Source organism: Carettochelys insculpta, chromosome 2, assembly GCF_033958435.1.
Source record: "Carettochelys insculpta isolate YL-2023 chromosome 2, ASM3395843v1, whole genome shotgun sequence".
Classification (NCBI taxonomy): domain Eukaryota; kingdom Metazoa; phylum Chordata; order Testudines; family Carettochelyidae; genus Carettochelys; species Carettochelys insculpta.
In genome coordinates this window covers 5023964-5160970 of record NC_134138.1, presented here as the reverse complement: position 1 = coordinate 5160970, position 137007 = coordinate 5023964, and the positions used below count along the sequence as shown (strand labels likewise).

The 137007-nt window shown below is 57.6% G+C and overlaps 3 protein-coding genes across 8 annotated transcripts; 2 read left to right on the top strand and 1 right to left on the bottom strand.

Moving 5' to 3' along the window:
• The first annotated feature begins 24593 nt into the window (after positions 1 to 24593).
• LOC142009048 (zinc transporter ZIP4-like) lies at positions 24594 to 71964 on the top strand. Of its 5 annotated transcripts, XR_012644313.1 has the most exons (6): positions 24594 to 25146; positions 29203 to 29487; positions 34267 to 34471; positions 35668 to 35909; positions 67949 to 68064; positions 70633 to 70742. XR_012644313.1 is itself a non-coding variant. In XM_074986488.1 (5 exons), exons 1-5 carry the CDS (start codon positions 24937 to 24939, stop codon positions 70795 to 70797), a joined length of 1107 nt encoding a protein of 368 aa, XP_074842589.1. In that variant the 5' UTR covers positions 24594 to 24936; the 3' UTR covers positions 70798 to 71964. The 5 variants fall into 5 exon arrangements, 4 of the variants coding, with proteins under 4 accessions (XP_074842589.1, XP_074842591.1, XP_074842592.1 ...); XM_074986488.1 differs by lacking the exon at positions 67949 to 68064 and having other exon boundaries at positions 70633 to 71964; XM_074986490.1 differs by lacking the exons at positions 67949 to 68064; positions 70633 to 70742 and adding an exon at positions 40050 to 40161.
• Positions 71965 to 89544: 17580 nt separating this feature from the next.
• Positions 89545 to 93243, top strand: LOC142008386 (vacuolar protein sorting-associated protein 28 homolog). 2 transcript variants are annotated; one of them, XM_074985569.1, is made up of 3 exons: positions 89545 to 90561; positions 91413 to 91504; positions 91910 to 93243. In XM_074985569.1, exons 1-3 carry the CDS (start codon positions 90523 to 90525, stop codon positions 92025 to 92027), a joined length of 249 nt encoding a protein of 82 aa, XP_074841670.1. In that variant the 5' UTR covers positions 89545 to 90522; the 3' UTR covers positions 92028 to 93243. The 2 variants fall into 2 exon arrangements, with proteins under 2 accessions (XP_074841670.1, XP_074841669.1); XM_074985568.1 differs by lacking the exon at positions 89545 to 90561 and having other exon boundaries at positions 90896 to 91504.
• On the bottom strand, positions 93241 to 104494 carry LOC142008385 (tonsoku-like protein). Its single transcript, XM_074985567.1, has 23 exons — positions 104383 to 104494; positions 103677 to 103806; positions 103268 to 103439; positions 102972 to 103094; positions 102264 to 102401; positions 101862 to 102014; positions 101441 to 101566; positions 100494 to 100692; positions 100273 to 100337; positions 100009 to 100098; positions 99604 to 99676; positions 99306 to 99469; positions 99073 to 99196; positions 98246 to 98988; positions 98071 to 98165; positions 97639 to 97795; positions 97306 to 97384; positions 96406 to 96707; positions 95783 to 95954; positions 95096 to 95268; positions 94837 to 94910; positions 94086 to 94219; positions 93241 to 93705 (listed from the first exon to the last, which is right to left on the bottom strand). The coding sequence occupies exons 1-23, from the start codon at positions 104477 to 104479 to the stop codon at positions 93512 to 93514; spliced, it is 3777 nt and encodes a 1258-aa protein (XP_074841668.1). The 5' UTR covers positions 104480 to 104494; the 3' UTR covers positions 93241 to 93511.
• Positions 104495 to 137007: the final 32513 nt, after the last annotated feature.

Sequence of the window (137007 nt, the reverse complement as noted above, 5' to 3'; positions counted from 1 at the left end):
ACTTCCAGACGTTGGCAGCCAAGTGCCTGATTAGGCTCAAGTGGGACCTTTCTTAGAAGCAGCTGGTGTTTGCCACTGGCCCAGAAAGGCTCCCACCAACCATCCCATGCTTGGAAAGCAAATCCCTGCAAGGGAAAGGACTAGAGTGTGTTGGCAGGTGAAATAGGACGGGGTTTCTGGGCACAGCAAGAGAACGCAATCCAGGGAAACTTTGCTCAAAATCCAGGCTGCTTACAGCCTCAGGCTGCGATTTCCTTCTCACTAAGGCAAATCCAACCAGCCACCACAGCACCTCTGCCACCCCACTGGCCAGCCAGAGCCACATCAGCAAACCCCCAGACTTCCCAGCTGCTCTACCAGCCCAGACCAACAACCCCCAAATTAAGGTGAGAGGCTCTTAAGCCTATTTCACCAAACTCCACACAGATTGTTTCAGGTCCCAAAGGGCCCAGCCCCAGCCCCTGGTCAATATATACTTGGGTTTTACCCAACACAACACGCTCAGCAATTCTTTAGATCCAATATCTAAAGATTTATTAACAAAAAAGAAAGAACAGGGTTAGAGAGAAGAATTGTTAAAGCAAAACTTTACATGCTTCAGTCATAACTTCCGACGCAGCCAGCGATGTTATTTGCTGATTCTTGAAAGTCTCTGAAAGTTCATTTCATGTTACATAGATGCAGTCATTGGAGCATCGTAGGTCCGGCCCGCTGGAGTCCACATGCTGGACCATGGCCCCTTGGAGACCACAAGACAAAAGATCCAATATGGACACTGCTAAATCCACCTCATCCTGCTGAGGGATGGGCCCCCAGTCCAGACAGGCTTAACTCATGAAGACTGAGGAACCAAGAAAGTCCCTGCCAGGGCCCATCTCACAGCTTTTCATACGCGGAGGGACAATTCTATTCTGCTCCATGGGCCTTGGCCCACCACCTGAGCCGGTGGGTCACTGTGCCGAGTTCCCATTCGTTGCAGGCCCAGCAGGAAACCCACCGTCACAAAGTGAGCGTTGGCCATCTGGGCCTCTGCTCAGTCTATTCTCCTGGCTGGGGTGGAGCCCCACCTCCCTCTGTGAACCTCAGCACTGAAGCATTTCTCACACAGCTGCAGAGCTAAACGTCTATAACTCTGCCTACGTCCATGCTACAGACACACAAGTAGCACATATAGCTTCAGGGCATCAGCAGCTTTCATTCGACACCTCACATACCCCCTCCCCGCCCGAGGAACAACATTTGGGGCCAATAGCCACCCTGGGAATTCAAATAGCTTCCAGACCCCACACAAAAGTTCAGCCAGATGACAGCATGGCCTATCTCTAACCCTCTGGTTCTCCGCCTAGCGCCGTGGGGCGGCCATCCACGTCACTGCAGCATGCAGGGCAGCAAACAGGATCAGGGCACCAGGGCTGTATGGTAGCCAACTGACAGTACTGCAGGTGGCCCAGACAGAGACACACGCCTCAAGGAGCGCGCTGGGGAGTGGGGCAAACTGGCGAGAAGGAGATCCCGGCCTGGGGCTGTGAGGGGCCTGCACTTTAAGCAAAGGTGCCCTGGAGTGATTTCTCCAGCCGTGCCCAGAACCTCCCGGCCGTTATGCCACTAGCGGTGGCTCTGGGTCACTCCTGCAGGGACTCGGTGGGCTGTCGGGCTAGCACGGTTCGGGCTTGGTGGCCGAGCTGGAGTTCAGGAGTGACGCAATGGGCCCTTGGGGTGAAAAGTCGTGGGCTGGGGGAGTAACGTAGCGGGGCCCTGAGGCACGGTGGGGGTATTTCACGGGCTCCGCGACAGGCGTGCGCATTCCATGTTCCAGCCAGTGTGTATCATGGACCTTGCAGGGCCTGGCCTGTTGCAGCTGTCCACTTGGAGCATTAGCCCTGTTGTCCACTTGCAGCACTAGCACTGTAGGTCAGGCTGGAGCTGCGGCTGTGGTTAGCTCCATGTTCATAGCCGGATCTCAGTTTGACTCCCACATGCCCCAGTCTCAGGGCTTTGCTGCCCCTGCTGGGCTAAGCCCAGCCAGGTGATTTGTGGGGGCCATGTTCTGAGATCGCTGTCCTGGGTAAGAAATTGGCCAAAATTCCCTGGAAACCAGAGGTGCTCACTCCAGAGCCTGCAGCCCTGGTCTGGAGTAACCAGGGGGGAATTCCAGCCTGCCCCGTAGTGCCTATCCAGGCAGTGCCGATGAGGCCCCACGTAACTGTACCCTCCTGGCTACTGGAGGCTGGGGTGGACGCCCTGCTGCAGAGGCTCATTCCGTCTGGACCATCTCCCAGTTCCACCGTGAGCAGACCCCATCCCCTCTCCTTTCCCAGTCTCTGTGTAGCCGAGTCCTGCTTCTTCTGAGTCTGGGTGCCTGAGATCAGCTCGGAGGGCAGGGCAGGGCAGGGCAGGGCAGCCACCTCCAGTGCCACGCTGGAAGAGCAGCGAGTGCACCAGACCAAGAGTCAGCTCCCAGCCAGGTTTATGAGCCTCCTTTCGGTCCCAAGGGAGAGTGCAGATGTCAGCTCGTTTCCTAACAGCGGCTGATGACAGTGGGCAAAGGGCAGCCAGGCAGGTGGCACCGGCAGGGCGAGCTGGGCAGGCAGAGAACCTTGTGTTTGGAGGAGGCTGTGGGCTCCCGTTGCTCTTAGTAGTAGCGGGGGGAGCACGGGGGGGGCACACTCCAGGCCCCGGGTCTTGGGTCGGTTTTTGGGGAGCAGGTAACCCCGACCTGCCATGGAGCCCAGGGCTCCCACAGGCTGTCCCGCTGCTTGGGGCCGCCTTGCAGAGCAGGAGGAAGGATCTCATTTCCCGGGGAGGCAGCGCCGGGGCAGAGCATGCCCAGGACTCCCTCGGGGGATGTACATCTCCCGCCCCGGCGACGCACACGGGCCAATCTGCGGTGAGCTGTCAGCCAGCCCAGCCAGGCAGGCACCTTGTGCCGCTGCAGGTGACGGGCCCATCTCCTGTGCACAGGTGCGGAATGAGCAGGGGCAGTATTACCAGCGCTGCCTCTGGCAGCCCAGATGCCAGGGTGATGGGCCCCTCCCAGCATGGCTGGCCCTGTCAGGCAGTATGGCGCTTAGCCCCATCCCCCCGACACAGTCCTTTCGCCCCCCCAGGTGAAGAGAGGAAGTGTGCGTGGCCAGGTCAGGCATCTCTGGCTGGACGTGAGAGAGCGGCTGGGCTGAGCGGGAGCTGGGATGCAGGAAGTGTCCTGAAGGTGCGCTGGTGTCGCGTCCCAGCCCCAGCCCCAGGGCAGGAGGATGCACTGCAGAGCAGCCTGGGAGCACGAGCCGCTGCCAGCGGGGTTTGGTTCTGGCTCTGCCTCCTGTCGGCAGGGGTGGGTGGCCATAGGGGAGGGCAGCCCAAAGAGAGGCAGCCAGCACCGGGTTCTGCCCGAGGGGCTGGGGGCAGGAGCCTGAGGTGCAAACTGTGCAAAGCTCCGTCACTGACATGCAGATGGGAATCGCTGCAATCAACAGTCGGGAGGGAGGCAGGAGTCCCAGGAGTGAGGGGGCTGGGGTGCAGCCTGTGCAGTGCAGGATTACACTGCCGGCGCCGTGCACTGCCCTGGGCCGGGCTTTGCGCTGGCTCAGCCATGCAGAATAGTAGGCAAGGCGACCAGCGGTGCCTGGGGCAGAGGGGCTGGCAGCAGTCACCTGTCTGGCCTGGCCCCTCCGGCTCAGGTGGGCCCGTGTGTGCCCAGCCCCTCCAGTGCCATGACCCAAGGCTGTGCGCAGGCTCGTGGGCCTATCAAAGACTGAGCGAGTCCAGCCCTTGGCTCTCACATGGGCTGGGGCAGTGTCTTGTTCTCAGTAGTGCTGGGGGTTATCTCTTGAGGGGGCCTAGTAACTCTTAGCTGGAGGGTTAATAGGTGGCCTTGTCCAGGGCAGAGAACAGGCCTCCTCTGGCTTTGCCTTCCCCCCAGGACTGCAGAGCTGTCCACGGGTCGCTTCCCTTGGAACGCACATCAACTCCTTGGGCTCAACGATCTGTTCCACCGGGTCGTTAGCCACGGGCCCGGCTACGCTTCAGGCACTGCGTCCGCACAGATGTGGCTGCTCTGTGCAAACAGGGAGACGGTCTCCCGCCAGCGTAGTTAATCCGCTTCCCAGAGAGGTGCTCACTGTGTCAGAGGGAGGGGTTCATCTGCCTGCACGGGGGTGAAGGTTGTAGCTGTGTCACTCCAGAGCAAGCAAACGGGAGCAGACTCAACCCGGGACTCTCCGAGCACCTTGCCCAGACCTGAAGACAAGCTCCAGGTGGCTCGAAAGTGCCTCCCTCTCACCAAGGGACCTTGGTCCCCAGCGGGGACTTGCCTGGCTGTTTGGGGACACTCAGCCTCCCGAGTTAGACCCTGAGCGTGTGGACGAGGCCTACCAGCCAGGCAGCCGTGCTCCCCAGGAGCCCTGTGTCCAGCTGGGGCAGATCTCAGGGGCTGCAGAGGAAGCTGGGAGAAGCCAGCCAAACTCCCTTGTTGTCACAGCAGGTGCCTGGCTGGAGCCCTGGACCGGGAACACCAGGACTCGTGAGCCAGCTGCAAATGTTATACGCAGGGAAGGTGATGCAGGCAGGCCAGTGTTCCCCAGGACCTAGGGAGGATGTACCTGACATAGGGGAGTCACAGATTCACAGCCGGAAGACACCCCTACGGCCACCCTGCCTGCACTGACCTCTCCACCAGGCTGTCATTGCACTAGACATTGGTATGACAGGTTCCCCCAGGATACCACTGAGCCCCTGACCTACCAGCCAGGGCTCCCTCAACACAGTCCTGCTGCAACCAGACACCAGCCTATCAAGGCTTCTCATGGAGGTGGAGGACGCACCTACCACGTTATTTACAGACTTCTGTGATAAGGGCTGCACAGGAAGGCTGCAGCTGAGGCGTTGCCCAGCGTCCCAAGAGCACACCTCCCTCTGGTGCGTAAGCCCACATTATACCCACCCTATGCGGCTCGGGGAACGGCCCAACAGAAGCCCACAGAATCATGGCAGTGAAAGGGACCTCGAGAGAGTATGAGAGGTCAACAAGTCCAGTCCTCTGCATTTATGACTCTCCCAGGCCAGGGTTTGTCTGCCCTGAAAAACCTCCAGTGGTGGAGATTCCACAGCCTCCCCAGGCAATTAATTCTAGTGTTTGATGATGTGTATGACAGGTTCCCCCAAGGATACCACTGAGGGTTGGGAGGTTTTTCCTCAGGTCCAGCCTACACCTCCCTTGCTGCAGTTTAAGCCTATTGCCTCTTGTTCTATCCTCAGAGGTAAAGGAGAATAACGTATCTCCTGGTAACAACCTTTCAGGTACTTGAAAGTTCCAATTGTCCCCCCCCTGCCCAAATCTTCTCTTTTCTAACTTAAACAACCCCAGTTCTTTCAATCGTCCCTCACAGGCCATGTTCTCTTGCACTTTCTCCATTTGCCTTGCTCTTCTCTGGACCTTCTCCAATGTGTCCACATCTTCCCTGAAATGTGAGGCTCAGAACTGGAAACAATAGTCCAGCTGAGACCTAAGCTTCACAGAGTAGAGCAGAAGAATGACTTCTCGGATCTTGCGTGCTCCAATGAACGCACCCCAGAATGACGTGCCAGGGTTTTCTTATCACACTGTTGACTTATAGTCAGCTTGTGGCCCACTCTGACTCCCAGATCCTTTCTGCCGTGCTCCTTCGTAGGCATCTCCCATTTTGTAAGCGTGAAACAAACTGTTACTCCCTAAGTGCAGTACTTTGCATTTGTCCTCATGGAATTTCATCCTATTTATCTCAGGTGCCTTTTTCCAGTTTTCCTCTCTCTGATTTGCTTTTCTGGATTATCTTTTTCTGATTTGTTCTCTTTGCCTGCTGTTTTTGGTTCTCTGTGTTTTAAATACTGAGTCCCTTCTGGCCTGGCTATGGTCTGAAAAAAGGGTTCTGCCATACAAAAACTCACCTAATAAACTATTTCAGTAGTCTTTAAAGCACGTGCCGCAAGCTTCGAAATTGCCACGCAAATGGCCGTTTTGAAGTTCACTAAGGAAGCGCGGAAATGCCTATTCAGCGCTTCATTAGCATGCGGGCGGCAGCGGCGCTTCGAAATTGACGCTCGTCGCCGCCGCACGGCGAGTCCAGACGGGACTCGTTTCAAAAGGACCCCGCCTACTTCCAAGTCCCCTTATTCCCATCAGCTCATAGGAATAAGGGGACTTGGAAGTAGGCGGGGTCCTTTCCAAACAAGCCCCATCTAGACTCGCCGCGCGGCGACAGCAGCAAGCGTGAATTTCAAAGCGCCGCTCCTACGCGCATACTAATGAAGCGCTGAATAGGCATTTCCGCGCTTCGTTAGTGAACTTCAAAACAGCCATTTGGAAGCTTGAGGCACGTACAGACGTAGCCCTTGGCCGCTTTTTGTTTTGATCTAGTTCGCTGTAACTCAGAGAAGCAGGACAATGGTATATTCCTGTTAACTGGAGTACACCATTGGCCTGCTGTTTTTGTGGGGAGGCAGCCTGGAGGCAGCTATCAATTCCTTAACACTCCAGGTCATGGCAACCAAAGATTCACACACTTTGAGGGTGTGTATCTCGGGGGTCTACCGTATGTGGCTTGGCAACAGACGTTTTAGCATATAGGCGTCTTCCTCAGCCTGGGACAGAGTTTGGGGCTTGACTTGTTGATATGTGTGTGTAAGGAATGTGCCAGCAGGAGCTCAGGACTGGGAAAGGCTTTAGGCCCTGTGTGTTTCAGATGTCATTTGCATGAAAATCTAAATAGATGCATATGTAATACCCTCTCAACAAAGTCTGATAGGAGCAGGTGAAGCTGTGAGGTTTCATCTCTTGTCATGAGCATGTTCTTGTAAAGTCACAAGTTATGCTATCACCCAAAACAAAAAGTAGTCAAGTAGCACTTTAAAAATCAGCAAAATACTTTATTAGGTGAGCTTTCGTGGGGCAGATGCCCTTCTTCATACCATATCACCCAGTCTAAAAAATGTGGGTTCTCACCCATGCTTGAAGTGTTTGTGCAATAGAGGGTAGTCACCGTGACTTGGGAAGGTATGGGTTGCACAGGGATTCTTTCATCAGGCAAGTTAAGGTTTTCCAAAATGCAAGTGTGTGGTGGGTGTGGTTGTTGGATTTTTTTTTTTGGAAAGTGGGTTGGGGGTGTTTTTGGGCTGTTGTTGGTGAAGGGTTGTGTGTTTGATGTAGTAAGCTTTCAGTAACTTTTTTTTTATGAAGAAGGGAAAAGATAGAACAAGCTTTTGGGTTTTTATTATGGGAGGAGTAGCTGAGTTAGGCTACATCTACACGTGAACGCTACATTTGAAACACGTCTTCTAGGGCTGGCAATGTCGGCGTTCAACATCGACGTTGCGCAGCACCACATGGAAATAGGTGCTGCAAGGGAAGGTCCATATGCCACAGTAGCACACATTGAAATAAGGGTGCCAGGAACAGCTATAGACAGGGTCACAGGGCGGACTCAACAGCAAGCCGCTCCCTTAAAGGGCCCCTCCCAGACACACTTACACTAAACAACACAAGATCCACAGAGCCGACAACTGGTTGCAGACCCTGTGCATGCAGCATGGATCCCCAGCTGCAGCAGCAGCAGCCAGAAGCCCTGGGCTAAGGGCTGCTGCACACGGTGACCATAGAGCCCCGCAGGGGCTGGAGAGAGAGCATCTCTCAACCCCTCAGCTGATGGCCGCCATGGCAGACCCCGCAATTTCGATGTTGCGGGATGCGCAACGACTACACGGTCCCTACTTCGACGTTGAACGTCGAAGTAGGGCGCTATTCCTATCCCCTCATGGGGTTAGCGGCTTCGACGTCTCGCCGCCTAACGTCGATGTTAACATCGAAATAGCGCCCAACATGTGTAGCCGTGACGGGCGCTATTTCGAAGTTAGTGGCGCTACTTCGAAGTAGCGTGCACGTGTAGACACGGCTTTAGTCTGGATCTGTAACAGCAAGGAAGGGTGCTGTGGCATCTTATAGACTAACAGAAAAGATTAAATTATGAGCTTTCTGTGCTTGAAACTTTTCTGTTAGTCTATAAGGTGCCACAGGACCCTTTGTTGCTGGTTTTTTCTTGTAAGCATGCAGTGGATTGTTGCCCTGGGGGTAAAATTAGCAATTTAAAAGGGGTGCTGTAGAAGGCATGGAATTTGTAGACAGGATTTTCAAACCCTGGAGTGTAGCTGTACTTTGGAATGGCTTTGCTAATAACTGACTGGAAGAATACTAATGAGGTGCTGAAATGAATATTCAGTGCCTCATTAGCATGCTGTTGGACAGGGCACTTTGTGGCTTGGTTCCATGGGGATCCTTTGTGAAAGGCCCTTGCAAACTGGAAAATCTCCTTATCAGTGGATAGGAACAAGGGGATTTTGAAGTGTGCAGGATCCTTTGGAAAAGGACCCCCATGTAGCCAACCCACACGCAAGCAAAATGGGGCACCTTTGAAATGCCGCGGGCGGCAGTATGCTAATGAGGTGTTGAATATTCATTTCAGCACCTCATTAGTATTCTTCGATTTGGCCATTAGCACGGCCATTTCGAAATTCTGGCCAAGTGCGGCCACAGCCCCCTAGTCTTCGAAAGCCCCTAAAACCAAATAGGAATAAGGGGCTTTGCGAAGGCCCCCATCTGCACTGCATAGGCAGCCTGCTGTGGCTGCCGTTATGCTAATTAGGTGCCTCATATTCATGGTAGTGCCTCATGAGCATGTTCTGACCTTGCTTATTACCATGCCCCTTTTGGAAAGAAGGGGCTAGCGTAGACGTAGCCTTTGTGAGACTCCTTCTTGGTAGGTGCTGTAGTTAGGCCCAAAGCTGAAACTGCTACGAGCTGAGCAGAAGAACTGGCGGCTCAAGCCATGGAGAGCTGGTTTTGCCTCCAGCCACAATACAGGGGACAAACGGCCAGTGGGGGGGCAAGCAGGACACTGGACCAATGAGAGGTTGTCTGGCCTTGCCTCAGGCTCAATGAGGGGTGCATCGGGGTGATGTGTCAGGACCTGCACAGACTGGACAGAGCTTAAGTGGGGCATTTGACGTGGGGCGCAGAGAAAGTTTGGGTGTGTGGATTGGATCCTTACAGTACTGGACTGGTGAGCCTGAGAGGCAAAGGACAGTGCTCAATCCATCTGAGCTGGGACAGTTACTTGAGGGTTGGTTATGAACTCTGGGTGTGGGATTTTCCCAAGCTATTGCCATGTGCTTTCTCTGCCTCTTTCATTAAAAGTTTCTTTTCTACACTCAGACTCTGTGCGTGCGAGTGGGGAAGCATCGCCTCTCCGAGGCGCCCGGGGGTGCACATTTCCCAGGCTACTGGGTGTGGGCTGGAGCCACTTCTGTGTGAGATGGGTGAAAAGGAGCCCCTAGATGTTGAACCCGGCCCTGCTTGCTGCCGACTCCTTCTGGCAGAAGAGTTACATGTGAACAAAGGACAGGAACGCTGCCTGTTGTGTCTGCCTGGCTGGCTGGGTTTGCTGGTCTAATGGGAACAGATAAGAGCAGTTACAGGGTTACGGGCCGTGGTACGGGCCATGGTGGGAGTGTAATACATGAGCATACTCTGGAAGGCTGCCTGGCTCCCTCTCTCAAACTGAAGTCAAGTTAGGCCCATTTAGGACGGGCAAGAGGGCTGCGGGGAGGGGCAGGGGCAGCAAAAGCAGCAGTAAAAGCTAAAGAAAATCCTGGCTGTGGCCAGAACGCACCCTCTCCCATGACCCCTCCCCCATGGGATACAAAGGAGGTGGGATGAAGCCTCCTGTCTCAGGACCCACCCAAGTGGAGGGTGACTATAAGGGATGTGGCTAAGGGCACACACTGCAGGTCTAGTGAGGCCTAATCAGAGGGAGTGTCAGGGCATGGGGCCAGTGCGGTGTTCTGCAGCGTCTGAGCTGGGAAGCGAGACAGCGTGAAAGCTCTGGGGTGTCAGGCTGGCAGAGGAACCCTGGGGAGCAGATTTGGCCGGGTTGCAGAGCTGGGGGTGCCCTTGCTTGGAACTAACTTGCTTCGGGCTTCTGATCTCCTGATTTCCACTTGTGTGACGAGAGCGGGGGGCGGGGTGAAGGAAAAGCCTTCTAACACTGCCTCGCTGGGAACCAGAGCCACCCCCCCACTTCCACCCCCACCAACCCCCCTCTACAGCCACTGGGCTCACACACCTCTAGCCTGGAGGCAGAGCTGGGCCCTGCCTGTTCACATTGTCCAAATGCCCACCAGCTAAACGGGGAGCCCAGGGGTTTTGCCCTTTGGATGAAGAATGCTTGAGAACAGGGGCAGCAGCTCAGGTTTGTGCAGCTTTTGCAAAGATCTTTGCAAAGCTGTCAGCAACCGGCTGGGGCAGCTGGTTTTCCGGCAAACAGCTCCGGAGCCGGGAGGAGGGGGACAGATCCCAGGCCAGGCTGTGCTACAGACGGGCACCTCTGTTTAAACAGTCTGCAGCAAGCTAGTTAACATTAGACCACCACCAGGTTTTAGAGTCACCGGCCATTGAGCTGAATGGAGCCACTCAACACCGTCATTTCTGACTCCCTGCTGGAAGGCTGCATCAGGCAGTGCTGCGTAGGGGCACGGCTGGGGGGTTTGCTGCTTCCCAGAACATCAGCACACCAAATGAAGCATTATTTGGACTCTGTGGGTGCTTGGGACACCCCCACCCCATTGGCCCACGTTGGGAAGGCATTTGGCATTGATGACGATTTGCGTACAGGCACAGCCATCTCCCTGGGGCCTGCAGGGGGGCTCCTTCGGAAATGTTTGGAGACTGGAGGGCAAAGCTGTGGCTGAGTCTAATTTTAGGGGGGTGCAAATGAGGGAAAATGGAATGGAGCATTCAGAGCTTGGCAGGGGTGTGTAGCTAAACTCTTCCCGCATGGTGCCCCTGATTCTTGGGGTACTGAGTGTGGACATACGGATTCCCTTCCCTCCGCCCCACAGTTGGCTTGGAATCAGTTACTGTGACAGCAGCTGCTGATCCCCGTAAACTCAGACCGGTGCTCTAGGGCACACTCTGAGCAGCAGGCTGGGCAGTAAAGCAGCCCACGCGTCACCTCCGGCTTATTCCCTGTTTATACTTGGGTGCTGTATTTGCCTTTTGCCTTCCTCTGGAATCTCTCCTGTCTTCCAGGACTTTTCAAAGGTGATGGCTAAAGGCTCAGATACCTCCTTGGGCAGCTCCTGGAGTACTCCAGGGTGCATTGCATCAGCCCCTGGTGCCTTGAAGTCAGCTAAGTTACCCTAACTCAGTCTTTTTCCATTAGGACTTCTGGACCGACCTCCTTCTCGCTGGCATTACAGAATCCCAGAATCCCAGGGCTGGAAGGGACCTCAGGAGGTCATCTAGTCCAGCCCCCTGCTTCAAGCAGGATCAACCCCCACTAAGTCATCCCAGCCAGGATGTTGTCCAGCTGGGACTTATAAACCTCAAGGGATGGAGAATCCACAACCTCTCTAGGCTACACATTCCAGTGCTTCACCACCCTCCCGGGGACGTAGTTTTTCCTAATACCCAACCTACACCTCCCCCTCTTCAACATCAGACCATTGCTCCTTGTTCTGCCATCTGACACCACAGAGAACAGTTTCTCACCCTCCTCTTTAGAGCTCCCCCTCAGGAAGTTGAAGGCTGCTATCAAACTGCCCGTCAGTCTTCTCTTCTGCAAACTAGACAAGCCCAAATCCCTCACCCTCTCCTCATACGTCATGTGCACCAACCCCCTAATCATTTTTGTTGCCCTCCGCTGATCCTGCTCCAGCACATCCACATCCTTTTTATACTGGGGGGCCCAAAACTGGACACAATGGCCGTGTCTACACTAGCCCCAAACTTCGAAAAGGCCATGCAAATGGCCCTTTTGAAGTTTACTAATGAAGCTCTGAAATGCATATTCAGCGCCTCATTAGCATGCGGGCGGCCTCGGCACTTGGAAGTTGACGCAGCCTGGGAAGAGGAGGGAAGGAAGGAAGGGGTAAGGCGATGCTGGGTGGATGGAAGGTGACCACGGAATGGGAGCGAGTGGAAGCAGCAGAGCCTGTAGCCATGACCAGATGAGTGAGGAGGGAGGCGCTCAGCGTGAGAGGCGACCAGACTCACATTCACAGCTGCGTTCGGGCTGGGGGGCTGGAAAACTCTGGGGCACAAGCAGAGGTGGGAGGGAACACCCAGAGCTTGCCCCGTGTTGGAATCACCAGCTGGAAAGCTGAGAGCAGGTTGCCGGGCCAGGAGGAGGGGACAGCGATGGAGGAGGGAAGTGGGGAGGGCAGGCCAGGGCTGGGGAGGTCATGCTCCGTTTGCCTCAGGACATAGAGCTCTGGGCAGGGGAGCAGGGCAGAGCCACTGCCCCGGGTGAAGCTAGCAAAAATCGGGTCCTGGTGACGGGTGCATGCAGGGACCTCTGGGAGAAAGGCGGCTGCCGAGCTGTGCTGGGGTCACCGGGGCCCATCCTGGGAGGTGCTGAGCTGGGTGGCTCGTTTGCTTGTTCCTCGCTGCTGGGACAGGGAACCCAGCCCTGGGATGGTTCAAGGTGAGGTGGGTAATTTACTGGCTCACTTGCCCTAGCACACACGGAGCCACCCCCTCTGTGCTGGCACTGGGCTGGAACCAGGCTGCTCTGAGCCGTGGTCCTCACGGTGGGATGGTGCAGCCCTGCCAGGCAGGGCCGTGGGTACAAAGCCCTCTCGCTGGGCAGGCCCGAGTTGCTCCCCGTGGCTGGCTGCTGCCCGCTTGCAAAGGCCTGGGCCAGGTCTCAGCTCACCCAGCCCCACTGCCATATGTGTCAGGGTTCGGGGGGCGGGCTAGAGTCAACTGGATAGCGGCGAGGAGGAGGGATGCAGGATGGGATTCCAGGGCAGCCGCAGCGCTGGGGGCAGGAGGGCGGGTGGCTCTTGGGCTGGGGGAGAGGAACCCAGGCTAGGCCATTGGTCACAACTGAGGAGGGACTGCAGAGCTGGGGATGGGGAGCCCATGGCTGGGCTAGCATGGGGGTGTGAGGCAGGACTGGGGGGCACTGGCAGAGCTGGGGGAGCCCAGGGATGGGCTGTGGGGGACTGGGGGGCACTGGCAGAGCTGGGGGAGCCCAGGGATGGGCTGTGGGGGACTGGGGGCACTGGCAGAGCTGGGGAGCCCAGGGATGGGCTGTGGGGGACTGGGGTCACTGGCAGAGCTGGGGGCAGAACTTGGGGTTGGGACTGAGGAGCATCTGCAGGGCAGTGTGAGCAGCCTGCACACCCTGGGCCTGTGCTACCCCCGACCCTGGCGCTGTGCCCAGCCAGCCACCGCCCATGGGGCTGAGCCATGTGACCGGAGCCGGGTGAGAATCCCGCTGCTCCTTTTCTGGCTGGGGCGCCGAGCGGGGGTGGTGCTGCTGGAGTACATCAGGCCCCAGCTCCCTCCAAGACTCCAGGCAGCAAGAGCTGAGCCAGGCCACGCCCTGCCACGGCCCTGCCAGCTCTACCAGCCTGGTGCCCAGTGGCCCCAGCCCAGGCAGGGAGGGACTACGCCCAGGGCCGGTCAGGTTCACAGGGTGTTCCCAGACTGGCTCCGCAGCATCTGCAGGGCGTGACCCAGCCGCGCCTGTGTGACCTGATGGGATTTTTGTATTGCCTTTGGAGGCATTTTCTGTGCCCAGTGTATCTGCTGGCACCAAATACCATGCTGGGGCCGTGTGAGGTGCCTAACGAACACTCGTGATGCCCCGAATCTCGTTGTGCTGCTTATACGCCTGCACCGTGTGTGCAGGTAAAGTTGCAGATTTTAGCTCTAGTAGTATTCAGAGCCGAAGGCACACCATAGGCACACCATAGGCACACCATAGGCGGTGTGATGGCCCCCAGGCAGGGAACACGACGGAGGCAAAGGACAATACGCATCTAAGAACTCGCGATTGTCTCCTGGGATTCAGCCCGTGGCAGTCTGCTGCAGTGGCTCACCTGAGGCAGGTGACTTGTGACCCTCCAGGGCCTGGTGGGACAGAAAAAGGGCTTTGGCCCTGGACATGAGAGAGAGAACCTTGGTGTGGGCTTAGCTGGGTCCATCTGAGACGGGATCTTGCTTCTTTGTTCTGTCTCCAAAGGTCCTGGCCCCATGTGGACCCCAGCGAGGTGGATCTACAATTCTCCAGTAACTAAAACTGTTACTCGAAGTATCGGAGGGGTAGCCATGTTTGTCTGGATCTGTAACAGCAACGAAGGGGCCTGTGGCACCTTATAGACTAAGTCTGTTCTCACGAAAGCTCATGCTCAAAACTTTTCTGTTAGTCTATAAGGTGCCACAGGACCCTATGTTACTTGAAACAACTTCCAAGAATCAGCAAATAACATCGCTGGCCTGCGTCAGGCATTATGACTGATGCATGTAAAATGTTGCTTTAACAATTCTTCTCTCTAACCCTGCTCTTTCCTTTGTATTAATAAATCTTTAGATATTTAGCTCTAAAGAATTGTTAAGTGTGTTATTTTGAGTAAGACCCAAGTACACATTGACCCGGGTCAGGGGCTGGGCCCTCTGCGGCCCAAAAATCTGTATGGAGTTGCTGAAAGAGGTTTAAGAAGCTCTCCCCTGAATTTGGGGGTTGTTGGTCTGGGCTGGTAGAGCAGCTGGGAAGTCTGTGGGTTTGCTGGTTGGCGTCTGGCTGGGCAGTGGGGCTGTGGTGGCTGGTTGGATTTGCCTTAGTGAGAAGGGAACCCCAGCCTGGGGCTGTAAGTGGCCCAGATTTTAATCAAAGTTACCCTGATTGATTTCTCTGGTTGTGCCCAGAAACCCCGTCCTAGCACAGCCTGTGGCTCTGGGGAAGCTCCACTCTGGGAAAGTGGCACAGGGGCTGTGTCATGCGCATGGGAGGGGAGAAAGGCTGTGCAGCCCCCACCTTCCACTGCAGCTCAGCAGAACTACGCAGGACTGGATGGACCTGTCCTTGGGTTGCGGAAAGCCAGAGCCTGCCGGGGGCAGGGCTGAGGCTGTCGGGAGGCTGATCCCTGTGCTCTGCCTGCCCCAGGTCTCAGGGTGGACACACCCTGTCATGGCCAAGCTCCATTTCAGGCCATTCCTTGCTGCACCCTCCCATTGTCAGGATGCAGGCGGGGCGGGGGGGTCTGTATCGGAGTCCCTGGGCCCCTTCTAGGTCAGATCCCAGCGCACACCAGGGCCGTCTCCTGATGTGGTGGGGGGGGGCACAGCCCGAAGGAGCCCTGAGCACAGCTGAGCGGTGATTCCTGCCTGCAGAGCGGGCAGACAGTTGTGCGGTGACTGCGGGACCTGAGCCTGAGCCCACACCAGGTCTCAGCGCTGTGCCCTCCAGCCACACTCCCCCCAAGGCCGGCTGGTGCTGCCCAGCTGAAATGCAGCTGGCTCTGGGGCGAAGGGCAGGCGCAGAGCAGATGAACTGAGGAACACTGGCAAATCCAGGCAAAGCGCCGTGGGACGCAAGAGACGGGTTCTAAGTGACTCAGCCCCTGCACGCTGCGGGGAGCCCCCAAGGGGCTGGTTCTCCCCAGCGTGATGCTCAGGTTTCCGTGCTCCCCTCTGGCGGAGGCTGGGTGGGGGTTAAATGCAGCCTGGACTCCGGGACTGGATCCCTGCCCGGTTCTGGGGACACAGGGTGGCTCACTCCGAGCAAACCCTCCCGGGGGCGGGTGGGGTGCCGTGCCCGACTGCCTGGCTCTGGGGCTGGGGTTGCATGGTGTGTCGAAGCTGGGTCGGTAATGCCCCATGGGGGAGAGCCCATCCACCCACCATCCTGCCCTCACGGGGCCCTCCTGCAGGGCCACCCTGGCACGACAGCGAAGGTAGATTAGCTGTCCCCTGTGGCACTTGTGGGCCTGCTCCTTGCTGGACTAGGCCCTGCACAGACAGACCACAACCCAACCCCTGCCTCCGGAGCTCCTGTGTGACGACAGGGGAGACCGCCAAGGCGCCCGCCCGCGGGCGGCAGCTCGCAGCCTGGCTGGCAGGCAGCTGAGCACACCCGCGGCTCATTTTGCCCAGACCCGCTGGCACAGCCGAACTGACGATGTCCAAGCAGCACAGAGCGCGAGAGGCCATTTCCTGAGCCCTCCTCCCTGCTCAGCTGCTTGGGGGTCTGCGCCTGCCCCGAGGTGGAGAGGAATCCACAGCAGCTGCTATCCTGCCAGGGGCTCAGAGAGCGGCAGGAGTCCCCCTGCCCAGGGGCCAAGCTGGCCTGCAGGAGGCTCTCGCCATGGAGCTGCCCTGTAGTGCCACCAGGCCAGCCTAGGGGAGAGTCAGAGAGCTGCAGGGCCTCTGGAGCAGCCCTGACGAGGAGAGAGCATAGAATCCTAGAGTCCCAGCGCTGGCAGGACCTCAGGAGGTCGTCAAGTCCAGCCCCCTGCCTAAAGCAGAACCAACCCCCACTAAATCATCCCAGCCAGGGCTTGGTCAAGCCAGGACTTAACAACCTCCAGGGATGGAGAATCCACCACCTCTCTAGGCAACACAGTCCAGCGCTGCACCAGCCGCCTGGGGAAGTAGTTTTTCCTAATATCCAACCTACACCTCCCGCTCTGTTACTTCAGACCATCGCTCCTTGTTCTGCCACCTGACACCACTGAGAACAGCCTCTCCCCATCCTCTCTAGAGCTCCCCTTCAGGAAGCTGAAGGCTGTTATTAAATCCCCCCTCAGCCTGCCAGATCCCTCAGCCAGATGGGTACCAGTGGGCCTGGCCCAGGGACTGTCCTGTGCAGGCAGCTGACACTCAGGGCTGGGACACTGGACCAGTGTCTCACCAGGGTGTTGTGAGCAACTCAGCCGAAGTGTAAATCCCATGTACAACGGCAGCCCCCTGGAGCCAGGGGGTGCGGCAGCCCAACGCTCCCCTAGGTCCTGTGCCTCTGCCTGCTGGCGTTTCTTGGCCCCCGTTGGATGGGGGAAAGGGGCCTGCAGGACACAGCTCTCTGCTCTGGTGGGGCTGCCAGACCGGTCGTTGCCAAAGGCCATCAGGCTCATGCCTTGGCGAAGGGGGACAGGAAGGCGGAGGGAGAGGGGGAGATTCGGGTGTGGGGGGTTCCATGTTTCGGCTGCAGTCCCAGGCCGGGAAGAGGGGTAGCTCAGCCACAGAGTGAAACTTCCCCTGGCGCTGGGGCCAGACCTGTTGCCCAACAGCTCTTTGGCGGCTCTGGGTGGACCTCCCCAGGTGGGTCCCGGCAGGTTGTTCCCAGAGCCGCAGGTGAGTTAAGCTGAGCAGAGGGTCGTGCATGAGCTGCTCCTGCCTGATTTCCACCGCAGGCCCCTGAATACCAGCGCCACCGACACCCCTTCCCTGGGTACAACACGGCTTCTGGGGTTCGCTCTGAGCATCAGACACAAGGAACTGCCCAGGCCCTGAGCCTGAGGTCCCTACGGCTGCAGGTTCCCAGCACGCAGCCGGTCGGATCCGGCCTTGGCTTTGCCCCAGGCTCAGCCAGCCCCGGGGCTTGCTGGAGCGAGGCTGGGCTGCCCCCGGCCCCCGCGACAGGCCCTCTGTGACCGAGAGGCGCAAACTCTCTCAGCTCAGTTGCCACGTCCCGGAGGGCCTGGCTCTGGGTGGTTCCATCGGTGCCCAGCTGTGGGCTCCAGGCTCGCCCTGGCTGCCTGCACTGAGCGTGTCTTGCCCTGTCCGATCACTGGTCCTCTCGGGCGGTCACCAGGTGTGACCTGGCTCCCCTAGCGACTCCTCCAGGCCCCTCTGTGGTGTGGCTCTGGCCGGTTCCTTGTGGCAGTGTTTCTCTGCAGGGCTGATGGGGCTGTGGCTGACCTGCCCTACCCCAGGCTGGCCATCTCCTCTCAGCGTGGCTCCCTCCCAGCTGCAGCCGGTCTCCCAGCGCTGGTAACAGGCAGGCCCTTCGTACAGCGGTCACCAGACAGCCCCCTTGGGGCTCCTTGGCCCCTCCAGCCCAGAGCCAGACCCAGGGCGGTTTGGTCAGTGAGGCCGTTCTGAGGAGCACATTGCACCATGCCTGCCAGCCTGGCCTGGCACATGCCAGGGGGCGAGTGGAGTGTTGCCGGCCGGGACGGGCCCCCCCATTCCCAGAAGTACCAGTCCCTCCAGTACGCAGCAATAGCCGCCCCCATGAGAGGCTTGGGTGTCTCGGCAGCAGTCCCAGGCTGGGAAGAGGGACAGCTCAGCCGCAGGGGGTGAAACCCTCCCCTGGCACGGGGAGTTGCCCAACAGGACGTCAGCGGCCCTGGGTGGATCTCCGGGTCTGGCCCTGACGCCCCAGTGAGGGGCTGTCGGCTCCCTGGGGCCTGAGTCGGGAGAAACAGCCTGGTGGAAGGGCCTGTCCGGCGCTCTCCTGCCTGGGCCTACTCCCCCTTGCTGGGCAGATGGAGCCGTGGGCAGATGCCCTTTCCTCTGAATTCCTACCAGGCACACGGCTCCGTTGCTGGCAGGCTGCTGTATTGGCAAGGGGCCGCCAGTCACCGACTGCAGCCAGCAGGGCCTGGCCCGCCCACCGCTGGCCCAGCTTGCAGTGCCCTCGCCGCCCGGTAATCCGTCCATGCCCAGCGTTCCCCGGGGCTGAGGAGCAGTTCATGCAGCTGGTGGCTATCCCATCCCCTGCTGGTGGCACGCTGAGCAGCCATGCTGGGTGTCAGGCCTGGGCCAGGCCTGGGGCTGGTGCACCCTGCACCCCTCCCTTGCAATCAACGTGGGGCCAGCAGCTGCCTGGCCCCAAAACTGGTTCACATCCTGTCCCACTTGGAGACCTCGTCAGCTCCTCCCGGTCTTGGGTCTGAGCTTCTGGCCCCCCACCAGGGCTGCCCTGGCTCCGCAGCCTCGGCCGTCACTTCGCTCCTGGGACGGAGACAGTGCAGCATGTGGGGGATTGTCCCAGGTAACCCCAGCAATGTCTGATCTCGGCCTGGTAGTGCGGGAGACGCCTCGGTGTGCGCTGCAGCCTCCTTGGCGCACAAAGGGGTCCGTGCGCGGCGGACTCTCCTGCCAGCAGTGCTGGGAGCTGGTCCACGTAAAGGGCAGCTTAAGCAACGCTCGAAACTTCTCATGAGGAAGTGGTTGTCTGCAGGAGGCGCACGACGCGGGTTTGACGTGGAACCCCCCCGTCTCCGGCCCAGCAGCACGGAAACCTCGGCTCCTTGCTGAGAAATTAATCATCGTTTGCACCGAGCCGGCTCTGCGCCACCGTCCAGAGCACGTCCCTGGAAAGCCACCGCACCGGTGACTGGCGCCTTGGAGGCAGGGAAGTTGTGAGCGTCGGGGCGGGACAGGACGTCGCAGAGATGTCTCTGGATGGGGCCGCCAGGCAGAAGTGCTGGCCCTGAGTGCGCGTGTGCGCGTGTGCGGGGGGCTGCGGCACCCCCGGCCGTGAAGGAGTTTCCGTTATGTCCGGCATGGCACAGGTGAAGACCCAGCCCAGCTGTCCCTTGCGGAGGCAGAGGGGTGCCACGGGGTACTCCCACCCCCTGAGAGAGTGTCGCGCTCGCTCACCTCTGAATTCCACTGCCAAGCGCGGTGGCTTGTTTTGGGAGCCCCGGTTCCTACCCTGGTGGGGCTCAGCTGGCACAAGCGACTGGCTGCTCCTGCGGCCGACCTGCAGCCTGTCCTTTCCGTGCTGGGTACTCGGAGTGGCAGGGGTTCTCCGGGACGGGCTAGCTGTTATCCTGCCTTGTGAGCAGCCGATGGCCCCCGCTCCTGCACCGGGGGTGGGCAGAACATGAGAACGGCCAGGCTGGGTGTGATGGGGTTCAGGGGTCCCCCTGCACTGCACCCCGTCCGCTGGCAGGAGAGACTCTCACTCAGCAGGTACAACAGCAGGTTTATTAGGCAACAGATGTCCAGTTTCTCACAGAAGCAACAGCATAGCCGCCAGAGACAGTCCTTCCAACCTGTCCTGGGGGAAGACCCCGAGGGGTGTCCCTCTGGGGTGTAGCTTTCCCCCCTCCTCAGCTGGCTGCCTTCCAGCTCTCCCTTTTCCTCGCCTCTAACTGCCGCCCCCGATTCAAAACCCCAGCTCAGCTCCTCCCTGCTCTTTGTTCAGGCAGAGGTGTTATCTGCCAGTTGTAGCCCCAGGGTCATCCTTAGCCACTGGGAGCTGCTGCTTGCCTCGGACATCCAGCCTGACTCACCCATGCACCCCCCCCACTCCATCACACTGGGTCAGTGCCCTGGCTTCTGATGACAGCCGGCGCCGGGGACCCAGAGGGAAAGAACAGAGCAGGCGATCTTCAGGTGGTCATTGCTACGACGCGCTTGGCCTTGTCACATCCGCAGCAGCGCGCCTGTCTCTGGCTGCCTGGCTCTTGCTGGCATCTGCTTCCCGTCCCTCTGTCCCGAGCAACATCTGTCACAGAATCACAGAATCACAGGGCGGGAAGGGACCTCAGGAGGTCATCTAGTCCAGCCCCCTGCTTCAAGCAGGATCAACCCCAACTGTCATCCCAGCCCGGACCTTGTCAAGCCGGACTTAAAAATCTCGAGGGATGGAGAATCCACCACCTCTCCAGGCAACACATTCCAGTGCTTCACCACCCGCCTGGGGAAGTAGTTTTTCCTAATATCCAACCTACACCTCCCCCTCTTCAGCTTCAGACCATCGCTCCTTGTTCTTCTGTCTGACACCACTGAGAACAGCTTCTCACCCTCCTCTTTAGAGCTCCCCTTCAGGAAGTTGAAGGCTGCTATTAAATCACCCCTCAGCCTTCTCTTCTGTAAACTAAACAAGCCCAAATCCCTCAGCCTCTCCTCACAGGTCTTGTGCTCCAGCCCCTCAATCATTTTTGTTGCCCTTCGCTGAACCTGCTCCAGCAAATCCACATCCTTTTTATACGGGGGGGCCCAAAACTGGACACAATATTCCAGATGTGGCCTCACCAGTGCCGAATAAAGAGGAATAACTACTTCTCTAGATCTGCGCGAAATGCTCCTCCTAATGCACCCTACTATGCCGTTAGCCTTCTTGGCTACAAGGGCCCACTGTTTACTCATATCCAGCCTTTCATCCACCATAACCCCTGGGTCCCTTTCCATCGTACCGCTGCTGAGACAGTCGGTCCCCAGCCTGTAACAATGGTTGGGATTCTTCCACCCCAGGTGCAGGACTCTGCACTTTTCCTTGTTGAACTGCATCAGATTTCTTTTGGCCCAGTCCTCCAATTTATCCAGGTCGCCTCACACAGGTCACCTCACGTTCCGTCTGGACCAAGCTTCTGGTCTTGTCCCTGAGCCCGTCTGGTGGTTTTCAGCCCTGGCCTTGTTCGGGGTCCATATCGTTTCTTCCTCCTACGGGCTGGTGAGTTGTGATGCTGACCGACCAGGTGCCAGCTCCTGCCCGAATGGCCATGTCTGCAGGGAACACAGACAAGCGCCTGGCCTCGCTACGTACGAGCACCGTTAGATCTGTAGCAGGCTTCTAAGGGCGTGGGTCATATTCAGACTTTGCTGGATCCGCCAGCGTGAATCTCACCTCTAACTTCTGAGCCCCGTCGCGCGAGGGACTTGTTGAGCGATTCCAGGGTAAGCTTCTCCCCTGCGGGGAAGGTTCGCTGGCAGCAGCCAGCCAGTTGGGGAAATAAAGAGGACAAAGGAGGGTTGCTTTCCCTTCCCTTGTGCTGTTACTCGATTGTGATACGTTTTCACAGATGGTTGTTGCAGCCGCTCTCCTATGTTTGTAACAAATCATGTACAAGCGGGGCCCAGGCAGACGTCCATTGCAAGCTTCTGGTTGGCTGGTTCTGGTTGTACTTTGGGGGGGGTGTTGCATTTTTGTAGTCGATGCTACTCACATGAGCCAGGTGTCAATACAGCCATCAGGCCCTGGAGGAACACCCACTGAGCAGTCAGCCAGCATGTGCGGAAAGGCCGGTCAGGCTGACTGGCCCAGCAAGCACTAGTCAATGGACAACGAAACACAGGAGACACCGACGGCACCAAATGGACTTTCCTGCATAGAACAGGGTCCAGACACAGTCCACTCCAGACTCCGACGTGGGACTGGCTGTTCCACAGAGGGAGCAAGGGGAGCCCCGCCACACGGCCGAGGAGAAACAGAGGGGCCTGGGAACCCTTCCATTTGGTCTCCAGTCCTGCACTGCCCCTTTGCTGTCGAGATTTTTGCTATGGACGGGAGCGCTGAGCAAAGGACGGATGCCCATCCCGGCTGCGGGGCTGTTCCAGAGACTTGATTTAAGACAGCAGCTTATTCCGTCTCTGCTGCAGGCCTGCCCTGAGAACTGTGCTAACGGTGTGTGTGTGTATTTGAGCCTTTCAACGATTTTCTTTCTTCCTTCACATGTCAGATTCTGAGGGATGGGCGACTCATTTGTGTATCTCTTGTTCCCAGCTGCTTAGCCTTGGAAATAACCTGCTGTTTCCCTTCCGTCGCCAGGGAAGCTTTCGATGGTTTGTGGGAGGATGGGCCGCACGCTTGGCTTTGCTGTGAGCTCTGGGGGCAGGTGACCTGGGGTCACTGGCCCTTTGGGGCTGGGGGGTGACCTGGCCATTGCTGTGAGCCTGGGCGTAAGGGCCCAGCTAGCGCGCAGGCAGGCTCCCTGGCGGGTGGGACGAGGGAGCACCCCGGGGCCTGGCCTGGACTCCCTGGTCCGGCTGCTGTAGGGCCTGAGGAGCTCAGACCGGGTAACCAGCTGGTGCAACCTAAGTGCAGAGCTTGCAGCCAGCATGGGGCTGGGGCCGGGTCCCCACACGCTGCCCCAGGGCTGGCGCTCCCGCTCTGGACTCACAGCCATTGTGGGGCTGTTTGCCTGGTGGTCCCTTACCCGCATGCTTGCAGTGCTGCAGTCCTGACCCTGCACCTCGACCAGCTCCACGGCGTGTATGGTGGTGTGTGCGTGCGTGTGCGGTGGCAAGTGTGAACGGGAGTGTGTGCACGTGTAAGGATGCAGTGTGCAGTGTGTATGGGCACAGTGTGGGGTGTGTGCTTTTGCACAGCATGGGGCGTGCAGCACGTGTGTGTGTGTGTGTGTCTGTGTGTGTGTGTGTGTGCACAGAGCAGGGTGTGCAGCGTGTACAGTGTGTGTGCTGTGTGTGTGCATGCACAGTACAGGCTGCGCAGTGTGCAGTGTGCGCGCGCAGCGTGCAGTGTGTGTGCACGCACAGTACAGGGTGTGCAGTGCACGCGCGCAGTGTGCAGTGTGTGTATGCAGTGTGTGTGCACGCACAGTACAGGGTGCGCGGTGTGCAGTGCGCGCGCGCAGTGTGCAGTGCGTGCGCACGCACAGTACAGGGTGCGCGGTGTGCAGTGCGCGCGCGCAGTGTGCAGTGCGCGTGCACACACAGTACAGGGTGCGCGGTGTGCAGCGTGCGCGCGCAGTGTGCAGTGTGTGTGCACGCACAGTACAGGGTGCACGGTGTGCAGCGTGCGCGCGCAGCGTGCAGTGTGTGTGCACGCACAGTATAGGGTGTGCAGTGCGCGCGCGCAGTGTGCAGTGTGTGTGCACACACAGTATAGGGTGTGCAGTGTGCGCGCGCAGCGTGCAGTGTGTGTGCACACACAGTGTGCAGCGTGCTTGCCGTCCCCCCAGGCACACTGGAGCTGGCCGTGCAGGTTCCTTTGCGGGTTCGCTCCCGGCAGTCGTGTCATCCTGCCCTGCTGGGCTGTGAGCAACTCGTGCCCCTCTCCCCAGCTGAGCCTGCCCAGGGGTCCTGGGAACCTTGCTGTGGGCATGGGGGTTGTATTGTCCCTTGCCACCGGCCTGGCTCAGCAGCCTCAGCCTGCGACGCGCTGCGGGCCAAGCAGCGTCCCGGTGCTGTCGCCCTGCCCTCTTGTGCCAGGCCGCTGTAGCGCCCTGGGCCGTCGTGCAGCGGCCCTCCCAGCGCTGTGGCGGGGCGAGGCCTGGCGTCTTCAGCCATCCCGCTGCATCAGCTGCCGGGGCTGGAATGTGGCCGCCTGCTTTGCTGAGTTCCACGCCTGAGGCTGTCCCGCCTACCAGGGCTTCCAGCCCTTCTCCAGAGGCTTCGCTGCGCACCCCACAGCCAGACCGGTGGCTAACGTGTGACCATCTTCCGGCAGCGCCGGGGACTGGGCTGTCAGCTGCCAAGAGAGGCCGGGGCAGCTCGTGTGCGTGGGGCTGTAAGACGGGGTATTCCGCTTGCCCAGGGTGCCCAGGTTCCGGGTGCTGGGACCCTCCGGCCAGGGCAGCTCTGCCTCTCTCTCCAGTCCCACGGACGGCTCACTGATGTTTCACTGTCCTGCAGGGCCTGGAACGCCTCCTTCCACCGCCTCCAGCGCTGGGCCACACATGCCTGCCAGAGCCCTGGCCCCCGGGCTGGCTGCTGCCCCGCAGAGCTCGCGCAGAGCAGCTGAGTGCGGCCGACGCTGAGCAAGTGGGACGTGGTTAAACCTGAAGCCGCGATCTGTGCCTGCGGCTGCTCCCAGCCCCACTGCCCTGGTCCCCTGACATCCCCTCAACAAGAGCCCCCTCCACCCCCCGGGGAGCAGGGGCCCTCCAGGGATACATGGGGAACCTTCCAGCCCCATCCTAGAATGAACGTGCCTCTCCCCTCACCGGGGAGAGTACAGGATCTGCCAGGGGGCCTGGTGGTTAGAGCAAGGGGAGCTGGGAGCCGGCACTCCCGGGGGAGCCGACGCCGCTGGGTGCTGAGCTGCCCGGGCTCTAGCGCTGGGCCGGGCACCGTGTTGGGCAAGAGCCTGGAAGCAGGCCCTGCCCGCTCATTTCCTCCTGGCGGGGGCCGCTCTGCTGACGGCGCTGGAGTGAAGGTGTGCCTGCTCTTCCGGCAGAGCCGAGCCCTGCCACTCCCTGGAGGGACGGAGGGCTGGGCCGGGCAATTCGGAGCCACTATTGCAGGAGGAACTGCAGAGCTGGACGGCGTCTGTGGAGTGGTTAACCCGAGGCAGTCTCTCCCGGAGCCAGTCACAGGCAGCGGCAGCAGCGGTACCTGCGGGATCAGAGCCCCTGCTCCCCACAGCTCTGGCTCCCCGGCCCGGAGCTGCCGCGGCTCCCCAAAGCGACGTAGCCCTCGAGGACGTGGCCATGGCTCTCCTGCTGCCCCTGGTCCTGCTCTGCCTGGGGGCAGCTGCGCGCCCGGGACGAGGGGCGCCGGTGCCCAGCCTGGAGGAAGCGCTGCAGAGCATGTGGGCCCTGCTGGCGTCGGGCGAAGGCTCTCTGTCCCATGCCGCCCTCGACTCCCTCTTAAACACGGTGGCGGCCCGTGTGCAGTGCGCAGAAGTGCCGTGTGAAAAGGTAACGCTGCAGCCAGCCGCAGCCCGCTCCCCTCCTTCCTCCTGCTGCGGGTCGGGAGCAAAGAGGGGGTCAAACTCCAGCCTGATGGGAGGGGCCGCGGCAGCCGGAGTGCCAGGTTCCCAGCCCGGGCGTCCCGGCCAGCCTGCGTCACCGGCTTGATGGGGAGCTTGCCGGCCGGCCGCCCGGGGGGTGTGGGTGTGGGTGTGACTGTGGGGGCCAGGTGCAGTGGGGCGCTGTTAGGGAGGGGGCAGGCAGGGATGGCTCTGGCTGGAGAAGCATCTCCTGAAGGCTGGGGGGACTCCTGGCCTTGCTGGGTTCGCAGGACTGGCCCAGCAGGTTCCAGGCCTGACCGGCACCAAGGGAGCCTGGAGACGGCTCCTCCACTCTGCACACAGGGCTTCTCACCCTGACACAGAGCCCACCCCTCCGCCCCCTCTCCTGGCTGGTTCCTCCCTGGGCCAAGGCCACACAGGCCCCTGCCCCTTTCAGTGCCCCCCTGGTGTAGACAGGAGCCAGCTGTTCCTTCCCCTTAACAGAAGAACCGGCCCAGACTGGGGTGGGGGACCCGGGACCTGCACCGGGGCTGGGGCAAGCGCCCAGGGGCTGCTAGGGCAGAGCCAGCCCAAGCCCCTACGTCCATGGGATCCCCACGTCCTGGACTGCAGGTCCGGGCGCTGCTAGCCGGGCCGAGGCCTGACCCTGGAAAAGGCTGCTCAGGGAGCTTCAGTGGAGTCAAGACTCAGAAAGGCGAATTCGCCCTTCCCTGCAGCCAGAGCAAGCCTGGCAGGGCTGCGTCGCACGGGTGGCATGGCCAGCCATGGGCCGGGGGGGGGCTTTGTGCCACACAGTGTGGTGGTGGGGGGGTGCTTGTAACCTCCCCCAGGCGGACTCGAACCTCTGGAGCTTAGTGCAGGAGCCTTTACAGCAGCGTTCAGCAACCTGTTCAAGGCAGAGCATGGAAATGGGGGTCCGAGGGCCAGTGACCCTTTTTAAAGTCACTAACGCTCTTACTTAGCGCAGCTGGGTTAATAAATACATTCAGGTGCAGAGCTTACCGGTATTAGCTGGTCTTTCGGTGATCCACAGGTGGCCGGGCGTTGGGCAAGCTCCCGGCTGCATGGGGGAGGAGGGGAGGGGCTGAGGTCCCACCTTGCGTGCTGCTGAGTCGGCTTATGTGCCCCGAGTGGCATTTGCTGGCCCCTGCTCTACAAGTTGACCTAGAAGGCAGCTGGCTCTCAGCCGCAGAGGAGCTCAGTCTGTCACTGTAAGGGGTCTGGGTGCCCCTATGTGGGGCAGTGACCCACAGCCCGAGGTACACGCATGTGCTTTGTGCTCGCACGCACCCCCGGCATGCCCTTGCACGTGTGGGGGTGCGTGTGTGCAGCGTAGGGTGTGCAGTACGCGACGTGCCGAGTGTGCGTGTGCGTGGGTCTGCGGCATGGAGTGTGCAGGGTGTGCACGTCAGCACACAGCTTGCAGTGTCTTGTGCACGTGTGTGTGAGCAGTGCGGGGTGCGTGGAGTGCAGCGTGAACGCAAGGCAGAGTTTGGGGCATGCACACCAGTGTGGCTGTGCAGCACGCGGGGGAGCATGTGTGTGTGTGTGTGCAGAGCCAGGCGCTCAGTGCATACAGGCGCAGGGATGTGTGCGCAGTGCCAGGCGCGCAGTGCATATGGGTGCAGGGATGTGTGCGCAGTGCCAGGCACGCAGTGCATACAGGTGAAGGGATGTGTGCGCAGTGCCAGGCGTGCAGTGCATACGGGTGCAGGGAGGTGTGCGCAGTGCCAGGCACACAGTGTCAGGCACGCAGTGCATACGGGCACAGGGATGTGTGTGCAGTGCCAGGTGTGCAGTGCCAGGTACGCAGTGCATACAGGCGCAGGGATGCGTGCGCAGTGCCAGGCGCGCAGTGTATACGGGTGCAGGGATGTGTGCAGTGCCAGGCGTGCAGTGCGTACGGGCACAGGGAATTGTTTGCAGTGCCAGGCGCACACTGCATACGGGAGCAGGGATGTGTGCAGTGCAGCTCGGCACGTGCTGCGGCAAGGTGCCCCCGTGTCAGGCTGGGTCCCGCCTCTCCACCTCTGCCTGTGAGGGGCGAGTTGGTGGGTCCTTCCCCCCTGGCCAGGGTCAGGGCTTCAGCCTGGCCAGGGGAAGGGAGCCCAGCTCCTCTCCTGCCCAGCTGCTCCCTTCCCCCCACCCCCTGGCCTTTCAAACCGCCATCTCCTTATCTGTCTTGTCTCTTCTTATCTCACGCCCTCTGCCTCCCTCCCTCCTCCGCTTCCCCCCACCCCCGACTGGCAGGACTTCCAAGCCCGGCTGGTAGCCCAGCTGGCCCTGCTTTCCCCTGGCTGCTGAATCGGCGGTGTCCTGTCCTCCCCCAGCCCCAGCCCGGCTGTCTCCTGAGCTGCCCTCCTGCCCCTGGCCGGGCGGTACAGTGCAGGGGGCGGCTGCAGAGCGTGTGCACAGGGGCATGAGCAGGGTGAGGCGTGCACGGGGTAGCCTGCAAGGCCGACACCACTAACAAGCAGCCCTGGAGCGCCTTAAAGGCTAACAAACGGATTAAGTCACCAGAGCCGCTTCCTCCTGTGACTGGAGTTGTTTTGCAGGAGAGCTGGTACCCCCACGCAGCCGGGGAAGGCAGAAGGCTCCTGAATGCAGTAGTGGGACGGACCTTCCTCCCTGGCCCCGGGCACTGGAGCAGGCCTGGGTTGCATCAGATGGGCCAGGAGCTGCAGGCAGTGCTGGGCTCTGCAGCCGCTCCCAGGCTCCAGAGCAGGCCCAGAGATTCTGGCTGCAGGTGTCCCAGCCCAGCTGGCTCCAGCGGTGTTGCAAAAGCCGACCTGCCCAACGAGAACGGCTGAGAGCCTGGGGCTACTGCACTGTGCTAAAAGCAGCTGGAGCCTGGACTCTGAGCCCCTGCCCCGCCCTGGGGTTCAGAGCCTAGAGCCAGACAAGCTGGCGTGACGGCACCGCCGTCGATGAGGCTGTAGACTGGCTGCTGTGAGGGGGGGATTGCTTGTGACTCCCAGCGTGCAGGGAGCTGGCTGTTCCCGCTGCCCGGGGCAGAGCATTGCACCTGCCAGGCCCACGGCTGCCCTGCTCTGCCCTGCCTGGCTGGCTCACCACGTTTAGAGCTGCTGAAGGGCAGAAGGGTCACAGCTGGCTAGGACAGGGCTACCGCGGGGCCAGGCTAGCAGCAGCGTCCCCTCCTGACCCGGACACAGTTCGATCTGTGCTCGCATCACGGCCTTGGGGCGCCAGCGAAGGGCGTCTCACTGCCAAGACTCGGCGAGCGAGCCCAGACCCACGGCCGAGACCCTGGCGAGCAAGCCTAGTGTTACCCGCTGCCAACCAACTGGGGAAACCCAGGCACGCAGCAGCCAACGCGCCCGGCCCTCTGCGCAGTGCCACCCCCCAGCAAGCGGCTGTGCGCTCAGCTCAGCCGAGCATTCAGCCATGGGGCTGGGCGTTGGTGTCAGAGTCCGGCTGTGAGGCAGTCGGCCCCGCTGTCGGCGCCCAGGGCACAGCACCCCAGCAAGAGCTGCTGTCGTCTCCCGTGGAATGAGGACTTCCTTAGGCGAAGGGCCCCTGGGTCCTGCTTCCAGGCAGGGTCTAACCCTGGGACCCCAACCAACCTGCCCCTCTCCAGCTGAGAGATCGGGGGAGGGGCCTGGGATTGGCCCGGACCCCTCCCCAGCCCCGACTGCCGGCTGGAAGCAGCAGGGCTGAGGCTCACCCGGCTCACAGACTGTGTGTGCTAGGGACCCCAGCCCCAGGGCACCCGGGGCTGACGCTGGGGTGAAATAAATGCCCCTTCGCTGCCCGTGATGGCAACAGGCTCCCCACCCTGCAGATGCAGCTGGGTAGTTACCCCAGTGCCACCCCCCAGCGTGGCTGGGCCAAGCCCAGAGCCCAGGGCAGGAGCAGCAAGGCATGCTGGGCAGCCGGGGGTTGTCATTCATGGCAAGAGGCAGCTGCCGGTCTCAGTGTGGCGCGGGATGTGCTGGCTGGAGGCTGGTCCTGCCCGTGCCCAGCTCTGCCCCTCTCCCCGCAGTGTATCTTCATGCCAGACGTCTTCACGCTCGTGGGCAAGGCAGGCACTGGCGAGGCCAACCTCACGGCGGGGGAACTCCTGCCGCTCAGTGCCGGCCTGCTGCTCTACCTGACGGACCCCCCTGCCACCTGCACGGCCGTGAGGGGCGGCCAGTGGGCGGCCAAGGCTGGGGCCTTCCTCGCCAGCTTCTCCAGCGGGAATACCACCGCCGGGCTCTCTGCTGAGAAAGTGGCCGAGCTGCTGGGCAACCTGCGGGAGCATTACAGAGACGCGGACAGGCACCAGGTAAGAGAGAGAGAAAGAGAGAGAGAGAGAGAGAGAGAGAGAGAATGTGTGTGTGTGTGTGTGTGTGTGTGTGTGTCTGCCCCCTGCTCTGTGTGTGTGTGTGCGCGCGTGCGCCCCCTGCTGCGTGTGTGTGTGTGTGTGTGTGTGTGTGTGTGTCTGCGTCTGCTCCCTGCTGCGGGGTCCTGGCTGTGTTACTGCTGACCTCTGCTGCATGGAATGAGAAGTGACTCTTGTTGTCGTGCCTTCGGAGCTGAGCCAGGGTCCCTCACTGCCCATGGGCAGCAGACATCCAGCACTTTGCAGGTCAGCTGAGCAGTGGCACGGAAATTACACCCAGGGCCTAGGTATATTCCCAGTGTAACTTGTTTATTTACATGCATGCGCTGGGGTCTGCAAAAGAGGCGGCCACCCAGCATACAGGGTAATCCCCTTTTCCACGAATCCGCTCCTGGTTGACAGTGAGCTCGTCGGCCTCAAGAACTGACCCTGGCACAGAGCAAACGCCTGCAGTTCCCACAGCTCCCTCTCCTGAGGCCCCAAACAGCAACTCAGGGGGTTCTCCCAAGACTGAGCACTTGCTCACGCATGGCAAATCATCACACTGTACCTCACAGCGCCCCCCGGTGACGGCTGCCAGGTGTCATTATTATTTGTATTCAGCAGTGGTTACCCTGCCTTGTCTGTGCAATCGGGGCTTGTGGCTTACTGGCTCCATGCCTGCTCTTGAGGAGACATGTTGCATTTTCAATCTGGGCTTACAATCGCACGCCCAGGACTGGCAACCCTGCTAAGGCGTCCACGCTGGAGGATGCAGCCCTCCTGACTCAGCTCTGTGGCTCAGTGGCGTCCACACTGCCCAGGGACAGGCCTCAAGCTGTGCCTTGCCCCCCGGTGGGTCCGCGGACCTGGCTCTGAGGTGGGGCTGACCCCCAAGTCAGACTGATTTGAGTGAGGACAGAAAGGGAGCCGGGGCAGACCCCTGAGTCAGGGCCGTGGCTTAGTGCGCAGTATACGCGTGTCCAGGCCCTGCCGCGCCAGGCGCTGCCCAAATATCGCTCCCTGCGCAGAGCTCCCCATCCCCAGGAGGGCAGCAGGTGGGGAGAACAAACAGGAACCAGGAGACGGTTACAAAGCTGGGCAGCGGTGCTGGCACACCAGCCGTGTAGCCGAGATGCTACCTACAGGTGTGTGCACGTGTGGCCCAGGCCAGGCCCTGGCTGAGCCGCGGGAGGGCAGCTCCGCAAGCAGGGCCCATGTCCAGGACCAGTTCCCATAGAAACAGCTTTTGCGGTGAGCTCGCCGGATGTGGGACCCCTGGCTTGTAGAGGCCGGGGCTGGGATGAGGGGGGAACATGGTGCTGGCTGGAATATGTTCACGGGACTGTCTCGTGAACTAGCCACAACTTTCCCAAGCTCACGCGTTGGAGCAGGGCTTAACTCTTCAAAGATTCTGTCCTGGAGCCCCTCTGCCCCCGTTTGGTCCCACGGTGGGGCAGGAGGGCTGAAACCTGCCCCCCTACTGCAGCTCTTCTCTGACACCCCTCCAGGGTCCAAGCCCGGAGCCCCAGCGTGCTGCTTCAGCAAGTTCTAAGCCCTCTACTGGGCAATGAACTTCCACCTGAGTTGACGGCCTGACGGCTTCGCAGCCTCCAGGCCAAGCCCTGGCCCAAGCTGTCTCTGGGCTCCATTCCCTAGCAGAGGGGAGGAGGACATTTGCCCCTCATCTTGCAGAAGCGCCATGTCTAGAGTGCAGTTGACTCAATAGACTAAGCCCTGTTTTATGGCCTGTTTGCTTCATCCACCCGTGTGTTCCCACTGCATTTATCCCCTGGTCGGCGCGGTCCCTCAAACGCCCTGCAGGCAGATTCCTTTCTCCGGTTGTTCTCAGTCCCAGAGCACGGGCTGGGGAGGCTGGGTCTGGGTATGGCTGCGGCCTGCCCATCTACATTGGTTTGTAAAACTAGACAATGACATCACAAACCAAGTGCTGGTTATTAGTGACTTCACAGCACTACCCAGCGTGTGATAGGGGGCTCTGGCTGCAGGTGTTAGGGCAGGAGTCAGGAGCAGACCCATCTGTGGTCCAGTGGACCAGCTGTATTTCTGTGCCCACATGCCAGAGTCAGGATGTTAATGACACGGGACCCTTCAGCTGTGTGGAGCCAGCAGCAGCCAGGGCCTGGGTCAGCTTCTAGGGGTTCTGCTCCATCCATCCAACACAGACCCAGCTCAGGCTGTTCCTTGCACCTCTCCACAACCACCCTCACGCCTCTCCGCAGCCATCCTGCTGACTGCTCCTTCTGCCTCTCTGTGGCTGCTCCTCGCACCTCCCCTGCTGGCTGCTTGTCATTCAGTTGTTGCCTTACAGAATCCTAGGGCTGGAAGGGACCTCAGGAGGTCATCTAGTCCAGTCCCCTGCTTCAAGCAGGATCAACCCCCACTAAGTCATCCCAGCCAGGACCTTGTCCAGCCAAGACTTAAAAACCTCGAGGGATGGAGAATCCACCACCTCTCTAGGCAACACATTCCAGTGCTTCACCACCCTCCTGGGGAAGTAGTTTTTCCTAATATCCAACCTCCCCCTCCCCCTCTGTAACTTCAGGCCATCGCTCCTTGTTCTGCCATCTGACACCACAGAGAACAGTTTCTCACCCTCCTCTTTAGAGCTCCCCTTCAGGAAGTTGAAGGCTGCTATTAAATCACCTCTAAGTCTTCTCTTCTGTAAACTAAACAAGCCAAAATCCCTCAGCTTCTCCTCATAGGTCTTGTGCTCCAGACCCTTAATCATTTTTGCTGCCCTTCGCTGAACCTGCTCCAGCAAATCCACATCCTTTTTATACAGGGGGGCCCCCAAACTGGACACAATATTCCAGATGTGGCCTCACCTGTGCTGAATAGAGGGGAATAACCACTTCTCTAGATCTGCTTGAAATGCTCCTCCCAATGCAGCCTAGTATGCCGTTAGCCTTCTTGGTTACGAGGGCCCACTGTTTACTCATATCCAGCCTTTCATCCACCATAACCGCAAGGTCCCTTTCCATTGTACTGCTGCTGAGCCAGTCGGTCCCCAGCCTATAACAATGCTTGGGATTCTTCCAACCCGGGTGCGGGACTCTGCACTTCTCCTTGTTGAACCACGTCAGATTTCTTTCGGCCCAGTCCTCCAATTTATCCAGGTCACTCTGGATTCTCTCTCTACCCTCCAACGTATCTACCTCTCCCTCTAGTTTTGTGTCATCTGCAAACTTGCTGAGGGTGCAATCCAGTCCCTCATCCAGGTCATTAATAAAGATGTTGAATAACACTGGTCCCAGAACCAAGCCTTGTGGCACTCTGCTTGAAACAGACGGCCATCCAGATACTGAGCCATTGACCACTACCCGTTGGGCCCAGCCGTCAAGCCAGCTTTCTATCCATCTTATAGTGCAAGGATCCAACCCGTATTTCCTTAGCTTATGGACAAGAATGTTGCCTTCTGCTCCCTCTTCTTTTTTTGTGGGCTGGGTGGAAATCTGCTCCACCTCATGTGACTTCAGTGCTCAGTGATTTTAGCTCTGAGTAGAACTGCAGTCCTGCCACCAATGCTTTCAGCTCTGATTGAGCAACTTATAAAGAAAGGAGGCACCTAATAGAGCCTATTTAGTTCTCTTCTCTGAACAAAGGGAGGAACAGAAAGAACCAGTTTTACACCAGACACTAGTGGATTTTTCTGAGTGGGAGCCCTGCCCCCGCCGCCTCCTCTCCCCCACCCCGCACTTTCCCAGGACTCTGACATGAGATCCCCTGGCCTACTGAGCTTCTTCCAGCCAAGGGTGATTCCCTGCTTTGGGACAGGTTAAGCACAGTTCTGCTTTTCTGTATTCCCACAATAATTATAACACAAACTGCCAAGAAGAACACAGGGAACCATATCTCACCATCTCTGCATTCAGACCAACGTAATTGTGACCCGACACTGGCCCAGCTGATTACAGTGAGTGCCACCTGTTGACTAGCCAGCAATCTAAGCAGAGCAGGTGGAAAGTGTGTACAGAAATGGGCCTAGGGTTTCTCCTCACTCCCAGTTAGCGCTGCTGGGACCCCCCCGTAGGAGCTGGCAGGAAGCACTCATTCAGCCCTGGCTTCCCTCCTTTCAGCATAACGAGCTGGCGTGTGCTCTGCAGGTTTGCAGTGTGCTGTGGTGTAACAGTGGCTGATGTAGATTGTGTTGGGTTTTGCACAATCCCATTCCCGCCCGCTGGCCCTGTGCACTGACTATTAAACTCAAGTCCTGCAGCCCCTGGGGCATGGCTGTACCACCCTCCCTGGCAGAGCTGGGGCACGAGGGCGGACGCTGCGGCCAGCTTAGAGTAGCTCTCTGAAAACATCAACATGCAGAGGAGGACCTGGCTCAGCCCCTCTGCCCGTGACCCCGGGTCCTGCGGCTCCAGGCCCAGGAGTCAGGGGATTATGGGCAACTCGCTGCCCAAAGCCCCAGCAGGTTCCACCCCTGCCAGCTGCTCAGAAAAGCAGGAGCTGCCCCCAGGGGTGTTTCTAAGCCCACCCCATTGATTGGGGGCTGGGACGGCAGCTGGTCTCAACCCCCCAGCCAGAGGGCAGAGCCCAGAACTTGTGCAGTGGCAGGGCTCATCTTGTGGTGGGTCCCCTCCCTCTCCTTCTCAACCCCCTAAGCCTGCCCTCGCGCCCCCCCCCACCCCACAGGCGGCTGGAGGATCCCAGAGCTTCGGCGGGGAGGTGGGGTGGGCTGGGAGCTGCTCTCATCAGGCCTTTCTTCCCCAGCCGTGCCTGGACGCAGACGCCGTCCTGCGGGAGAGCGCCCTGGTCTCGGGCCGGGTGGCAGCCGAGGGGGCTGGGCGGGAGCTGGTGACGGTCGCGTACCACGTGCTGCAGGGGGACTGCTTCCAGGCCCTGCCGCCCCCCCACTACTTCCTGGGGTACCTCTTCCGTCGCTACGGCAACGAGTCCCACAACCTGACGCTGGCAGGTGAGATGGGGCAGCCATCGCCCGGGGCAACCAAGGGGCTCTCCTGGCAGGGCCCCAAGAGCCTGTGCGGCAGGCTCAGCGGGGGGCCTGGGGAGGGAGGGCTCTTCTGGAGCAGACCCAGCCCAGCGCTCTACTGAGCCCCTGCCCTATGGGGCAGGCTGGCACCCGGCAATGAGTCCAGCTCCATGGACAGCTAGCGCTTGGCGTGGGCAGCTTCACCAACAGGCAAGGGGCTGCTGGCGGGGGGGCCGCTCCTGCCGGGGTGACTGGGCGGGGAGATGGGGGGCAGCAGGTGAGGGGGGAGTCCAGCAGGGCAGGGGGTGAGGGTTACAGCAGGGCAGGCTGGGGATGGGGCAGAAGCTGGGTGAGGGGCTGCAGGGGGTGAGCTGTGGTTGGGGGTCTGATCCTGCAGGCATGACTGGGTGGGGGGTGAGGGTTATTGGGGGGGTGGGCTGGGATGGGGCAGGAGCCGGGCGAGGGGCTGTGAGGGGGGAGAGCCCAGTGGGGGGAGGAGGGTTATGGGGGTCGGGCTGGGATGGGGCAGGAGCCGGGCGAGGGGCTGTGAGGGGGGAGAGCCCAGTGGGGGGATGAGGGCTATGGGGGTCGGGCTGGGATGGGGCAGGAGCCGGGCGAGGGGCTGTGAGGGGGGAGAGCCCAGTGGGGGGATGAGGGCTATGGGGAGTCGGGCTGGGATGGGGCAGGAGCCGGGCGAGGGGCTGTGAGGGGGGAGAGCCCAGTGGGGGGATGAGGGTTATGGGGGTCGGGCTGGGATGGGGCAGGAGCCGGGTGAGGGGCTGTGAGGGGGGAGAGCCCAGTGGGGGGGATGAGGGCTATGGGGAGTCGGGCTGGGATGGGGCAGGAGCCGGGTGAGGGGCTGTGAGGGGGGAGAGCCCAGTGGGGGGATGAGGGCTATGGGGAGTCGGGCTGGGATGGGGCAGGAGCCGGGCGAGGGGCTGTGAGGGGGGAGAGCCCAGTGGGGGGATGAGGGCTATGGGGGTCGGGCTGGGATGGGGCAGGAGCCGGGCGAGGGGCTGTGAGGGGGGAGAGCCCAGTGGGGGGATGAGGGTTATGGGGGTCAGGCTGGGATGGGGCAGGAGCCGGGCGAGGGGCTGCGGGGGGGTGGGCTGTGGTTGGGGGTCCGATCCTGCAGGGGTGGGGGGCAGGGGAGCCTGCCTGACGGGCTTGGCGTGTGACAGGCCTGACCACGCTGATGGGCCAGCTGGCCCTGGGACCCAAGGACGAGCACGCAGACCATCACCATGACAACGCCGCGCTGGAGGACCCGACGACACCAGGTCCCCGTGACAGCCGACGCCACGGCAACCACACCGGCCCTGTGGATCGCTTGGGCCCCCGCCACGGTGCCACGCACAGGCGGCTGCCACGGAGCCTCCCTGCTCAGGGGGAGTCGGGCAGTCCTGGGCTCGTCTGGGACACGGTAGGCAGCAGGCCTGGCCCAGGCACCCTGCATCCAGGGCAGGGCCCCCCGTTGTGTCCTGCTGGGTGTCAGCCCCAGCCCCGGGCTGCTTAGCCCTGCCCCGCCCCAGCCCCAGCCCCCCATCGGCCCCAGCCCCGGTCAGTCTTCTCCCCACAATCAGAGGGGAGCTGTCCTGCAGTCGGACCCAGGAGTCCTGACCCCAGCTCCCCCCGCCCCAGCCACGCTCCCGCCCAGGGCTGAGAACTGCCCTTCCCCTGGCAGCTGGCACTGCCTGGCAGCAGCCTGCGGGCAGGGTCGGGCGATCACAAGGCCTGAGTTTGGGGCCAGGTCAGGTCCAGCCTCAGACCTTGAGGCAGGTCCCAGCAGAGGGAAGCAAAGGCCCACTCGCCCCTGCAGTGTGGAGGCCACGCTCGGGCCTGGCGCTGGCAGTGAACTGGGGCAGGGCCGGCTCCCGAGCGCCAGAAGGGGATCCATCTGGGGAAAGGAGAGCCCGTCGAAGCCACCCGCAGCCAGACAAGGGTTCTGTGGGCTGCAGAGGGCTCTGCCCGGGGGAGCAGGAGGCTGCGAGCCAAGTGGGGCTCAGCTGAGCTGCACGGGGCTCTGTCGGGGGCTCGTGCCACAGGGGAGTTCTGCTGGGGGGCAGTTCATAGACTCAGAGAGTCCCAGCGCTGGCAGGGACCTCAGGAGGTCATTGAGTCCAGCCCCCTGCCCAAAGCAGGATCAATCCCAACTAAATCATCCCAGCCAGGACCTTGTCCAGACAGGACTTAAAAACCTCCAGGGCTGGCGATTCCACCACCTCTCTAGGCAACACATTCCAGTGCTTCACCACCCTCCTGGGGATGCAGTTTTTTTCTAATATCCAACCTACACCTCCCCCTCTGTAACTTCAGACCATCGCTCCTTGTTGTGCCATCTGACACCACTGAGAACAGTTTCTCACCCTCCTCTTGAGAGCTCCCCTTCAGGAAGTTGAAGGCTGTTATTAAATCACCCCTCAGTCTTCTCTTCTGCAAACTAGACAAGCCCAAATCCCTCACCCTCTCCTCATACGTCATGTGCACCAACCCCCTAATCATTTTTGTTGCCCTCCACTGGACCTACTCCAATGCATTCGCATCCTTTCTATACTGGCAGCCCAGAACTGGACGCAATACTCCAGATGTGGCCTCAGCAGTGCCGAGTAGAAGGGAATGATAACTTCTCTAGACCTGCTGGAAATGCTCCTCCTAATGCACCCCACTATGCCGTTAGCCTTCTTGGCTACAAGGGCCACTGTTAGCTCCTACCCAGCCTCTCATCCACTGTAATCCCCAGGTCTTTTTCTGCTGTGCTGCTACTTAGCCAGTCGGCCCCCAGCCTGTAACAGTGGCTGGCATTCTTCCGTCCTAAGTGCTGGACTCTGCACTTCTCCCTGTTGAACCTCACCTGATTTCTTTTGGCCCAGTCCTGCAATTTATCTAGGTCACTCTGGACCCTGTCCCTGCCCTCTAGTGTATCTCCCTCTCTCCCTAGCTTAGTGTAGTCTGCAAATTTGCGGAGGGGGCAATCTCTCCCCTCAGCCAAGTCATTAGTAAAGATGTTGAACAACACCAGCCCTAGAACAGGCACTCCACTTCAAACATCCATTGACTTCTCCACATCCACAAAGCCAGTTACCTCATCATAGAAGCTAATCAGATTGATCAGACACGACCTGCCCTTGGTGAATCCATGCTGACTGCTCTTGATCACTTTGCCCTCTTCCGGGGACTGAGGTAAGGCTGACCAGTCTAGAGTTCCCTGGATTGTCCTTCTTTCCTTTTTTAAAGATGGGCGCTAGGTTTGCCTTTTTCCAGTCATCCAGGACCTCTCCCCATCTCCACAAGTTTTCAGAGCTAATGGCCAAAGGCTCCACAATGACATCTGCCAATTCCCTAAGTACCCTTGGATGCATTAAACCTGGACCCACGGATTTGTGTGCATCTAGCTTTTCTAAATAGCTCTTAACCCACTCTTTCCCCACCGAGGGCTGTCCACCTTCTTCCCATACTGCATTGCCTAGTGCTGTAGTGTGGGAGCTGTCCTTGTCTGTGAAGACAGAGGCAGGAAAAACCATTGAGTTCTTCAGCTTTTCTTACATCATCTGCTACTAGGTTACCTCTCTCCTCCAGTAATGACCCCACACCTTCCCTGATAACCCTCTTATTATTAACAGGCCTGTAGAAACTCTTCTTGTTACCCTTCACATCCCTTGCCAGCTGCAGTTCCAATTGTGCCTTTGCTGTCTTGATTACTACCCGGCATCTTCCAGCCCTTTATTTCTACACCTCCTTAGTCATCTGTCCAAGTTTCCACTTCTCATACCCATCCTTTTTCAGTATAAGCTGACCAAGGATTTCCATGGTAAGCCAACCTGGTTGCCTACCAGATTTGCTTTCCTTCCTGCACGTCGGGGTTGTTTGTTCCTGTGCCTTCAGTAAGACTTCTTTAAAATACTTCCAGTTCTCCTGTGCCCCTTTCCCTTTCGTCTTCATTTCCCAGGAGATCCTGCCTATCAGTTCTCTCAGGGAGTCGAAGTCTGCTCTCCTGAAATCAAGGGTCTCTATTTTACTGCTCTCCTTTCTTCCTTTTGTCAGGATCCTGAAATCCACCATCTCATGGTCACTGCAGCCCAGGTTGCCACCCACTTCTACTTCTCCTGCTAGTTCCTCCCTGTTTGTGAGCAGCAGCTCAAGCTGCGCACGGCCCCTGGTTGGTTCCTTCAGCACTTGTACCAAGAAGTTATCCCCAACATTCTCCAAAAACTTCCTGGATTCTCTGTGTGCTGCTGTACTGGTCTCCCAACAAATGTCCGGATGATTAAAGTCTCCCTTGAGAACCAGGGCCTGGAATTTGGAAGCTTCTCTTAGCTGTCTGAAAAAATCCTCCTTCGTCTCAGCCTCTGATCTGGTGGCCTTTAGCAGACACCAACCACAACATCACCTCTGTTGCTTCCGCGTCTAAGCTCAACCCAAAGATTCTCAACTGGCTTTTATCCCTCCATATACTGGAGCTCTGAGCCATCATGCTGCTCCCACACATGGAGCTCAACGCCTCCTCCTTTTCCCCCCAGCCTGTCCTTCCTGAGCAGTTTATACCTTTCCATGACCGTGCTCCAGTTATGTGAGTCATCCCACCACGTCTCCGTTCTTTCAGTCACCTCATACTCCTTTGACTCTGCCAGGGTCTCTAATTTCTCCTGTTTGTTTCCCAGGCTTCTCGCATTCCTGTACAAACACCTGAGACAATTTGCTGATTGGCCGACTTTCTCCTTTCGAACGAGTGGTCGTCCTTTGTTATTCCTCCTTCCTTCCCCACTTACCTCAGGGCTTGTGTCACCGTCCCCGAACAAAGCTGTTGGCTGTAAGGGGGAAGGCGTAGGCCCCAGGGGGCTCTGTTGGGGGCTGTGTACCACAAGGGGCTCTGCTGGGAGTCCTGGCAGGGAGGGACGCATCTGTCGTGCGTAGCTCTCTCCCCACCAGGCCAACCAACAGGGCCAGTCTGTTCTCTAGAGCACAAAGGGCCGCTGGATTTTCACAACTGTTTTCAAAGCAGCTAGCCAGCTTGGCCTTGAGAAGGCTGCGTATCAGAGAAAGCAGGTCCCACCTCTCCAACACCCTGGCACCCATGCCAGGAAACACAGAGAGTGGCCACAAGACCGAGAACAACATTTATGGGACCTTGTCCCCCCCAAGAGAGCACCATGAGCCAGCTCCAATACTTTACAGAAAAGGCAAAACTCACATGTACAAATCACCCAGCCCTCCTCTTGAGCCATTTCAAAACACAGAAAACAGCAATACCTGTAAAATGCTCAGTGGAGTCTGATACTCACAGAACTTAGAGCTAATAAACAAACCTCCATTACAACTGCTTCTGAAAAGTAAAACAGGTTCTCGTACACAACCAGACTCACCCACACTTCGGCCGTGTCTACACGTGCCCCAAACTTCGAAATGGCCACGCAAATGGCTATTTCGAAGTTTACTAATGAGGCATTGAAATGCATATGCAGCGCTTCGTTAGCACGAGGGCAGCAGCAGCGCTTCGAAATGGACGCGTCTCCCAGCCATGCGTCTCGTCCCGTCGGGACTCCTTTCTTTTTCCCTCATCTCCTAGGAACAAGAAGACTTTGAAGCAGGCAGGACGTTTTTAAAAACGAGCCGCGCCAGAACACGCCGCTGAGCTACAAATCACATCAATTTCGAAACGCCGCTGCTGCCTGCATATTAACAAAGCACTGCAGATGCATTTCAAGACTTCATTAATAAACCTCACAACAACCCTTTGCGTGGCCATTTTAAAGAATGGGGCACCTACAGACGTAGCCTCGTTTCGTTAATTGAAGTCTAGATAACAGGGATGCTTCAATTGCATTACTGAGTATCCAGACTCCATCAGTAGTTTGGCAGCCTGGAAACAGCTCTCAATTCCTCAACACTCCAGCTCATGGCAACCAAAGATTCACTCAAATTGAGGGTGTGTGTATCAGGAATCTACCGTACATGGCTTGGCCAACCGATGTTTTAGCATATAGGCGTCTTCCTCAGCCTGGGACAGAATTTGGGGGTTGACTTGTTGATATGTGTGTGTACCTATTGGATGCCGGGGGAGTGGGCAGGCATAGCCTGCCCACGGCTACAAGGCCCCTCTCACGATGAGAGGGGACCTATTAAAAACAGCCCGGTTCCAAGTAAATACGGGGGACAACGAAAGAAAAACCAGGAGCGGGAGTGAGGGTCAAAGGTTTAAAATGAGGGAGCCAGAGGGGGACACCGAGCAGAGGACCCCAGACAGCGCCCACCGTTCCTCAAAGGCGTCCAGGGAGTTGGTGGACGCCGCCCAGAGGAACTCTGCTCGGATTCGTGAGTGGAGGGAGGAACGGAAGTAGGCCCCACAGTCGCAGGTCACCCCCCCTGCCAGCCTCCTCTCCCTGGTTTTGTAAATGGCCATTTTGGCCGTGGCCAGGAGGAGGCTGACGAGGAGGTCCCGCGACTTTGTGGGGCCACGGATAGGGTGTGAGAGGATGAGAAGGTGTGGGGAGAAGTGCAACCTCAAGAGGAGGTTCTGGAGGAGCCGGAAGAGGGGCTGCAGCCTGGCACACTCGATGTAGATGTGCGCCAGGTTCTCCCTCGTGCCGCAAAAGGTACAGGTGCCCGGGATGGGGGTGAACCGCGCCAGGTACACGCCCGTGCTCACCGCTCCGTGGAGGATTCTCCAGCTGATGTCCCCGGCGGGCCGCGGGACCAAGGTGGAGTAGAGGCCGGCCCACCGGGGCTCCCCACCCTCCGATGACGGCAAGAGGTCCCGCCATTTGTGATCGGGGCGGGACACGAGGGTGGGGAAGTGGAGCGTGTGAAGCACGAGCGCGTACAGAAGGTGTTGAGGCGCGGTTCGGAAGGGGACCGGCTGGAAAGTGTGCAGCCGGCTGAGGTGATGGGGGGAAGGGGGGCGGGCAGGATCGCGAAGCCGGGGGCCCACGAAGAGGTCCGGAGGGCTAGGAGTGGGAGGGGGGCGGGGTGCACCCTCTCGCAGGACCCGGCCGAGGTAACTGTGAGCGGTGGAGGGCAGGGCAGCCTTCACCTCCTGGAGTACGAGACGGGAGGAGCGTAGGTCGGAGAGCCCCATGCGCCGGGCGAGCGCCGGGGCCTCCATCCAGTCCCCCCGCTCGTAGTCCAGGAGGTCTCCGACCCTGGTGATTCCACCTAGGACCAGCCTCCAGCGCACCATGCGAGACTCCGCCGCCTGCACACGAAGGTGGGGGTTGTGTAGCAGGGGCTCCGCGAGGAGGTCTTCTCCCACGGTGGCCCCTAAGGACCTGGAGGCTGCGAGCAGCCGCCAAGTGCGGAGGAGGTCCTGGTAGAAGGCCGGCAGCTCCGAGAGGCCTCGCGGACGGTCTCTGCAGGATAAATAGAGGAGCTGCCGGTCGTATCGGAGCCCTCGGTAACGGCGGAGGAAAGCGTGTGCCAGCGTGCTCCATGCCGGACTATCTGCACTGTTGGTGTTGAGAAGCCTCTGCAGGGCCCGGAGGCGGAAGACATGGACCTGAGTGCGCGTGCAGGTCAGGCCCTGTCCCCCCTCCTCCGGGGGAAGATGGAGTACCCCTGCAGGGACCCAGTGCAGTCCTGGCCAGAAGAACTCCAGGATTAACCTCTGGAGCTGGTCCAGGAACCCGGGGGGTGGGACCAGGGTGCTGAGGCGGTGCCAGAGCATGGACAGGACGAGTTGGTTCAGCACCAGCGCTCTCCCTCGGAGGGAGAGACACTGGAGTAGCCCTGTCCACCTCCGCAACCGCTCAGCGACCCTGCTCTCTAGGCCTTGCCAGTTTTCCGGTGGAGAGGGATGCGTGGCGGAGAGAAAGACGCCTAGATAGAGCAGCGGACCCGCGCTCCACCGGATGGCCTGAAGCGCGGGTGGGAGGCGGCTCATCTGCCAGCCGGTCCCGACCACCAGGCCAGAGCTCTTGACCCAGTTGACCCGGGCGGAGGAGGCTGCCGAGTAGATAGCTTGGCAGGCCTCCAGACGCGCCAGGTCTCCTGGGTCGTGGACCACGAGGAGCACGTCGTCGGCGTACGCCGACAGGACTAGCCGCAGCCCTGCCTCTGGAAGCGCCAATCCCGTCAACCTTTGCCGAAGGAGGCAGAGGAAGGGCTCGATGGCCAGAGCGTACAGCTGTCCTGAGAGCGGGCAGCCTTGTCGTACTCCCCGTCCGAAGCTGACCGGAGCGGTCAGGGTCCAGTTGAGCTTGACCATGTACTCCGAGGCAGCGTACAGCACCCCGAGAAACCCGACGAAGCGGGGTCCGAAGCCGAAGGCCTGCAGGGTGCCTAGGAGATACCCGTGGTCCACCCTGTTGAACGCCTTCTCCTGGTCCAGGGACAGGAGGGCGAACGACAGGCCGTCCCTACACCCAAGCTCTAAGAGATCCCGGACCAGGGACAAATTCTGCAAGATGGTGCGGCCCGGGACGGTGTAGGTCTGGTCGGGGTGGACCACGTCCTGCAGCACGGACCCCAAGCGACGGGAGATGGCTTTGGCAATGATCTTGTAGTCCGTGCTGAGGAGCGAGATGGGACGCCAGTTCTTGAGGTCGCGGGGGTCCCCCTTCTTCGGTAGCAGGCTGAGGACTGCCCGCCTGCACGAGAGGGGGAGCACCCCGCTTTGCAGGGCCTCGGCCCAGACGCCGAGCAGGTCTGGGCCGAGGACGTCCCAAAACACGCGGTAAAACTCCACGGTCAGCCTGTCCATGCCCGGGGATTTATTGGTGGGCATGAGACGGAGGGCTTCCGAGAGCTCGGCCAGAGTGAGAGGAAGCTCCAGCCGGTCCCGGTCACCCGTGCTGACCGACGGGAGTTGGTCCCAGAGCACCCTGCAGGCGTCGGCGTCGGTCGGATCCGGGGAGAAAAGGGCGGCGTAGAAGGCGCGAGCCCTCTCGCGCATCTCCACCAGATCCGTAAGAGGGGTGCCATCCTCCGCCAGGAGGCAGGGGATATGTTTTTGGGCGCCCCTCTTTTTCTCCAGGGCGTAGAAGAAGCGGGAGCCGCGGTCCATCTCCCGCAGGAGTTGGATCCGCGACCTCACCAAGGCCCCCTGTGCCCGGTGGGCGTCGAGGGTCCTGAGCTCGTCCCGCTTCTCCTGGTACGTGCCGCAGAGGGATGGATCTCCGGGGCTGGCGGCTAGATGCCTCTCCAGCTCAAGGACCTCCCGTTCCAGCTGCCCTATCAACGCATCCCGCCGCCGGCTGGCCCCCCGAGTATAGTCGCGGCAGAAGAGCCGCGCGCGCACCTTTCCCAGGTCCCACCACCGCCGTGCCGAGGGAAAGGCGTGCCGCTGCTCGCGCCAGGCCAGCCAGAACTCCTGGAAGGATGCCACGAAGCCCACGTCCTCCAGCAGGCTGTTGTTAAAATGCCAGTAGGCCAACCCCCGCTTCCCCAGCGAGAGGGAAGCCTTCACGGCCACCAGATGGTGGTCCGAGAAGGGGGCCGGCCGTACGCTGGAGGCGTGGGCCTGGAAGAGATGGTGCCGCGAGATGTAAATGCGGTCCAACCGGGAGTGTACAGATTTATGGCCCACCACCCGGACGTAGGTGAAGCCGGCGTCCTCGTCCGGGTGGTGGCTGCGCCAGACGTCCACCAGGGAGCGACGGTTAATGAGCTCCCTGAGGACGTCCGCAGCGGCCTGGCACTTCTCGGTCCCCGTGCGGTCCCGCTCCTCGAGGGTGCAGTTGAAATCCCCGCCGAGGACCAGGCACTCGCGAGGATCAATGGTGTCGAGGAAGGCCGCCGCCTGCCGGAAGAAAGGGGTTCTCTCCGGGCCGAGTGTCGGGGCATAGATGTTGACAAGGTGAAGAGGCAGCCCCTCCACCCGCACCCGGAGATACAGCAGGCGGCCCGGCACGACCTCGACGCTCCCCAGCACCTCGGGCTGCAGGTCTGGGGAGAACAGGGTCGCTACCCCGGCCCGCCGGGCCGAGAGATGACTAAAGTGGACCCCGTCTCCCCACTCCAGCCACCACTCGGCTTCGGCGGCCGGAGTAGTGTGGGTCTCCTGTAGAAAGGTGACCGAGTACCCGCCCTCTCGGAGGAAGGAGAGCACTCGGCACCTGCGGAGACCCGACCCGCAGCCCCTGACGTTTAGTGTGGCAAAGACGAACGGCGCCATTTGGAGGGCTGGGGAGGATCCTCGCCAGAGGGAGCGCCGGCGGTTCCCGTGGGGCCACGCAGCAAGCCGTGAGCCACGCCAAAAGTGACGAGGGCGTCACGGAAGCCACGGGCCCGTTGGTAGACCGCGGCGTCCCTCTTCCCGGTCCCCTTACCCTCCCTCAGAAGGGCCCTCGCGGACTCCAGGGCAGAATGAAAATCTCCCCAGCGCTGGAGGGCGAGAGTAACCTTGTTCTTGGAGCCGCGAACATCCTCCAAGAACTGGCGCATCTCGCCCGCCAGCACGTGGGGTGCCGAGGTCTCGGGGTCTTGAGAACCCGTCGGCCTCGCGTTCTTTTGTGCCCCCCAGCCAGAGAAGAGGTTGGGGGAGGGACTGGGGCCTGAGTTTGGGAGGGATGAGGGCGGCGGAGGGAGAGCAGCCCCAGAGGTGCTGGGAGAGGGCAGTGCAAGAGGGGCCTCCTGAGGGGTTACGTCCTCGGGGGCAGGTACGAGTGGGCAGGGGAAAAGGGAGGTGGAGGTATGGGGGCAGGGGAGGTAGAGATCAGTGGGGGAAGAGGGGGGTCATGGGGGGGAGGAGGAAGGGTAGGGTTAAGAGTGGGGGGGATTGCGGGTTCTGGAGCGGGGCATTGGCTGGGAAGGGGTATGGCGGGGGTGGCAAGCAGTGAGGCCAAGGTGGGAGCAAGGGCGGAAATATGGGCCAAGGAGGTCTCCAGGAGGGGGGCTTCCTGAGGCAATGGCAGGGTAGAGGTTGAGGTGCCGGCACTCTCAGCGGGAGGCGCCGGCAGGTCAGGGGAGAGGGTATTGGGGTTTTCATTTGCAGGGACGAAGGGGGGGTGCAAGGGGAGCCCTAATTCCCCTAGGGCGTCTGGGGGCTGGCCGACCTCCGCCGGGGGGTTGTCCCTAGTTGGGGGAGGGGTTGCCCCTTGGGACAACTCAGGGCAGAAGGAGGTGGTAAGTGAGGGATCGCTGGTGGGAGGGGTGAGGGAAAGTGGGAGGGGTGAGGGAGAGTCCAAAGGCGGCCCACAAGCCTCTAATAGCAGGCCTTCCATGTCCAGGGCCACCGGGGTGAGGCCCAGGGCCTCGACCTCCTGTGAGAGGAGGGCGAGGCCGGGAGCCACCTCCTCCAGGCGCTCCATTACAGCCACCTGGGTAGCGGCCGGAGGGGTGTCGGAGGAGGGCGCGGGCACAGGGAGGGCCGTCTCGGCCTCCTTTGGCTCTGGCTTGAGGGCCGGGGGGGGTGCCAATTTCCTCGGCCGCGGCGGCGGCAACCTCCGTCGCCCCCGGCAGATGGTTGGCAGCCGGGGGTTCGGCGGGTGGAGCGGGGCTGGCGGATCTCTTGGGTGCCTTGCGTGTCACCTCCACCCCGTCCTCCGGCGGGGTGGGGTGCCGGATGCGCGCACCCCCTTTTTTCCTTTTCCCCCCCACCAATACCCAGTCCTCCGAGGAGGCGGGCTGGGCAGTAGAGGAGGAGGGGCCAGGGGATAGGGCCGACAAGGAGGGAGGGAGGGAGGAGGGGGGTGGGGCGGCGAGGGAGAGGGGCGGCCCGCCCTGGGGTGGGCCCTCTTGTGGTCCTGCCGCCGGCCCTGCCTCCCTCTCCTCCACGGGCCTGGCTTTTGTGCCCGCTCGGGCGCCGGCGCCCGCTTCTTCTCTCCCGGCACCATGCTTCCGGGCGCCCTCCGACGCCCGAGCGGCGATGGATCCGTCCGGGCCTAAAAGAGTAGGGGCGGTCCCAGGGCCTGTCGCGGTCGGGGCGCCGCCGGTCTCGTGGCTGATGCCCCCCGGGTCGGAGGAGGTCCCGGGCTCCTCTCCTTTGTGCCGGGCCAGGGGGCAATCCCTCCGGACATGCCCCGCCGCCCGGCACCCGAAGCACCGGGCCTCCCCCAGGGTGTAGAAGACCCGGTACTGGGCCCCTTGATAGGGCACCAGTATAGTCCCCTCCTGGGCCACCCCGCCCTGTGCTGCCGCCGGCGGCAGTTGGACTCGGGCCTGCCGGTGGAATGAGAGCACGTGCCGGAGGGCGGGGTCTTTGCAGCCTAGGGGGAGGGGACTCAGGACCGTCAAAGGCCGGCCCAGGGCGGTGAGGAAAGGCAGAAGGGCGGTGTTGGGAAGGAAGGGCGGGACGGACGAGAACACCACCCGCACGCCCAGGTCTTCCAGCGGCTCCAGGGGCACGTGCACGCCCCCAACCGCCAGGCCCCTCTCCACTGCCTCCTGGGCGGCGGCCTCCGAAGCCAGGAAGAAGATGATCTTCCCGAACATCCGGGAGGCCGCCACCACGGCCGCGGACCCCACCACCCGTGCCAACGCCCGCACGTAGGTCTCCACGTGGGGCGAGGCAGCCACCAGGAGGCAGCGGACCCCGTACCTCCTGGTGAGTGCGGGGAAGGGGCCGCGACCGTCGGGGATGGTAGTCCTGGCGGAGGCGGAAGGAGCAGGGTGCGGGGCGGCGGCCGCCGCCTGGGCATACAACCTGGGGGCCGAGATGTCGGGGCCCCCAGGGGTGGTGGAGGGAGCAGCGGGAAGGGGAGAAGGGGAGGCTGCGGCGAGTGCTTGGGCAGCGGGGGGGAGAGTCCCCGCCACGGGGGGTTTAGCCTTCCGGGCGGGGCTCTTGCCCTTTCCTTTCCCCTGGCCCTTCCTGCCCTTGTGGGGGGGTGGGTTCGGGGCCAGGTTGCTGGAGGACGCCGCGGTGGAGGTGGTGGGAGCCCCGGAGCCTGCGCCTGCGCCCGCGCCCTCAGCCGACATGGCGGCAGAGTCTTGGGCAGCCCCGGATGAGTGGGCCGCCATTTCGGGGGTGGGTGGGGTGACAGTGGAAGACAAGGGGAGGAGGGGGTCACCGGATGACCCTACGTCGGGTGTGGGGGTCATGGTGGTGGGTTTATAAGATGGGGGAAGTTTGTTGGGCGTGGGGCCTTTAAGAGAGAGCGGGGGAGGGGAGGAGAGTGGAGGGGAAGGAAGGGTGGAGGCGTGGCTGCCCCTCCCCCACCGGCCAGGCTGAGGACCCAGTCAGATGGGGGAAGGGCAGAGCGAGGGCAGTGAGGTCAGGGGAAGGTGAAACCTAAGATGGCCGCTGCTCCCAGCACAAGATGGTAAAATGGCTCCTTTTCTGCACTGGGATGTGAGGAATTGAAGTTTGTGCGTGTGGGGGGGGGGCTCAGGTGCTTGGGTGAAGTGAAAAATAAAGGGGGGTGGGAGGGGGCGTGGGCACAGCCAACCTGGTGGAAATGGGGGGGTGGGGGTGCCCACGTGCGCCTGAGGGGGGGGGGCCCACAGCAGCTGCTGCAGAGCCTTTAAGAAACCAGGGGGAGAAGGAAGGGGCAGCTGGTTAGAAGGGGGCCCAGGTGGAGGAGGGGCGGCAGTAAGGGGGGGTGGCTGCAGGGGTGGGGCAGGGGCACACCCTAACACCCCACCCCTGGCTATGCAGCCACCCCTCTGGAGCCCCGGTGGAAAAGAAGGGCTCTGCCCAAACTCACCCCTCCCAGGCCACTCCACAGGAGGAGGCCTGTGGAGGGGGCCCAACCGCCGCTTTCAGAAGCCCCTTACCTTTCCTGGGGGGTGAGGATGCAGCAGCTGCTGGATGAGGAGGTGGGCTGCTCAAGTGGGGGGCAGCAGCAGTTCCCCTGCCTTTGGTTGTGTGGGGAATGGGGAGCAGGGGAACGCAGCGCTGCTGAAGGCTGGGAGGACTGAGTCTGTCAGAGGTCATCTGCTTGAGTATGCAAAAGATGTGCATGTGTCATACGTTTTCAGGCAAAGCCTAATGGGTAGCAAGTTAGCCATGAGATTTGGTCTATTGTAAACATGTAGTTGTAAAATCACAATTTAAGCTGACACTTAAAGCGGGAGTTGTGAGATGTCACCAATGCTCTGGGTTGTTGTGGGGGACAGGGCAGCCACCGTAGCTGATAAAGACGTTGATTACACAGGGCTCCCTGGTTTAAAGCCTGGGGAGAGAAAAGGGGAGAAGTACTGGTTGAGCTAGTTTGCTGAGTGCCATAGCCTTGCCTATGCTTTGGCCATATAGCTGTAAACCTGGCTCGACAAACTCTCCCCAACTGCAGCTGCATCTGCACCTGTATGTGCATGCTACTTTGAAGTAGTGGCACCAACTTCGAAATAGCGCCTGTCGCGTCTGTACGCGTTCAGCCCTGTTTTGAAGTTAACTTTGATGTTAGAAAATGAGACTTCAAAGTTGTTAATCTCATGAGGAGATAGGAATAGTGTTTTAGTTTGATGTTAAACGTCAGAGTAGGGACTGTGTAGATTATGGTTACGTCTACATCTGTAGCCAACATTGAAATAGCTTATTTTGATAAATAACGTCTACGGCTGCGTCTACACGTGCACGCTACTTCGAAGTAGCGGCAGTAACTTCGAAATAGCGCCCGTCACGTCTACACGTGTTGGGCGCTATTTCGAAGTTGAAATCGACGTTAGGCGGCGAGACGTCGAAGTCGCTAACCCCATGAGCGGATGGGAATAGCGCCCTACTTCGACGTTCAACATCGAAGTAGGGCACGTGTAGACGATCCGCGTCCCGCAACATCGAAAGAGCGGGGTCCTCCATGGCGGCCATCAGCTGGGGGGTTGAGAGATACTCTCTCTCCAGCCCTTGCGGGGCTCTGTGGTCACCGTGGGCAGCAGCCCTTAGCCCAGGGCTTCTGGCTGCTGCTGCTGCAGCTGGGGGTCCGTGCTGCATATACAGGGTCTGCAACTAGTTGTTGGCTCTGTGTATCTTGTGTTGTTTAGTGCAACTGTGTCTGGGAGGGGCCCTTTAAGGGAGCAGCTGGCTGTTGAGTCCGCCCTGTGACCCTGTCTGCAGCTGTGCCTGGCATCCCTATTTCGATGTGTGCTACTTTGACGTGTAGACGTTCTCTCGCTGCGCCTATTTCGATGTTGGGCTGAGCAACGTCGAAGTTGAACATCGACGTTGCTGGCCCTGGAGGACGTGTAGACGTTATTCATCGAAATAGCCTATTTCGATGTTGCAACATCGAAATAAGCTATTTCGAAGTTGGGTGCACGTGTAGACGTAGCCTACATGTCCTTCAGGGCCGGCAACGTCAATGTTCAACTTGAACGTTGCTCACCCCAACATCGAAATAGGCGCAGCGAGGGAACGTCTACACGTCAAAGTAGCACACATCGAAATAGGGATGCCAGGCACAGCTGCAGACAGGGTCACAGGGTGGACTCAACAGCCAGCTGCTCCCTTAAAGGGCCCCTCCCAGACACAGTTGCACTAAACAACACAAGATCCACAGAGCTGACAACTGGTTGCAGACCCTGTGCCTGCAGCATAGATCCCCAGCTGCTGCAGAAGCAGCCAGAAGCCCTGGGCTAAGGGCTGCTGCCCACAGTGACCATAGAGCCCCGCAGGGGCTGGAGAGAGAGCATCTCTCAACCCCCCAGCTGATGGCCGCCATGGAGGACCCAGCAATTTCGACGTTGCGGGACGCGGATCGTCTACACGGTCCCTACTTCAACGTTGAACGTCGAAGTAGGGCGCTATTCCTATCTCCTCATGAGGTTAGCGACTTCGACGTCTCGCCGCCTAACGTCGAAGTTAACTTCGAAATAGTGCCCGACGCGTGTAGACGTGACGGGCGCTATTTCGAAGTTGGTGCCGCTACTTCGAAGTAGCGTGCACGTGTAGACGCAGCCGATGCGCGTCCCACAACGTCGAAATTGCTGGGTCCTCCATGGTGGCCATTAGCTGGGGGGTTGAGAGATGCTCTCTCTCCAGCCCCTGCGGGGCTCTATGGTCACTGTGTGCAGCAGCCCTTAGCCCAAGGTTTCTGGCTGCTTCTGCGGCAGCTGGGGATCTATGCTGCAGGCACAGGGTCTGCAACCAGTTGTCAGCTCTGTGGATCTTGTGTTGTTTAGTGCAAGTGTGTCTGGGAGGGGCCCTTTAAGGGAGCGGCTTGCTGTTGAGTCCGCCCTGTGACCCTGTCTGCAGCTGTGCCTGGCATCCCTATTTCGATGTGTGCTACTTTGACGTGTAGACGTTCCCTCGCTGCGCCTATTTCGATGTTGGGCTGAGCAACGTCGAAGTTGAACATCGACGTTGCCGGCCCTGGAGGACGTGTAGACGTTATTCATCGAAATAGACTATTTCGATGTTGGCTGCACGTGTAGACGTAGCCCCCACCTGTTAAAAGATAGAGCTGGATACCAGGGTGTTTGTAAAACCCCACGGTAGGAATACCAAGAGCTGCAATCCCAGCATGGCAGCTGAAAACATGGGGTTCTGCTTTAGGTCAGTCCCCCAGCAGTGGGGTTAGAACTGGTAGACGACAGCAGGAGAAGGGGGTGGCTAGTAGTGGCAGCAGCAGTGGTGGATGGTGGGGACTGGTATATGGCTGGTCAGAGCAAGGGGAGGCTACAGTCAAGTGGATAGCTACTATTGCCCTGCTGATGTGTCTGTGGGCTTTGAGTTTGGGACTGCACCGCAGAGCGTACACCCTATAACTGTGTGTGGAAAAGGGCCAAGAGCCCCAGCAAGAGACTGGGTTCTACTGCATATGGGAATGGTATCTGGGTAAAAGGGGTTTTGTCTCTTCTGTGCTGAGATATACTGCATCTGTCGCTGTAACCTTGGGGTAGGTTACGGTCATTAAACAAGCCATTTCTATCTCAGACTCTGTGCTTGCGAGGGGGGGGGGGGGGGGAGAACCGCCTTATAGGCACCCAGCACGGGGGTGAAATTGTCCCAGGCCACTGGGTGGGGGCTTGAGCCAGTTGGTTGTATCCTTGATAGGAAAACCCCACAAGAGTTGAACCGGGCCCTTCTGGCAGGCATCTGGCATTAACAGAAGGGTTACATAAGTATGTGGGGTTTTTCAGAAAGGAGTTTTGTGAAAACCCACTGAATGCCATGCTAGTCTGTGTGCGAAAGAAACAACGAATGTACATTCCACAGGTTCATGAGTAAACTTCTGAATGGCTACTGTAGAGGTGGCCTTTGGCAGAAGAGTTACATGTGAAAAAAGAACAGGAACGCTGCTTGTTGTGTCTGCCTGGCTGGCTGGGTTTGCTGGGCTAACAGGAACAGATAAGAGCAGTTACAGGGTTATGGGCCGTGGTTCGGGCCGTGGTGACAGTGCAATACATGAGCATACGCTGGAAGGCTGCCTGGCTCCCTCTCTCAGACTGAAGTCAAGTTAGGCCCATTTAGGACTGGCAAGAGGGCTTGGGGGGAGCAGCAAAAGCAACAGTAAAAGCTAAAGAAAATCCTGGCCGTGGCCAGAACGCACCCTCTGGCATGACCCCTCCCCCGTGGGACACAAAGGAGGTGGGATGAAGCCTCCTGTCTCAGGACCCGCTCAAATGGACGGTGACTATAAGGGATGTGGCTAAGGGCACACGCTGCAGGTATAGTGAGGCCTAATCAGAGGGGGTGTCAGGGAATCGGGCCAGCGCGGTGTTCTGCAGTGTCTGAGCTGGGAAGCGAGACAGCGTGAAAGCTCTGGGTTGTCAGGCTGGCAGAGGAACCCTGGGGAGCAGATTTGGCCAGGTTGCAGAGCTAGGGGTGCACTTGCTTGGAACTAACTTACTTCGGGCTTCTGATCTCCTGATTTCTGCTTGTGTGACGAGAGCTGGGGGCGGGGTGAAGGGAAAGCCTTCCAACTCTACCTCCTTGGGAACCAGAGCCACCTCCCCACTTCCACCCCCACCCACCCCCCTCTACAGCCACTGGGCTCACACACCTCTAGCCTGGAGGCAGAGCTGGGCCCTGCCTGTTCACATTGTCCAAATGCCCACCAGCTAAATGGGGAGCCCAGGGGGTTTGGCCTTTGGATGAAGAATGCTTGAGAACAGGGGCAGCAGCTCAGGTTTGTTCAGCTTTTGCAGAGATCTTTGCAAAGCTGTCAGCAACCAGCTGGGGCAGCTGGTTTTCCGGCAAACACCTCCGCGGCGGGAATGAGGGGGACAGATCTCAGGCCAGGCCGTTCTACAGTTGGGCTCCGCTGTTTAAATAGTCTGCAGCAAGGTAGTTAACATTAGACCACCACCAGGTTTTAGAGTTACCGGCCATTGAGCTGAATGGAGCCACTCAACACTGTTATTTCTGCATCCCTGCCGGAAGGCTGCATCAGGCAGTGCTGCGCAGGGGCACAGCTGGGGGGTTTGCTGCTTCCCAGAACATTAGCATCCCAAAAGAAGCATTATTTGGACTCTGTGGGTCCTTGGGACACCCCCACCCCATTGGCCCACGTTGGGAAGGCATTTGGGATTGAAGACGATTTGCGTACAGGTACAGGCATCTCCCTGGGGTCTGCAGGGGGGCTCCTTCAGAAACGTTTGGAGACTGGAGGGCAAAGCTGTGGCTGAGTCTAATTTTAGGGGAGGGAAAATGTAATGGAGCATTCAGAGCTTGGCAGGGGTATGTAGCTAAACTCTTCCCACATGGTGCCCCTGATTCTTGGGGTACTGAGTGTGGATGTATGGATTCCCTTCCCTCCACCCCACAGTTGGCTTGGAATCAGTTACTGTGACAGCAGCTGCTGATCCCCGTAAACTCGGATCGGTGCTCCAGGGCACACTCTGAGCGGCAGGCTGGGCGGTAAAGCAGCCCATGCGTCACTTCCAGCTTCCCGCTTGCAAGCCCCTTAACCTCGGCTTCTTTGGGACAGAGAGAGCCGTGTTAGTCTGTATTCTAGCAAAACAAAACAGCGGTCCGCTAGTGCTTTACAGACTAGCAAAATAATTTATTCAGGGATGAGCTTTCATTGGACAGAGCCACGTCTTCAGATCATAGCCAGACCAGAACAGACACAATATATAAAGCCCAGAGGTCCAAAAATCGTCATCAAGGTTGGCAAGTCAGAAGAGCAGAGGGGTGGTGGGGCAGGGGGGAGTTAAGAGTTAGATAAAATAAGAAAGCACTTAAAAGGTAAAAGAGTCCTTATAATGGGGCAGGTAGTTGCTGTCCCTCTTGAAACCACGTGTCAATGTGTCGAATTTGAATACGAATGTTAGTTCTGAGCATTCCCTCTGTAGACGGTCGTTAAAGTCCCTTTTCAGTAGCACTCAAGCTCTCAGGTCTTTAACAGAATGGCCCGCTCCAGTAAAGTGCAGGCGGACAGGTTTGTGTATTTGGAGTTTTTTAATGTCTGCTCTATGTCCGTTCATTCTTTGTCGAAGAACGTTTGCGGTCTGTCCTATATACGTGGTGTGTGGGCATTGTTGGGGGAGTTCAGAGGCTCAACACATTCCACATGCGCTGCCTTAGGCGCATTCTCGGTATCTCACGGCAGGACAAGGTCCCCAATAGCGCTGTGCTTGAGAGGGCAGGCACCGCCTCCATGTTCCCCCTTCTCAAACAGAAGCGTATGCGCTGGCTGGGCCATGTCTCACGCATGACGGATGGGCGAATACCGAAGGACCTCCTCTTCGGCGAACTGGCTTCTGGAAAGAGGCCGAAAGGGCGACCAAAATTGCACTACAAGGACACGTGCAAGCGTGACCTCAGCGCTCTCTCTATCAGCGTGTACACCTGGCATTCACTCGCCTCAGACAGGCACGCCTGGAAACAGGGAGTGAAGGAAGCTCTTGCGATGTATGAAACTACCTTGGTGAAGGAAGTGGAAGACAGGAGAGCCCTCACGAAGATCCGTGCCCATGATACCAGAGCGACATCTGCCTACTGCTGCTCACAGTGCGGAAAGGACTGCCACTCCCGCATTGGATTGCACAGCCACAGAAGACGCTGCTCGAATCAGTCCAACTGGGGCGCAAACCCATGATGCCTTGGGATCGAAGGATGCCTACTGAGCATTGTTGGCACATGATGGCATATATGATTTTAGCTGAGGAAGAGGAAAATGTGCCCATGATCCTGTACTTAATGTGGTTAGGTCCAGGGATGAAATCTCCAGCATAGATATGTGGGCAAAGCTGGCAACAGGGCTTGTTACAAGGAAAAGTTCCAGGATTAGTATTTTGGTGGTATAGCCTGTGGTTGCTAGTGAGAAGCCTGATAAAGTTGGGAGGTTGTCTATAGGAGAGAACAGGCCTGTCACCTAGGGCCTTCTGGAGTGTGGCATCATGATTAAGGATAGGTTGTAGGTCTTTAATAATTCGTTGCAGTGGTTTGAGTTGGGGGCTGTAGGTGGTGACTAGTGGTGTTCTGTTCATGGCTTTTTTGGGCCTATCTTGGAGTAGTTGGTTTCCGGGTATTCATCTAGCCCTGCTGATTTGCTATTTTTTTTTTTTTTTTTTTAAGCTTCACCTGGTGGGTAATTCAGGCTTATGAATGTTTGGTAGAGATCTTACAAAACAAAGCAGCCGAAATGCAGCACTTTAAAGACTACCAACATGATTTATTCGGTGATGAGCTTTCGTGGGACAGACCCACTTCGTCGGATCAATGGTAGAGATCTTGTAGTTTTTGGTCTCTGTCACTAGGATCAGAGCAGATGCGATTGTATCTCAGGGCTTGACTATAAATGATGGATTGTGTTGTGTGTACAGGAAGGAAGCTAGAAGCATGTAGGTAAGTCTAGCGATCAGTGGGTTTCCGGTAGAGTGTGGTACCAATCAGGCCATCCTTGATTTGTACTGTAGTGTCCAGGAAATGGATCTCTTGTGTGGAGTGGTCAAGGCATAAGTTGATGGTGGGGTGCAGATTGTTAGAGTCTCTGTGGAATTCTCCTAGAGTCTCTACACCAGGGATCCAAATCATAAAGACGTCATCCATGTTTCGTAAGTACAGGAGGAATCATAGGGGACGAGAGCGTCTTTGGGAGTGGCTGTGACACTGCTGTGGTCCCAGGAGTGGCTCCCTTTCCCAGCAGAAAATGCAACACAGTCAACACAGGTAGGACTTGAATCCACAACTCTGCAATCCTCCATTAGGCTACTGGGTCTGTCTGTAGATTACAGGCTTTTTGCTTCTGAGTGTGATGAAGGTTACTCAGCTGCCGCCCCTCAATGTTCTGCCAGTGCGGGGGTCAGGAGGGAATTTCTCACTTCCAGACTTTGGCAGCCAAGTACCTGATTAGGGTCAAGTGGGACCTTTCTTAGAAGCAGCTGGTGTTTGCCACTGGCCCAGAAAGGCTCCCACCAGCCATCCCATGCTTGGAAAGCAAATCCCTGCAAGGGAAAGGACCAGAGTGTGTTGGCAGGTGTAATAGGACGGGGTTTCTGGGCACAGCTAGAGAACTCAATCCAGGGCAACTTTGCTTAAAATCCAGGCTGCTTACAGCCTCAGGCTGGGATTTCCTTCTCACTAAGGCAAATCCAACCAGCCACCACTGCACCTCTGCCAAATCCACTGGCCAGCCAGAGCCACACCAGCAAACCCCCAGACTTCCCAGCTGCTCTACCAGCCCAGACCAACAACCCCCAAATTAAGGTGAGAGGCTCTTAAGCCTATTTCACCAAACTCCACACAGATTTTTTCAGTTCCCAAAGGGCCCAGCCCCAGCTCCAGCCCCAGCCCCTGGTCAATATATACTTGGATCTTACCCAAAACAACACACTCAGCAAGTCTTTAGATCGAATATCGAAAGATTTATTAACAAAAAAGAAAGAACAGGGTTAGAGAGAAGAATTGTTAAAGCAAAACTTTACGTGTCAGTCATAACTTCTGACGCAGCCAGCGTTGTTATTTGCAGATTCTTGAAAGTCTCTGAAAGTTGATTTCATGTTACATAGATGCAGTGATTGGAGCACCGTAGGTCCGGCCTGCTGGAGTCCATATGCTAGAACATGGCCCTTTGGAGACCACAAGACAAAAGATCCAATATGGACACTGCTAAATCCACATCATCCTGCTGAGGGATAGGCCCCCAGTCCAGACAGGCTTAACTGCTGAAGACTGAAGAACCAAGAAAGTCCCTGCCAGGGCCCATCTTACAGCTTTTCATATGCGGAGGGACAATTCCATTCTGCTCCATGGGCCTTGGCCCACCACCTGAGCCGGTGGGTCACTGTGCCGAGTTCCCATTCGTTGCAGGCCCAGCAGGAAACCCACCGTCACAAAGTGAGCGTTGGCCGTCTGGGCCTCTGCTCAGTCTATTGTCCTGGCTGGGTGGAGCCCCACCTCCCTCTGTGAAGCTCAGCACTGAAGCATTTCTCACACAGCTGCAGAGCTAAACATCTATAACTCTGCCTACGTCCATGCTACAGACACACAAGTAGCACACGTAGCTTCAGGGCATCAGCAGCTTTCATTCGACACCTCACCTACCCCCTCCCCTCGCCCCAGGAACAACATTTGGGGCCAATAGCCACCCTGGGCATTCAAATAGCTTCCAGACCCCACACAAAAGTTCAGCCACATGACAGCATGGCCTATCTCTAACCCTCTGGCTCTCCGTCTCGCGCCGTGGGGCGACCATCCACGTCACTGCAGCATGCAGGGCAGCAAACAGGATCAGGGCACCAGGGCTGTACAGTAGCCAACTGACAGTACTGCAGCTGGCCCAGACAGAGACACACGCCTCATGGAGCACGCTGGGGAGTGGGGCAAACTGGCGAGAAGGAGATCCCGGCCTGGGGCTGTGAGGGGCCTGCACTTTAAGCAAAGGAGCCCTGGAGTGATTTCTCCAGCCGTGCCCAGAACCTCCCGGCCATTATGCTGCTAGCGGTGGCTCTGGGTCACTCCTGCAGGGGCTCGGTGGGCTGTCGGGCTAGCACGGTTCGGGCTTGGTGGCCGAGCTGGAGTTCAGGAGTGACGCAATGGGCCCTTGGGGTGAAAAGTCGTGGGCTGGGGGAGTAGCATAGCGGGGCCCTGAGGTGCGGTAGGGGTATTTCACGGGCCCTGCGATGGGTGTGCGCATTCCGTGTTCCAGCTGGTGTGTATCATGGACCTTGCAGGGCCTGGCCTGTTGCAGCTGTCCACTTGGAGCATTAGCCCTGTTGTCCACTTGGACCAATAGCCCTGTAGGTGAGGCTGGAGCTGCGGCTGTGGTTAGCCCCATGTTCATGGCCGGATCTCAGTTTGACTCCCGGATGCCCCAGTCTCAGGGCTTTGCTTCCCCTGCTGGGCTAAGCCCAGCCAGGTGATTTGTGGGGGCCGTGTTCTGAGATCGCTGGCCTGGGTAACAAATTGGCCAAAATTCCCTGGAAACCAGAGGTGCTCGCTCCAGAACCTGCAGCCCTGGTCTGGAGTAACCAGGGGGGAATTCCAGCTTGCCCCGTAGTGCCTATCCAGGCAGTGCTGATGAGGCCCCACGTAACTGTACCCTCCTGGCTCCTGGAGGCTGGGGCGGATGCCCTGCTGCAGAGGCTAATTCCGTCTGGACCATCTCCCAGTTCCACCGTGAGCAGACCCCATCCCCTTCCCTTTCCCAGTCTCTGTGTAGCCGAGTCCTGCTTCTTCTGGGTCTGGGTGCCTGAGATCAGCTCGCAGGGCAGGGCAGGGCAGGGCAGCCACCTCCATTGCCACGCTGGAAGAGCAGCGAGTGCGCCAGGCCAAGAGTCAGCTCCCAGCCGGGTTTATGAGCCTCCGTTCGGTCCCAAGGGAGAGTGCAGATGTCAGCTCATTTCCTAACAGTGGCTGATGACAGTGGGCAAATGGCAGCCAGGCAGGTGGCACCGGCAGGGTGAGCTGGGCAGGCAGGGAACCTTGTGTTTGGAGGAGGCTGTGGGCTCCCGTTGCTCTCAGTAGCAGTGGGCAGAGCACGGGGGTGGGCACCCTCCAGGCCCCGGGTCTTTTGTGGGTTTGTGGGGAGCAGGAAACCCCGACCTGCCGTGGAGCCCAGGGCTCCCACAGGCCGTCTTGCTGCTTGGAGGCACCTTGCAGAGCAGGAGGAAGGATCTCATTTCCCGGGGAGGCAGCGCCGGGGCAGAGCATGCCCAGGACTCCCTCGGGGGATGTGCATCTCCCGCCGCGGCGACGCACACGGGCCAATCTGCGGTGAGCTGTCAGCCAGCCCAGCCAGGCAGGCACCTTGTGCCGCTGCAGGTGACGGGCCCATCTCCTGTGCACAGGTGCGGAATGAGCAGGGGCAGTATTACCAGCGCTGCCTCTGGCAGCCCAGATGCCAGGGTGATGGGCCCCTCCCAGCATGGCTGGCCCTGTCAGGCAGTATGGCGCTTAGCCCCATGCCCCCGACACAGTCCTTTCGCCCCCCCAGGTGAAGAGAGGAAGTGTGTGTGGCCAGGTCAGGCATCTCTGGCTGGACGTGAGAGAGCGGCTGGGCTGAGCGGGAGCTGGGATGCAGGAAGTGTCCTGAAGGTGCGCTGGTGTCGCGTCCCAGCCCCAGCCCCAGGGGAGGAGGATGCACTGCAGAGCAGCCTGGGAGCACGAGCCGCTGCCAGCGGGGTTTGGTTCTGGCTCTGCCTCCTGTCGGCAGGGGTGGGTGGCCATAGGGGAGGGCAGCCCAAAGAGAGGCAGCCAGCACCGGGTTCTGCCCCAGGGGCTGGGGGCAGGAGCCTGAGGTGCAAACTGTGCAAAGCTCCGTCACTGACATGCAGATGGGAATCGCTGCAATCAACAGTCGGGAGGGAGCCAGGAGTCCCAGGAGTGAGGGGCTGGGGTGCAGCCTGTGCAGTGCAGGATTACACTGCCGGCGCCGTGCACTGCCCTGGGCCGGGAGTTGCGCTGGCTCAGCCATGCAGAATAGTAGGCAAGGCGACCAGCGGTGCCTGGGGCAGAGGGGCTGGCAGCAGTCACCTGTCTGGCCTGGCCCCTCAGGCTCAGGTGGGCCCATGTGTGCCCAGCCCCTCCAGCGCAACGACCCAAGGCTGAGCGCAGGCTCATGGGCCTGTCAAAGACTGAGCAAGTCCAGCTCTGGGCTGTCACATGGGCTGGGGCAGTGTCTTGTTCTTAGTAGTGCTGGGGGTTATCTCTTGAGGGGGCCAAGTAACTCTTAGCTGGAGGGTTAATAGCTGGGCTTGTCCAGGGCAGAGAACAGGCCTCCTCTGGCTTTGCCTTCCCCTCAGGACTGCAGAGCTGTCCACGGGTCGCTTCCCTTGGAACGCACATCAACTCCTTGGGCTCAACGATCTGTTCCACCGGGTCGTTAGCCACGGGCCCAGCTACGCTTCAGGCACTGCGTCCGCACAGATGTGGCTGCTCTGTGCGAACAGGGAGACGGTCTCCCGCCAGCGTAGTTAATCCGCTTCCCAGAGAGGTGCTCACTGTGTCAGAGGGAGGGGTTCGTCTGCCTGCACGGGGGTGAAGGTTGTAGCTGTGTCACTCCAGAGCAAGCAAACGGGTGCAGACTCAACCCGGGACTCTCCGAGCACCTTGCCCAGACCTGAAGACAAGCTCCAGGTGGCTCGAAAGTGCCTCCCTCTCACCAAGGGACCTTGGTCCCCAGCGGGGCCTTGCCTGGCTGTTTGGGGACACTCAGCCTCCCGAGTTAGACCCTGAGCGTGTGGACGAGGCCTACCAGCCAGGCAGTCCTGCTCCCCAGGAGCCCTGTGTCCAGCTGGGGCAGATCTCAGGGGCTGCAGAGGAAGCTGGGAGAAGCCTGCCAAACTCCCTTGTTGTCACAGCAGGTGCCTGGCTGGAGCCCTGGACCGGGAACACCAGGACTCGTGAGCCAGCTGCAAATGTTATACGCAGGGAAGGTGATGCAGGCAGGCCAGTGTTCCCCAGGACCTAGGGAGGATGTACCTGACATAGGGGAGTCACAGATTCACAGCCGGAAGACACCCCTACGGCGACCTTGCCTGCACTGACCCCTCCACCAGGCTGTCATTGCACTTGAAATTGGTATGACAGGTTCCCCCAGGATACCAGTGAGCCCGTGACCTACCAGCCAGGGCTCCCTCAACACAGTCCTGCTGCAACCAGACACCAGCCTACCAAGGCTTCTCATAGAGGTGGAGGACACACCTACCACGTTATTTACAGACTTCTGTGATGAGGGCTGCACAGGAAGGCTGCAGCTGAGGCCTTGCCCAGCATCCCAAGAGCACACCTCCCTCTGGTGCGTAAGCCCACATTATACCCCCCATGTGGCTCGGGGAACAGCCCAACAGAAGCCCACAGAATCATGGCAGTGGAAGGGACGTCGAGAGAGTATGAGAGGTCAACAAGTCCAGTCCTCTGCATTTATGACTCTCCCAGGCCAGGGTTTGTCTGCCCTGAAAAACCTCCAGCAGTGGAGATTCCACAGCCTCCCCAGGCAATTAATTCCAGTGTTTGCCCAACCTGAGGGTTGGGAGGTTTTTCCTCACGTCCAGCCTACACCTCCCTTGCTGCAGTTTAAGCCCATTGCCTCTTGTTCTAGCCTCAGAGGTTAAGGAGAATAATGTATCTCCTGGTAACAACCTTTCAGGTACTTGAAAGTTCCAATTGTCCCCCCTTCCCCAAGTCTTCTCTTTTCTAACTTAAACAACCCCAGTGCTTTCAATCCTCCCTCACAGGCCATGTTCTCTCGCACTTTCTCCATTTGCCTTGCTCTTCTCTGGACCTTCTCCAAAGCGTCCACATCTTTCCTGAAATGTGAGGCTCAGAACTGGAGACAATAGTCCAGCTGAGACCTAAGCTTCACAGAGTAGAGCAGAAGAATGACTTCTCGGGTCTTGCGTGCTCCGATGAACGCACCCCAGAATGACGTGCCAGGGTTTTCTTATCACACTGTTGACTTATAGTCAGCTTGTGGCCCACTCTGACTCCCAGATCCTTTCTGCCGTGCTCCTTCGTAGGCATCTCCCATTTTGTAAGCGTGAAACAAACTGTTATGCCCTAAGTGCAGTACTTTGCATTCGTCCTCATGGAATTTCATCCTATTTATCTCAGGTGCCTTTTTCCAGTTTTCCTCTCTCTGATTTGCTTTTCTGGATTATCTTTTTCTGATTTGTTCTCTTTGCCTGCTGTTTTTGGTTCTCTGTGTTTTAAATACTGAGTCCCTTCTGGCCTGGCTATGGTCTGAAAAAAGGGTTCTGCCATACAAAAACTCATCTAATAAACTATTTCAGTAGTCTTTAAAGCACGTGCCGCAAGCTTCGAAATTGCCACGCAAATGGCCGTTTTGAAGTTCACTAACGAAGCGCGGAAATGCCTATTCAGCGCTTCATTAGTATGCGCGCGGCAGCGGCGCTTTGAAATTGACGCTCGTCGCAGCCACGCGGCGAGTCCAGACGGGGCTCGTTTCAAAAGGACCCCGCCTACTTCCAAGTCTCCTTATTCCCATCAGCTCATAGAAATAAGGGGACTTGGAAGTAGGCGGGGTCCTTTCCAAACGAGCCCCGTCTGGACTCGCCGCGCGGCGGCGGCGAGCGTGAATTTCGAAGCACCGCTGCCGCGCGCATACTAATGAAGCGGTGAATAGGCATTTCCGCGCTTCTTTAGTGAACTTCCAAAGGACCATTTAGAAGCTTGGGCACGCACAGATGTAGCCCTTGGCCGCTTTTATGTTTTGATGTATTCTGTTGTAAATCAGAGAAGCAGGACAATGGTATACTACTGTTAACTGGAGTACGCCATTGTCCTGCTGCTTTCCTGGGGAGGCAGCCTGGAGGCAGCTATCAATTCCTTAACACTCCAGGTCATGGCAACCAAAGATTCACACACTTTGAGGGTGTGTATCTCGGGGGTCTACCGTATGTGGCTTGGCAACAGACGTTTTAGCTTATAGGCGTCTTCCTCAGCCTGGGACAGAGTTTGGGGGTGGACTTGTTGATATGTGTGTGTAAGGAATGTGCCAGCAGGAGCTCAGGACTGGGAAAGGCTTTAGGCCGTGTGTGTTTCAGATCTCATTTGCATGAAAATCTAAATAGATGCATATGTAATACCCTCTCAACAGAGTCTGATGGGAGCAGGTGAAGCTGTGAGGTTTCATCTCTTGTCATGAGCATGTTCTTGTAAAGTCACAAGTTATGCTATCACCCAAAACAAAAAGCAGTCAAGTAGCACTTTAAAAATCAGCAAAATACTTTAATAGGTGAGCTTTTGTGGGGCAGATGCCCTTCTTCATACCATATCACCCAGTCTAAAAAATGTGGGTTCTCACCCATGCTTGAAGTGTTTGTGCAATAGAGGGTAGTCACCGTGACTTGGGAAGGTATGGGTTGCACAGGGATTCTTTCATCAGGCGAGTTAAGGTTTTCCAAAATGCAAGTGTGTGGTGGGTGTGGGTGGTGGTATATTTTTTTGGAAAGGGGGTTGGGGGTGTTTTTGGGTTGTTGGTGAAAGTTTGTGTGTTTGATGTAGTAAGCTTTCAGTAACTTTTTTTTTATGAAGAGGGGAAAAGATAGAACAAGCTTTTGGGTTTTTATTATGGGAGGGGTGGCTGAGTTAGGCTACATCTACACGTGAACGCTACATTTGAAACAGGTCTTCCAGGGCTGGCAACGTCGACGTTCAACATCGACGTTGCACAGCACCACATGGAAATAGGTGCTGCAAGGGAAGGTCCATATGCCACAGTAGCACACATTGAAAGAAGGGTGCCAGGAACAGCTATAGACAGGGTCACAGGGCGGACTCAACAGCAAGCCGCTCCCTTAAAGGGCCCCTCCCAGACACACTTGCACTACACAACACAAGATCCACAGAGCCGACAACTGGTTGCAGACCCTGTGCATGCAGCATGGATCCCCAGCTGCAGCAGCAGCAGCCAGAAGCCCTGGGCTAAGGGCTGCTGCACACAGTGACCATAGAGCCCCACAGGGGCTGGAGAGAGAGCGTCTCTCAACCCCTCAGCTGATGGCCGCCATGGCGGACCCCGCAATTTCGATGTTGCGGGACGCGCAACGACTACACGGTCCCTACTTCGACGTTGAACGTCGAAGTAGGGCGCTATTCCTATCCCCTCATGGGGTTAGCGGCTTCGACGTCTCGCCGCCTAACGTCGATGTTAACATCGAAATAGCGCCCAACACGTGTAGCCGTGACGGGCGCTATTTCGAAGTTAGTGGCGCTACTTCGAAGTAGCGTGCACGTGTAGACACGGCTTTAGTCTGGATCTGTAACAGCAAGGAAGGGTGCTGTGGCATCTTATAGACTAACAGAAAAGATTAAATTATGAGCTTTCTGTGCTTGAAACTTTTCTGTTAGTCTATAAGGTGCCACAGGACCCTTTGTTGCTGGTTTTTTCTTGTAAGCATGCAGTGGATTGTTGCCCTGGGGGTAACATTAGCAATTTAAAAGGGGTGCTGTAGAAGGCATGGAATTTGTAGACAGGATTTTCAAACCCTGCAGTGTAGCTGTACTTTGGAATGGCTTTGCTAATAACTGACTGGAAGAATACTAATGAGGTGCTGAAATGAATATTCAGTGCCTCATTAGCATGCTGTTGGACAGGGCACTTTGTGGCTTGGTTCCATGGGGATCCTTTGTGAAAGGCCCTTGCAAACTGGAAAATCTCCTTATCAGTGGATAGGAACAAGGGGATTTTGAAGTGTGCAGGATCCTTTGGAAAAGGACCCCCATGTAGCCAACCCACACGCAAGCAAAATGGGGCACCTTTGAAGTGCCGCGGGCGGCAGTATGCTAATGAGGTGTTGAATATTCATTTCAGCACCTCATTAGTATTCTTCGATTTGGCCATTAGCACGGCCATTTCAAAATTTTGGCCAAGTGCGGCCACAGCCCCCTAGTCTTCAAAAGCCCCTAAAACCAAATAGGAATAAGGGGCTTTGCGAAGGCCCCCATCTGCACTGCATACGGGGCCTGCTGTGGCTGCCGTTATGCTAATTAGGTGCCTCATATTCATGGTAGTGCCTCATTAGCACGTTCTGACCTTGCTTATTACCATACCCCTTTCAGAAAGAAGGGGCTAGCGTAGACGTAGCCTTTGTGAGACTCCTTCTTGGTAGGTGCTGTAGTTAGGCCCAAAGCTGAAACTATTGCGAGCTGAGCAGAAGAACTGGCGGCTCAAGCCATGGAGAGCTGGTTTTGCCTCCAGCCACAATAGAGGGGACAAACGGCCAGTGGGGGGGCAAGCAGGACACTGGACCAATGAGAGGTTGTCTGGCCTTGCCTCAGGCTCAATGAGGGGTGCATCAGGGTGATGTGTCAGGGTCTGCACAGACTGGACAGAGTTGTAAGTGGGGCATTTGAGGTGGGGCGCAGAGAAAGTTTGGGTGTGTGGATTGGATCCTTACAGTACTGGACTGGTGAGCCTGAGAGGCAAAGGACACTGCTCAATCCATCTGAGCTGGGACACTTACTTGAGGGTTGGTTATGAACTCTGGGTGTGGGATTTTCCCAAGCTATTGCCATGTGATTTCTCTGCCTCTTTCATTAAAAGTTTCTTTTCTACACTCAGACTCTGTGCGTGCGAGTGGGGAAGCATCGCCTCTCCGAGGCGCCCGGGGGTGCACATTTCCCAGGCTACTGGGTGTGGGCTGGAGCCAGTTCTGTGTGAGATGGGTGAAAAGGAGCCCCTAGATGTTGAACCCGGCCCTGCTTGCTGCCGACTCCTTCTGGCAGAAGACTTACATGTGAACAAAGGACAGGAACGCTGCCTGTTTGTCCGCCTGGCTGGCTGGGTTTGCTGGTCTAATGGGAACAGATAAGAGCAGTTACAGGCTTACGGGCCGTGGTACGGGCCATGGTGGGAGTGTAATACAGGAGCATACTCTGGAAGGCTGCCTGGCTCCTTCTCTCAAACTGAAGTCAAGTTAGGCCCAGTTAGGACTGGCAAGAGGGCTGGGGGGAGGGGCAGGGGCAGCAAAAGCAACAGTAAAAGGAGGTGGGATGAAGCCTTCTGTCTCAGGACCTGCCCAAGTGGAAGTGACTATAAGGGACGTGGCTAAGGGCACACACTGCAGGTATAGCGAGGCCTAATCAGAGCGGGTGTCAGGGAATGAGGGGAGCGCGGTGTTCTGCAGTGTCTGAGCTGGGAAGCGAGACAGCGTGAAAGCTCTGCGGTGTCAGGCTGGCAGAGGAACCCTGGGGAGCAGATTTGGCCGGGTTGCAGAGCTAGGGGTGCACTTGCTTGGAACTAACTTACTTCGGGCTTCTGATCTCCTGATTTCCGCATCTGTGACAAGAGCTGGGGGCGGGGTGAAGGGAAAGCCTTCTAACACTGCCTCGCTGGCAACCAGAGCCACCTCCCCACTTCCACCCCCACCAACCCCCCTCTACAGCCACTGGGCTCACACACCTCTAGCCTGGAGGCAGAGCTGGGCCCTGCCTGTTCACATTGTCCAAATGCCCACCAGCTACACGGGGAGCCCTTGATGACGATTTTTGGAACTCTGTGCTTTATATATTGTGTCTGTTCTGGTCTGGCTATGATCTGAAGGAGTGGCTCTGTCCCATGAAAGCTCATCCCTGAATAAATTATTTTGCTAGTCTTTAAAGCGCTAACAGACTGCTGTTTTGTTTTGCTAGAATACAGACTAACACGGCTCTCTCTGTCCTAAAGAAGCCGAGGTTAAGGGGCTTGCAAGCGGGCAAGCCGGAGGTGACGCGTGGGCTGCTTTACCGCCCAGCCTGCTGCTCAGAGTGTGCCCAAGAGCACTGATCCGAGTTTACGGGCTCAGCAGCTGCTGTCACAGTAACTGATTCCAAGCAAACTGTGGGGCGGAGGGAAGGGAATCCATACGTCCACACTCAATACCCCAAGAATCAGGGGCACCATGTGGGAAGAGTTTAGCTACACACCCCTGCCAAGCTCTGAATGCGCCATTACATTTTCCCTCATTTGCCCTCCCCTAAAATTAGACTCAGCCACAGCTTTGCCCTCCAGTCTCCAAACGTTTCCGAAGGAGCCCCCCCTGCAGGCCCCAGGGAGATGGCTGTGCCTATACGCAAATCTTCGTCAATCCCAAATGCCTTCTCAACTTGGGCCAATGGGGTGGAGGTGTCCCAAGCACCCGCAGAGTCCAAATAATGCTTCAATTGGGGTGCCGATGTTCTGGGAAGCAGCATCACCCCCCCAGCCGTGCCCCTGCGCAACACTACCTAATGGCTCAATGGCCGGTAGCTCTAAAACCTGGTTGTGGTCTAATGTTAACGAGCTTGCTGCAGACTGTTTAAACAGAGGTGCCCGTCTGTAGCACAGCCTGGCCTGGGATCTGTCCCCCTCCTTGCCGTCACGGAGGTGTTTGCCGGAAAACCAGCTGCCCCAGCCGGTTGCTGACAGCTTTGCAACGATCTTTGCAAAAGCTGAACAAACCTGAGCTGCTGCCCCTGTTCTCAAGCATTCTTCATCCAAAGGGCAAAACCCCTGGGCTCCCCGTTTAGCTGGTGGGCATTTGGACAATGTGAACAGGCAGGGCCCAGCTCTGCCTCCAGGCTAGAGGTGTGTGAGCCCAGTGGCTGTAGAGGGGGGTGGGTGGGGGTGGAAGTGGGGAGGTGGCTCTGGTTCCCAGCGAGGCAGTGTTAGAAGGCTTTCCCTTCACCCCGCCCCCAGCTCTCATCACACAAGCGGAAATCAGGAGATCAGAAGCCCGAAGCAAGTTAGTTCCAAGCAAGTGCACCCCTAGCTCTGCAACCTGGCCAAATCTGCTCCCCAGGGTTCCTCTGCCAGCCTGACAACCCAGAGCTTTCACGCTGTCTCGCTTCCCAGCTCAGACACTGCAGAACACCGCACTGGCCCCATTCCCTGACACCCCCTCTGATTAGGCCTCACTAGTCCTGCAGTGTGTGCCCTTAGCCACATCCCTTATAGTCACCCTTCACTTGGGCGGGTCCTGAGACAGGAGGCTTCATCCCACCTCCTTTGTATCCCACGGGGGAGGGGTCATGGGAGAGGGTGCGTTCTGGCCACCGCCAGGATTTTCTTTAGCTTTTACTGTTGCTTTTGCTGCTCCTCCCCCTGCCCCCCCAACCCTCTTGCCCGTCCTAACTTGGCCTAACTTGACTTCAGTTTGAGAGAGGGAGCCAGGCAGCCTTCCAGCGTATGCTCATGTATTACACTCCCACCATGCCCTGTACCACAGCCCGTAACCCTGTAACTGCTCTTATCTGTTCCCATCAGCCCAGCAAACCCAGCCAGCCAGGCAAACACAACAGGCAGCGTTCCTGTCCTTTGTTCGCATGTAACTCTTCTGCCAGAGGGTACGTCTACAGTAGCCCCAAACTTCGAAATGGCCATGCAAATGGCCATTTTGAAGTTTATTAATAAAGTGCTGAAATGCATATTCAGCACTTCATTAGCATGCAGGCTGCCGCAGTGCTTCAAAATTGATGCAGCTGGTCCCCATGCAGCTTGTCTGGACAGGAGTTCTTTTTGAACAGACCCCATGTATTTTGAAGTTTTCTTATTCTCACGTGCAGAGTAACACATCCTCCAAACTCTTCTTTTTTAAAAAACTTCAACTACCCTAAAAAAATCAAAAAACTGTCAAGCAATAAATTAAACACTAGCAAAAGAGCTCACTAGGTGAGCTTCTATAGTGTAAAGGCCTTTTTCCAAGTTTGAAAACACAACTGTTTCACAAAAGCCTACTTTTCAAAAACTTTTGTTAATTTTTAAAGCATTATTTCACTATTTTTTTTTATAGTGTATACCCCAGCACTGCTTACTCTCTTCTACTACCCGATGAAAGGATCCCTGTGCAACCCATACCTTTAGGCATAACGGTGACTACCCTGGACTGCACAACAACTTCAAGCATGGGTGAGAACCCACATTTCTTACACGCTTGATAGCATAAATTGTGACTTTACAAGAACATGTTCATGACAAGAGATGAAACCTCACAGCTTCACCTGCTCCCATCAGACTTTGTTAAGAGGTGTCAAAGTTTGACTCAGACTCACAATTTATCAGACCACTCTGTTTTATTAGCAAAGCCGCTCTGCTAATACATTTAGAAGTGAGCGCCCCGAGTGGGGCTTGTGTCTCTTAATTTATACAGTTTTTTGGAGAACAAGTTACAGAGAAGTTACAGACAAAAGAAGAAAAAGATTTTAGTCACCACCCTTCGAGATCCCCGAGACCAGTCACGTATCTTCAATTACCTGCCACCCTTAACAATCTCCTTTCACAGCTTCCAGTTAACTTAACTAATTGCCCTTCACACCTTCCATTCTGATGCCTGCTTCTTAGACGTGCTGGCTCCATCTTAATTGCTTCTCCATTCAAAAGCTAACTGTCCCTACGTGTGCTCCCTCAGATACTTTGTAACATGTTTTGGCATGCCCTCTCATATACAATGTATCCAGCATGTCCCCTTATACAACGTTATACTTATACAATGTTATACTTCCACAGAGGGTATTACATATGCATCTTTTTAGATTTTCATGCAAATGAGATCTGAAGGACACAGGCCCTGAAGCCTTTCCCAGTCCTGAGCTCCTGCTGGCACCTTCCTTACACACACATATCAACAAGTCAACCCCCAAAGTCTGTCCCAGGCTGAGGAAGATGCCTATATGCTAAAATGTCTGTTGGCCAAGCCACATACCGTAGACCCCGAGAAACGCACCCTCAAGTTGCATGAATCTTTGGTTGCCATGACCTATAGTGTTGAGGAATTGAGAGCTGCCTCCAGAGCTGCCTAGCCATAGGAACAGCTAGGCAATGAATTAATGTGCTTAAAGGGTATTTCATTGCCTGCCTGTTCTAAATTAAACAAAAATAGATGAGTTTGAACTTACAAAAGAATCTGTGTTGTTTGTTGGTGATAGCCTTTATGCATGCCTTGATTTAGTTTCTTTTAACAATGGGGGTAGTGTTTGTGCACTGAAATGTCTTATACTAAGCTACATCTGGTAAATACCAGATACACATTCTCAAGTTGAGTGAACCTTTAGATACTATGACTTGGAGTACTGAACACTGGAGACCTACCTAATTGTTGAATGAGCTGAGAAATTGATGAGTGTATGTTTTAAGAGTAGACAATTTTTTGCATTCTCTGAATCCAACAAAGATATATGAGTTTAGGTTTATGCAAGAACCTGCTGTGTTTATCTGTACTAGGTGTAGTGCATGGGTTTTTTTGGCCGTGTCTACACGTGCACGCTACTTCGAAGTTGCGGCGCCAACTTCGAAATACCGCCCGTCACGGCTACATGTGTTGGGCACTATTTCGAAGTTGAAATCGACGATAGGTGGCGAGACGTCGAAGTCGCTAACCCCATAAGGGGATGGGAATAGCGCCCTACTTCGAAGTTGAACGTCGAAATAGGGCACGTGTAGATGATCTGCATCCCGCAACATCGAAATAGTGGGGTCCGCCATGGCGGCCATCAGCTGAGGGGTTGAGAGATGCTCTCTCTCCAGCCCCTGTGGGGCTCTATGGTCATGGTGTGCAGCAGCCCTTAGCCCAGGGCTTCTGGCTCTGCTGCGGCAGCTGGGGATCCATGCTGCATGCACAGGGTCTGCAACCAGTTGTCGGCTCTGTGGATCTTGTGTTGTTTAGTGCAAGTGTGTCTGGGAGGGGCCCTTTAAGGGAGCGGCTTGCTATTAAGTCCGCCCCGTGACCCTGTCTACAGCTGTTCCTGGCACCCTTATTTCGATGTGTGCTACTTTGGTGTGTAGACGTTCCCTCGCAGCGCCTATTTCGATGTGGTGCTGCCCAACGTCGAAGTTGAAAGTCAACGTTGGCAGCCCTGGAGGACGTGTAGACGTTATTCATCGAAATAGACTATTTCGATGTAGCGTGCACGTGTAGACGTAGCCAAAATGAACTTGCAGAGACTTTCAAGAATCAGCAAATAACATCGCTGGCTGCGTCGGAAGTTATGACTGATGCAAGTAAAGTTTTGCTTCAACACTTCTTCTCCCTAACCCTGTTCTTTCTTTTTTGTTAATAAATCTTTAGATATTAGATCTAAAGAATTGCTGAGCGTGTTGTTTTGGGTAAGATCCAAGTATATATTGACCAGGGGCAGGGGCTGGGGCTGGGGCTGGGCCCTTTGGGACCTGAAACAATCTGTGTGGAGTTTGGTGAAATAGGCTTAAGAGCCTCTCACCTTAATTTGGGGGTTGTTGGTCTGGGCTGGTAGAGCAGCTGGGAAGTCTGGGGGTTTGCTGATGTGGCTCTAGCTGCCCAGTGGGGCTGGCAGAGGTGCTGTGGTGGCTGGTTGGATTTGCCTTAGTGAGAAGGAAATCCCAGCCTGAGGCTGCAAGCAGCCTGGATTTTAAGCAAAGTTGCCCTGGATTGAGTTCACTAGCTGTGCCCAGAAACCCCATCCTATTACACCTGCTAACACACTCTGGTCCTTTCCCTTGCAGGGATTTGCTTTCCAAGCATGGGATGGTTGGTGGGAGCCTTTCTGGGCCAGTGGCAAACACCAGCTGCTTCTAAGAAAGGTCCCACTTAATCCTACTCAGGCACTTGGCTGCCAAAGTCTGGAAGTGAGAAATTCCCTCCTGACCCCCGCACTGGCAGAACATTGAGGGGCGGCAGCTCAGTAACCTTCATCACGCTGAGAAGCAAAAAGCCCGTAATCTACAGCCAGACCCAGTAGCCGAATGGAGGATTGCAGAGTTGTGGATTCAAGTCGTACCTGTGTTGATTGTGTTTCATTTTCTGCTGGGAAAGGGAGCCACTCCTGGGAGCACAGCAGTGTCACTGCCACTCCCAAAGACGCTCTCGTTCCCTATGACTCCTCCTGTACTTACGAAACATGGATGACGTCTTTATGATTCGGACCCCTGGTATAGAGACTCTAGGAGAATTCCACAGAGACTCTAACAATCTGCACCCCACCATCAACTTATGCCTTGACCACTCCACACAAGAGATACATGTCCTGGACACTACACTACAAATCAAGGATGGCCTGATTGGTACCACACTCTACCGGAAACCCACTGATCGCTAGACTTACCTACATGCTTCTAGCTTCCATCCTGCACACACAACACAATCCATCGTTTATAGTCTTGCCCTGAGATACTATCGCATCTGCTCTGACCCTAGTGACAGAGACCGAAAACTACAAGATCTCTACCATTGATCTGAAGAAGTGGGTCTGTCCCACGAAAGCTCAACACCGAATAAATCATTTTGGTAGTCTTTAAAGTGCTGCTTTTGGGCTGCTTTGTTTTGTAAGATCTCTACCAAGCATTCATAAACCTGAATTACCCACCAGATGAACTTAAAAAAAACCAAACAAAAAACAAATCAGCAGGGCTAGATGAATACCGAGAAACCAACTACCCCAAGATAGGCCCAAAAAAGCCAAGAACAGAACACAACTGGTCATCACCTACAGCCCCCAACTCAAACCACTGCAACGAATTATTAAAGACCTACAACCTATCCTTAATCATGATGCCACACTCCAGAAGGCCCTAGGTGACAGGCCTGTTCTCTCCTATAGAGAACCTCCCAACCTTATCAGGCTTCTCACCACCAATCATAGGCTGTACCGCCAAAATACTAATCCTGGAACTTTTCCTTGTAACAAGCCCTGTTGCCAGTTTTGCCCACATATCTATGCTGGAGATTTCATCCCTGGACCAAACCACATTAAGTACAGGATCATGGGCACATTCTCCTGTTCCTCAGCTATAATCGTATATGCCATCGGCTGTGTCTACACGTGCCCCAAACTTCGAAATGGCCATGCAAATGGACATTTCGAAGTTTACTAATGAAGCGCTGAAATGCATATTCAGCGCTTCATTAGCATGCGGGCGGCAGCGGCGCTTCGAAATTGACGAGCCTTGCCGCCGCGCGGCGCGTCCAGACGGGGCTCCTTTTCGAAAGGGCCCCGCCTACTTCGAAGTCCCCATATTCCCATGACCTCATGGGAATAAGGGGACTTCGAAGAAGGTGGCGTCCTTTCGAAAAGGAGCCCGGTCTGGACGCGCCGCGCGGCGGCAAGGCTCGTCAATTTCGAAGCGCCGCTGCCGCCCGCATGCTAATGAAGCGCTGAATATGCATTTCAGCGCTTCATTAGTAAACTTCGAAATGGCCATTTGCATGGCCATTTCGAAGTTTGAGGCACGTGTAGACACAGCCATCATGTGCCAACAATGCTCAGTAGGCATCCTTCGATCCCAAGGGATCATGGGTTTCCACCCCAGTTGGACTCATTTAAGCAGCGTCTTCTGTGGCTGTGCAATCCAATGCGGGAGTGGCAGTCCTTTCCGCACTGTGAGCAGCAGTAGGCAGATGTCGCTCTGGTGTCACGGGCAGGGATTTTCCTGAGGGCTCTCCTGTCTTCCGCTTCCTTCACCAAGGTAGTTGCATACATCGCAAGAGCTTCCTTCACTCCCTGTTTCCAGGCGTGCCTGTCTGAGGCGAGCGAATGCCAGGTGCTCACACTGATAGAGAGAGCGCTGAGGTCACGCTTGCACGTGTCCTTGTAGCACAATTTCGGTTGCCCTTTCGGCCTCTTTCCAGACGCCAGTTCGCCGAAGAGGAGGTCCTTCGGTATTCGGCCATCCGTCATGCGTGAGACATGGCCCAGCCAGCGCATACGCCTCTGTTTGAGAAGGGTGAACATGGAGACGGCGCCTGCTCTCTCAAGCACTGCGCTATTGGGGACCTTGTCCTGCCATGAGATACCGAGTATGCGCCTAAGGCAGCGCATGTGGAATGTGTTGAGCCTCTGACCCCCTCTACAATGCTCACACACCACGTATATAAGACAGACCACAAACACTCTTCGACAAAGAATGAACGACCATAGAGCAGACATTAAAATCTCCAAATACCCCAACCTGTCAGCCCGCACTTTACTGGAGCGGGCCATTCTGTTAAAGACCTGAGAACTTGTTTGCTACTGAAAAGGGACTTTAACGACCGTCTACAGAGAGACTGCTCAGAACTAACATTCATATTCAAATTCGACACATTAACATGTGGTTTGAAGAGGGACAGCAACTTCCTGCCCCATTATAAGGATTCTTTTACCTTTTAAGTGCTTACTTGTTTTATCTAACTCTTAACTCCCCCCCGGCCCCGCCACCCCTCTGCTCTTCTGACTTGCCAACCTTGATTACGATTTTTGGACCTCTGTGCTTTATATATTGTGTCTGTTCTGGTCTGGCTATGATCTGAAGGAGTGGCTCTGTCCCATGAAAGCTCATCACTGAATAAATTACTTTGCTAGTCTTTAAAGCGCTAGCGGACTGCTGTTTTGTTTTGCTAGAATACAGACTAACACGGCTCTCTCTCTCCCAAAGAAGCCGAGGTTAAGGGGCTTGCAAGCGGGCAAGCCGGAGGTGACGCGTGGGCTGCTTTACCACCCAGCCTGCCACTCAGAGTGTGCCCGAGAGCACCGATCTGAGTTTACGGGGCTCAGCAACTGCTGTCACAGTAACTGATTCCAAGCCAACTGTGGGGCGGAGGGAAGGGAATCCATACGTCCACACTCAATACCCCAAGAATCAGGGGCACCATGTGGGAAGAGTTTAGCTACACACCCCTGCCAAGCTCTGAATGCTCCATTACATTTTCCCTCATTTGCCCTCCCCTAAAATTAGACTCAGCCACAGCTTTGCCCTCCAGTCTCCAAACGTTTCCGAAGGAGCCCCCCCTGCAGGCCCCAGGGAGATGGCTGTGCCTATACGCAAATCGTCATCAATCCCAAATGCCTTCCCAACGTGTGTCAATGGGGTGAGGGTGTCCCAAGCACCCACAGAGTCCAAATAATGCTTCAATTGGAGTGCCGATGTTCTGGGAAGCAGCATCCCCCCCACAGCCGTGCCCCTGCGCACCGCTGCCTGATGCAGCCTTCCGGCAGGGAGTCACAAATGACGGTGTTGAGTGGCTCCATTCAGCTCAATGGCCGGTAACTCTAAAACCTGGTGGTGGTCTAATGTCAACTAGCTTGCTGCAGACTGTTTAAACAGAGGTGCCTGTGTGTAGCACAGCCTGGCCTGGGATCTGTCCCCCTCCTCCCCACCCTGGAGGTGTTTGCCGGAGAACCAGCTGCCCCAGCCGGTTGCTGACAGCTTTGCAAAGATCTTTGCAAAAGCTGAACAAACCTGAGCTGCTGCCCCTGTTCTCAAGCATTCTTGATCCAAAAGGCAAACCCCCTGGGCTCCCCGTTTAGCTGGTGGGCATTTGGACAATGTGAACAGGCAGGGCCCAGCTCTGCCTCCAGGCTAGAGGTGTGTGAGCCCAGTGGCTGTAGAGGGGGGTGGGTGGGGGTGGAAGTGGGGGGGTGGCTCTGGTTCCCAGCGAGGCAATGTTAGAAGGCTTTCCCTTCACCCCGCCCCCACCTCTCATCACACAAGCGGAAATCAGGAGATCAGAAGCCCAAAGCAAGTTAGTTCCAAGCAAGTGCACCCCTAGCTCTGCAACCTGGCCAAATCTGCTCCCCAGGGTTCCTCTGCCAGCCTGACACCCCAGCACTTTCACGCTGTCTCGCTTCCCAGCTCAGACACTGCAGAACACCGCGCTGGCCCCATCCCTGACACTCCCTCTGATAAGGCCTCGCTAGACTTGCAGTGTGTGCCCTTAGCCACATCCCTTATAGTCACCCTCCACTTGGGCGGGTCCTGAGACAGGAGGCTTCATCCCACCTCCTTTGTATCCCATGGGGGAGGGGTCATGGGAGAGGGTGCGTTCTGGCCACGGCCAGGAGTTTCTTTAGCTTTTACTGTTGCTTTTGCTGCCCCCGCCCGCCCAGCCCTCTTGCCAGTCCTAACTGGGCCTAACTTGACTTCAGTTTGAGAGAGGGAGCCAGGCAGCCTTTCAGCGTATGCTCATGTATTACACTCCCACCATGCCCCGTACTACGGCCCGTAACCCTGTAACTGCTCTTATCTCTTCCCATTAGACCAGCAAACCCAGCCAGCCAGGCAGACACAACAGGCAGCGTTCCTGTCCTTTGTTCACATGTAACTCTTCTGCCAGAAGGTGTCGGCAGCAAGCAGGGCATCTACGGGCTCCTTTTCACCCATCTCACACAGAACTGGCTCCAGCCCACACCCAGTAGCCTGGGAAATGTGCACCCCCGGGCGCCTTGGAGAGGCGATGCTTCCCCACTCGCACGCACAGAGTCTGAGTGTAGAAAAGAAACTTTTAATGAAAGAGGCAGAGAAATCACATGGCAATAGCTTGGGAAAATCCCACACCCAGAGTTCGTAACTAACCCTCAAGTAACTGTCCCAGCTCAGATGGATTGAGCAGTGTCCTTTGCCTCTCAGGCTCACCAGTCCAGTACTGTAAGGATCGAATCCACACACCCCAACATTCTCTGCACCCAACCTCAAATGCCCCACTTACAACTCTGTCCAGTCCGTGCAGGTCCTGACACATCACCCCGATGCACCCCTCATTGAGCCTGAGGCAAGGCCAGACATCCTCTCATTGGTCCAGTGTCCTGTGTGCCCCCCCACTGGCCGTTTGTCCCCTGTATTGTGGCTGGAGGGAAAACCAGCTCTCCATGGCTTGAGCCGCCGGTTCTACTGCTCAGCTCGTAGCAGTTTCAGCTTTGGGCCTAACTGCAGCACCTACCAAGAAGGAGTCTCACAAAGGCTACGTCTACGCTAGCCCCTTCTTTCTGAAAGGGGTATGGTAATAAGCAAGGTCAGAATATGCTAATGAGGCACTACCATGAATATGAGGCACCTAATTAGCATAATGGCAGCTACAGCAGGCCGCCCATGCAGTGCAGATATTGCTATTTGGTTTTAGGGGCTTTCGAAGACTAGGGGGCTGTGGCCGCACTTGGCCAAAATTTTGAAATGGCCGTGCTAATGGCCAAATCGAAGAATACTAATGAGGTGCTGAAATGAATATTCAGCACCTCATTAGCATACTGCCACCTGCGCCACGTCAGAAGTGCCCCAGTTTGCTTGCGTGTGGGTTGGCTACATGGGGGTCCTTTCCCAAAGGACCCTACACACTTCAAAATCCCCTTGTTCCTATCAACTGATAAGGGCTACGTCTACACGTGCACCCAACTTCGAAATAGCTTATTTCGATGTTGCGACATCGAAATAGGCTATTTCGATGAATAACGTCTACACGTTCTCCAGGGCCAGCAACGTCGATGTTCAACTTCGACGTTGCTCAGCCCAACATCGAAATAGGCGCAGCGAGGGAACGTCTACACGCCAAAGTAGCACACATCGAAATAAGGGAGCCAGGCACAGCTGCAGACAGGGTCACGGGGCGGACTCAACAGCAAGTCGCTCCCTTAAAGGGCCCCTCCCAGACACACTTTCATTAAACAGTGCAAGATACACAGAGCCAACAACTAGTTGCAGACCCTGTATATGCAGCACGGACCCCCAGCTGCAGCAGCAGCAGCCAGAAGCCCTGGGCTAAGGGCTGCTGCCCACGGTGACCACAGAGCCCCGCAAGGGCTGGAGAGAGAGTATCTCTCAACCCCCCAGCTGATGGCCGCCATGGAGGACCCCGCTATTTCGATGTTGCGGGACGCGGATCGTCTACACGTCCCTACTTCGATGTTGAACGTCGAAGTAGGGCGCTATTCCCATCCCCTCATGGGGTTAGCGACTTCGACGTCTCGCCGCCTAACGTCGATTTCAACTTCGAAATAGCGCCCGACGCGTGTAGACGTGACGGGCGCTATTTCGAAGTTAGTGCCGCTACTTCGAAGTAGCGTGCACGTGTAGACGCAGCTAAGGGGATTTCCAGGTCTGCAAGGGTCTTTCAAAAAGGATCCCTATGGAACCAAGCCACAAAGTGCCCTGTCCAACAGCATCCTAATGAGGCACTGAATATTCATTTCAGCACCTCATTAGTATTGTTCTATTCAGTTATTAGCATAGCCATTCCAAAGTACAGCTGCAGTCCAGAGCTACGTCTACACGTGAAGCCTACATCGAAGTAGCTTATTTTGATGTAGCGACATCGAAATAGGCTATTTCAATGAATAACGTCTGTACGTTCTCCAGGGCTGGCAACGTCGACGTTCAACATCGACGTTGCGTGGCACCACATCGAAATAGGCGCTACGAGGGAACGTCTACACGCCAAAGTAGCACACATCGAAATAAGGGTGCCAGGCACAGCTGCAGACAGGGTCACAGGGCGGACTCAACAGCAAGCCGCTCCCTTAAAGGGCCCCTCCCAGACACACTTGCACTAAACAACACAAGATCCACAGAGCCGACAGCTGGTTGCAGACACTGTGCATGCAGCATGGATCCCCAGCTGCCGCAGCAGCAGCCAGAAGCCCTGGGCTCAGGGCTGCTGAACACGGTGACCATAGAGCCCTGCAGGGGCTGGAGAGAGAGCATCTCTCAACCCCTCAGCTGATGGCTGCTATGGTGGACCCCGCTATTTCGATGTTGCGGGACGCGGATCGGCTACACGTGCCCTACTTCGATGTTCAACTTCGAAGTAGGGCGCTATTCCCATCCCCTCATGGGGTTAGCGGCTTCGACGTCTCGCCGCCTAATGTCGATGTTAACATCGAAATAGCGCCCAACACGTGTAGCCGTGACGGGCGCTATTTCGAAGTTAGTGCCGCTACTTCGAAGTAGCGTGCACGTGTAGACACGGCTTGCAAGTGTTCAGGAGGGTGGTTGGGTGACTTGCATTACTGAACCCTGTTTTTTTGTCAGGTGGTGGAGCTGGCCCATGGTCCCTGGGGTTGATGTCCCATAAATCTTGTCTTAGGTGCTGTGGTCACCCCTTGTATTTCAGGGCATGATTGCCAGGGTGCGGGAGAGGTGGGACCTGCTTGTCTCTGGTACCCAGCCTTCCCAAGGCCAAGCCAGCTAGCTGCTTTGAAAACAGTTGCGCAAATCCAGCGGCCATTTGTGCTCTAGAGAACAGACTGGCCCTGCTGGTTGGTCTGGTGGGGAGAGAGCTGCGCAGGGCAGCTGTGTCCCTCACTGCCAGGACTCCCAAGTTTAGAGCAAGGTCTGCCTACCAGGACCAGCACCAGGGGTACGGGGAGAGGACAGGACAGGACATAGCTTAGCCTTAGCCTCCTGCTGGGTGCTCAGAGAGTGCCATTGGCACTGGAGGAAAAGGCTTCTGCCTCTGCAGCTCCCCATTGCACAGCCCAGACGGAGCTGCCCTCCACTGAGGACGTCACTCCGCCTCTCTTTGGGGCATGCCCCAGGCAAAGGATAAATTGAGCCCTGCCACTGGGTCCATGCTGTGGCAGCCAGTTTCAGCCACTTCACGCTGGATCCACGCCGCGTCCCAGGGAATTTGCAGCCCCTGGGCTGGCCTCACCCCTTCCTACCCTGGACAGCTCATGCAGAACAGAAGGCCCCCGCGCTGCAGGGGGGTGCTGTGAGGAGGGGCAGGCAGGGCTCTGGCTGATAGGAGCCTGTGATGGGGTTCAGGGGTCCCCCTGCACTGCACCCCGTCCGCTGGCAGGAGTGACTCTCACTCAGCAGGTACAACAGGAGGTTTATTAGGCACCAGATGCCCAGTTTCTCACAGAAGCGTCAGTGCAGCAGTCAGAGACAGTCCTTCCAACCCGTCCTGGGGTGAGGAGCCCGAGGGGTGCCCCTCTGGGGTGTAGCTTTTGGCTGGCTGCCTTCCAGCTCCCTCTCACCCAGCCTCTAACTGCTGCCCCCGATTCAAAACCAGCTCAGCTCCACCCTCCTCTTTGTTCAGGGCTGAGGTGTTACCTGCCAGCCTAGGTTATAGCCCCAGGGTCATCCTCAGCCGCTGGGAGCTGCTCTGCTTGTCCCACACATCCAGCCTGAGTCTCACACATGCACTCCCCCCACTCCATCACAGAGCCCCACAGCAGGTAGGGGTGGGGAGCCACAGAAGGGGGGGATGGGAAGGGACCTCAGCTTGTCCCTGGCTGAGTCTCCCAGGGCCCTGTGCTGTGCCAGAGGGGGCTGTGGGCTGGCCCTCCCCCAGCCCTTCATAGAGCCAGGCACAGCGGGAAGGACAGCATGTCACCGGCTCCCCGCTGGCTGAGCGCCATTGTGCCAGGGAAGGAGCTCATTGTCTGCGGGCAGGCAGGCTCATGCAGACAATGCGGCTCTGCTGAGCAGCCAAACAGGCGCTGGAGCTGGCGGGGGCCCAGGGCTCCCCGGCAGGAGATCCTCAGAGAAGGGCTCGGAAGAGCCGCCTTTGGAGAGCCTGGGCTGTGTGACTGGAAGGGCAAATGGGGGTAGGAGTTGGGGTTAGGGGCACTTAAGGGAGGAACGTGAGTTGGCTGGGGGGCCAACAGTGGGAGGAAGGGGTTGGTGAAGGGGAGTAAGGCAGGCCTGTGGTGGGGGGGAGCTAGCTCAGTGGTTGGAGCATTGGCCTGCTAAACCCAGGGGTGTGAGCTCAGTCCTTGAGGGAGTCACTTAGGGACCAGGGCCAAGTTTTTTACAAAAAGCGGGGAGGTGCTGGTTCAGGCTGAATGACATTCTGAGGTCCTTTACATCTCTTTGAGGTGTGTATCTCCATATAACTTCGACAGGAGTAGGGATAGCTCAGTGGTTTGAGCATTGCCCTGCTAAAGCCAAAGTTGTGAGCTCAGTCCTTGAGGAGGCCATTTAGGGATCTGGGGCAAATAGATTTAGCTGGCTTATTGGTCTCTGGGTATGACTTTTAAAAAAAAAGCGGGGGGAGGGGTTAACTCAGTGGTCTGAGCAGTGGCCTGTTAAACTCCCTGAGTAGTGAGTTCAGGCCTTGAGAAGTTTGGGAGAAATAATGTGTGGGGAGGAAATCTGTCAGGGATGTTGCTTGGTGCTGTGTATCTCCCCAGATGAAAAAAATGTCAAGGGGGTGGGAGAGGTCAGTGGTTAGAGCATTGACCCACTAAACCCAGGGGTGTTGAGCTCAACCCCCTGAGAGGGCCATTTAGGGGGTCTCAGGCAAATAGATTTAAAAAAAAAAAGTGGCAGGGATGGTGCTTGGCCCTGCCCAGAGGAAGGGGACTGGACTGGATGAATTCCCAGGGCCCCTTCCAGCTCTGTGAGATGTGTATCTCTGTATATAAATCACAGGGCCTGTCACTTGAGCTCCAGGGGGACCTCCCTCAGCTGCCTCTACCAGTACATCCATTATCTTCTCTGCCAAGCTGAGCCCAGCCCTGAGAGGGTGCCACTGCAATCCCCCCGTCTTCATCACTCAGCAAGGCCTGGGAAAGTGACAAGGTCAGGGCCCACCTCCACTCTTCTGGTTTTAGCCCTCAACACAGACCACAGAACTGGCTGTGCTCTAGCAAAGCATTTTAGCCAGAGGTTATTGTGGCTGCAGCTGAGGCCTCACCCAGACTGGGCACATCCCTGCCAGTCACAAAGCCTGGGCAGAGCAGGGGCTGAGATTCCTGCTCGGTGGGGGATGAGCATCCCAGGAGGAAGAGATGGAAAGCTACACTGAAAAGGGAAAGCCCCAGGTGCCTCTGAGATCAGACAGACCCCCACAGCTCTGCAGAAGCAGGGGACTCACTGCCCCATGAACTGAGCAGCTGAGCTGGGACCTGTGCTAGCCCAATGTTCCCACAGCCTGTACAGCAGGGCGGCTCTGCCAACAGTAATACCCAGGCATCAGCCAACGTAACAGTGTGTGTGTCTGGTACAACTTCCATCCAGGGACACCAGATACCTGGCAATCATTGGCTAACTCAGCCTCATGCTTTGCAGGAGATGTGGCAGTAGAGCCACCGACTGGCAACAAGAATCTCCCAGAGTCACAGAGTCAGCTGCATGTGCAGAACCCAGGAGTCCTGGCTCCCAGTCCCTCCTGTACTCTCTAGGAGGCCTTCCCCCCGAGATGTGAATAGAGCCTAGGAGGGTTTGCTCTCATCCCTTGTTGTGTTCTCTCTGTGCCTCACTGCCCCACCTACACTACAGGGACTCTCAGGTTGCTCCCCACCCCACCTGGGTAGTGGAGGCTTGTTAAGCACTAAGTTATCTGCTCAGAGCTCTGGCTGAGCAACAGGCGTAGCGGCTGAGCCTGGGGGCAGGCCAGAGTTGGGCAGAGCCCTTGGGCAGTCAGCCTATGCAGTGGTGGGCAGGGGAGTCACAGAAGCGCTCCCTGCCTGGGCCCTGCTGGGGCTGTCCCCTTCCCCACCCCTCTTCCTGGCACACATCCCAGTGCGAAAGGGCCAGCCCAGCGACACAGATGGAGGTGGAGACCTTCGCAAGGCTGTGCTCTGGCCCTGGGCTCCTGCCAGGTTCCCTGGGCTGCCTGTGCCCAGGAAAGGGAGGGAGGTAAAGAGCAAGGGAGCTTTCACCCATGCACAAACCTGAGAGCGGGGAGGAGGGGCATGCTGAGCTATGGGTCTCAGCCCTCCCTTCAATCACTGTGAGCAGGCTACGCTGCAGCCTCACCCACACCTGGCTTCTGACATGCCCTGAGGAGGCTCCAGGCGTAAGAATTAATCACCATAACACATAACAATAATTCGCCCGTACTCACAGCCAGGTAAATGTGGCTGCCTTACACCAGCACCAATGCATAAGCCAGTAACGTAACAGTGCCACCTGGTCGTCAGTTTGGGTATCGCAGCAAGGGCATCCCCCGCGGAACATGCCACGGGCTCTCTGACACCGGTCATGGCGTCTCGCCACAGCTTCCAGTGCTGAACTGAGGAGGTTCCTCCGGCTCTGGGTTCAGGCCCAGAAAGATGATAGCACACCGGGAGGGAATTCAGGAAAGAGCAGGCAGAAGCTGCCATGTACCTTGAAGGAGCTAAGAGCCTCCTGGCTAGAGCACTGCACCCCTTTCATTGCAGCTGGCCAACACTGACCTAAACCTTGGACTAGTCCACAGGGAAGAAGGACATCCCGGCATAGTGCAGAGCCAAGCTGCCTTCTTCCAGCGGCTACAGCATGGTAAGAAATAAATATGCCAAGAACAACAAGAAGGCCTGTGGCCCCTTATAGACTAACATATCTTGCAGCATAAGCTTTCGTGGGCAAAGACCCGCTTCATCAGATGCATGAGTAGTGGGGCGGTGTCAGAGGGGTATTTAAAGAGTGGAGTCCCAGGAAGAGGGAGGGCCGGAGCTGACAAGGTCTATTCAGCAAGGTGGAAATGGCCCAGTCCCAAAAGCAGTTATCAAAAGAGGAAAATCCAAGTCAGATCAGATGGGGGATGTGAACCTTTGTCAGAGTCTAACTTGTTTTGCCCTCTTTTGGTAAGTACTGTTGATACCGGGCCATTTCCGCCTGGCTGAATAGACCTCGTCAGCTCCGGCCCTCCCTCTTACTGGGACTCCGCTCTCTAAATACCCCTCTGAAACCACCCCCCCCAACTCATGCACCTGACAAAGCGGGTCTTTGCCCACAAAAGCTTATGCTCCAAAATCTCTGTTAGTCTATAAGGTGCCACAGGACTTCTTGTTGTTCTCGAAGCTACAGACTAACATGGCTCCTCTCTGATATATGCCAAGAACGAATCATGCCAAACCAACCAAATTTCCTTCTTTGAGCGAGTGGCTGGGGAGAAGCTGGGGAGCAGCGCTATATCTAAAGAACACTTTTCACATTGTGATGCCAAAAAAGGCTATTCCTCCAAATCAGCTGCTGGTATGGCATTCTGACACACCAGAGCCGTGTCTACACGTGCACGCTACTTCGAAGTAGCGGCACTAACTTCGAAATAGTGCCCGTCACGGCTATACGCACCGGGCGCTATTGCGAAGTTAACTTCGACGTTAGGCGGCGAGACGTCGAAGTCGCTAACCCCATGAGGGGATAGGAATAGCGCCCTACTTTGACGTTCAATGTCGAAGTAGGGACCGTGTAGTCGTTGCGCATCCCGCAACTTCGAAATAGCGGGGTCCGCCATGGCGGCCATCAGCTGAGGGGTTGAGAGATGCTCTCTCTCCAGCCCCTGCGGGGCTCTATGGTCACCGTGGGCAGCAGCCCTTAGCCCAGGGCTTCTGGCTGCTGCTGCGGCAGCTGGGGATCCGTGCTGCAGGCACAGGGTCTGCAACCAGTTGTCGGCTCTGTGTATCTTGTGTTGTTTAGTGCAACTGTGTCTGGGAGGGGCCCTTTAAGGGAGCGGCTTGCTGTTGAGTCCGCCCTGTGACCCTGTCTGCAGCTGTGCCTGGCACCCTTATTTCGATGTGTGCTACTTTGGCGTGTAGATGTTCCCTCGCAGCGCCTATTTCGATGTGGTGCCGCGCAACGTCGAAGTTGAACATCGACGTTGCCAGCCCTGGAGGACGTGTAGACGTTACTCATCGAAATAGCCTATTTCGATGTTGGCTTCACGTGTAGACGTAGCCCAGCTTGCCCCACATTGCTGCCTGTCAGAATTAGCTACCAGTGTTCCTGGAGCTCATCCATGGAGGTGGGGATTCACTTGGTCCTAGGGGGAGCTAGTTCTGAGTCTGGGGCTTCACCTGTCAGATTTGACTCCCTGACAACCTCTCCTTGGTCCTGGAGACAATCCCTGGTCCCTGTGCAGTGCCCCACCTTCACACAGCCTCTACGTACACATAAGGGGCAACCAGCTCTGACAAACACCTGCTTCTTGGTACAGCACCACCACCGTCCACACCCTCTCCCGACACTCAATACCACGAGCATCTACATGTACATTTGCACGCTGCCCAGAGGCACAGCAGCAACATACACACCCCACCTTTACACACACACACACACATCCTTTCACACAGCACCTCCACACACACACACCCCCTTGGCCCTACGCACCACACTGGCTCCAATGTTGCTATCTTGGCTCTGCACCCAGTGCTGTCAGCACACCCACCTGCCCCCTGCCCTTCCCCGTTTCTTTTGTGGCCCCACGACCACCCGCTGCAGGCATCTGCTAGCGGCACAGTCCCACTTGAGGCAGGAGAGACAAGGTATGGTGGGTACACCCCACACAGCCCCCTCCCCCTGCCAGCATAAGCAGTGTGTTGTTACTGTTGCTGTTACTGTGATTATTTATGTACTTTCCATTGTTCTACAAACTAACTACCATGAATACATGAGGGGTGCAATTTTATATTCTTGCCTCAGGTGCAGAATTAGCAGTTAGGGTACTGAGATTGTCACAGAACCTACTACTGGAGAGAGCAAGAAGGATTTTTATTCTGGAGTAAAAATGAGTTTGTTCTGCTCTGAATACATCAGCACAGAGATCTCTCCTGAAATAGAGGTGCTGGTCAATTTCACAGCTGAATCAGTTGCTCATAACCTTCACAATTACTGACATTTACTATGCTTATGGTTATACTAGAGAGGTTTGTGACATAGTAGGGCATGCAACAAACTAAACATGGATCAAATGCATCAACGTTTCAAATCCATCACAGAATACACCACCTTGAAGAGCGAGTACAGACACATGTTCAAAATATTCTTTAACTCAACTATTTCTAACTATTCATAGCCCGAAATCAGCCACACATGCAACGTTTGGTTCAGGTCTCCGAATGTTGCTTGTCATGTTATGAATTTCACATCTGTAACAATATTTTACAAGTATGATTTTATTAAATAATTGAACCAATAAATAATTGAAATTCAATGGATCGATTGCAAAATGCAAAGGAGAATAAATAGCACCTTACAGGATTAGAAGGAAACATGGGCCTGCAGTTGTACAAAAAGATGGGCAAGTTGAGGGAGGCAGCTCCAGAAAACAGACTCCTCTCCTTGCCAACCCCTTGGGGCAGAGATGCTGCATTTAAACCATGTTCCAGCTGGCTCCATCCTTCTGTCCCTGACCTTGCACAGCAGGGGATGCGGGGCTACCTGCCAGCCCACGCAGGCCAGGAAGCAGCACTGTAGCTGTTTCTCAGCATGAAGACTCCTGTGGGGTCAGCATTTCCCCTCACAGCCGCTCTGCAGAGCAACCATGGGAGCAGGAGGAACTGACCAAGCCTGTGCCAGGCTGGGACTCAGGCAGCTTTGACCAAGGAGGCTCGGCACCCTATTGCAAAAGGGTTACTAGGTAAAGGACTGACAAAGGGCCTTACTGCCGGGCCACCTCTGGGGAACTTTACTGGGAACATTCAGACAGGGTTACCCTACAGAAGAGAGAACATCCCTGAGGCGCAGCGTGCCTGTAACAGTACCCACTCGTTCCCACCGCAGTACCACCGGGCTCAGCAACCTTGGAGGCAGTGTTGAAAACTGACCTTCCATCCTCTCCAGCCTGAGTGCCGGTGATACTTTTAAAAGCCACTAGGGGTCCTTCTGACAACAGCTCCGTGAATAAACACGCGAAGAGGCAGGGCTCTCCCGCTCGGGGAGGGGGTTGGCCGTGTGAGACGGGCTTTTCCTACTCCCCAGGCGGCCTGGCTCTGTGCCAGCACGCGGCTGCCTGGGGGGAGGAAGGGCGGGGCTGAGCTCCCGCCTCACCTGCTGTTCTTGGCACGCGTGCCGGCTCTGCGGAGCCCTAGCACGTCACACGCGCTCCCGTTCGGGCTGCTGGCGCCTGGCCCTTGTACCGGGGCTGTGGCGCACTCCGGCATCCACCCACCGGCCAGAGGCGCAGGGCGCCGGCTCCCCCCGCCCCCCACGGGATTGCACACCGCCGGGCCGGGCGGGAAAGCCCCGTCTCTGGAGGGGCGGGGGGGCGTCACTTGTTCATCCCTCAGCACTGCAGCGCGCGCCCTTCCCGCCCAAATAACGGCCGCGCCCCTCCCAGGCAGGCGGGCGGGCGGAGCGCCGAGCCCTCGATGTGCTCTGGCGCCATTTTCCAGGAAGCGGGTGAGAGGCCGGAGGGCGGCGGCGCGGCAGGGCCGGGGGCGCGGGGAGCAGCGGTGCGGTGCGGTGCGCTCGGCTCAGGGTGTGTGTGTGTGTGTGTGTGTGTGTTTGCGGCTGGGGGGCGGTGAGGAGCGCAGGGCCGGGGGGGTGTTTGTGACTGGGGGGCGGTGGGGAGCGCAGGGCGGGGGGGGGTGTTTGTGGCTGGGGGGCGGTGAGGAGCGCGGGGCCGGGGGGGGTGTTTGTGACTGGGGGGCGGTGGGGAGCGCAGGGCCGGGGGGGGGTGTTTGTGGCTGGGGGGCGGTGGGGAACGCCGGGCCGGGGGGGGGCGTTTGCGGCTGGGGGGCGGTGGGGAGCGCAGGGCCGGGGGGTGTTTGTCATTACGGGGCGGTGGGGAGCGCAGGGCCGGGGGGCGTTTGTGACTAGGGGGCGGTGGGGAGCGCAGGGCCGGGGGGTGTTTGTCACTAGGGGGCGGTGGGGAGCGCAGGGCCGGGGGGGTGTTTGTGACTAGGGGGCGGTGGGGAGCGCAGGGCCGGGGGGGTTGTGTGTGTGTGTGTGTGTTTGGCTAGGGGGCGGTGGGGAGCACAGGGCCGGGGGGGTGTTTGTGACTAGGGGGCGGTGGGGAGTGCAGGGCTGGGGGGTGTTTGTCACTAGGGGGCGGTGGGGAGCGCAGGGCCGGGGGGGTTGTGTGTGTGTGTGTGTGTTTGGCTGGGGGGCGGAGGGGAGCGCAGGGCCGGGGGGTGTTTGTGTCTAGGGGGCGGTGGGGAGCGCAGGGCTGGGGGGTGTTTGTCACTAGGGGGCGGTGGGGAGTGTGGGGCCCCGGGCTGTTTGGGTCCGGGGATCGCGTCGGGTGCAGGGGCCGGGCCACCAGGCCACACTAACGCCTCTCTCCCTCCCTCCCTCGCAGAGGTCCCCCAGGCAGCAGTGCCCCAGCCCACCACAATGTTCCACGGGATCCCTGCTGCGCCTGGCCCAGGAGGTGAGTCCCGCTGGCCCTGCCGCCGTGGGGAGCAAGGGGCCCCACAGCACCACCCCATGGCCTGGGCTGAGACACAGACTGGCCCGGTCGACACCTGACAGAGCGCTGCCTGCTGCCCATGAGCAGGGCTGTGACCCAGGCCCACCCCGCCCCTGGCCAGAGACCCAGTGACACCGCGGGCTCCAGCTCCCCTCACGGGACTGCCTGCCCTCAAAGTCCCCAGGGGTCAGGCTAGCGGGGCTGGGGGCAGCAGAGTGGTGGGACACTGGGCTCATGGGAGGGTGGGTATCACGGCCACAGAGGCAGGTTACGAAGCAATGGCTCAGTCTGCATCAACAGGGGTTAGGATAGCACAGCAGTTCCCAAATTGGGTTGGGACCTCATTTTAATGAGTTCCCCTGGGTTGGCTTAGACTTGCTGAGATCGAGGCCAGACAAAGGGCTTCAGCCCTGTGCAGTGGGCCTCAGGTTCCAGGCCCCTCCTGGGGCTGCAGCCTGGGTCCTCAGCCTCTCCTTTCTTCGGGCAATGGGGCTGGTCTTTTGTTTCCCTTACTCGCACCCGTGGTGGCAGGGCCTGGGTTTTGGCTGAGGCATGTGTCTGTGCATTACTTTTTCTTGGCAGAAGTGGATAGTACAGCAATGAAGTTTGAGACCCCCTGAGATAAAGAACAGCTTTCCCACACTGAGGGCAGTTAAGCTGTGGAGCAGGTGCCCCAGGGAGGTTGTGGATCCCCATCAGTGGAAGTTGTTAAGAACAGGCTGGACAGATGCCTGGAAGGGATGGGCTCTGTTTACTTGGCCCTGCTCCAGTGCAGGGGCTGGACTCAACTTCTCAAGGACCCTTCCAGCTCAGAATCTGATTCTCCCTTGTGAACTGTGCTGGGTTCTCTGGCCTGGAGCAAGGGGCGGTGATCAGCAGGAGGGGCGGGATGGAAGAGCGGAGCAGGCTGTAGAGGTCCTGGGTGCTAGCAGTATCCCTGTAGCTAGTAGGCTAAGGAGCTGTGGACGTGGTCCTTCCTAACACCGGGTTACCAGGAAGGTTTTGCATTGTGGGCGTCACTGGTAGGCTCCTAGCTATAAGTGCTAGGTCTGTTCATGGATTTCCTCTTTTTCAGCCCCAGGGAATAAGCCAGAACTGTACGAGGTGAGTAACGCTGGTCACGTTCCCCTCCTCGTCCTGTCTCTGGCACAGGAGGCAGAATGACCTTCCAGCGTAAGTCGGGTTTGGCTCTGCAAACGGTTTCACAGCCCTTAGTGCTGGAGCATTCAGGGGACCCCAGCTCTTGAGGTGATTCCCAGCTCCTTACCTCCATCTCAGTGTGGGTTTCTCTGGTCCCTGTCTCCTCTACCCTGTGGTGAGGATGCAGGAGGTCCGTATCTGTCAGCTCCGTCCCCACCTGCTTCCAGCCTGTCCATTTGTGCAGCTGACCACACACTGTGCGGGTACCTGACAGGCTGTGTATCTGCTCTCCTTGCAGGAGGTGAAGCTGTATAAAAATGCACGGGAGCGAGAAAAGTGAGTCCATCCCCAGCCGAATGGGTTCCCATGTGGTACACAGTTCTGTGGGGCTTGGGAGTGCTGGGACTTCAAGCTGTTGTCTGCAGTGAGGTCCTTGCTCGGGAGATGCTGGGGCTGATGGTGCAGGGAGCTCTGCGTTCTGATGCTCTGTCCCCGCGCCAAGCTAGGAAGGACCCAAGAGCCCTTCTGCTCCGCCTCTGCCATTGGCCAGGGCAGCCTGCGGCTGAGAAAGATGCAATAGACGGAAGGGTCTTCTCCACAAAAAGGGAGTGCTCCTGCTGGGCTGTGGAGCATGAGAGCCCCTGTGCTGTTCCCAGGGACGCGGGCGCATGTATAGCGGTGGGGGTCACAGGCTATGCGCCTTCACGGGCTTCTGCGCTTGGGTTTCAGGTACGATAACATGGCTGAGCTGTTTGCGGTGGTGAAGACGATGCAGGCTCTGGAGAAAGCCTATATCAAGGACTGTGTCTCTCCCAACGAGTGAGTCCCCAGCTGGGTTTTGTTTCCAGCCTGGTCTCTCCCAGGGGAGCCAAGCGGATGCAGCAGCAGGAGCATCTCCTGCAGGATGCGTCGTTACCGAGTGGAGCAGAGTGACCTCCCCTCCCCAGGGCACTGCGGACACACTGGGGAGGGGGCTCAGAGAAGCATCAAAACAGCCCCTTAGTCCCCCCTCAGGCCCTGCCCACTTCCCCTGGGGGCCAGGCAACATTGCTCCATGCAGAGGGTCTCCAGTCAGAGACCCTGGGGAGCCTCCCCTGCCGTGGGGGCTGTTACAGTGTTCTCCTTTCCCCTGGGGACCTGCTTGTACATCTTCGACCTCCGTGTTCCCCTCCTGCTTGGCATGAGCCACTCCAGCTGTTCTTACTCCATGCACTGCCCCAGGTACACGGCAGCCTGCTCCCGGCTCCTGGTCCAGTACAAAGCTGCCTTCAAACAGGTACACACTCTCTCCCTCCCTCCCCTGGACCAAAGACACTTCCACCTTGTCGTAATCATATTACCTTCGTATAAATCCCGTGTACTTCCACGTCACACCTGCAGCAGTATTCAAGGTCACCACATCTCTAAAAAGATGTATTGGAATTGGGAAAGGTGCAGAAAACCAATTAGGGGTATGGAATGGCTGGGGTATGGTGTGGGGAGAGTAGTAAGAGTGGGATTTCTCAGCTTGGAAAAGAGGCGGCTAATGTCCAGAACATCCCAACTGGTTGGACAAAGTCGATAAGGAAGTGGTGTTCTGTCTTCCTTCTCCTAATGCAAGAACTAGGGGTCACCCCATGAAACAAACAGGTAGTGGGGTTAAAACAGACAGAAGGACGGATTTCTTCACACAACGCAGGGCCAGCTGTGGGACTCCCTGCCACAGGGCAATGTGAAGGCTGAGACTATAACAAGGCTCAAAAACCTACTGGATACGTTCATGGAGAACAGGGCCACAAATGGCTGTTCAGCAAGGTGGACAGGGTGGTGCGTCTAGCCCCCTGTTTGTCAGAAGCTGGGACTGGGTGACAGGAGAAGGATCACCTTTTGGTGACGTGTTCTGGTCATGCCCTCTGGGGCACCCAGCACTGGTCACTATCTGCGACCAGGCTGGGTGGCCCTATGTTCAGACCATCTGGCCACGTTCTGTACTGTGCTCCCTTCCCCCGGCTCAGCACATGGAGCGGAACCCGGCTTTCCCTGGGAAATGCTCTTTGTTGGGGGTTATATGGTGCTTGTTACCCTGCCCTGAGCTTGCCCAGCCTCATTGTAACCCTCCTGCTGCTGCAGCTCGACTGCCCGCTGGCCATGGAGAGGATCAAGGAGGATCGGCCAATCACCATCAAGGATGACAAGGGCAACCTGAACCGCTGCATTGCTGACATCGTCTCTGTACGTTCCCGGGGCAAGGGGCTGTGCGCACTGTAATCCCGGCATCCTGTGCCTCTGGGACTTTGGCAGCTGGCCTGGCCTGTGCAGCTGCATGGCTGGTCCCCAGGGGGCTGTCAAGGGCCCGCTGGCCTGGCTTGCCCCCACCCTCCCAAGAGGGCTGGAGTGAGGTGCCCTGCTGCTAGCTTCCAGGCCATTGCTGAGGCACCTCTTTTCTCTTCCAGCTTTTCATCACAGTGATGGACAAGCTGCGCCTGGAGATCCGAGTCATGGATGAGGTGAGAATCATTTACAGAGGGACAGAGGATAAGACAGGGAGTATCTTACAGCCTTGGTATAAATCCAGGGTACACCCCCAGCTTGAATACTGCGTGCAGATGTGGTCGCCTCATCTCAAAAAAAAACAAAACAAAAAACACCCTTGGCTGTGGAAAAGTTTCAGAAAAGGGTAACAAAAACAATGGATTTGGACCGGGTCCATCTGAAGAGAGATTAAAAAGTCTGTGACTTTTCAGTTTAGAAAACAATAGATGAAGGGTGCGGGGACGACTAAGAGGTCGACAAAATCATGACTGGTGTGGAGGAAAAATAAGGAAAAGGTATTTACTTGTTGCCACCACACGAGATCTAGGGGTTACCCAGTGAAATTAGCAACATGGTTAAGAACAAACAGGATGTATTTCTCATGCAGTGCACCGTTCACTTCTGGAGCTCCTGGCCAGAGGATGGCGTGAAGACCAGGACTTTATCAATAGAGTTCCAAAAAGAGCTAGATCCATTCAGGGAGGTGAGGTCCATCGGTGGCTGTTAGCCAGGATGGGCAGGAATGATGGCGCTAGCCTCCGTTTGTCAGAAGTTGGAACTAGATGACAGGAGATGGACCACTCAATGCTCAGCTGTTCTGTTCGCTTCCCTTGGGGCATGTGGCATTGGCCACTGGCCGAAGACAGGGCACTGGGCAAGATGGATTTTGGTCTGAGCCGGTGTGGCTGGTCTTCGGAGAGAGAGGGGGACAAGCTAGGGGTGCATGGAGGCTTCACTGCTGGAAGCAGCGCCTGAAGGGGGGTGGGGCTTTCCCAGCCGGGCCCCAGGCAGGAAAAGCAGAAGCTCCATGCTTTTGTGCATCCAGATCCAGCCAGACCTGCGGCAGCTGATGGAGACGATGAACCGCATGAGCCACCTACCTCCTGACTTCGAGGGGAGACAGAAAGTGAACCAGTGGTGAGTAGGGTGCTCTGAGGCCCCTGCCCTCTGCAGGAGCAAGCCCGGGTCCTGACCCAGCTCTCCAGGACAGGGCCTGGACCTGCCTTGCCCCATGGCGCTCCTGCCAGTCTGAGGGCATGGGGGAGCGCAGAGTGCCTTCGGGCCCAGCTCCATCAGTCTGCTCCCTCTGCAGTGGGAGGTGCTTGTCCCCAGCCCTGCTTGCCATGTCTGATCAGGGGCCTGGTTGCGGGGTGGGACCGTGGCCAGAGGAGCTACCAGCTTCCTCCTAGGCCAGCACTCAGGGCAACAAGTCATGGCTCGTGCCAGGTCCCTCCAGTACTAGTGCAGGCGCAAAGTGCAGCCCAGCAAAGGGCCTTCTTCCTGCTCTGGGGGCCAGGACTGTGCCTTGACTCTCCCCGGCAGGCTGCAGATGCTGAGCGGCATGTCTGCCTCTGACGAGCTGGACGATTCCCAAGTGCGCCAGATGCTGTTTGATTTGGAATCCACCTACAATGCCTTCAGCCGGTTCCTGCACTCCTGAGGCTGGGCCCTGCGCCCTGCCTGGTCCTGAGGAGCGCCCTCCCACTGTAGCAGTCCAGCAGGCTCCAGGCCCTTTCCCCTAGGCTGCTGTTGGGGGCAGGAGGCTGGGAGTGGTGCACTGCAGCCATTCCCGCAGCAGGGTTAGGGCTGAGTCAAGGTGAACTGTGCTGCTGCAGGGTACATTCACACTGGGCCAGCTCCAGCCAGCCTGTCTCCTCTCCTCCCTCCCCGTGAGTCCTGCAAGCAGGGCGGGAGACTTGTACACCTGCGGTAATAAACCCCCATGCTGGCTAGCCTGCGGTGCTGTGGCTCTTGCTGGGTGGGAGAAGGAGGCACAGCCACTGCCCCTGTACTCAGGGCCTGGACCAGCCCATCAGCTCAGATTTTCTGGGTGCCACAGCAGCTGGCTAACGCAGGGCGCTCCACCCTTGCTGACAACAGGTCATGCCCCAGGCTGCAGGGGAGCCTGGGAAATGAGGGTGGGGGGTGTCAAACAGCTGTCCAGAGGGGGAGAAGGCTGGCAGGGTACAGAGCTCTGGCCCAAGCAGCAGAGAGCCAGGTCTCTGCGTCACTGTCTGCAGGGTGGCACAACGCCGGCCTGGAGCAGAGGAGACATACAGCACTTTATTGATTGGTTTCCCAGGCCCCTGCACCAGGCAGAAGCCCACCCTGTGCAGCCAAGAAAACACCAGCCAGCTAATAAGTTTGTCTGAACTAGTCCAGTGGCCACTGGAAGGCCAGAGCTAGAACCTGTACAGCTCGGGAATGGGGGACAAATAAAATATCACCCTCCACCTGTGTGGGGAGACGTGCAGTAGGGAAGGGCTCTTCTGCAGGTGGCCGCCTTCAGTCTCTGGCAGCTTATTTCCCCACGCTGGCTTCAGAGCCTGCTCCAAGGCCAGTGCTGCCCCAGGAGCCAACCCCCCAGCCCTGCCAGCAGCCCCAGGGTTCTGTTGCGCAGGTGTGACTGCAGCTGGTGAGACACCACAGGCTGGAAGCCAGCTCTCCGGGGACACTCTGGGACTTGCCACCCCTCTCTGTTAGCAGCACAGGCCCGGTAGCTCACTGCCTCCTGGGGACACAGCCGAGGCCTTGGTTCCAAAGCCCAGGGACCCCCATGGGGCAGAGTCCTGCAGCGTTCTGGTGCTCGGAGCCCGAGGCAGACAGGCCCAGTTCCGCAACAGCAGCCGGGGCCCTGCCTCCTTTGGTTAAGACGGGACCAGCAGCTCCCTTCTCAGCTTGCACTGGTGCCAGGTGGGGGAAGCTGCAGGGCTCTGGGCCCCCAGAAAGAACAGGTGCAGCAGCAGCAGCCAGGTCCTGCCCCTCCCCATGGGCCAGGCCTGAGTTCTGAGTGCAGAAAAGTCGCTGGCACAGGCCAGTCACCGTGCCTGGTTCCTCACGTCTGCCCAAGTTCCCTCTGCGAGCAGCCACAGCCCCAAGCAGGATGGGCCTCTTGTGTGCTCCAGCTGCGAGCGGTCGGGCACTTCAGATGCTCTTACAGAAGAGCTTGTGGTGCTGCGTGACTGTGCTCAGAGAGGTGCCCGGAGGGCCAAGCCAGGACTCACCCACGCCCCGATGGTTGCTGCCGCTCAGCTGCCGGCTGCAGAGCCGCAGCTCACGCACGTTGGCAGAGACCCGGGCCCACGTGGTGCTGTCCAATGGGCCTCGCACCCTGCAGCCTGCGGGAAGGAAACAGGCCGTTGTAGCCACTGTGGCACACTGAGAATCCTGGACCCGGCCCAAGAGGGGACAGGCTGGGTGACCCCCCTTGTGCCCTTTCTATCAGCTGCAGCCCCTCGCTACTCCAGTCCTGCCTCCTCTGCTCTGCTCTGCTCTGTACACCACTACGGAGAGAGAAGCAACTCGGCAGCGCCAGCCAGGCCGGGGGCTCTGCTGGATCAGGAGCAAAACTCCAGGGCTCACAGCCTACCCCTGCCCCCTCAGGATCACCTCTCAGTCCCTCCAGCGAGGGCAGTGTGATGCTCCCGCGGCCCTGCCAGGTGCAGGGAAGCAGGACCCCTCCCCAACCCAGGGATCTTGGAGCCCTTCACCCCCTCACCTGCCAGGCTGAGGTATTGCAGCCCCTGGCGCCTCTCCCCCAGCGCTGACAGCAGCATCTGCAAGCCCCCGCTGGTAACCTCTGGGTTTGCAGACAAATCCAGGGAGATCAAACTGGGACAAACCAGGAGGCACCTGGGACCAAGAGAGTCAAACAGCCCCATGCCTCTCGGCTCACCCACAATGCACTGCTGCCCCATGGCCCACCCACTCCCTGTGGGCTAGGTGTTAGATGTGCCGTGTGCTGGCACTGCAGCCTTGGAGCGAGACCCCCAGGGAGCACAAGGTGCGACGGGGAAGGGAGGCAGCTGGACAGGTGTACTGCCTGTGAAGTGCAGTAGTAGAACCAGCAGCTCCACCCGACCACCAATCCACGTACGCCCGGTTCTGGAGGCAGGTCCTGCCGCTCACCAGGCCTCCCACCCAAGGGCTTGTGGCTCAGACTCCCTTCCCGCTCCGCCTCTTTTTACGGGAGGGGGTTCACCTGGTGGCCCAGAAAAGCACAATGCAGGGACAGAAGGTGGCCAGGGGGCTAAAGGCGAACATGGCCACCTTACGTCTCACTCAGGCTCTCTTCCTACTATGTCCCCATGGGCTGGCTGCTGGGCCCAGCCACCCCACGGCTCCTACCCAGCAGGAGATCACTCCGCATAGGACCCAGCTGGGTGAAGGTTGGTGTCACACACCCACCCCATTACCTTCTGCCCCACAGCAAAGCCCCTGGCCCAGGGACCCCAGCGCTGCCCCTTTACCTGGCCAGCTCTGCGACAGCCTCATCATTCAGGTGGTTCCCAGAGAGAGCCAGGTGGGTGAGCGCACATCCCTGCTGGAATGGAACGGGGTGCGGGGCTGAGCCCAAAGCCACACACCACAGCTGAGCCAGTCAGGGCCAAGCCAGCTGCGTGAGAGGCCCACAGCCCCAGGACAAAAGGGGCTCCCCTGCCACGTGCAGAGCTCCTGCAACTCCTGCAGCCAGAGAAGGGTTACTGCAGGACCCCCTTGCACCCGTACCTGTGTCAGGCACCTGACCACCGGATCCACGAGAGGCTCGCCTAGGCGGGCCGCCACCCAGCCAATCTCCAGCTGGCTGAGGGTGGCGTAGGGCAGACTCCTGAGCAGCAGCTGCAGGCCGCTGGAGCCCAGGGCATTGTGGGACAAAGCGAGGGTCTTCAGGTGCACAGCTCCTGGGCCAGGGGCATGCGGGAGAGACAGCGTGTTAAGAGTGAGCCAGCTGCCGTCTGGCCCGGGCAGATAAAGGAGGCTGGGAGCTTGGCGGAGGGGCTGTCCATAGCTGCCTAACTGGAAACTCAGGCACCCAACAGGCCTGCACTGGGAAAGAACGGCAGAGCAGGCTGCTGTGGGACAGACCTGGCAGGGAACCCAGGGCGTGGTAGCTGTGGGGCAAGACTGAGGCAAGCCCAGGCCTGGGTAGCTGCGAGCTGTGGGGCAGAAGCTGGCAGAGAGCGGACAGGACAGCGGTCCGCATTCTTTCCATGAGTGGAACCATCCTCACCCCCAAGCTGTAGGCCCCGTCCCAGTGAATGGGGCCCTCCTGGCAGTGCCTCTGTGTCACAGGGGGGCCTAGCCTGTAGACCGTGGCGCTGGGGGAGGGGAGCCACAAGGGAGGGCACCACCTGTACCATGAGGCCACGCCTGCTGTGCCCCCACTCGGGGCTGGGGGAGTGCAGGGGCACTTACCTTTCAGGCTGTTGGCCAGCAGGAGGCGCTGGTGCTGCCCAAAAGCCTCAGAGAAGCCACAGGCCTGCAGCCGGAGCGTGGTCAGGACCGGGCAGGCTCGAACCAGGCAGGCCAGGGCCTCGCAGCTCTTGTCCCCTAGGGGGTTCAGGCTGAGGTCCAGCTCTTCCAGGCTCTGGAACAACAGGGGCGGAGGAGTCACCCCAACCTGCTGGGCTCTGCCCTGTGCCACCAGACAGCCGGGGCTGCACCCCCGCTGGGAGGACCACAGCGGCAGCCTCAGCCCCAGAGAAGGGACGGAGCAGCAGAGCCCCCCCCATGCTACAGGGACCCTCACAACCAGCCCCTCCCCAGAAGGACCTAGGAGCAGGCACCTTGGCACCAGCACGGCCACAGCTTACTCCTCCCTGATCCGGGGAGCCCCTGGTGTCCATCAGGGCAGCCCTGGCAGGAGCTCATCAGGGCCCTTTACACCAGCAGTGCCAGAGCCGTAGCCCAGAGCGCCAGGATGGGCAGCTTGGGGGTCCCCGAACCTGCTTGTGTCTCCGGGGTTCAGGCGGGAGGCCAGGGCCCCTCCCACCTGCCGTTGAGGGGAAGGGAGGTGCTGGACACACCCACAAGCCAACCTGGAAGACCGCTTGGGAGGGCAGCCCTGCTGCCAGCGCGCGGAGCCCCTCAGCACCGAGCTGGTTGGCCGACAGGTCGAGGAGGGCCAGGCTGGGCATGGTGCCCAGCGTAGCCAGCAGCTCGGCAGCCAGGCCATCGTCCAGCCCCGTCCCAGCCAGCCGCAGCTGGCGGATGGAGCTGTGCAGCTTGAGGGCACGCAGGAGTGGGGTGAGGTGGGGTTGGTGCAAGGAGAGGCCACAGGTGCTGAACGAGGGGCCCGACTCCTGCAGCTCCATCATCTTCAGCAGAAGCCGGTGCTCGCCTGCAACAGGAGTCCATGAGGGAAGACCAGTCGCTGTGGGGCACCCAGACTGACGAGCTCCCAGCCAGCTGCTGCCTGGCCGGGGCTAGAGCCAAGCAGCCAGGGAGAGGGTGGGGGGCAGCCGCGACCGAGGACACCCTCCCCCTGCCCAGCACCACGTGGGGGGCAGCCGCGACCGGGGGCACCCTCCCCCCGCCCAGCACCACGTGGGGGGCAGCCGCGACCGGGGGCTCCTGACATTGCGCACCGTTCAGCGGATGCTGGACAGGTCTTCCCCTGGCATGTAGCACGGCCCTGGGGGTGCCAATCTGTCCACCCGAAGCCACATTCCACCTCTGTCCCCTTCCGTAGCTGGGCCAGTGACCCGGAGACTGAGGGACTTGCCCGAGGTCACACACGCAGACGGTGGCACAGCTGTGCCCAAGCCCCCTGGACCAGCCTTCCCACTGGAGCCCCTCCTGCCTGTCCCCCCCACGGGCCGGGTGGCACTCTCCCCAGCCGGCTGACCGCCCTGAGGCGCTACAAAACCCAGCGAGACCCTGTACATCCAACGGTTCCCACACGCAGGCAGGCAGCAGGGTCCGTGGCATCCCCTTACCCACGGCCAGGCTGCAACAGGCCTTGCGATACCGGTCGGCGAGCGGGGGCAGGTCCCAGGACTGCACCTCTGCCAACACCTGCAAGGCAGACGAGAGCCCTATGGGTAGGAAGGAAGGCCGGCTGGCTGGGCAGCACTGGCAGGCTCAAACACAAGGGGAAGGGCATCGCCAGTGAGGGGTGAAGCCAGACCTCCGAGCTCCCAGTCATCTGGGCCCTGCCGGTTGGTGCAGAGTCCACAGTGATGGGCCCCACCACGACCCTTCAGCGGCCTACAAGGGGACCTGGTGGGCTCAGCCCTGGAAGCGCCAATCCTGGCTCGGGTGCCCCTCACCTCCTCGTTGCTTTGCAGGACGTCCACGATGAGATCCTGGGGAGCCAGCAGTGCCCCTTCCTTCTTGAGGGTGAGCTGGGGCAGCAGGCCACAGGCCTGGTAGTGGCGCTGCGCCGCCTGCTCTGCCAGCCACGCCACCGGGCATCTCTCGAGGCCACTGCAAGGGAAGGGAAGGGAAGGGAAGGGCTGAGCCAGAGCGCCCCACCAGAACCAGGCCCCCAGCCCGCCCTCCCAGGGTGGGGCAGGAACAGGGCAGCCCCCCCCAGTGGCAGAGGGGAATGGCCCTGTTACCCCAAGTCCCTGACCCCCTGGCGCTGCCTGGGAGCTGGACCCCTCCGAGGGTGCTGCTAATGTTGCCCCAGACCCGGCTGGGGGGGCAGGACTCCCGGGCTCTGGGCCATGCTGGGAGGAAGGATGCGAGGCGGCTCTCACCTGTGCAGCACGGGGATGAGGAAGACGTTGTCTTGGACCCGGACCCGCACTCGGATGGGGGGTGGCCGAATCGGGGCTGCAGCCAGCAGTGGGGCCTGGGAACAGGAGAGGGGAGTCAAGACCCAAGAGACAGCCCAGGGGACTCCCTTGCTGTTGTGCACCCCCAGCACCTCACCTGTGGGGCCTCTCCACTGCCGTCTACGGGCCTCAGACCAGCGGCTGGCTCCGGAGCCACCAGGGCCTGGCCCCCGCGGGGCCGACCCAGCGACGTCCTGTCCACTATCTGGGTGAGGCGGCTTTGCCGGGCCCTCCTCTTCTGGGGCAGAGCAGCTCGGAAGGGGGCTGCGCCGTCGCTCTCAGACCCACTGGTGCCCCCTGAGTCCGAGCCCGACTCCCCCGGGCGCCGGTGGCTCCTCTTGCGGGGCTCCCGGCTCGCCCCCAGGTCATCCTCCAGCCAGTCATCCCCCACGTACTCCTCGGCTGGGATCAGGGCCGGCCTGGCAGAGGCCTCGGCCGGCACCGGCTCAGGGACCTGGCAGGACTGGGCACTGCCCACGCCACAGATGGCTGCTTCGTACTTGGCCTGCCTGGTGCCAGCGGGGGGCAGCCCAGGCTCTGCCCGCCCGAGGAACCCCGGCACCCGGCTCTCCTCCCCCGGCGCCCTCAGGCTCAGGAGCCGCTGCCTCTTCTTGACAGGCCGGAGCGGGGTCATGCACTCGTCCAGCTTGGCCCAGCACTCTGGCCCCTGCCCGCCACGCTGGGTCAGGATCCTGCAGGGCGCAGTCGCCTTCGTGGGGGGGCCCCCACTCTGGGGCTGGGGGGCCACAGCTGAGTGGGGGGGTGTCAGCGGCTCAGAGAGCTCCGCATCAAACAGCTGGCTCTGCGGCACATCCTGTGGGGGCTGAGCCACCTCTGCTGCTGGGCGGGAGACAGGGAACCCCGTGAGTTGGGCCCAGCCCCCAAGAGATGCCCCCCCACAGCACCACTCCCACCCGGCCTCACCTCGCCCCACCACCGCCTCCTTGAGCAGCTGCTCCATGGCTCGGCAGCGCTGGCGCGTCTCCTGGTCCAGGTCCCGGCCGTACATCCTCACCCACTCCCGGAGGGTGCCCAGAGGGCTCAGGCCCTGCGGCGGATAAGATGGAGGGGCTGAGCCTCAGGGCCGCCCCCAGAAACCCCACAGCTGTGCAGGGGTGCCGAGCCCAGCGCCCGCCCACAGGCCGCTGCTCCCCCACCTTGGCGTTCCTCAGCACCGCCGACGCGCCCCTCTGGAGCAGCAGCTCGGCCATGTCGAAGTGGCCGCAGTTGAGAGCGTCGTGCAGGGGGGTGATCCCCTCGCAGCCTGGGCCCCCGGGGTCATCGATGGAGGCACCACGCTCCAGCAGCAGCCGCACGATCTCTGGGCACAGGAGCCAGCAGTTACTGCTGGGTGGCAGCACCAGGGCCCCCTCCAGCCGGCCCCCATCACCCGTTCCAGCCCCTGCCGTCATCCGCCCCCCACACCGACACCCTCCCACCCTCCTCACCACTCACCCAGGTGCCCGTGGTTACAGGCCTCGTGCAGCGGGGTCCAGCCGCAGTAATCCCGCGGGTTCAGGGGGTGGCCCTGCCCCCAGGAGGAAAGAGACATGAACAGGCATGAGGGTTACGTGGGGGCCAGGTGCCCTGCTGGGCTTCATGCCAACTCCCGCAGGATCTCCCCCTCCAGCTGCCCTCCCTGCGGGCCAGGCCGGGAAGCTGCCCCAGTGCCCAGCGCCTACCTGGCTCACTCCCACGCGCCCTGCAGGCAGGACACACTTGCTGAACGCGTCCCCTGCTGGGGGCTGTGAGGGCCAGAGCAGAGGGACGCCGCGACCCCAGCCAGCCGCCCAGCTGCCCCCACGGGCCGACGGAAGGTACCCCAGGGCGCCCTGCCCGGGAACGAGGAGCGGCTCCCACCTCCTCCAGGAAGAAATGGACCCGGCGCAGGTTCCCGTCGATGCAGGCGCGGTGCAGCGGGGTCTCACCCCGGTCATTGCACCGGTTCCACTGCAGGGCACAGGGAGGGCGGAGGCGGGGTCAGCACTGCCCGGGGGCCCTAGATCAGAGCCAGCCCCCTCGGCCCCCCGCCCCGCGCAGCGCCCCGGGATCCGGCCTCACCGGCGCAGGAGCTGGAGCGACGGCCCCACGGGGCGAGGACGCTGCGCCCAGGCCCAGCCTCACCTTGGCGATCCTGCGGCGGCCAGGCACGCTCTTGCTGTAGCCGTCCAGGTCATCTTCCTCCCCGTCTGGAACGCACAGGCCTGAGTGAGGCACCCGGCTCCAATACAGCCCCCACCCTGCCAAAGGGGGGCCCGCGCCAGGCAGACGCGCAGGGCTACAGCCTCACCCGGCCGGGACTCGGCTCCGGCTCCCTCCCCGTCCCCCACAGCCGGCCCACTCACCGCTCTCAGACAGCTCCAGGTCGCTCTCCTCCAGGGGCTCGCTGCTGTCCTCCTCCTCCTCCTCCTCCTCCCCCCGGCTGTCCCTGGCGCTGCTCCAGCCCTGCGAGCGGCACAGGCCCTGAAGCCTGGCCAGCGTGTCGGGGGCCTCAGGGCGCCCCCACTTCTGCTGCAGGGGGTGAAGGTGCTGTAGGATTTGCCGCTGGGGGGGTGAAAGGATGGGCTGATCACCCTGCCCAGCCGCAGATGGGGTTGGGCGCTCCCAGGGCTGCTAGCCCAGGCCTTGTCAGCTGGGGGCGCTGGCCTTTAAGGCAGTCCCCAGGCCCCCCGCCCAGGCCTGAAGGGGCCCTGCAGGGAGCAAGGCCAGGGCACTGACCATTGGAGCAGCTCCCAGGTCCCCCAGCCCCTGCCTAGCCCAGAAGGAGCAGCTCCCAGCACTGACCACTGGAGCAGCTGCCAGGCCCCCCAGCCTGGCCCAGCAGACAGGCTACGAGTGAGGGGAGGACGCTGGCTAGGCACTCTCGAGTCCAGCCCCAGCACCGCAGCTGCCCTGGGCGCCTTTCAGCTCCGAGCCCCGGCACCCCACGCCCTTCCCCTGCCTTTCTGCTGTGCTGGCGCAGGAGGAGCCGGGTGCAGCCTGGAATCCTGGGCGGAGTGAGGAGCTGGACTCCCCGGCAGGTGAGCAGCACGGTCCCTCCCGGGCACGTGCCAACAAGGAGCAGAGCCTGGAAGCGGGAGGGGGCCAGAAACCAGCACTTTCGGCCACAGGCCCTAGCAGGGAGGTGTTGTGCGTAGGGCGGGGGGCTGGGAGGACTCCTGGGTGCCAGTCTCAGTTATCGCAGGCTCGGGGGACCCCGGGAGGGGCACTGCCAGCTGCCCAGCCTGAAGGGGGTGCTGCAGGCGAGCACTGGCATCCCCATTGGGCAGCAGCTTTGGGCCCGTCCCCTCACCTGCAGCCTGGGCTCCCCAGCCTGCTCCGCGCACCGGAGCGCGCTCTGAAAGCAGGGCTCCAGGGCCTCGTAGCCTTCGCCAGCCTCCTCCCTGGCCAGGGCGATGTTCAGCCAGGTCTTCCCCTCCTGGGGCACACAGACAATGGGATTAGCTTCCCCCCACCAGTCCAGCTCCACTGGCAGGGAGCCTACCCAGGGGCACGGGGTAAGTGACAAAGAGCAAGTCCTTTGCCATCCTGACTCTTACGCCTGCCCCACCCTCCTTCCCTGCTCCCGAGCTGTGGGGCCCAGCCAGGCCCTGCTTGCTAGCTGAGCTCCCCTCCCGCAACTCCCCAGAGCACGGCCAAGCCCAGCACGGGGTCCCCAGGCCCTGCAGGGTGAGACCGGCGGGCAGAAGGCAGAGCCCAGGCCGCCCCCTCACCTCCAGTGGGTTTCCTCGCCGCAGCGCCAGCTCCGTCTGGTAGTGCTGGACCGCCCGGCCGGGCTCCCTCAGGTCCGCAAAGGTGGTAGCCAGAGAGACGTGGATCACAGCCAGCTCCTGCTCAGGCTTCTGCAGGGACTCGGCGTAGCGCAGCTGCCAGAGACACCGTCCACAGCATGCTGTGCCCGGGGTGGCCGCCCGCCCCCGCAGGGCTCGCCCAGCCCCATCCCTGCTGCCTGCAGGAATCTGAGCTGGTGCCCCTGCCCTCGGGCCAGAGCTTGGCAGCACTTCGGCGGCTAGGAGGAAGCGGAACCAGCCCCTTACCATGCACGGAGCCCAGCCTCCAGGCAGCCTGGTCCTCCCCGAGCCCACAGGCCGAGAGCAGGGGCAGCCCTCACCCACCTGCCTCTGGTAGAACTCCACCGCCCGGCGATAGTCCCCATGCTTGGAGAACAGGTCCCCCAGCTGCTCACACAGGCCCAGGGCTGTCTGCAAGTCGCCGGGCACTGCCTCCTCCAGAGCCTCCTGCAGATGGCTGACCTTCATGGCTGGGGGAGAGGCCAGCAGTGTGAGTGGCACGCACCGGGGGTGGGCTGGTTTCTTCCCCCTAGAGGCTCAGGGCAGGTAGGGGAGCCACAGGTGAAGGGGTATGTGGGGACCAAGGTGCCCCTCACCCAACCCAGCCTGCAGGCCTCTGGGACAGTGAGCACCTGCCGAGCCCCCTTCGCTGCCCCCCTGGGCTGGTGCGGGGTCAGTGTCAAAGCACCGCCCTGTGGTGCCACTGGGGCTACGTCGGGGACGTGCCAGAAGCCCTGTCAGGAGTGGCCTGTGCAAGCGCGGCCCTGCACCCGAGAAGCCGCGGCACCTTTCCCTGGGCGTGCCTGTGACACGGGGGTGGGGGGGGCGGGCACCGCCCCAGGAGCCACAAGCCACACAGGGCTGTGAAGGGGAGGGGCTGCACTGAGAGCCAGAGGTGGAGAGCTCCCAGCCCCAGTCAGCCTGGGCTGAGCCCTGGGGAGTGACACCCAACCTCCTCCCGGCCAGCTGCACAGGCCACTGGGTCCCCTCAGCCCCCCCCCGCGCCGTGTCGCAGGGAGCCCCAACCCGAGCCCCCTCAGCGTAACGCAGGTTCCTGCGGATGCTCTCGCGCTGCTGGGGCTGCTGGGAGCCCAGCACGTAGGCCTTCTTCAGCGAGCGCCTGGCGGCCACAAAGTCCCCCAGGCTGAGGAGCACCTGCAAGGCCCCAGGGCAGCAGGGTCAGCAAGCGGAGGGGCAGAGAGGTCCAACTACCAAAGGGTGCTGGCCTGGCGGGGGGGAGGGGGCTGTCCCCTTACTGGCCATGCTGGGTGGTCAGGCCCCAGGGGGAAGAGCTTGGGGGCCAAGTACGGGCTCCCCGCTGCCCTCACCTGGGCGATGCCGGCACAGCACTCACTCTCCATGCACTTCTCCTTCATGGTGTGGGCGCAGTCGCGTGCCCGCTCCAGGCAGCGCATGGCCTTGGAGTGCTGCCCCTCCCGCAGGTGGATGTGGCCCAGATTGAAGTAGGCCCGGTACAGGTCTTCGTAGAGGTGAGTCTGCCTAGAGGGAGATGGGTCACCCCCAGGGTCGCCCGCCCATTCACGTCCTCAGGAAACCCCTGGGCCCTGGGCCCCCACCTGACACCCCCCAGCCACAGCACCAGCCGGTTTCCTGAGCCAAACGGCTGCAGCCACCAGCAGAGGGTGAACCCCAGGGAAACACAGGAGCTCTTCAGAGGGGCCTTCGGCCTATCAGCACCACCACCCGCCCCCCCCCAGAGAGGGGCCAGGGCCTTACTCGGAGATGAAGATGCTCTTCTTGATGTACTGGCTGCACCTGGCCTGGTCCTTCATGCTGTCGTACACCAAGCCCAGGTTGAGGTAAAGCCGGGCCCTCATCTCACTCAGCTCCCGCTGCGGCACCTTCCCTGGGACAGCCAGAGCCAGCCCGTCACCCAGCCGGCTCCACAAGGCAGGAGCTCCAGGGCCAGAGAGGGGCTGGACAGGTCCTGGACCCCTCACCCTCCAGCTGGCCGAATGAGCTGAGCAAATTGTCTCCCAAGGGATGGGGTGGGAGTGCTGGGAGGTCCCTACGGAACAGTCTCGGGCCCGGTCCTGGCTGCCCTGGTGTGGAACCGAGAGGTAAGAAAAGGCTGGAGGTCCCTGAGTGCCCCTGCATATCCCACAATCCCGGCGGCGAGCCTAACTGGGCCTTACAAGCCAGCACGAGTAGATGGGAAGCCCGGATGAAAGCCTGAGGGCCTGCCCCTTCCTGGCCAGGCCAGGGAGTTCCGGCTCGGGGAGGGGATGGAGCTCTGGGACCAGGGACATCCCAGATGCAGGCTCTGGGGCAAGGACAAGGGGTAAAAGGTGGGGACTTAGACCGTCTGGTCAGACAGCCAAGGCAGAGGCCGACTGGTGACCCTCCCCAGGGCACACCACATCCCAAGCTGATGGCTCCCCTCCCTAGCTCCGTGTCCCACAGCTCCCAGCCCGGCTCTCACCCTCCAGCTGCTCCTCCAAGATGGCCAGGCTCTTCATGAAGGCCTGCTCCGCCTCCCAGAGCGCCTCCCCGGCCTGGCCGCTCTCCGCCACGAACATGTAGGTGCGGCCAATGGTGGCCCAAGCCCTCTGCTGCTCAGTGTGGTCGGACACAGCGCAGGCCAGCTCCAGATGCTGGCGCTGGTGCTGGTGCTGATGGAGCAGGAGAACAAGAGGGCGCATGAGACCCCCCAAGCCCCATGGATCTGGGCTGGCTTTGAATTGGGCCCTGCAAGGCTGACAGCTCAGGGGTTACCACTATGTGCCCTAGTGTTCCCTTTTAAACCCCTCCAGCCATTCTGTCGCCCCTCCTCTGGCTTGCTGCCCCTCTCACCCCGTGGCCTTTGGCGGGGCTGAATACTGGGAAAGTAGCTCTCAGCCCAGCTCCTGGGGAGCCCCAATCCCTGCAGCTGATTATCCCCCTCTCCCCCATTACCTTCAAAGCAGCTTCATAGTTCTCCAGCTCAGCCAGGCGCTTCCCAATCTTCCGGTGGGCCACGGCACAGCCGATAACATCCTCCACGCTCTCCAGGAGGCGCAGCTCCTCCTGGTGCTCCACCAGCGCCTCTCGGTACCGCCCTGCCGGGAGCAGAGAGACACTGGGGTGACGAGCGAGCCAGCTGGCTTCCCAAGGCACAGCAGGGGCCCCTGGGATGAGGCGCACCCACTCCATCAGCTACAAGAGCAGCCAGAGTAACAAGCCCGGGCCGTAACCCCTCTTGGGGCTCAGAGCTGACATGCACCGGGGACTCAAGAGCACATCTCCTATGTTAACAACAAGAAGTCCCGTGGCACCTTATAGACTAACGTATTTTGCAGCAAAGGCTTTCATGGGCAAAGACCTGCTGCATCACATAGAATCAGAGAACACTAGGACTGGAAGGGACCTTGAGAGGCCATCGAGTCCAGCCCCCTGCCCCAATGGCAGGACCAAGTACTGTCTAAACCATCCCTGATAGACATCTATCTAACCTGTTCTTAAATATCTCCAGCGACAGAGAGTACACAACCTCCCTTGGCAATTTATTCCAGTGTTTGACCACCCTGACAGTGAGGAACTTCTTCCTAATGTCCAACCTAAACCTCCCTTGCTGCAGTTTAAGTCCATTGCCTCTTGTTCTATCCTCAGAGGCCAAGAAGAACAAGTTTTCTCCTTCCTCCTTATGACTCCCTTTTAGATACCTGAAAACCGCTATCATGTCCCCCCTCAGTCTTCTATTTTCCAAACTCAACAAGCCCAATTCTTTCAGCCTTTCTTCATAGGTCACATTCTCTAGACCTTTAATCATTCTTGTCGCTCTTTTCTGGACCCTCTCTAGTTTCTCCACATCCTTCCTGAACTGCGGTACCCAGAACTGGACACAATACTCCAGCTGAGGCCTAACCAGCGCAGAGTAGAGCGGGAGAATGACTTCTCGTGTCTTGTTCACAACACACCTGTTAATGCATCCTAGAATCATGTTTGCTTTTTTTGCAACAGCATCACACTGTTGACTCATATTTAGCTTGTGGTCCACTGTAACCCCTAGATCCCTTTCTGCTGTACTCATTCCTAGACATGCTCTGACAAAGCGGTTCATTGCCTCCAAAAGCTCATGCTCCAAAATCTCTGCTAATCTATAAGGTGCCTCAGGACTGCTTGTTGTTCTCGAAGTTACAGACTAACACGGCTCCCTCTGTGATACTCATCTCCCATGTTGTAGCTGACGGCCTCTGATTTTCTAGCTACAGGAAATACAGTGGCTCTAGCACACTTGGATGGCAGCAGACCATCAGACAAAATTAGCTACATGCAACGTTAGCCAAACTGGAGCACTCTGGGATCAGCCCAGGAGCGTACAGGGGGAGAGAACAGGCTTCAGGGGGTGAAGGCAACAGGCTGTGCCGAAAGGTAAACTGGCAGAGGGCAGGGATGCTCCTGGCACAGCTCCTCAGAGATCCGACACGAGCCCAGTTGTACCATATCTATTAATGCCCAAGGCAGGAACAGCAGGAGTGCACTGATGGGCTTTGCTGCAGACGCAAGTCAGGAAGGGCGCTCGCTCCGGAGGAGGATCGGCATGGTAGGCAGGACGATCGGGGGGATCTCAAAGCCTGCAGCAGAAACGAGGCGCTGCTCAGTACGACAAAGGACAAGGTGCTTGGAGTGAAGGGCTACCGATAGCCGGAGGCTCATCAGCTGAAGTGAAGGAAGGTGAGAGAAACCTGGATGCTTTGGCTGGTTATAGGGTGACTAAAGCCACCTATGCAATGCAGCCACACAGCAGGCAAAGGCACAGTCTCTCCAGCAGAGAGAGGACCACGTCCATGACTGGTGACAGCTGGTCTGGACCACGAAGTACCATTTCCTGAGCACAAAGGGGGACTTCACCCCAGAGAAAGGCAGAGAAGAGCCACTCAGGTTGTTGAGGAAGGCAGAGGTGACTGGAAGAACTTGGCTGGCCTAGCTCGCAAAGAGAAGGCTGTGAGGGTGTCCCCCGAGTCTCCGGTGATACACCCAGGAGGTCAGGCCCAGGCTGGGGCCAAAGCAGGGAATGCAAGGGACAATGCTGGCCTGAGAACAGAGAGTCTTGAGTAAAGTTGGCTGGCACAAAGGAGAAGGTTTCTAACCATTGCAGGGAGCTGTGGGGACGGAGGCCAAACAAGATTCAGGTTAAAGAGAGAGCTAGATGTCACAATGGCAGGGAGTTTCAGGCATGGGGCGTTCTTCTTCAAGAGCAGGGCTCAGGTCACAGGCCAGGATCATCGCACTGAATCGGCTCCCTGCTGGGGGAAGGTCAGCTGTGTGCCAGACACAATCTCCTGGGGGCTGGTCCCAGCCCATGGATGTACCATCCCTGCAAACAAGAGCCATTCCAGGCCTGCTCCCACGGCCAGGAGCCCTCCCCCGCCCAGCCGTCACAAACACAGCCAGACCAGCACCGACAAAGACAGCCGAGAGCATTGCCCAGTGACCAACTTTCCAACGGTGGCCCCAAAAGCAGGGCCTCCAAACCTTCCTCAGAACGGCTCTCCCGGACCCATCTCTCCCAGCGTCAGCCCTGGCCACGAGAGCCAGACAGCAGTCAGCTAGCCACCCTTTGCCATTGAGAGCCAGGCCCTGGGACCCACTCACCATGTCTGGCCAAGATCTCCCCAAGCTGGTTGCAAATGGCAGCTTCCTCCTTCAGGCTGCCACTCCTCCGGGCCTTGTCCTTTGCTTTCTGGAGCACTGGGGGGCCGGGGGGAAGAGAAGAACATCAGAACCCGGTCAAGCTCCCACAGCCTGTCAGCATCAAACCCCTCTGGCGCAGAGTCATCGGCCCTCTAACTACGTGCCCAGCTCAGGGCAACAAATCACAACACGCAGGATTTCCAATTACCTCCACCACCATGGAATCTGACCCCCAGCCTGGCTGCATGCTCCCTGGGGGAGACAGGAGCTGAGTCCCAGACAGATGGACAGGACTGTCGCAGGGTAGTCCAAACCCCCTCACCCCACACTGCCCAGACCCGTCTGGGAGCCTAGCTCAACGATCCCACCTATAAACGACCCTCTCTCTGGCCCCACATGTTGACCCACACACCCTCAGCCCCACCCACCTCCACCCCCTCCTGCCTCCCTGCCACACACAACTGCAATATCGCCTTCAAATCCCAAACCCCCTCTGCCCTTGCCACCCTATCACCCACCTGCCTCTGACTCCCCTCATCACCCGGCCCCCTCTGCTCCCCCATCACGCCCCAGATAGTGCACCCCCTTCGATCCCCCCATCACCCCACACCCCACTGCTCTGCCCCGCCCCCATCACCCCACCCCATCACTGCCCTGCTCCCTCTCATCACCCCATACCCCACTGCCCTGCCCCGCCCCCATCACCCCACCCCACCCCAAACCCCATCACTGCCCTGCTCCCTCTCACCTCCCATCACCCCACACCCCACTGCCCTGCCCCCTCTCACCCCCCATCACCCCACACCCCACTGCCCTGCCCCGTCCCCTCTCACCCCCCATCACCCCACACCCCGCCCCACCCCCTCTCACACACACCCCCTAGAGCTGGAAGGGACCTCTGGAGGTCATCTCATCCAGTCCCCTGCCCTGGCATCAATTTGCCCCAATCCCTCACTGGCCTCCTCAAGGCTTGAGCTCACACCCCTAGGTTTAGTAGGCCAATGCTCAAACCCCTGAGCTATCTCCCCACCCTAATTAACAGACGTTACTCATAACTTTAACTATAAAAATTATACGTGTACATAAATAGATTTTACAGGTCCAGGGGGTTATAACATTAAAAATGATAGGTCACAAGTCATTTTTTGTTCAAAACATTTCTGAGTTATTCATAGGTGTGTTCATAACCCTTTTTCCGTAAAGCGTGGGGGGATGGTCCGTCACAACAATATGTTTAATCGACTCTCTGGGTAACTTTTTTAGTGCGTCAACAAAAGCAGAGAGAAGCAACTGATGTCCACAGTCAACAATCTTATCTGGTGGCTAAACTGTGCTGCAGTCGGACAAATGCAAGGGCGAAATGACAGAACCCGGAAAAAAAAAGATTCGAAGGCTGTGCACTTTTAAAAATGAGTGGCTGCAACTCCCAGAGTATCAGAATTGGCTTATAAAGGCAAATGAAGACTCAGGATATTGTTCTATTTGTGATGTTCAATTCACAGTTAAGTTTGATTCTGTAAAAGCCGTCAAGCATCATGCAGAAACAAAGGGTCACAAAATCAAAGTACAAGGACAGGTGTGGTGTAATGCTAGCAATAAAGTCTCCGTAAAGAGTAACAATGCTGAAGAACAACGCGTATGCGCAGCTGAATTGCTTTTAACATATCATGGAGTTAAACACTACCACAGCTACCGTTCTCAAGATTGTGGAAATAAACTGTACCCCTCCGTTTTCCCTGATTCCAAAATAGCCTCCAAAATTCACTGTGGAATGACAAAAGTAGAAGCTTTGATCGAGGCTGTATTAGCACCACATTCTTTAAAACTGGCTGTGCGAGACATTGGATCAGCACCTTTCTCAATCTCAGTGGATGCTTTTAATATAGGGAGCATGAAACTATTCTCAGTTGTCATCCAGTACTTCAATAAAGATAAGGGAATCTGCACATCACTCCTAGACTTTCTTGAAGATGCAGATGAAACATCAGAGGTGATTGTAAAGAACTTACGGAGTTGTCTTCAAAATGCCAGTCTGGTACAGAATAAAATTGTGGCATATGGAGAGAGAGATTTTGAAGAAAATGAGTCTGGTTTTGTGCACCTAAAACAAATGCTGGATTTACCAAACCTTGTACCAACACATTGCAGCACTCAGATAGTACACAATACAGCAAAGCATGGCTTGAGAATGCTCTCTTACGACGTAGAGTGTTTGGTCCTCAAGGTCTTCAGTGAAGTCTTTGCACTAGATGAGAATAACGGTGAACTTAAAGAGTTCTTTGATTTCATGAAGACAGACTATACAGAAATCTTACGCCAAGTACCAAAGCCCTCAGCTCGCCGCCGTGGGGCCCTGCAGCTCTCCTCCGGCTGCACCCGCCCGCAGCAAGGCGAGCCTCCCCTGGCTGCAGAGAGCCCCCTGGGGCCGGGCTAGGCCTGCCAGTCCTGGCCTGAGCACACCCCCAGCACCTCTGCCCTAGTCCTGCAGAGGCTTCATCCCTCTGCTTGGGCCAGGAGCAGCAGGCACGGGGGCTCCCTGCAAGCCGGTGAGGAGGGACCCGGGCGCAGGTCAGGGCGAGGCCCAGGGCCCGGCTGCATTACTCCTGGAGAGAAATTAAGGCAGATGAGCGCTGCCTCTTGCAGCCCCAGCTCTGGCCCACACAGGCCCTTTGCAACACAGCCCGTCAGCCCTATTGCCAGACCCTCGCCCGTCCCCTCTGCCAGCTCCCCCCACCAGCCACCCCTGCTGTCCTGCCCGGAACCTGATTCTGCCCCCCCAAGGCAGGCCTTGGCACGGCTGGGCAGCCTGAGGCTGGCACTGGGCTGCCGGTATCTCCCAGCCGAGCCCACAGGAGGAAGCTGTCGATAGTGGGGGTCAGGGGACAGCTGCTGGGTGTTAAGGAGTTGTGGGCCCTGCTACTTAGAGAGATGCACAACAGCCAGAGATGCAGCCGGAGCCTGCAGCCCCGGCCAGCTCGTGCAGAAGTACCGGGCAGCTGGAGCGCAATGGGGAAGGGGGGAGGCAGCGCTTTGCTCTGAGTCACAGTGGAAGGAAACCTCCACCTTGGCCCTGGGGGGGCCCCGATTCTGGAGCTGCAGCCCCAGTTGGGAGACGAGCTCCTTCCTGGCTGCCGGGAGGGACGTACCGGCTGGCCGGGCAGCACAGTCAGAGCAGTGGAGTTAAACGATACCTGCCCAACTCCCACCCTGTGGCACGGATCCGCCCGGGGCAGCAACGCAGAGCCGGGCTGTCTGAGGCTCCCAGGTCTGCAGGTCCAGCCAGCTCGGCCCCGCTGGGACAATGCTGGGGCTCAGCGCCACGGGGGATGGTCCCTGGAGCAAGGGGCTCGTCCGGGGGAGGGTAAGAATTCTCTCAGCATTTCCGCCCACCAGCGCAGCAGCTAGTGCAGCTCCATATTACCAGCCCCCAGCCCAGGGACAGCCCTAGGGATGTGAGGGGGTCCCCAAGCTCTGCCCCCGGCCGCAGGCAGGAGTGTGATGGGGTTCAGGGTCCCCAAGCGCTGCCCCCCAGCTGCAGGCAGGAGTGTAATGGGTTCAGGGGTCCCCAAGCTCTGCCCCCCAGCCGCAGGCAGGAGGGTGAGGGGTTCAGGGGTCCCCAAGCTCTGCCCCCCCAGCCACAGGCAGGAGGTTGAGGGCTTCAGGGGGTCCCCAAGCTCTGCCCCCCCCCCCCCCGCTGCAGGCAGGAGTGTAATGGGTTCAGGGGTCCCCAAGCATTGCCCCCCAGCCACAGGCAGGAGGGTGAGGGGTTCAGGGGTCCCCAAGCTCTGCACCCCAGCCACAGGCAGGAGTGTGATGGGCTTCAGGGGTCCCCAAGCTCTACCCCCCCGCTGCAGGCAGGAGTGTGATGGGTTCAGGGGTCCCCAAGCTCTGCCCCCCGGCCGCAGGCAGGAGTGACTCAGCAGGTGGAATGGGCATTTTGTGTCGCCAGAGGCCCAGCTCAGCACAGCGGGGTCCATGCAGCCGGCAGAGACAGTCATTCCAGCCGATCCTGGGGAGAGGAGCCCTCCACACCAGGGCCTCAGTTCCCCCTTTGTTCCTCTCCTCCAGTCCAGGCTAACTGCCCCCCACTAACTGCCGTGTCTAATTCACACCCAGCCAGGCTCCTCCCTGGCTGTGGTCGGCCCAGGGTGTTACCTGGCAGCTTAGGCTACAGCCGCAGGGGTCATCCCCGGCCCGTGGGAGCTGCTGGGCCTGTCACTCACACATCCACCCCCCCACAGCACATCGCTCCCCCCCTTCCAGACCAAGCTGAGCAGGGTCACTCAGCCAGGGAGCTGGGGAAGTTTGGGCCCTGCGCCCTGGGGTTAAACATCAATTGAGCCAGCGGCGCTCCCCTTCGCTGGGGCCTGCCTCCCTGACGTCCTGCAGGAGCTGATCCACCTTGTCTGGTGGCTGGACGACGTTGGGGGCCAGGCCAGCCCAGCTCCCCCCGCGGTCACACCAGCCCCTCCTCTTCCCTTGGGCTCTGCCCAGGGGCTCCCTAGGCAGGCCCATGAGCTCTGCAAGCCGTTCCCGGAAAGCCAGGATGTCCTCCACCCCCCACTGTCCACCCAGGGGAGCCCCCCCAACTCTCTCAGCAAGCCCAGGGGTTCCCTCCCCCTTCTGCACCACAGCTTAGGTGGGGGGGAAGCTGGTGGGCCCTTGGGGTCCCTGGGTGCAAACAGCAGGTGGGACAAGTGCTCCTCACAGTCCTGAGATGCCGGAGGCCTTTATGCAGCGGCACCCCTTCTCCATATCCCAAGCAACCTTCCCAGCAGCCCGTGGGGCCGGGACTAATGCCCCAAGGCCCAGGCAAGTCAGATCCCTGGTTTCCCCCACCTGCACCGGAGCAGGGTGGACATGAAGTCAGCCCCTTGGTTGCTGAGGACCTCCTGGGGGGACCCAACCCTGCTGGAAATGGCCAGCAGAAAGTCTGCTGCCGTGTCCACCTTGGGAGGGCAGAGTCAGGCCCCACCTGGGTGTATTTCTTCCCCAGCTGGGTTGCCTTGCCAGTGGGCCCCACTGTATCTATCGCTACCTTCTGGGAGGGCTCCTCGGGTGGGCAGATGCCTCAGGGCAGCTTTCCCCAGCCCCTGGCAGGAGCTGCAGGTCTGGCAGTCCCACTGCACGCCCGCAAATGTCCCTGGCCAATGAAAGGTCTGAAGCAGCCTCAACAGGGGGGTGCCTCGGGCGATACCTTTGGGGAACCAGCAGCAGCTGCTGCTGGACACCCCGCCCCCCCCGATTCTCCTTTCTCCAGGACTCTCCTTCATGCTCAGCCCAGCTGTCCATTAAGTCATCTGCCAGCTCCTCCGCGCTGAGAGAGTCCTCTGGCCGCGCTGTGAGAGTCCTCTGGCTGAGACACACTCCATGGAACCGTTCCAGGACACATGGACCATCAGCTTAACCAGGTCCTCTACAGTCTGGGCTCCCATCCCACACACCCCCTTGCCGTAGTTCTGTGGCAGACGGGAGGCCAGGTCTGCATGGGTCTCCTCCGGCCCCTTCTATGCCTCCTGGAACAACTTCTTGTACATCTCGGGGCTCAGCGTGAATTTATGCAGCAGGGCCTGTTGGTAGTGCTCAGGCTGCAGCCCCTCCAGCACCACTGAGCCAGCCTGGGGTGAGCTTCTGGAGCCATTCCACTGAGGGTACCTGGTTCAACTTGCACGTTCACTCAAAGGAGGTAAGATACCCACCCAGGTCCCCCCCCATCCTTATGCTGGGCCAGCACATGCATCTCTAAGTGACCCCCAGTCCCAGGCCTCCTGGCCCTCTCGCTGCTCACTGCCTCTGGGCTTCTCAGCTCCCCCAAGGCCCGCTCATGCTGCCGCTCTCTCATCATAGAGCTCAACCCAAAGATTCTCAACTGGCTTTTATCCCTCCATATACTGGAGCTCTGAGCCATCATGCTGCTCCCACACATGGAGCTCAACGCCTCCTCCTTTTCCCCCCAGCCTGTCCTTCCTGAGCAGTTTATACCTTTCCATGACCGTGCTCCAGTTATGTGAGTCATCCCACCACGTCTCCGTTCTTCCAGTCACCTCATACTCCTTTGACTCTGCCAGGGCCTCTAATTTCTCCTGTTTGTTTCCCAGGCTTCTCGCATTCCTGTACAAACACCTGAGACAATTTGCTGATTGGCCGACTTTCTCCTTTCGAACGAGTGGTCGTCCTTTGTTATTCCTCCTTCCTTCCCCACTTACCTCAGGGCTTGTGTCACCGTCCCCGAACAAAGCTGTTGGCTGTAAGGGGGAAGGCGTGGGCCCCAGGGGGCTCTGCTGGGGGCTGTGTACCACAAGGGGCTCTGCTGGGAGTCCTGGCAGGGAGGGACGCATCTGTCGTGCGTAGCTCTCTCCCCACCAGGCCAACCAGCAGGGCCAGTCTGTTCTCTAGAGCACAAAGGGCTGCTGGATTTTCACAGCTGTTTTCAAAGCAGCCAGCCAGCTTGGCCTTGAGAAGGCTGCGTATCAGAGAAAGCAGGTCCCACCTCTCCAACACCCTGGCACCCATGCCAGGAAACACAGAGAGTGGCCACAAGACCGAGAACAACATTTATGGGACCTTGTCCCCCCCAAGAGAGCACCATGAGCCAGCTCCAATACTTTACAGAAAAGGCAAAACTCACATGTACAAATCCCCCAGCCCTCCTCTTGAGCCATTTCAAACCACAGAAAACAGCAATACCTGTAAAATGCTCAGTGGAGTCTGATACTCACAGAGCTTAGAGCTAATAAACAAACCTCCATTGCAACTGCTTCTGAAAAGTAAAACAGGTTCTCGTACAGAACCAGACTCACCCACACTTCGGCCGTGTCTACACGTGCCCCAAACTTCGAAATGGCCACGCAAATGGCCATTTTGAAGTTTACTAACGAAGCACTGAAATGCAAACGCAGCGCTTCGTTAGCGTGCGGGCGGCAGCGGCGCCTCCAAATTAACGTGCCTTGCAGCCCGCGGCGCGTCCCGACAGGGCTCCTGTCCGCAAGGACCCCGCCCGCTTCAAAGTCCCATTATTCGCATCAAGTTTGGAAAAGGAGCCCCAAGCCCCGCCTGGCCGCGCCGCGCGGCAGTAACGCACGTTAATTTCCAAGCACTGCTGAGCACCACACGCTAACGAGACACTGAACAGCCATTTCAGCGTTCAACTAATAAACCTCGAAATGACCATTTGCAGGCTCATTTTGCAGGTTGGGGCACGTGCAGACGTAGCCTTTGTTTTAATTATTGAAATCTGGACACCAGTGATGCTTCTATTGCATTCATCGGTATCCAGACTTGTTTAGCTGTTCGGCAGCCTGGAGACAGGGCTCAATTCCTCAACACTCCAGCTCATGGCAACCAAAGATTCACTCAACTTGAGGCTGCGTGAATCAGGAATCGACCGTACATGGCTTGGCCAACAGACGTTTTAGCATATAGGCGTCTTCCTCAGCCTGGGACAGAGTTTGAGGGTTGACTTGTTGATATGTGTGTGTAAGGAATGTGCCAGCAGGAGCTCAGGACTGGGAAAGGCTTTAGGGCCTGTGTGCTTCAGAGCTTATTTGCATGAAAATCTAAATAGATGCATATGTAATACCCTCTCAACAAAGTCTGATGGGAGCAGGTGAAGCTGTGAGGTTTCATCTCTTGTCATGAGCATGTTCTTGTAAAGTCACAATTTATGCTATGATGCATGTAAGAAATGTGGGTTCTCACCCATGCTTGAAGTTGTTGTGGACTCTAGGGTAGTCACCGTTACTGGTAAAGATATGGGTTGCACAGGGATCCCTGGGGGGTGTCCATCTTTCAAGTAAGCTTTGCTAGTTTTTATTCTAGCAAAATAAAAACCCCTCAGGGGGTGGTTGTTTGAGTTTTAACCATGTAGTTTCTTAGATGTCAGTCTCTTAGGCACAGCTTTTTTGGGGAAAAAAATCTGTGTAGTTTTAACTCACTTTGGCTATGTCTACACGTGCACCCAACTTCAAAATAGCTTATTTTGATGTTGTGACATCGAAATAGGCTATTTCGATGAATAACGTCTACATGTTCTCCAGGGCCGGCAACGTCGATGTTCAACTTCGACGTTGCTTGGCCCAACATCGAAATAGGCACAGCGAGGGAACGTCTACACGCCAAAGTAGCACACATCGAAATAAGGGAGCCAGGCACAGCTGCAGACAGGGTCACGGGGCGGACTCAACAGCAAGCCGCTCCCTTAAAGGGCCCCTCCCAGACACACTTTCATTAAACAGTGCAAGATACACAGAGCCAACAACTAGTTGCAGACCCTGTATATGCAGCACGGACCCCCAGCTGCAGCAGCAGCAGCCAGAAGCCCTGGGCTAAGGGCTGCTGCCCACGGTGACCACAGAGCCCCGCAAGGGCTGGAGAGAGAGTATCTCTCAACCCCCCAGCTGATGGCCGCCATGGAGGACCCCGCTATTTTGATGTTGCGGGACGCGGATCGTCTACACGTCCCTACTTCGATGTTGAACGTCGAAGTAGGGCGCTATTCCCATCCCCTCATGGGGTTAGCGACTTCGACGTCTCGCCGCCTAACGTCGATTTCAACTTCGAAATAGCGCCCAACACGTGTAGACGTGACGGGCGCTATTGCGAAGTTACTGCCGCTACTTCGAAGTAGCGTGCACGTGTAGACGCAGCCTTTTTTTCTTTTTGGTTGTGAGTTTTTAAAATATGTGGGGTTTCTTCAGAAACCAGTTTTATTAAAACCAGCTGAAAAACTCAACTTACAAGAAAAAAAAAAAGGCAACACACATTTTAAAGGTTCCTTAGTAAGCTTCCAAGTGGCTAGTGCATGTAATATTTGGTAGAAAAATTATGTGTGAACAAATAGCAAAAAGGCTGTCTGTTGTGTGTGGCTGACTGGGTTTGCTGTGCTAATGGGAACAGATCAGAGCTGCTTCAGGGTTATGGACTGAGATTTGGGCTGTGGTGGGAATGTAACACATGAGCCTACACGGGAAGGTTGCCTGGTTCCCTCTCTCAAACTGAAGTCAAATGAGGCCCAGTTAGGACTGGCAAGAGGACTGGGAAGGAGCGGGGGCAGCAAAAGCAACAGTCAAAGGTAAAGAAAATCCTGGCCGTGGCCAGAACGCATTCTCTCCCATGACCCCTCCCCCGTGGGATACCAAGGAGGTGGGATGAAGCCTTCTGTCTCAGGACCCACACAAGTGGTTGGTGACTATAAGGGATGTGGTTAAGGGCACACACTGCAGGTCTAGCGAGGCCTAATCAGAGGGGGTGTCAGGGAATGGGGCCAGCGCGGTGTTCTGCAGTGTCTGAGCTGGGAGGCGACACAGCATGAAAGCTCTGCGGTGTCAGGCTGGCAGAGGAACCCTGGGGAGCAGATTTGGCCAGGTTGCAGAGCTAGGGGGGCACTTGCTTGGAACTAACTTACCTCAGGCTTCTGATCTCCTGATTTCCGCTTCTGTCATGAGAGCTGGGGGAGGGATAAAGGGAAAGCCTTCTAACACTGCCTTGCTGGAAACCAGAGCCACCTCCCCACTTCCACCCCCAGCCACTGGGCTCACACACCTCTAGCTTGGAGGCAGAGCTGGGCCCTGCCTGTTCACATTGTCCAAATGCCCACCAGCTAAACGGGGAGCCCAGGGGGTTTGCCCTTTGGATGAAGAATGCTTGAGAACAGGGGCAGCAGCTCAGGTTTGTTCAGCTTTTGCAAAGATCTTTGCAAAGCTGTCAGCAACCGGCTGCGGCAGCTGGTTTTCCAGCAAACAGGTCCGGGGCGGGGAGGAGGGGGACAGATCCCAGGCCAGGCTGTGCTACAGTAGGGTACCTCTGTTTAAACAGTCTGCAACAAGCGAGTTAACATTAGAACACAACCAGGTTTTAGAGTTACCGGCCATTGAGCTGAATGGAGCCACTCAACATGGTCATTTCCGACTCCCTGCCGAAAGGCTGCATCAGACAGTGCTGCGCAGGGGCACGGCTGGGGGGATGCTGCTTCCCAGAACATCGGCACACCAAATGAAGCATTATTTGGACTCTGTCGGTGCTTGGGACACCCGCACCCCATTGGCCCATGTTGAGAAGGCATTTGGGATTGACGACGATTTGCGTACAGGCACAGCCGTCTCCCTGAGGCCGGTAGGGGGGCTCCTTCGGAAACGTATGGAGACTGGAGGGCAAAGCTGTGGCTGTGTCTAATTTTAGGGGAGGGCAAATGAGGGAAAATGTAATGGCACATTCAGAGCTTGGCAGGGGTGTGTAGCTAAACTCTTCCCACATGGTGCCCCTGATTCTTGGCGTACTGAGTGTGGACGTATGGATTCCCTTCCCTCCGCCCCACAGTTGGCTTGAAGTCAGTTACTGTGACAGCAGCTGCTGATCCCCGTAAACTCGGATCGGTTCTCAAGGGCACACTCTGAGCAGCAGGCTGGGCGGTAAAGCAGCCCATGCGTCACCTCCAGCTTGCCCGTCTGCAAGATCCTTAACCTCGGCTTCTTTGGGACAGAGAGAGCCGTGTTAGTCTGTATTCTAGCAAACCAAAACAGCAGTCTGTTAGCGCTTTAAAGACTAGCAAAATAATTTATTCAGTGATGAGCTTTCATGGGACAGACCCACTTCTTCAGATCATAGCCAGACCAGAACAGACACAATATATAAAGCACAGAGGTCCACAAATCGTCATCAAGGTTGGCAAGTCAGAAGAGCAGAGGGCTGGCAGGGCTGGGGTGGGGGGAGTTAAGAGTTAGATAAAACAAGAAAGCACTTAAAAGGTAAAAGAATCCTTATAATGGGGCAGGTAGTTGCTGTCCATCTTCAAACCACATGTTAATGTGTCAAATTTGAATACGAATGTTAGTTCTGAGCATTCCCTCTGTAGACGGCCGTTAAAGTCCCTTTTCAGTAGCACACAAGCTCTCAGGTCTTTAACAGAATGGCCCGCTCCAGTAAAGTGCGGGCTGACAGGTTGGTGTATTTGGAGTTTTTTAATGTCTGCTCTATGTCCGTTCATTCTTTGTCGAAGAGCGTTTGTGGTCTGTCCGATATACGTGGTGTGTGAGCATTGTAGAGGGGGTCAGAGGCTCAACACATTCCACATGCGCTGCCTTAGGCGCATACTCGGTATCTCATGGCAGGACAAGGTCCCCAATAGCGCAGCGCTTGAGAGGGCAGGCGCCACCTCCATGGTCACCCTTCTCAAACAGAGGCGTATGCGCTGGCTGGGCCATGTCTCACGCATGACGGATGGCTGAATACCGAAGGACCTCCTCTTCGGCGAGCTGGCGTCTGGAAAGAGGCCGAAAGGGCGACCTAAATTGCTGTACAAGGACGCGTGCAAGCGTGACCTCAGCGCTCTCTCTATCAGCGTCAACACTTGATCCTGTACTTAATGTGGTTAGGTCCAGGGATGAAATCTCCAGCACAGATATGTGGGCAAAGCTGGCAACAGGGCTTGTTACAAGGAAAAGTTCCAGGATTAGTATTTTGGTGGTACAGCCTATGATTGGTAGAGAGAAGCCTGATAAGGTTGGGAGGTCGTCTGTAGGAGAGAACAGGCCTGTCACCGAGGTCCTTCTGGAGTGTGGCATCATGATTAAGGATAGGTTGTAGGTCTTTAATAATTCGTTGCAGTGGTTTGAGTTGGGGGCTGTAGGTGATGACCAGTGGTGTTCTGTTCTTGGCTTTTTTGGACCTATCTTGGGGTAGTTGGTTTCTGGGTATTCATCTAGCCCTGCTGATTTGTTCTTTTTTTTTTTTTATTTAACCTGGTGGGTAATTCAGGTTTATGAATGTTTGGTAGAGATCTTACAAAACAAAGCAGCCGAAATGCAGCACTTTAAAGACTACCCAAAAGATTTATTCGGTGTTGAGCTTTCGTGGGACAGACCCACTTCTTCGGATCAATGGTAGAGATCTTGTAGTTTTCAGCCTCTGTCACTAGGATCAGAGTAGATGCGATAGTATCTCAGGGCTTGACTAGAAATGATGGATTGTGTTGTGTGTGCAGGATGGAAGCTAGAAGCATGTAGGTAAGTCTAGCGATCAGTGGGTTTCCGGTAGGGTGTGGTACCGATCAGGCCATCCTTGATTTGTACTGTAGTGTCCAGGAAAGGTATCTCTTGTGTGGAGTGGTCAAGGCATAAGTTGATGGTGGGGTGCAGATTGTTAGAGTCTCTGTGGAATTCTCCTAGAGTCTCTGTACCAGGGGTCCAAATTAGAAAGACGTCATCCATGTTTGGTTAGTACAGGAGGAGTCATAGGGGACGAGAGCGTCTTTGGGAGAGGCAGTGACACTGCTGTGCTCCCAGGAGTGGCTCCCTTTCCCAGCAGAAAATGCAACACAATCAACACAGGTAGGACTTGAATCCACAACTCTGCAATCCTCCATTAGGCTACTGGGTCTGGCTGTAGATTACAGGTTTTTTGCTTCTGAGTGTGATGAAGGCTACTGAGCTGCCGCCCCTAAATTTTCTGCCAGTGCGGGGGTCAGGAAGGAATTTCTCACTTCCAGACGTTGGCAGCCAAGTGCCTGATTAGGCTCAAGTGGGACCTTTCTTAGAAGCAGCTGGTGTTTGCCACTGGCCCAGAAAGGCTCCCACCAACCATCCCATGCTTGGAAAGCAAATCCCTGCAAGGGAAAGGACCAGAGTGTGTTGGCAGGTGAAATAGGACGGGGTTTCTGGGCACAGCAAGAGAACGCAATCCAGGGAAACTTTGCTCAAAATCCAGGCTGCTTACAGCCTCAGGCTGCGATTTCCTTCTCACTAAGGCAAATCCAACCAGCCACCACAGCACCTCTGCCACCCCACTGGCCAGCCAGAGCCACATCAGCAAACCCCCAGACTTCCCAGCTGCTCTACCAGCCCAGACCAACAACCCCCAAATTAAGGTGAGAGGCTCTTGAGCCTATTTCACCAAACTCCACACAGATTGTTTCAGGTCCCAAAGGGCCCAGCCCCAGCCCCTGGTCAATATATACTTGGGTTTTACCCAACACAACACGCTCAGCAATTCTTTAGATCCAATATCTAAAGATTTATTAACAAAAAAGAAAGAACAGGGTTAGAGAGAAGAATTGTTAAAGTAAAACTTTACATGCTTCAGTCATAACTTCCGACGCAGCCAGCGATGTTATTTGCTGATTCTTGAAAGTCTCTGAAAGTTCATTGCATGTTACATAGATGCAGTCATTGGAGCATCGTAGGTCCGGCCCGCTGGAGTCCACATGCTGGGCCATGGCCCCTTGGAGACCACAAGACAAAAGATCCAATATGGACACTGCTAAATCCACCTCATCCTGCTGAGGGATGGGCCCCCAGTCCAGACAGGCTTAACTCATGAAGACTGAGGAACCAAGAAAGTCCCTGCCAGGGCCCATCTCACAGCTTTTCATACGCGAAGGGACAATTCCATTCTGCTCCATGGGCCTTGGCCCACCACCTGAGCCGGTGGGTCACTGTGCCGAGTTCCCATTTGTTGCAGGCCCAGCAGGAAACCCACCATCACAAAGTGAGCGTTGGCCATCTGGGCCTCTACTCAGTCTATTCTCCTGGCTGGGGTGGAGCCCCACCTCCCTCTGTGAACCTCAGCACTGAAGCATTTCTCACACAGCTGCAGAGCTAAATGTCTATAACTCTGCCTACGTCCATGCTACAGACACACAAGTAGCACATATAGCTTCAGGGCATCAGCAGCTTTCATTCGACACCTCACATACCCCCTCCCCGCCCGAGGAACAACATTTGGGGCCAATAGCCACCCTGGGAATTCAAATAGCTTCCAGACCCCACACAAAAGTTCAGCCAGATGACAGCATGGCCTATCTCTAACCCTCTGGCTCTCCGTCTAGCGCCGTGGGGCGGCCATCCACGTCACTGCAGCATGCAGGGCAGCAAACAGGATCAGGGCACCAGGGCTGTATGGTAGCCAACTGACAGTACTGCAGGTGGCCCAGACAGAGACACACGCCTCAAGGAGCGCGCTGGGGAGTGGGGCAAACTGGCGAGAAGGAGATCCCGGCCTGGGGCTGTGAGGGGCCTGCACTTTAAGCAAAGGTGCCCTGGAGTGATTTCTCCAGCCGTGCCCAGAACCTCCCGGCCGTTATGCCACTAGCATTGGCTCTGGGTCACTCCTGCAGGGACTCGGTGGGCTGTCGGGCTAGCACGGTTCGGGCTTGGTGGCCGAGCTGGAGTTCAGGAGTGACGCAATGGGCCCTTGGGGTGAAAAGTCGTGGGCTGGGGGAGTAACGTAGCGGGGCCCTGAGGCGCGGTGGGGGTATTTCACGGGCTCCGCGACAGGCGTGCGCATTCCATGTTCCAGCCAGTGTGTATCATGGACCTTGCAGGGCCTGGCCTGTTGCAGCTGTCCACTTGGAGCATTAGCCCTGTTGTCCACTTGCAGCACTAGCGCTGTAGGTCAGGCTGGAGCTGCGGCTGTGGTTAGCTCCATGTTCATAGCCGGATCTCAGTTTGACTCCCACATGCCCCAGTCTCAGGGCTTTGCTGCCCCTGCTGGGCTAAGCCCAGCCAGGTGATTTGTGGGGGCCATGTTCTGAGATCGCTGGCCTGGGTAAGAAATTGGCCAAAATTCCCTGGAAACCAGAGGTGCTCACTCCAGAACCTGCAGCCCTGGTCTGGAGTAACCAGGGGGGAATTCCAGCCTGCCCCGTAGTGCCTATCCAGGCAGTGCCGATGAGGCCCCACGTAACTGTACCCTCCTGGCTACTGGAGGCTGGGGTGGACGCCCTGCTGCAGAGGCTAATTCCGTCTGGACCATCTCCCAGTTCCACCGTGAGCAGACCCCATCCCCTCTCCTTTCCCAGTCTCTGTGTAGCCGAGTCCTGCTTCTTCTGAGTCTGGGTGCCTGAGATCAGCTCGGAGGGCAGGGCAGGGCAGGGCAGGGCAGCCACCTCCAGTGCCACGCTGGAAGAGCAGCGAGTGCACCAGACCAAGAGTCAGCTCCCAGCCAGGTTTATGAGCCTCCTTTCGGTCCCAAGGGAGAGTGCAGATGTCAGCTCGTTTCCTAACAGCGGCTGAGGACAGTGGGCAAAGGGCAGCCAGGCAGGTGGCACCAGCAGGGCGAGCTGGGCAGGCAGAGAACCTTGTGTTTGGAGGAGGCTGTGGGCTCCCGTTGCTCTTAGTAGTAGCGGGGGGAGCACGGGGGGGGCACACTCCAGGCCCCGGGTCTTGGGTCGGTTTTTGGGGAGCAGGTAACCCCGACCTGCCACGGAGCCCAGGGCTCCCACAGGCTGTCCCGCTGCTTGGGGCCGCCTTGCACAGCAGGAGGAAGGATCTCATTTCCCGGGGAGGCAGTGCCGGGGCAGAGCATGCCCAGGACTCCCTCGGGGGATGTACATCTCCCGCCCCGGCAACGCACACGGGCCAATCTGCGGTGAGCTGTCAGCCAGCCCAGCCAGGCAGGCACCTTGTGCCGCTGCAGGTGACGGGCCCATCTCGTGTGCACAGGTCCGGAATGAGCAGGGGCAGTATTACCAGCGCTGCCTCTGGCAGCCCAGATGCCAGGGTGATGGGCCCCTCCCAGCATGGCTGGCCCTGTCAGGCAGTATGGCGCTTAGCCCCACCCTCCGACACAGTCCTTTCGCCCCCCCAGGTGAAGAGAGGAAGGTTGCGTGGCCAGGTCAGGCATCTCTGGGTGGACGAGGGAGAGCGGCTGGGCTGAGCGGGAGCTGGGATGCAGGAAGTGTCCTGAAGGTGCGCTGGTGTGGCTGGTGTCCCGTCCCAGCCCCAGCCCGAGCCCCAGCCCCAGCCCCAGGGGAGGAGGATGCACTGCAGAGCAGCCTGGGAGCACGAGCCGCTGCCAGCGGGGTTTGGTTCTGGCTCTGCCTCCTGTCGGCAGGGGTGGGTGGCCATAGGGGAGGGCAGCCCAAAGAGAGGCAGCCAGCACCGGGTTCTGCCCCAGGGGCTGGGGGCAGGAGCCTGAGGTGCAAACTGTGCAAAGCTCCATCACTGACATGCAGATGGGAATCGCTGCAATCAACAGTCGGGAGGGAGCCAGGAGTCCCAGGAGTGAGGGGCTGGGGTGCAGCCTGTGCAGTGCAGGATTACACTGCCGGCGCCGTGCACTGCCCTGGGCCGGGCTTTGCGCTGGCTCAGCCATGCAGAATAGTAGGCAAGGCGACCAGCGGTGCCTGGGGCAGAGGGGCTGGCAGCAGTCACCTGTCTGGCCTGGCCCCTCAGGCTCAGGTGGGCCCATGTGTGCCCAGCCCCTCCAGCGCAACGACCCAAGGCTGAGCGCAGGCTCATGGGCCTGTCAAAGACTGAGCGAGTCCAGCTCTGGGCTCTCACATGGGCTGGGGCAGTGTCTTGTTCTCAGTAGTGCTGGGGGTTATCTCTTGAGGGGGCCTAGTAACTCTTAGCTGGAGGGTTAATAGGTGGCCTTGTCCAGGGCAGAGAACAGGCCTCCTCTGGCTTTGCCTTCCCCCCAGGACTGCAGAGCTGTCCACGGGCCGCTTCCCTTGGAACGCACATCAACTCCTTGGGCTCAACGATCTGTTCCACCGGGTCGTTAGCCACGGGCCCGGCTACACTTCAGGCACTGCGTCCGCACAGATGTGGCTGCTCTGTGCGAACAGGGAGACGGTCTCCCGCCAGCGTAGTTAATCCGCTTCCCAGAGAGGTGCTCACTGTGTCAGAGGGAGGGGTTCGTCTGCCTGCACGGGGGTGAAGGTTGTAGCTGTGTCACTCCAGAGCAAGCAAACGGGAGCAGACTCAACCCGGGACTCTCCGAGCACCTTGCCCAGACCTGAAGACAAGCTCCAGGTGGCTCGAAAGTGCCTCCCTCTCCCCAAGGGACCTTGGTCCCCAGCGGGGCCTTGCCTGGCTGTTTGGGGACACTCAGCCTCCCGAGTTAGACCCTGAGCGTGTGGACGAGGCCTACCAGCCAGGCAGTCCTGCTCCCCAGGAGCCCTGTGTCCAGCTGGGGCAGATCTCAGGGGCTACAGAGGAAGCTGGGAGAAGCCAGCCAAACTCCCTTGTTGTCACAGCAGGTGCCTGGCTGGAGCCCTGGACCGGGAACACCAGGACTCGTGAGCCAGCTGCAAATGTTATACGCAGGGAAGGTGATGCAGGCAGGCCAGTGTTCCCCAGGACCTAGGGAGGATGTACCTGACATAGGGGAGTCACAGATTCACAGCTGGAAGACACCCCTACGGCGACCTTGCCTGCACTGACCCCCTCCACCAGGCTGTCATTGCACTAGAAATTGGTATGACAGGTTCCCCCAGGATACCAGTGAGCCCCTGACCTACCAGCCAGGGCTCCCTCAACACAGTCCTGCTGCAACCAGACACCAGCCTACCAAGGCTTCACATAGAGGTGGAGGACACACCTACCACGTTATTTACAGACTTCTGTGATGAGGGCTGCACAGGAAGGCTGCAGCTGAGGCCTTGCCCAGCGTCCCAAGAGCACACCTCCCTCTGGTGCGTAAGCCCACGTTATACCCCCCCTGTGCGGCACAGGGAACAGCCCAGCAGAAGCCCACAGAATCATGGCATCATGGAAGGGACCTCGAGAGAGTATGAGAGGTCAACAAGTCCAGTCCTCTGCATTTATGACTCTCCCAGGCCAGGGTTTGTCTGCCCTGAAAAACCTCCAGCGGTGGAGATTCCACAGCCTCCCCAGGCAATTAATTCCAGTGTTTGCCCAACCTGAGGGTTGGGAGGTTTTTCCTCAGGTCCAGCCTACCCCTCCCTTGCTGCAGTTTAAGACCATTGCCTCTTGTTCTATCCTCAGAGGTAAAGGAGAATAACGTATCTCCTGGTAACAACCTTTCAGGTACTTGAAAGTTCCAATTGTCCCCCCCTGCCCAAGTCTTCTCTTTTCTAACTAAAACAACCCCAGTTCTTTCAATCCTCCCTCACAGGCCATGTTCTCTCGCACTTTCTCCATTTGCCTTGCTCTTCTCTGGACCTTCTCCAATGTGTCCACATCTTCCCTGAAATGTGAGGCTCAGAACTGGAGACAATAGTCCAGCTGAGACCTAAGCTTCACAGAGTAGAGCAGAAGAATGACTTGTCGGGTCTTGCGTGCTCCGATGAACGCACCCCAGAATGACGTGCCAGGGTTTTCTTATCACACTGTTGACTTATAGTCAGCTTGTGGCCCACTCTGACTCCCAGATCCTTTCTGCCGTGCTCCTTCGTAGGCATCTCCCATTTTGTAAGCGTGAAACAAACTGTTACTCCCTGGCTACGTCTACACGTGCAGCCAACATCGAAATAGCTTATTTCGATGTTGCGACATCGAAATAGTCTATTTCGATGAATAACGTCTACACGTCCTCCAGGGCCGGCAACGTCGATGTTCAACTTCGACGTTGCTCAGCCCAACATCGAAATAGGCGCAGCGAGGGAACGTCTACACGTCAAAGTAGCACACATCGAAATAGGGATGCCAGGCACAGCTGCAGACAGGGTCACAGGGCGGACTCAACAGCCAGCCGCTCCCTTAAAGGGCCCCTCCCAGACACAGTTGCACTAAACAACACAAGATACACAGAGCTGACAACTGGTTGCAGACCCTGTGCCTGCAGCATAGATCCCCAGCTGCTGCAGAAGCAGCCAGAAGCCCTGGGCTAAGGGCTGCTGCCCACGGTGACCATAGAGCCCCGCAGGGGCTGGAGAGAGAGCATCTCTCAACCCCCCAGCTGATGGCCGCCATGGAGGACCCAGCAATTTCGACGTTGCGGGACGCGGATCGTCTACACGGTCCCTACTTCGACGTTGAACGTCGAAGTAGGGCGCTATTCCTATCTCCTCATGAGGTTAGCGACTTCGACGTCTCGCCGCCTAACGTCGAAGTTAACTTCGAAATAGCGCCCGACGCGTGTAGACGCGATGGGCGCTATTTCGAAGTTGGTGCCGCTACTTCGAAGTAGCGTGCACATGTAGACGCAGCTCCTAAGTGCAGTACTTTGCATTCGTCCTCGTGGAATTTCATCCTATTTATCTCAGGTGCCTTTTTCCAGTTTGTCTAGCTACTGCTTTCCCCTTATCCACAAGGCGTGTGAGTCTAATCGAAGAAAGCTATCAGGTTGGTTTGACAGTATTTGTTCCTGGCAAATCCATGCTGACTGTTACTGATCAACTTATTATCTTCCAGATGTTTGTAAATGGATTTCTTAATTACTTGCTCCATTATCTTCCCTGGCACAGCAGTTAAGCTGGCTGGTCTGTGAGTTCCTGGACAGTCCTTATTTCCCTGTTTATACTTGGGTGCTGTATTTGCCTTTTGCCTTCCTCTGGAATCTCTCCTGTCTTGCAGGACTTTTCAAAGGTGATGGCTAAAGGCTCAGATACCTCCTTGGGCAGCTCCTGGAGTACTCCAGAGTCCATTGCTTCAGCCCCTGGTGCCTTGAAGACAGCTGTTATCCTAACTCAGTTTTTTCCATTAGGACTTCTGGACTGACCTCCTTCTCGCTGGCACTACAGAATCCCAGAATCCCAGAATCCCAGGGCTGGAAGGGACCTCAGGAGGTCATCTAGTCCAGCCCCCTGCTTCAAGCAGGATCAACCCCCACTAAGTCATCCCAGCCATGACCTTGTCCAGTTGGGACATAAAAACCTCAAGGGATGGAGAATCCACCACCTCTCTAGGCAACACATTCCAGTGCTTCACCACCCTCCTGAGGAAGTAGTTTTTCCTAATATCCAACCTACACCTCCCCCTCTTGAACTTCAGACCATTGCTCCTTGTTCTGCCATCTGACACCACAGAGAACAGTTTCTCACCCTCCTCTTTAGAGCTCCTGTGATGGGGTTCAGGGTCCCCCAAGCTCTGCATCCCGTCCGCAGGCAGGAGTGACTCTCACTCAGCAGGAGAACAGCGGGTTTATTAGCCGACAGGACACAGCGTCGTACAGAGGAGTCAGTACAGCCGGTAGAGACAGCCAGTCCGATCCATGTTGGGGAGAGGAGGCCCCGAGGGGCCCTCAGAGCTGGGGCCTTGCCCCCTCCTTAGTCTTGCTCCCTCCCAGCCCCGACTCACTGCTTCCAACTCCCAGTTCGAATTCAAACCCCTCAGGCTCCATCTCCTCCTTTGTCTCCAGTACAAGGGTGTTACCTGGTCATCAAGGTTACCCTCAGCGGGAGGCCCACATGCTCTGTGAGCCACTCACATACACACAGCTATCCCCCACTCCATCACATCTCTGCCGTGATGGAGTGGGGGGGGTGCATGTGTGAGTCAGGCTGGATGTCCGAGGCAAGCAGCAGTTCCCAGTGGCTAAGGATGACCCTGGGGCTACAACTGGCAGATAACACCTCTGCCTGAACAAAGAGCAGGGAGGAGCTGAGCTGGGTTTTGAATCGGGGGCGGCAGTTAGAGGCGAGGAGAAGGGAGAGAGGGAAGGCATCCAGCCTGAGGAGGGGAAAGCTACACCCCAGAGGGGCACCCCTCGGGGTCTTCCCCCCAGGACAGGTTGGAAGGACTGTCTCTGGCTGCTATGCTGTTGCTTCTGTGAGAAACTGGACATCTGTTGCCTAATAAACCTGCTGTTGTACCTGCTGAGTGAGAGTCACTCCTGCCAGCGGACGGGGTGCAGTGCAGGGGGACCCCTGAACCCCATCACAGCCCCCTTCCAGACAGAACTGAGCGGGGTCACTCAGCCGGTGAGCTGGGGAAGTTCGGGGTCTTCCCCATGGCATAGGTCATCAGCTGTACCCTCGGTGCTCCCCTTGATGTTACCACCTCCATGTCATAATCCTGCTGGGGGAGGCTGCAAGTCAGGAGCTTGGTCTTGGCCCTTTTCATGTGATGCAGCCAGGCAAGTCCCTTTAGTCCCCTCGGGTTGGTTGGCCTCCCTGCTTCGGTCTCCGGTCCATCAGCCACGTTCTCAAGTAGGGCAGGCAGAGCCCATACAGCTGCTGCAGCACCAGCAGATCAAACAGTTCTTCTCTGGTCTGGGCCCTGCCCCATATGCCCACCAGTCCATACAGCTGCTCCAGAAAATGTTTGGAATTCAGTTACAGTCCACTAAAGGAAGGTACAAATGCTTTCCACCCTTGGCATTTAGCCAGACCACCAAAATGGTTGTGTGCCTCAGTTTCCCCTTCCATGCCACACAATAGGCTTGGAATGTTCCTCCTCATGTGAGAGGTTGCAAGACTAGTTACAGGGAACAACAGTGACATTTCAGAGTTACATACTCCTTCAACATACAACTCATGCTTCTACATCAATGTCCTCATGTTACTTGGCTCTTTCCAAACATTCCTTACATGGTACAATTCTACAGCTTTGGGTAGCAGCACCCACTGGTTACAGCAGTCAGCGTGAGTAACAAGAACAAACCCGTTACAACTGTACATTTACATTGCTCTTTGGTAGACCACAACGTTTGTGTAACCTCCTTGAGAATCTGGTATTTTGCTGCTAAATGGCGGAGGCCTTTCTTTCCCCCATCAAGTTCTAATCTTCTCTCTTGCCCCCTGGGGTGGAAATCTGATCTCTCTGGGTGGGCCCTCCCTTCTAACAAGAGCTGGGCCATTGATGATCTCAGGGAGACGGCCCCCTCCCAGCCAGTCTGGAAATTTGCAAACCAAACTGGTTTCTAAAAGTTCTTTTGTGAGTCCCAGATGCAGAATGCACATGAAGGAATCCCTGTTTATCCCTCACTGGCCCACCAGGCCCACAGCTCCTTTGTCCTTCCACCTCCAACTTCTGGCTCCCTCATGGAATCAGAAGTGGAGTCCAGTATGAGAATATAAGTGTTTCCACCACCTGGAGATGGCAAATTGCTGGCCCTCTCCTGCATCCTACAGAGATTGATTGTGCACCCAAAACAAAAAGCAGCCAAGTAGCACTTTAAAGACTAGCAAAATAGTTTACTAGGTGAGCTTTCGTGGGACAGACCCACTTCTGCAGACCATAGCCAGACTGGAACAGACTGTGCAGCCGTTTTACTTGGTTATCACAGGGCTGCTCACATTCCCTAATAGTTTTCACTTTACTTGGACCAACTTCCAATTCCTCAGAAAGATTTACACTGCCTGCTTTGGACCCTTGCGGAGCACAGCCCGTGGTTTCACACTCAGCCAGGTCCTGGCCATGAGGAGCTGAAACAAACTTCTCCCCAGGCAAAGGGCTGCTCTGGCTCTTACAGACAAGCGCCTTTCCTGTTCACTCTCCTTCACCTCACTCCCATTTTCTCCAGTCCCCACAGACGGGTCGCAACTGTTTTCCAAGCAGCTAGCTGGCTTGGCCTTGGGAAAGCTGTGTATGAGAGACAGCAGGTCCCACCCCCGGCAACCATACGCTGAAATACAAGGGGTGACCACAGGACCTAGAACAAGATTTGCAGGACATTGTCCCCAGCCTGCAGAGCAGCATGGGCCAGCTCCACCACTTAATTAAAAGTGCACACCTCAAAACAGGAACTCTATTTTTCCAGTAACAGAGAGGAAGCCGGGCTAGTCTATACGCTATCAAAACAAACAGCAGTCAAGTTGCACTTTAGAGACTGGCAAAAGAGTTCATTAGGTGAGCTTCCGTGGGACAGACCCACTTCTTCAGACCAGAGCCAGGCCAGAACAAACTGAATATTTAAGACACAGAGAACCAAAAACAGTAAGCAAAGAGCACAAAACCAGAAAAAGAAAATCAAGGTGAAAAAATCAGAGACTGGAAGCCACTCTCTGATTTACTTACCTTGCTTCTCTTTTTCTGATTTTTTCTCTTTGGTTGTTGTTTTTGGTTTTCAGTGTTTGAAACAGTGAATCCCTTTTAAGCTGGCCAGGGTCTGAAAAAACAGGTCTGCCCTATAAAAATGCATCTAATAAACTATTTAAACAGTCTTTAAAGTTTTGCTTGACTACTTTTTGATCTATTTTTAAGTAACTCAGAAGAGCTGGAGCGAGGACCATTCATTTTAACTACAATACTCCACAACCCTGTTCATTTTGTGGTGAGGCAGCCTGGAGGCAGCACTCAATTCCTCAACACTCCAGGTCATGGCAACCAAAGATTCACTCAAATTGAGGGTGTGTATCTCAGGGGTCTACCATATGTGGCTTGGCAACAGACATTTTAGCATATAGGCATCTTCCTCAGCCTGGGACAGAGTTTGGGGCTTGACTTGTTGATATGTGTGTGTAAGGAATGTGCCAGCAGGAGCTCAGGACTGGGAAAGGCTTTAGGCCCTGTGTGTTTCATATCTCATTTACATGAAAATCTAAATAGATGCATATGTAATACCCTCTCAACAGAGTCTGATGGGAGCAGGTGAAACTGTTAGGTTTCATCTCTTGTCATGAGCATGTTCTTGTAAAGTCACAAATTATGCTATCATTCAGTGTAAGAAATGCGGGTTCTCATCCATGCTTGAAGTTTTTGTGCAATCCAGGGTAGTCACCGTTACTTGGGAAGCTATGGGTTGCACAGGGCTCCTTTCCTCAGAGATGTTTATTTCTGAATCAAAGTGTTTGACTGTAATGGATAATTATATTTTTTGGCACAATTGGTTGTGTTTTTGAGTTGTCTTTTAAAAAAAAGGTGGTGTTTACACAATAAATGTTTTACTACTTTGTTTATAGCAAAGTGGTTAAAAATAGGAAAAGCTTTTGTACTTATGTTGTTCAAACAATAGTTGTTCTACTCTGGGTTAATAACAGTAGGAAAGGGTCCTACAGCACTTCATAGACTAACATTAAAAATGTGAGCATCAGCTTTCTGTGTTTATAAAAGCTCATGCTCAAAACTTTTCTGTTAATTTATAGCAACTCTCCTTGCTGGATTTTTTTTGTAAGCATTCAGTGGATTAGTGCCCGTGGGGTAACATTGGCTGTATCTACAAGTGCCCCAAACTTGGAAATGGCCATGCAAATGGCCATTTCGAAGTTTACTAATGAAGGGCTGAAATGCATATTCAGCACTTCATTAGCATGTGGGCGGCAGCTGCGCTTCGAAAGTGACGCGCCTTGCTGACGCGCAGCGCGTCCAGACCGGGCTCCTTTTCGAAAGGACGCCGCCTACTTCGAAGTCCCCTTATTCCAATGAGCTCATGGGAATAAGGGGACTTCGAAGTAGGCGGCATCCTTTCGAAAAGGAGCCCTGTCTGGACGCGCCGCACGGCGGCAAGGAGCGTCAATTTCGAAGCGCGGCTGCCGCCCGCATGCTAATGAAGTGCTGAATATGCATTTCAGCGCTTCATTAGTAAACTTCGAAGTGGCCATTTGCATGGCCATTTCGAAGTTTGGGGCACGTGTAGACATAGCCATTAGCAATTTAAAAGGGGTGCTGTGAAAGGCATGGAATTTGTAGACAAGATTTTCAACCTGTGGAGTGCAGCTGTACTTTGGAATGGCTATGCTAATAACTGACTGAAAGAATACTAATGAGGCGCTGAAATGAATATTCAGTGCCTCATTAGCATGCTGCTAGACAGGGCACTTTGTGGCTTGGTTCCATGGGGATCCTTTTTGAAAGGCCCTTGCAGACTTGGAAATCTCCTTACGAGTGGATACGAACAAGGGAATTTTGAAGTCTGCAGGGTTCCTTGGGAAAGGACCCCCACGTAGCCAACCCACACGCAAGCAAAATGGGGCACTTTTGAAGTGCCGCGGGAGGCAGTATGCTAATGAGGTGGTGAATATTCGTTTCAGCACCTCATTAGTATTCTTCGATTTGGCCATTAGCACGGCCATTTCGAAATTCTGGCCAAGTGCGGCCACAGCCCCCTAGTCTTCGAAAGCCCCTAAAACCAAATAGGAATAAGGGGCTTTGCAAAGGCCCCCATCTGCACTGCATAGGGGGCCTGCTGTGGCTGCTGTTATGCTAATTAGGTGCCTCATATTCATGGTAGTGCCTCATGAGCATGTTCTGACCTTGCTTATTACCATACCCCTTTTGGAAAGAAGGGGCTAGCGTAGACGTAGCCTTTGTGAGACTCCTTCTTGGTAGGTGCTGTAGTTAGGCCCAAAGCTGAAACTGCTACGAGCTGAGCAGAAGAACTGGTGGCTCAAGCCATGGAGAGCTGGTTTTGCCTCCAGCCACAATACAGGGGACAAACGGCCAGTGGGGGGGCAAGCAGGACACTGGACCAATGAGAGGATGCGTGGCATTCCCTCAGGCTCCATGAGGGGTGTATCAGGGTGATGTGTCAGGGCCTGCACGGACTGGACAGAGCTTACGTGGGGCATTTGAGATGGGGTGCAGAGAAAGTTTGGGTGTGTGGATTGGATCCTTACAGTACTGGACTGGTGAGCCTGAGAGGCAAAGGACACTGCTCAATCCATCTGAGCTGGGACAGTTACTTGAGGGTTGGTTATGAACTCTGGGTGTGGGATTTTCCCAAGCTATTGCCATGTGATTTCTCTGCCTCTTTCATTAAAAGTTTCTTTTCTACACTCAGACTCTGTGCGTGCGAGTGGGGAAGCATCGCCCCTCCGAGGCGCCCGGGTCTGTACATTTCCCAGACTACTGGGTGTGGGCTGGAGCCAGTTCTGTGTGAGATGGGTGAAAAGGAGCCCCAAGATGTTGAACCCGGCCCTGCGTGCTGCCGACTCCTTCTGGCAGAAGACTTACATGTGAACAAAGGACAGGAACGCTGCCTGTTGTGTCTGGCTGGCTGGCTGGGTTTCCTGGGCAAATGGGAACAGATAAGAGCAGTTACAGGGTTACGGGCCATGGTACGGGCCATGGCGGGAATGTAATACATGAGTATACACTGTAAGGCTGCCTGGCTCCCTCTCTCAAACTGAAGTCAATTTACGCCCATTTAGAACTGGCAAGAGGGCTGGGAGGGGCGGGGGCAGCAAAAGCAACAGTAAAAGCTAAAGAAAATCCTGGCTGTGGCCGGAACGCACCCTCTCCCATGACCCCTCCCCCGTGGGATACAAAGGAGGTGGGATGAAGCCTCCTGTCTCAGGACTTGCCCAAGTATAGAGTAGGCATCCTTCAGTCTGCATAGACTATGGATCGCGCCCTTTATAGTTTCAATTGAGGACTTCATTTACAGCATCTACTGTGACTATGAGGACCCACATGAGAGTGACAGTCCTTGCTGCATCTCTTGCAGATGTGGTGGGTGTCTGGCAAGTCCTTAGTGTGCTTTCTGTGCGCTCGCTTCTCCTCTGCTAGCTGTCTGATCTTCATCTCGCCCTTCTGAAGGCCCTTGTGTAACCCCTGCCTCCATCTGCTGCGGTCGTCTGCTAGTTCTTCCCCGTTGTCCAGCTCGATGTCTACCTCTCTGAGGTCTCTCTTGCAGACGTCTTTGTGGCGCAACTGGGGGCGTCTGGGAGGTCTTTTGCCAGAGGCTAGCTCACCATACAGGATGTCTTTTGGAATCCTTCCATCATTCATCCTGTGGACGTGGCCAAGCCAGCGGAGCCGACGCTGCCTGAGGAGGGTGTGCATGGTTGTGATTCCAGCTTGCTTAAGGACGGCGGTGTTGGTCACTTTGTCCTTCCATGATATTCCAAGGATGCGCCTGAGGCAGCACACGTGGAAGACGTTCAGCCTCTTTTCCTGGCAGACATACAGGGTCCAAGTCTCGCTGCCATAAAAGAGGGTGCTGAGGATGCAGGCTCTGTAGACTTGCATTTTGGTGTGAGTGTTCAGCTTGTTGTTATTCCACACTCTCTTGCTGAGTCTGGACAGAGTTGTGGCCGCTTTTCAGATCCTCCTATTTAGCTCAGTGTCCAATGACAGGGTGTCAGTGATGGTGGACCCGAGGTAAACGAACTCGTGGACGACCTCTAACGTATAGTTGTCAATGCTGATAGATGGGGATTCAGCAACATCCCGACCGAGTACGTTTGTCTTCTTTAGGCTGATGGTAAGCCCAAAGTCCTTCCACGCTTTGGTGAACTGATCCAGCATTTTTGAAGCTGGTCTTCTGTGTGAGACACTACAGCAGCAACGTCTGCGAACAGCATGTCTCTGATGAGGACTTCTCGCACGTTAGACTTAGGTTTCAGCCTTGCAAGGTTAAACAGTTTCCCATCAGATCTTGTGTGCAGCAAGATGCCCTCTGTTGAAGATCCAAAGGCATGCTTCAGGAGGATTGCGAAGAAGATCCCGAACAAGGTCGGAGCAAGCATGCATCCTTGTTTGACGCCGCTCCTGATTCTGAAAGCATCCGATAATGAGCCATCATATTGGATGGTTCCTCTCATGTCTTCGTGGAAGGACTGGATCATCTTGAGTAACCGTGGAGGACAGCCTATCTTGTGGAGCAGTTTGAACAGACCATCCCTGCTGACCAAGTCAAAGGCCTTGCTCAGGTCGATGAAGGCTATGTAGAGTGGCTTCCTCTTGTCAGGGATTTTTATCCCTTTGGGCATTATCGTCCCCATGGGCCAGGGGAAACAAGCCTTTGGCTTATTTAATATCATTGCAAGGGCAGGTAGACTCTAAAGATACATAGACTGCCATTTAGCAGCCCCCTGTAACCGTCACTCTGTGTCAATTGGTTTCCCCGGTAGCCTGAACTCACAAACACCTCAGAATCATGGATTTGAAATTCAGGCTCCTCATTGGGCGCAGGTGAGCAGCTTCTAGAAGCTTCCCTGGCTCGGAGGACCTGTTTGAAAACATCTGCCTAGAACCTTCGTATGGAAATTAGCTTATGAATCATGTATGAACTCTACCTATATAAGCCGTTCCTGGCATTCGGGGCCCTTGGGTACTGCAGACAAGGATCCTGCTGACCCGACACGAAACAGCGAGGCCACGAGGCGACCGCTGAGAGTTCCGAGGCCGGCCAGGCTTAAGAGCCGAAGAGAGCTGAATCACAGCCGCGCTTGCGGCTTAGAGCTGAAATCACCTCAGCACTCGCCTTTGAGCGGTGCTGAACAGAGCTAAATCTCTGCTTGGCTAGCTACACCTAGCCACCTCAGCCATTGCTGACAGGACCCTGAGCCGCCTTGCGGCCTGAAGCGGCGTCTTTGCACCATCGCGCCTCACCGCTCTCTAGCATCGAGGAGCAACAAGCAGCCCTGAGGTAGATCAGGCGGGCGGCGACCTGGCCTCACCACTAGGGTGAGGTACTGCGTGCTCGCCTGCTGAAACCCAGGGCCTGCCATCACAGCGGCACCTTTGCTCCTGCTGCCAGCCATCTTGCGGCATCGACGCTTCACCGCCACTGGACTGGACTCTTACTAGACTAGACCTTACCTAACCGGACTGGACACGTAAAATTGCCTTAACATACCTATATACATATACTATGTTCACTCCCACCTGGGAAATCGGGACCCTCTGCGAGGGAACGGGGGGTTGCTCCTCCGTTGTTCCTTCCTCTGACGAGGGGAGGGAAGCGCCCGGGGGCCCGACCCCCTGAGGCCGGGCCTGGACACCCCAGGCAGGGTTCATTATATTAACCAGACCTCAGCACATTTAATTAAGAATTAATGTTTAAGTTTAAGTTGTTATAGTTTGTCCAGCTCTTCACGGTTTAACAATAAGGCAAAAGTTCTAACTTCCCTTTTCCCTTCTATCCTTTTCCCCCCATCCTTACTCACCTCCTCTAAATAGATTGCAGGAAAAGGCATTGCCTCCCTGCCCCCCTCAGTTGTCAAATCCTACCATAGTGACCTGAGGAAGAGCATAAGCCTCTCAGGTACACTTAGTTGGACCCACTAAGGGAGTACCGTGAGCCCCCCAAAAGAGGGACAGTCCAGACTGGCTCTCGGGTACCAACCCCTTGGGTCAGGCTAGCAACCTGACCCTGCACAGAGGTGGGGCTTAGCACCCCCACCCCGGCTTTGGAAGGAGACAGAGGGGATTTTTCAAACTCCCAACACCCCTCACTCCTAAACTCCTCTATCCTTTTACCTTTGCTCCTATAACCAAATCCTTTGCCTTGTGGTACAATAAAACCAACTCAAGGGCCAAAAGAAAGCCAACAAATGGACACAGTTTCAAACATAAGTGTACCTATCGTTAGAGCGTAAATAAGTTTATCTCTTAGAACTGCTACTTGTTATAGTTCTAACCTCGTTGTGTCCTTTAATAAAATCCTAGTTACTTTGTTGTTTTTTAACCTTATAACCCTTGTCCTTGTCTCATTGTTCCTGCCAGCCTCTCCTTTCCAGAAGGCTCTAATGCAGACCCAAAAGATTCACCTAGGTGGTGACAACCAGTCTGTGGTTTGTAGCAGGGATTTGATCTGGGTCCCGGCATAGAAGAAACAGGGGGTTCACGTACTCCCTTATTCAGGGACTCATTTAAATATTTTAATTACCTGTCCATCCGGAGAGTCCCATCACTTCTGCTCCCTGCACTTCTCCTGCAGCTGCCTTAGCGAGAAGACCATGTCAACAGTAGACCTCTGTGCGCGGAATCCTCACTGCGATTTGGGGTACACCCTCTCAGCAGTCTTCTGGAGTCTGCCAAGGATGACGCGAGCGAATAGTTTACCAGTGACGCTTAGGAGGGAGATTCCACGGTAGTTGTTGCAGTCGCTTCTGTCTCCTTTGTTCTTTACAACGTTACAATGTTAGCGT

Excerpts from the sequence above, each read along its gene's own strand:
- LOC142009048 (XM_074986488.1), top strand. The coding sequence starts at position 24,937 with ATGGCTCTCCTGCTGCCCCTGGTCCTGCTCTGCCTGGGGGCAGCTGCG. Across the intron at positions 25,147-29,202 it reads CAGAAGTGCCGTGTGAAAAG|TGTATCTTCATGCCAGACGT; the intron begins GTAACGCTGCAG and ends CTCTCCCCGCAG. Across the intron at positions 29,488-34,266 it reads GAGACGCGGACAGGCACCAG|CCGTGCCTGGACGCAGACGC; the intron begins GTAAGAGAGAGA and ends TTTCTTCCCCAG.
- LOC142008386 (XM_074985568.1), top strand. The coding sequence starts at position 91,311 with ATGGAGGCTTCACTGCTGGAAGCAGCGCCTGAAGGGGGGTGGGGCTTT. Across the intron at positions 91,505-91,909 it reads AGACAGAAAGTGAACCAGTG|GCTGCAGATGCTGAGCGGCA; the intron begins GTGAGTAGGGTG and ends TCTCCCCGGCAG.
- LOC142008385 (XM_074985567.1), bottom strand. The coding sequence starts at position 104,479 with ATGTTCGTGGCGGAGAGCGGCCAGGCCGGGGAGGCGCTCTGGGAGGCG. Across the intron at positions 100,338-100,493 it reads CCTGGAGCTGTCTGAGAGCG|ACGGGGAGGAAGATGACCTG; the intron begins GTGAGTGGGCCG and ends TGTGCGTTCCAG. Across the intron at positions 93,706-94,085 it reads GCAATACCTCAGCCTGGCAG|GCTGCAGGGTGCGAGGCCCA; the intron begins GTGAGGGGGTGA and ends TCCTTCCCGCAG.